Source organism: Oncorhynchus mykiss, chromosome 11 (genome assembly GCF_057628025.1).
Source record: "Oncorhynchus mykiss isolate SJ-2025 chromosome 11, ASM5762802v1, whole genome shotgun sequence".
Lineage (NCBI taxonomy): Eukaryota > Metazoa > Chordata > Actinopteri > Salmoniformes > Salmonidae > Oncorhynchus > Oncorhynchus mykiss.
This window is the reverse complement of record NC_143032.1, coordinates 62,758,852-62,901,463: the sequence shown is the minus strand read 5'-3', so window position 1 is coordinate 62,901,463 and position 142,612 is coordinate 62,758,852. Positions and strand designations below refer to the sequence as shown.

Sequence of the window (142,612 nt, the reverse complement as noted above, 5' to 3'; positions counted from 1 at the left end):
AGGGCTGCTGTGATGGTCTTGATCTGATGTGCTCACTTAGAGAGAGACAAATTAGCTCGCTAAAATAGATCCTTTCCTGGTACAATACTAAGATGAACTAAATGACGTAAATGCTGTAGCTTCTGTCATGTTCTTCTCATGTACATTTCAGCATACACACTACGAAGAAAGGAACAGTTCTGAACAGTACACTGTCTGAGTGCTAAGGTGGTATGAAGAGAAGCACAGTGGAGGTGAGGAAGATGAGGTGTGTGTGAGAGGGAGGAAGTTGAGGTGTGAGAGGGGTGTGGGTCTCCTAAAACACTGTGTGTGTGTGTGTTGTGCTGCATTGCGGCTGAGGGGTGCAGTGACTGGTGTTGCAGCACCCTCCCAACATCGCTCTCTCCTCCCCTCCACTCCCTGCTCTGACATCGTCTAACTTGGGCTCAAACATACATCCGGAGGTGGTCTGGAGAATAGAGCTACCTGAACAGAACTGTTCCCCTCTTCCAAACAACATCCTAGACCTATAGAATACATCTGCCCCTTCACATCTCTCTCTTCTCCTTTGGTTAGGTCTCTCCTTATCTCACCTCTCCCTTCTTTTACCTCTCTCTCTCTCTCACACACACTGTACCTGCTCTACAATGCCAGCCTGCTACAACAGTAACCATAAAGTAGAGATACTGCAGTAACCTACCCAGCCAGGGAAGAATCTACACACGCTAATCTGAATATCTATGCAATTGCTGCAAAAGATAGAGCGCAGTATGAGAAGTGCTTAAAAAAACACCCCCTTTATTTCTGAACAGAAAAAGGTCTATTGTTGACTTTGATATCAGTTTCTCTGTCATTTCCTTGATGTAACACAGTGGTCCATAATCATCATGGAAACAACACTAGTCAACTGCACTGGGGGACAGTGGTTGTGATATGCTGTGTAGTTGCTGACAGGTGTATAAAATTGAGAACACTACCATGCAATCTCCATAGACAAACATTGACAGTAGAATGGCCTTATTGAAGAGCTCAGTGACTTTCACCGTCATAAGATGCCACCTTTCCAACAAGTTAGTTTGTCAAATTTCTGCCCCGGTCAAGTGCTGTTATTGTGAAGTGGAAACGTCTAGAAGCAACAACGGCTCAGCCGTGAAGTGGTAGGCCACACAAGCTCACAGAACAGGACAGCTCAGTGCTGAAACGCGTAAAATTGTCTGTCCTTTGTTGCAACACTCACTACCAAGTTCCAAACTGCCTCTGGAAGCAACATCAGCACAATAACTGTTCGTTGGGTTTCCATGGCCGAGCAGCCATACACAAGCCTAAGATCACCACACGCAATGCAGAGAGTTGGCTGGAGTGGTGTAAAGCTCACCGCCATTGAACACTGGAGCAGAGGAAGCGCATTCTCTGGAGTGATGAATCATGCTTCACCATCTGGCAGTCCAACGGACAAATCTGGGTTTGGAGGATGCCAGGAGAACGCTACCTGCCCCAATGCATAGTTCCAACTGTTAAGTTTGGTGGAGAAGAAATAATGGTCTGGGGATGTTTTTCATGGTTCAGGCTAGGCCCCTAAGTTTCAGTGAAGGGAAATCTTAACGCTACAGCATACATTGACATTCTAGACGATTTTGTGCTTCCAACTTCGTAGCAACAGTTTGGGGAAGGCCCTTTCCTTTTTCAACACAATACCCCCGTGCACAAAGCAAGGCCAATACAGAAATGGTTAGTAGAGATCGGTGTGGAATAACTTGACAGGCCTGCAAAGAGCTCTGATCTCAACCCCATCGAACACATTTGGGATGAATTGGAACGCCGACTGCGAGCCAGACCTAATCGCCCAACATCAGTGCCCGACCTCACTAACGCTCGTGGCTGAATGAAAGCAAGTCCCCGCAGTAATGTTCCAACATTTAGTGGAAAGACTTCCCAGAAGAGTGGAGGCTGTTATAGCAGAAAGGGGGGGGGGGGACCAACTCCATTTTAATGCCTCTGACAAACAGGTGTCCAGATACTTTTGGCCATGTGGTGAATCTCCCTGAATTCTGACAGGATATCATCACGCACGTTAAGTTTCTCCTTGAATTATTTCCTGATGATCATTCTCCTTGGTGTTGTAATGTGATCTCTTTATGTCTGATGGATGACTGGGTATCAACAGGAGACACAACCTGCAGCAAAAACATCCTCAGAACATCACTTCCCCTAATGATCACCATGGTATGGAACCCACAAAACACCTCGGCTACATCCTAACAGTGGCAAGCTTGTCCTGGACGAGAGAGCAGTACTGGGGCTCTGTGATGCTGCACTAATGTCAGGTTACATCCAGAGCAATAATCAAGTGGTCCTGTATTATTCAACAACTCTTGCTGCACTGCAAGTACAGGATAGGGAACACATTTAATCATCTCTTACTGTAAATACACAGGAAACAATTAATCAGCTCTTATTACACTATAAATACAGAATAGGGAACACATTTCTAAGTGTGTGTGATAGTGTATACACTGTTTTTCCAGGACCCATAGGAATAAGTCATCTTTGAGAAGTGCTGAGCCATGATAATAAAGGACATAACAATGTGATCTGATGCAGAGAGAGAGAGAGAGGAGAAAGAAAAAGGGATGGCAGGGAGAGATGAGGAAATAAATATGTACTAGCTAAAAGAGAGATCATTCATAGTAGAATAAAAGTGAGCATAAATCAGTCAGCAGTGAAGAATAACAATAAAAAAGACAAAGAACTTGCAGATCCAAACAAGATCACTAGCTTTTTATTAACCAACCGACACACAGAACGTGTCAAACAGTGTGTTAAACAAGATATGGGGATATGAGGGAAGGGGGCATGACAGAGGGTAAATTCAGGAGTCCCTGGTGACTGAAGAAGCCTCGAGGTAGGGTAAGAGATCTGGTGTGAGGGGGTCAGGGGTGAAGGGAAAGGGGTAAAGGAGAGGTCAGCAGTGACTGAAGAAGCCTCGAGGTAGGGTAAGAGATCTGGTGTGAGGGGGTCAGGGGTGAAGGGAAAGGGGTAAAGGAGAGGTCAGCGGTGACTAAAGAAGCCCTGGGGGTGGTTGTACTTGAATGGCTTCAGACGGTTCGGACCCCTGAAACACAACCAGAGAGAAACACATTGTCAGAGATATTTTGAGAGAGATATTTTGGAGAGAGAGATATTTTGAGAGAGAGAGAGTCAAATCAAATTTTATTGGTCGCATACACATATTTAGCAGATGTTATTGTGGGTGTAGCGAAATGCTTGTGTTCCTAGCTCCAACAGTGCAGTAATATCTAATACACGCACGCACACACACTACCAGTCAAAAGTTTGGACACATACTCATTCAAGGGTTTTTCTTTATTTTTTTTCTACATTGTAGAATAATAGCGAAGACATCAAAACTATGAAATAACACATATGGAATCATGTCGTAAGCAAAACAAAATATAATTTACAATTGAGATTCTTCAAAGTAGCCACCCTTTGCTTTGATGACAGCATTGCACACTCTTGGCATTCTCTCAACCAGCTTCATCTGGAATGCTTTTCCAACAATCTTGAAGGAGTTACCACATATGCTGAGCACTTGTTGGCTGCTTTTCCTTCAACCTGCGGTCCAACTCATCCCAAAACATCTCAATTTGGTTGAGGTCGGGTGATTGTGGAGGCCAGGTCATCTGATGCAGCAATCCCATCACTCTCATTCTTGGTCAAGTAGCCCTTACACAGCCTGGAGGTGTGTTGGGTCATTGTGCAGTTGAAAAACAAATAATAGTCCCACTAAGCACAAACCATGGAATGGCGTATCGCTGCAGAATGCTGTGGTAGCCATGCTGGTTAAGTGTGCATCGAATTCTAAATAAATCACAGACGGTGCTTTGCTGGTGAAACTATCACACATGCGGAGAGCACCCGTTCACCCACTCTGCATCTCACAAAGACACAGCAGTTGGAACCAAACATCTCAAACTTGGACTCAGACCAAAAGGACAGATTTCCACCGGTCTAAATGTCCATTGCGTGTGTTCCTTGGCCCAAGCATATTTTTTTTAATTTTACCTTTATGTAACCAGGTAAACTAGTTGATAACAAGTTCTCATTTGCAACTGCGACCTGGACAAGATAAAGCATTGCAGTTCGACACATACAACAACACAGAGTTACACATGGAATGAACAACACATAGTCAATAATACAGTAGAAAAAAAAGAAAACAAAGTCTATATACAGTGAGTGCAAATAAGGTCAAATAAGGGAGTTAAGGCAATAAATAGGTCATGGTGGCAAAGTAATTACAATATGGCAATTAAACACTGGAATGGTAGATGTGAAAAAGATGTATGTGCAAGTAGAGATACTGTGGTGCAAAGGGAGCAAAATAAATAAATACAGTATGGGAATGAGGTAGATAGATGGGCTGTATACAGATGGGCAATGAACAGGTGCAGTGATCTGTGAGCTGCTCTGACAGCTGGTTCTTAAAGCTAGTGAGGGAGATGGGAATCTCCAGCTTCAGTGATTTTTGCAGTTCGTTCCAGTCAGTGGGTGTAGCCAGTGGGTTTGACAACGAGTATGAAGCGAGGGCCAGCCAACGAGAGCATACAGGTCGCAGTGGTAGGTAGTATATGGGGCTTTGGTGACAAAACGGATGGCAATGTGGACTACGTCCAGTTTGCTGAGTAGAGTGTTGGAGGCTATTTTATAGATGACGTCGCCGAAGTCAAGGATCAGTAGGATGGTCAGTTTTACGAGGATATGTTTGGCAGCATGAGTGAAGGAAGCTTTGTTGCGAAATAGGAAGCTAATTCTAGATTTCATTTTTGATTGGAGATGCTTAATTTGAGTCTGGAAGGAGAGTTTAGTCTAGCCAGACACCTAGGTATTTGTAGTTATCCACGTATTCTAAGTCAGAGCCGTCCAGAGTAGTGATGCTGGATGGGCGGGCAGGTGTGGGCAATGATTGGTTGAATAGCATGCATTTAGTTTTATTTGCGTTTAAGCGCAGTTGGAGGCCACGGAAGGAGAGTTGTATGGCATTGAAGCTCGTCTGGAGGTTAGTTAACACACAGTGTCCAAAGAAGGGCCAGAAGTATACAGAATGGTGTCGTCTGCGTAGAGGTGGATTAGAGAATCACCAGCAGCAAGAGCGACATCATTGATGTATACAGAGAAGAGAGTCGGCCCGAGAATTGAACCCTGTGGCACCCCCATAGAGACTGCCAGAGGTCCGGACAACAGGCCCTCCGATTTGACACACTGAGCTCTATCAGAAAAGTAGTTGGTGAACCAGGCGAGGCAATCATTTAAGAAACCAAGGCTGTTGAGTCTGCCAATAAGAATGTGGTGATTGACAAGAGTCGAAAGCCTTGGCAAGGTCAATGAATACAGCTGCACAGTAATGTCTCTTATCGATGGCGGTTATGATATCGTTAAGGACCTTGAGCGTGGCTGAGGTGCACCCATGACCAGCTCGGAAACCAGATTGCATAGCGGAGAAGGTACGATGTGATTCAAAATGGTCAGTAATCTGTTTGTTAACTTGGCTTTCGAAGACCTTAGAGATGCAGGGTAGGATATATATATAGGTCTGTAGCAGTTTGGGTCTAGAGTGTCACCCCCTTTGAAGAGGGGGATGACCACGGCAGCTTTCCAATCTTTGTGAATCTCAGACGATATTAAAGAGAGGTTGAACAGGCTAGTAATAGGGGTTGCAACAATTTCGGCAGATAATTTAAGAAAGAGAGGGTCCAGATTGTCTAGCCCGGCTGATTTGTAGGGGTCCAGATTTTGCAGGTCTTTCAGAACATCAGCTATCTAGATATGGGTGAAGGAGAAATGGTGGGGGCTTGGGTGGGTTGCTGTGGAGGGTGCCGGGCAGTTGACCGGGGTAGGGGTAGCCAGGTGGAAAGCATGGCCAGCCGTAGAGAAATGCTTATTGACATTATTTTTTTAGTTTGTACTGCAGGATGCAAATTTCTGTTTAAAAAAGCTAGCTTTAGCTTTCCTAACTGCCTGTGTATCCTAACTTCCCTGAAAAGTTGGACATCACGGGGGCTATTCGATGCTAATGCAGAACGCCACAGGATTTTTTTGTGCTGGTCAAGGGCAGACAGGTCTGGAGTGAACCAAGGGCTATATCTATTCCTGGTTCTACATTTTTTTTTTTTACTTTTAAAGAATAACCAGGCATCCTCTACTGTCGGGATGAGGTCTATGTCGTTCCAGGATACCCCGGCCAGGTCGATTAGAAAGGCCTGCTCGCAGAAGTGTTTTAGGGAGCATTTGACAGTGGTGAGGGGTGGTCGTTTGCTCGCAGACCCATTACGGATGCAGGCAATGAGGCAGTGATCACTGAGATCTTGGTTGAAAACAGCAGAGGTGTATTTGGAGGGTGAGTTAGTTAGGATGATATCTATGAGGGTGCCCGTGTTTACGGATTTGGGGTTATATCTGGTAGGTTCATTGATAAATTGTGTGAGATTGAGGGCATCAAGCTTAGATTGTAGGATGGCCGGGGTGTTAAGCATGTCCCAGTTTAGGTCACCTAGCAGCACGAGCTCAGAAGATAGATGGGGGGCAATCAAATCACATATGGTGTCGAGGGCACAGCTGGAGGCAGAGGGTGGTCTATAGCATGCAGCAACGGTGAGAGACTTGTTTCTAGAAAGGTACATTTTTAGAAGTAGAAGCTCAAATTGTTTGGGTACAGACCTGGATAGTAAGACAGCACTCTGCAGGTTATCTTTGCAGTAAATTGCAACACCGCCCCCTTTGGCAGTTCTATCTTGCCGGAAAATGTTATAGTTAGGAATGGAAATTTCAAGGTTTTTGGTGGTCTCCCTAAGCCAGGATTCAGACACGGCTAGGACATCCGGATTGGTGGAGTGTGCTAGGGCAGTGAATAAAACAAACTTGGGGAGGAGGCTTCTAATGTTAACATATATGAAACCAAGGCTTTTACGGTTGCAGAAATCAACAAATAAGAGAGCCTGGGGGATGGGAGTGGAGGTAGACACTGCAGGGCCTGGATTAACCTCTACATCACCAGAGGAACAGAGGAGTAGGATAAGGGTACGGCAAAGGCTAACAGAACTGGACGCCTAGTACGTTCAGAACAGAGAGTAAAAGGGGCAGATTTCTGGGCACGGTAGAATATATTCAAGGCATAATGTACAGACAAAGGTATAGTAGGATGTGAATAGTGGGGGTAAACCTGTGCATATAGTGATAATGAAAGAGATAGTCTCTAGAAATAGCATTTAAACCAGGTGATGTCACTGCGTGTGTGGAGGGGTGGAACTAAATTGTTAGCCGAGGCATGTTGAGCAGTGCTAGAGGCTCTACAGTGAAATAAAACAATAGTTACAAACCAGAACAGCAATCGACACGGCATGGTGACGTTAGGGAAAGGCATGCGTAGCCGGATGATCATACAAGTCCAGTGCGTGGCTTCAGGCAGCTAGCAGCACGGGGCTAGCAGGCTAACAGAAAGGTCTTAGAGGGATGACGCGACGGAGGAAAGTCTGTTGTGGCCTCCGTGCAGTTACATCAGCGGACAGATCAGCAGGGCTCCGTGTGGTAAACCAGGCCAATTGGCAAAATATGTATAGTGGCCGAAGAAATATGTCCGAAGGGCCTCTTAAGCCAGCAGTCCAATGTGCTTTAGATAGCTAGCAGGCCGCAGATTAGCAACTGTGCGTTCAGGGGTCGTTAGCTGCTATAATTCCAGGTGGGAAAAAAATATATCCAGTGAGCAGAGTATTTGATACACTGCCGATTTTGCAGGTTTTCCTACTTACAAAGCATATAGAGAGAGGTCTGTAATTTTTATTATAGGTACACTTCAACTGTGAGAGACGGAATCTAAAACAAAAATCCAGAAAATCACATTGTATGATTTTTAAGTGTCACACCCTGGTCTTAGTATTTTGTGTTTTCTTTATTATTTTGATCAGGCCTGGGTGTGACATGGGTTAATTATGTGGTGTGTTTTTTCTTGTTTTTTTTTGTAGGTATTGGGATTGTGGTATAGTGGGGTTATCTAGGAAAGTCTATGGTTGCCTGAAGTGGTTCTCAATCAGAGGCAGGTGTTTATCGTTGTCTCTGATTGGGAACCATATTTAGGCAGCCATATTCTTTGAGTGTTTCGTGGGTGATTGTTCCTGTCTCTGTGTTTGTTTGCACCAGATAGGCTGTTTAGGTTTTCACGTTACGTTTGTTGTTTTGTATTGTTCGTGTTTTCATCTTTATTAAAGATGTATACAAATAACCACTCTGCATTTTGGTCCTCCTCTCCTTCACAGAAAGAAAACCGGAACATTAAGTAATTAATTTGCATTTTATTGCATGACATAAGTATTTGATCACCTACCAACCAGTAAGAATTCCGGTTCTCACAGACCTGTTTGTTTTTCTTTAAGAAGCCCTCCTGTTCTCCACTCATTACCTGTATAAAAGACACCTGTCCAAACACTCAATCAAACAGACTCCAACCTCTCCACAATGGCCAAGACCAGGGAGCTGTGTAAGGACATCAGGGATAAAATTGTAGACCTGCACAAGGCTGGGATGGGCTACAGGACAATAGGCAAGCAGCTTGGTGAGAAGGCAACAACTGTTGGCCCAATTATTAGAAAATGGAAGAAGTTCAAGATGACAGTCAATCACCCTCGGTCTGGGGCTCCATGCAAGATCTCACCTCGTGGGGCATCAATGATCATGAGGAAGGTGAGGAATCAGCCCAGAACTACACAGCAGGACCTGGTCAATGACCTGAAGAGAGCTGGGACCACAGTCTCAAAGGAAACCATTAGTAACACACTACACCGTCAAGGATTAAAATCCTGCAAAGCACGCAAGGTCCCCCTGCTCAAGCCAGCACATGTCCAGGCCCGTCTGAAGTTTCCCAATGACCATCTGGATGATCCAGGAGGAACGGGAGAAGGTCATGTTGTCTGATGAGACAAAAATAGCTTTTTTGGTCTAAACTCCCCCCGCCAGGTTTGGAGTAAGAAGAAGGATGAGTACAACCCCAAGAACACCATCCCAACCGTGAAGCATGGAGGTGGAAACATTCTTTGGGGATGCTTTTCTGCAAAGGGGACAGGACGACTGCACCGTATTGAGGGGAGGATGGATGGGGCCATGTATCGCGAGATCTTGGCCAACAACCTCCTTCCCTCAGTAAGAGCATTGAAGATGGGTCGAGGCTGGGTCTTCCAGCATGACAACGACCCGAAACACACAGCCAGGACAACTAAGGAGTGGCTCCGTAAGAAGCACCGCAAGGTCCTGGAATGGCCTAGCCAGTCCTCCCACTCCTCTGTAGGGAGGAGAAATCCCTGCTGCAGTGTGTGCAAACCTGGTCAAGAACTACAGGAAATGTATGATCTCTGTAATTGCAAACAAAGGTTTCTGTAAGTATTAGGTTCTGCTTTTCTGATGTGTCAAATACTTATGTCATGCAATAAAATGCAAATTAATTACTTAAAAATCATGCAATGTGATTTTCTGGATTTTTGTTTTAGATTCCTTCTCTCACAGTTGAAATGTACCTATGATAAAAATGACAGACCTCTACATGCTTTGTAAGTAGAGAAACCTGCAAAATCGGCATATATCAAATTGTATCAAATTCTATCTCCCCATTATTGGTGTCTTTTAGTAGTGGTTTCTATGCAACAATATGACCATGAAGGTCTCCTCTGAACAGTTGATGTTGAGATATGTCTGTTACTTGAACTCTGTGAAGCATTTATTTGGGCTGCAATCTGAGGTGGAATTAACTCGAATGAACGTATCATCCTCTGCAGCAGAGGTAACTCTGGGTCTTCCTTTCCTTCCTCTTCTCATGAGAGCCAGTTTCATCATAGCGCTTGGTTTTTGCGACTGCGCTTGAAGAAACTTTCAAAGTCCTTGAAATTTTCCGATTTGACTGACCATGTCTTAAAGTAATGATGGACTATCGTTTCTCTGTTCTTGCCATAATATGGACTTGATGTTTTACCAAATAGGGCTGTCTTCCGTAAAACCATCCCTACCTTGTCACAACACAACTGATTGTCTGAAAAGCATTAAGGAAAGAAATTTCACAAATTAAATTTAAAAAAAGCACACGTTAATAGAAATGCATTCCAGGTGACTAACTCATGAAGCTGGTTGAGAGAATGCCAAGAGTGTGCAAAGCTGTCATTTTATTTAACTAGGCAAGTCAATTGACAATAACGTCCTACCAAAAGGCCTCCTTCGTGGACGGGGGCTGAGATTAAATGTTTTTATAAATTAAATAAAAGTCATCAAGGCAAAGGATGGCTACTTTGAAGAATCTCAAATATATATTATATGTTGATTTGTTTAACACTTTTTTTAGTTACTTCATGATTCCATTTGTGTTATTTCATAGTTTTGATGTCTTCACTATTATTCTACAATGTAGAAAAAACCCTTGAATGAGTTGGTGCGTCCAAACTTTAGACTGGTACTGTGTGTGTGTGTGTATATATATACACATAGTGCATTTAGGTACGTATTCAGACCCCTACACTTTTTCCTCATTGTTACGTTACAGCCTTAAAATTGATTAAATTGTTATTTCCCCTCAATCTACACACAATACCTCATAATAACAAAGCAAAAACAGGTTAGAAATGTTTTGCTAATTTATAAAAAAACTACTGAAATGTCACATTTACACAAGTATTCAGACACTTTACTCAATAATTTGTTGAAGCACCTTTGGCAGCATTACAGCCCGAGTCTTCTTGGGTATGACGCTACAAGCTTGGCACACCTGTATTTGGGGAGTTTCTCATTGATCTCTGCAGATCCTCTGTCCGGTTGGATGGGGAATGTCGCTGCACTGCTATTTTCTAGTTTCTCCTGATATGTTCGACTGGTTTCAAGTCCGGGCTCTGGCTGGGCCACTTAAGGACATTCAGAGACTTGTCCCGAAGCCACTCCTGCGTTGTCCTGGCTGTGTGCTTAGGGTCGTTGTCCTGTTGGAAGGTGAACATTTGCCCCAGTCTGTCCTGAGCGCTCTAGAGCAGGTTTTCATCAAGGATCCCTCTGTACTTTGCTCTGTTCATCTTTCCTTTGATCCCGAGTAGTGTCCCAGTCCCTGCCGCTGAAAAACATCCCCACAGCATGATGCTGCCACCACGCTTCACCATAGGGATGGTGCCAGGTTTACTCCCGACGTGACGCATGGCATTCAAGCCAAAGAGTTCAATCTTGGTTTCACCAGACAATTTTGTCCTTTAGGTGCCTTTTGGCAAACTCCAAGCGGGCTGTCATGTTCCTTTTACTGAGGAGTTGCTTCCATCTGGCCACTCTACCATAAAGGCCTGATTGGTGGAGTGCTGCAGAGATGCTTGTCCTTCTGGAAGGTTCTCCAATTTCCATTAAGGAAGGAACTCCGGAGCACTGTCAGAGTGACCATCGGGTTCTTGGTCACCTCCCTGACCAAGGCCCTTTTCCCCGTTTGCCCAGTTATGCCGGGCGGCCAGCTCTAGGAAGAGTCTTGGTGGTTCCAAACTTCTTCCATTTTAAGAATGATGGAGGCCACTGTGTTCTTGGGGACCTTCAATGCTGCAGACACTTTTTGTACCCTTCCCCAGATCTTTGCCGACACAATCCTGTCTCGGAGCTCTACGGACAATTCCTTTGACCTCATGGCTTGGTTTTTGCTCTGACATACACTGTCAACTGTGGGACCTTATATAGACAGTTGTGTGCCTTTCCAAATCATATCCAATTAATTTAACAGGTGGACTCCAATCAAGTTGTAGAAACATCAAGGATGATCAACGGAAACAGGATGCACCCAAGCTTAAATTCGAGTCATATAGCATAGGGTCTGAAACCTTATTTACATATGTAATCTGTTTTTTATTTTTAATACATGTGAAAAATAAAAAAATACAAAACATTTTTTTTCGCTTTGTCATTATGGGGTATTGTGTGTCAATTGATCAAATAAAATTGTATTAGTCACATGCGCAGAATACAACAGGTGTAGACCTTACAGTGAAATGCTTACTTACGAGACCCTAACCGAGAGTACAGTTTCAAAAAATACAGATAGAAGATAAAATTAACAAGTAATTGGCCCCATTACTAAGGTCACCAACACATCTATTGGTCTCGTGGTGTTTCCAAGGAATTGGAGGTAGGCCATAATGACGGCCATCTTTAAATCGGGCGACCCTGCTGACGTGAGTAACTACAGGCCCATTAGTATACTACCTGTGGTGTCAAAGGTTGTTGAAAAGTGTGTAGCAGAACAACTAATTGCCCACCTCAACAGCCCCTTCACATTACACTCCATGCAGTTTGGCTTCAGAACGAAACACTCCACAGAAACGGCCAACTGCTTTCTTCTGGAAAATGTGAAGTCCAAGATGGACAAAAGGGACGTTGTTGGGACTGTGTTTCTGGACCTAAGGAAGGCTTACTGTTAACCATGAGATTCTATTTACAAAATTGTCCAAGATGAACTTTTCCCCCGATGCCTTGAGATGGATGAAATCATACCTTGAAGGCAGAACTCAGTGTGTCAGAGTGAGCAATGAGCTGTCGCCCACTCTTAACACTACTGTAATGGTCCAGGTTACAAAGTGGCTCACTTACTCGTGCTTGCATCTTAATGTGAAAAAAACTGTTTGCATGTTCTTCACAAAGAGGGCAACAGATGCTACTGAACCAGATGTCTATATGTCAGGGGAGAAGCTCCAGGTGGTATCTGATTTTAAGTACCTTGGCATCATACTCGATTCCAACCTCTCTTTTAAAAAGCATGTGAAAAAGGTCATTCAGATAACCAAATTCAACCTAGCTAATTTCCGATTTATACAAAATTGTTTGACTACAGAGGTAGCAAAACTGTACTTCAAATCTATGATACTCCCCCACTTAACATACTGCTTGACTAGTTGGGCCCAAGCTTGCTGTACAACATTAAAACCTATTCAGTCTCTCTACAAACAGGCTCTCAAAGTGCTTGATAGGAAGCCCAATAGCCATCATCACTGTTACATCCTCAGAAAGCATGAGCTCCTGAGTTTGGAAAATCTTGTGCAATACACCAATGCATGTCTTGTATTCAAGATCCTAAATGGCTCCCCTTCCACTCAGTATTTTTGTTAAACAGAAAACCCAAATATATGGCAGCAGATCCAAAAGGTCTGCCATGAGAGGTGACTGTATAGTTCCCTTAAGGAAAAGCACCTTTAGTAAATCAATTTTCTCTGTGAGAGCTTCCCATGTCTGGAATACACTGCCATCAGACACACATAACTGCACCACCTATCACACTTTCACAAAATGTATGAATACATGGCTAAAGGTCAATCAGATGTGTGATCATAATCCCTAGCTGTGTATTGCCACTTTCCATGTTGTCTGTAGCTTGTGAGGTGTGGAAACAATTTTGTCTTGCTGCTTTTTGTTCTACGTTGCTCTGTCTGTATGTTACGTCTTGCTTGTCCTATGTTGCTCTGTCTGTATGCTATGTCTTGCTTGTCCTATGTTGCTCTGTCTGTATGCTATGTCTTGCTTGTCCTATGTTGCGCTGCGTGTGCTCACTGCTCAATGATTGTCTATATTGTAATTGTTTTTAATAACCTGCCCAGGGACTGCGGTTGAAAATTAGCCGGCTGGCTAAAACCGGCACTTTTACTGAAACGTTGATTAATGTGCACTGTCCCTGTAAAAATAAAATAAAACTCAAACTCAAGTAATTAAAGAGGAGCAGTAAAAAATACAATATATACAGGGGGAGCCGGTACAGAGTCAATGTGCGTGGGCACCGGTTAGTTGAGGTAGTATGTACATGTAGGTAGAGTTAATTAATTAAAGTGACTATGCATAGATGACAACAGAGAGCGGCAGTGGTGTGGAGAGGGGAGGGGGCAATGCGAGTAGTCTGGGTAGACATTTGACTAGATGTTCAGGCGTCTTATGGCTTGGGAGTAGAAGCTGTTTAGAAGCCTCTTGGACCTAGACTTGGCTCCGGTACTGCTTGCCATGTGGTAGCAGAGAGAACAGTTTATGACTAGGGTGGCTGGAGTCATTGACAATTTTTAGGGCCTTCCTCTGACACCGCCTGGTATAGAGGTCCTGGATGGCAGGAAGCTTGGACCCAGTGATGTACTGGGCCGTTCGCACTACCCTCTGTAGTGTCTTGCGTTCAGAGGCCGAGCAGTTGCCATACCAGGCAGTGATGCAACCAGTGCTCTCGATGGTGCAGTTGTAGAACCTTTTGAGGATCTGAGGACCCATGCCAAATATTTTCAGTCTCCTGAGGGGGAATAGGTTTTGTTGTGCCCGCTTCACAACTGTCATGGTGTGCTTGGACCATGTTAGTTTGTTAGTGATGTGGACACCAAGGAACATGAAACTCTCGACCTGCTCCACTGCAGCCCAGTCGATGAGAATGGGGGCATGCTCTGTCCTCTTTTTCCTGTAGTCCACAATCATCTCCTTTGTCTTGATCACATTGAGGGAGAGGTTGTTGACCTCTTCCCTGTAGGCTGTCTCGTTGTTGTCGGTGATCAGGCCTACCACTGTTGTGTCATCGGCAAATATAATAATGTGTTGGAGTCATGCCTAGCCGTGCAGTCATGAGTGAACAGGGAGTACAGAAGGGGGCTGATCACGCACCCCTGAAGGGCCCCTGTGTTGAGGATCAGCGTTGCAGATGTGTTGTTACCTACCCTTACCACCTGGGGGTGGCCCCTCAGGAAGTCCAGGATCCAGTTGCAGAGGGAGGTGTTAAGTCCCAGGGTGCTTAGCTTATTGATGAGCTTTGAGGGCACTATGGTGTTGAGCTGTCGTCTATGAATAGCATTCTCACATAGGTGTTCCTTTTGTCCAGGTAGGAAAGGGCAGTGTGGAGTGCAATAGAGACTGCATCATCTGTGGATCTGTAGGGGTGGTATGCAAATTGATATGGGTTTAGGGTGTCAGATAAGGTGGAGGTGATATGATCCTTATCTAACCTCTCAAGGCACTTCATGATGACATGGTCAATGGTCATTTAGCTCAGTTAACTTTACTTTCTTGAGTACAGGAACAATGATGGACATCTTGAAGCAAGTGGGGACAGCAGACTGGTATAGGGAGAGATTGAATATGTCCGTAAACACTCGAGCCAGCTGGTCTGCACATGCTCCGAGGACACGGCTAGGGATGCTGCCTGGGCCGGTAGCCAAGCAAGGGTTAACACGCTTACTCACATCGGCCACGAAGAACGAGAGCTCCCAGTCCTCGAGAGTGGCCCGTGTCGGCAGCACTGTGTTATCCTCAAAGCGGGCAAAGGTGTTGTTTAGCTTGTTCGGGAGCAAGATGTCAGTGTCCGCGACGTGGCTGGTTTTATCTTTATAATCGCAGATTGTCTGGAGCCCCTGCCACATACATCTCGTGTGTGAGCCATTGAATTGTGACTCCACTTTGTCTCTGTACTGACGTTTTGCCTGTTTGACTGCGTTGCGGAGGGCATAACTGGACTGTTTCTATTTAGCCATATTCCCAGTCACCTTGCTGTGGTTAAATGCGGTGGTTCACACTTTCAGGTTTGCGCAATTGCTGCCATCTATCCACGGTTTTTGGTTTGAATAGTTATTAATTGTCACATTTGGTACAACATCCCCTTTATACTTCATGATGAACTTAGTCACCATGTGTCAGCGTATAGGTCAATGTTATTCTCAGAGGCAACCTAGAGCATTTCCCAGTCCTGGTGATCAAAACAATCTTGAAGCATGGATTCCGATTGGTCAGACCAGCATTGAATAGACCGTGGAACAGGTACTTCTTGTTTGAGTTTCTGCCTATAGGAAGGGGGGAGCAGAATGGAGTCGTGATCTGATATGCCGAAGTAAGGGCGGGGAGGGCCTTGTAGCCATCCTGGAAGGAAGAGAAACAATGTTTCAGAGTTTTTGAAGCGCGAGTATATGTCGATAAAACTTAGGTAGCGTTTTCCTCAGATTTGCTTTATTAAAGTTCCCAGCTACAATAAATGTGGTCTCAGGATATGCGGTTTCCAGTTTGCACAAAGTCCAGCGTAGTTCCTTGAGAGCCGTCGTGGTACCGGCTTGAGGGGGAATAGACATGGCTGTGACGATTACCTCCTAAGACAATTATCTTAGGAGGTAATGCGATCAACATTTGATTGTGAGGTATTCTACGTCGGGTGAAAAAAAGAACTTGAGTTCCTGTATGTTACCACAATCTCGCCATGAGTAGGTAATCATGAAGCATACACCCCCACTTTTCTTCTTCCATGAGAGTTCTTTATTCCTATCTGCGCGATGTACTGAGAACCCAGCTGGCTATATGGAAGGGGACAGTATATCCAGAGAGAGCCATGATTCTGTGAAACAGAGTATGTTACAGTCCTTGAAGTCTCTCTAGAAGGAGATCCTCACCCTGAGCTTGTCTACTTTATTGTCCAGCTGACTGAACATTACTCAGAAGCGGTGGATGGTGTGCCCGCCTCCACTCCAAATACCTCTTCTCCACTGGCGGCGTCTTGGAGCAGCCACTTGGATAAGTTAAATTGCTTTGGGGGGTACCAACAAAGGATCCAATTCTGGTTGAAACGCTGGCGAGTTACTGCCGCTCTGATATCCAAAAGTTATTTCTGGCTGTATGTAATAATGCAAAAAACATTCTGGGCTAATAATGTGAGAACAACAACAAAAATGGCCATGTCGACCGACGCCAACTTTGTGTGTGTACGTGTACCTGACAGTGCGTAGACACATCTTCTCTCTGGGGAACTCCCGTGGTCCCTCCACACTGTCGTCCTGTCCATCAGTTTCCAGGTACACATCCAGACAGACACCCAGACGAGCTACCTGATTGGTCAGCAGCTGGTGGCCTGGGCGGGGCCCCTGGAGCTCTGATTTGAAAACGTTCACCTCACTCTCCATGGCCTGGGGGAGGGGTTAGACGTGTCAATCACAGCCGGTGAGTGTCTAACCACTAACACCAAAGGGCATAACAGCATATAGATTTGCCCTCCCCTGTGATAGCGTCTCGTATTCACAGCGTGTGATGGGTGTGTATACTCACTCGAAGGTTGTCGTCAGTACGTCCACTGCGCTCCCCCTTCCAGCTGATTGAGACAGCGAAGAGAGGAGAAATGACTGGGTAACGGGGGTTCAACACCACCGCAGCCTGAAGACGAGCTGGAAGGGAAAAATATCATTTATTTCCCTGACTTTTCTAAAGAATTTGTCCAAACAAAACAGACAGGCCTCCAATTCTTCAGGAATGTCTTAATATATTACGTAGTGAATCATCACTTTAACCCCTGGTAATTACCTGTTCCTCTCTCCAACACGGCCATGAAGAAGAGGTCAGTTTCCCGAGCCAGACCTGCTTCTGACACATGCTGCGTGAACACCAGATTCTATAGAGCGAGAGCGAACACAAAGAATAGTAAACTATATGGTTTATTTAATTAAACCACAATGCCTTTTATAGCCACACCATCTACACAGCAGCTACAATGAGAGTCAGAAATTGTTATATTGAGTGTGAGGTTGAGTTGTAGTCAAAGTTGTGTACTTCCTGTGTACTCCTCGGTTGTGTTGACAGCAAACAAAATGTGAGGAAGTGTTTTGTGTGTTCGTACCGTGTACTCCTGGTGTGTGATGGTAGTCCAGCGAGCCAGGCGAGAGAGAACCTTAGCAGGGAACAGGTGCTTGCACTCACTGGACACTGGAACAATACTGTGCTCTGAAAAACACACACGCATATAATACCGTAAACATGTATTTTATTGTCTGTGTGCGTGTACCCAGTAATGAGAAATGTGAAGAGGACTGTTTGTGCAGGGCCAGGCATGTGTATACCTAGTGAGGAGAACTGTTTGTGCAGGGCCAGGCGTGTGTATACCTAGTGAGGAGAACTGTTTGTGCAGGGCCATGCGTGACAGGACTCGTCCTCTCAGCAGCTTCATGGTGCTTTCCATGTGACTGGCACTCAGAGAACTGCCTGCATGCAAACCCTGAAACACACACGGTAGGCTTAAAACACACACACACGGAGAGAAAGAAGCACACCATAGCAGCAGACACTTCATTAAATGCAATGGGAGGGCCACTCACACACCTCTGGGGCATCACTGGGGAACTTCAGTCCTCCCAGACTCTGCACCCACAGGTAGGGATGACCCATTTCTGCCACGTAATCTCCAAATGAACTGATCCTACAATAACACAAAATATATCAATTACTACTGATCCTACAATTAAACAATATCTGTACTGATACTGAAGCAACTGTACACACTGTGTATATACAGTGCCTTGCGAAAGTATTCGGCCCCCTTGAACTTTGCGACCTTTTGCCACATTTCAGGCTTCAAACATAATGATATAAAACTGTATTTTTTTGTGAAGAATCTACAACAAGTGGGACACAATCATGAAGTGGAACGACATTTATTGGATATTTCAAACTTTTTTAACAAATCAAAAACAGAAAAATTGGGCGTGCAAAATTATTCAGCCCCTTTACTTTCAGTGCAGCAAACTCTCTCCAGAAGTTTAGTGAGGATCTCTGAATGATCCAATGTTGACCTAAATGACTAATGATGATAAATACAATCCACCTGTGTGTAATCAAGTCTCCGTATAAATGCACCTGCACTGTGATAGTCTCAGAGGTCCGTTAAAAGCGCAGAGAGCATCATGAAGAACAAGGAACACACCAGGCAGGTTCCGAGATACTGTTGTGAAGAAGTTTAAAGCCGGATTTGGATACAAAAATATTTCCCAAGCTTTAAACATCCCAAGGAGCACTGTGCAAGCGATAATATTGAAATGGAAGGAGTATCAGACCACTGCAAATCTACCAAGACCTGGCCGTCCCTCAACTTTCAGCTCATACAAGGAGAAGACTGATCAGAGATGCAGCCAAGAGGCCCATGATCACTCTGGATGAACTGCAGAGATCTACAGCTGAGGTGGGAGACTCTGTCCATAAAACAACAATCAGTCGTATATTGCACAAATCTGGCCTTTATGGAAGAGTGGCAAGAAGAAAGCCATTTCTTAAAGATATCCATAAAAAGTGTCGTTTAAAGTTTGCCACAAGCCACCTGGGAGACACACCAAACATGTGGAAGAAGGTGCTCTGGTCAGATGAAACCAAAATTGAACTTTTTGGCAACAATGCAAAACGTTATGTTTGGCGTAAAAGCAACACAGCTGAACACACCATCCCCACTGTCAAACATGGTGGTGGCAGCATCATGGTTTGGGCCTGCTTTTCTTCAGCAGGGACAGGGAAGATGGTTAAAATTGATGGGAAGATGGATGGAGCCAAATACAGGACCATTCTGGAAGAAAACCTGATGGAGTCTGCAAAAGACCTGAGACTGGGAGGGAGATTTGTCTTCCAACAAGACAATGATCCAAAACATAAAGCAAAATCTACAATGGAATGGTTCAAAAATAGACATATCCAGGTGTTAGAATGGCCAAGTCAAAGTCCAGACCTGAATCCAATCGAGAATCTGTGGAAAGAACTGAAAACTGCTGTTCACACATGGTCTCCATCCATCCAACCTCACTGAGCTCGAGCTGTTTTGCAAGGAGGAATGGGAAAAAATGTCAGTCTCTCGATGTATAAAACTGATAGAGACATACCCCAAGCGACTTACAGCTGTAATCGCAGCAAAAGGTGGCGCTACAAAGTATTAACTTAAGGGGGCTGAATAATTTTGCACGTCCAATTTTTCAGTTTTTGATTTGTTAAAAAAGCTTGAAATATCCAATAAATGTCGTTCCACTTCATGATTGTGTCCCACTTGTTGTTGATTCTTCACAAAAAAATACAGTTTTATATCTTTATGTTTGAAGCCTGAAATGTGGCAAAAGGTCGCAAAGTTCAAGGGGGCCGAATACTTTCGCAAGGCACTGTAGGTGTTGGGCTTTAGGACAGCATCCTTACCCCACTTTATCAAACTGGTAGCGGTTAGAGGGGTTGGGCGTTTCGCACCCCTGGTCGTTGGCATACAGGCAGTTGAGCAGCGTGCCAGAGTTTAACAGCTCCCTGGCAGAAAATAGAATCATTACAAGACAGACAGACAGACACGCACTCCCCAAACACACGCAAGCACACACACGCACCCGGCGCTGATGGCTCCAGTGAGATCTGTGGCGGTGGAGACTTTGGCCTTGACAGTCATGATGTTCAGGTTCATCAGGTAGTAGAAGAACAGATGCAGCACACTGCCGTCTAGACACAGAGGGACAGGGGTTCACTTAGTATGATGCGATAGGCTACGTGGCTAATGAATGGCCAGGATAAGGAAGACGCATAGCTGTTGAACTAGCTTTCATTATAGTAGCGTAAGGGTAGGCTTGCAAGTTTCTGAATATAAATGTCACTGGATTATCTCATCTCTCGTTCCATGATGGGCATATAGCCTACATGGAGGGTATTTTAAGCACATCCAAAATAATAACATGAGCTGGCTAAAATAATGTACAATCGCCTACATAGATAAAAAGGGGATGCCCGCTCACTGTTTTGCTGCCGCCAAACTTTGGTGATTAAGACTCATTTCAAAGTGGACTCATGAGTCAAACTCTTCATCAACAGTCTTGACTACTTGACGAATGAATTGGACAGGGAAAAAAAACAGCTTTCATTGAGTCACACGAGTTTGTGTTTCTAAATACGAGGTTTATGGGCACAAAAAGCACATCTCTTGTTCCATGTGTATATGTGTAACGGATGTGAAACGCTAGCTTAGTTAGCGGTGGTGCGCGCTAAATAGTGTTTCAATCGGTGACGTCACTTGCCCTGAGACCTTGAAGTAGTAGTTCCCCTTGCTCTGCAAGGGCCGCGGCTTTTGTGGAGCAATGGGTAACGATGCTTCGAGGGTGACTTGTTGATGTGTGCAGAGGCTCCCTGTTTCGAGCCCAGGTATGGGCGAGGGGACGGTTTAAAATTATACTGTTACATTGATGCTGTTGACCCGGATCACTGGTTGCTGCGGAAAAGGAGGGGGTCAAAAGGGGGGTGAGTGTAACGGATGTGAAACGGCTAGCTTAGTTAGCGGTGGTGCGCGCTAAATATGGTTTCAATCGGTGACGTCACTTGCCCTGAGACCTTGAAGTAGTAGTTCCCCTTGCTCTGCAAGGGCCGCGGCTTTTGTGGAGCGATGGGTAACGATGCTTCGAGGGTGACTGTTGTTGATGTGTGCAGAGGCTCCCTGGTTCGCGCCCGGGTATGGGCGAGGGGAAGGTCTAAGATTATACTGTTACATATGGGCACTGTGCTTCACGGTTAGATAGGCTGCACTTCCAATGTTAAAATCCATGCCATAACCCATGTTAAAATCCATGCCATAACCAACAGTGTTAGCGCTAAGACCAGCTTTCGGTTGGTCTTAAATAGCCCTACCAGCGCATAATTCGGCGCACGTTTTCAAGGACACACTTCAGATATTGCCACCCCTCCCACTTCAGCGCAAGTGAGCTCATATACGACAGGTAAATAACCAATCCTGGCGCTAGGGTTTGAAAATAGAAGAGCGCTGGCTTCATAGCAACCAAAAACAGAGTTCACAAGTACTATATAGGATGAAGTGAGGCATTATCTTGCTGACAGGGGAAGGAGGGGAGGAAGAGAGGAACTGGGGAATGGAGAAGAGGAGGAAGGGAGGGAGAGACGGTAAAGAGGAGGAGGGATGAGGTGAGAGGGGAGGGGGATGTTCTGCATTGCAGGCGTAACTCTATCCACTGGCAAGCAAGCAGGGAGGAGCGGATGGTATGTGTGTGTGGAGCTGGCAGCGATGTTGCGCTGCAGGCAGGGAGGAGAGGACGGTATGTGTGTGTGGTGCTGGTAGCAATGTTGCACTGCAGGCAGGGAGGAGAGGACGGTATGTGTGTGTGTGTGTGTGTGTGGAGCTGGCAGCACTGTAGCGCTGCAGCACTCACACCTTATTTTAAGCACATTTACATCAGCCTCCTCTCACGCTCTCTGTTGTCCTCTAAACCAGTGGTTCCCAACCAGGAGTACTAGGACCCATGGGGGGTACTGGGCCTATCCACAGGGGGTATTTTAGAAGACTCGTGAGACCATAGGCTTCAGTTGGTGGTACAGTAACTGAAAAAGGTTGGGAACCACTGCTCTAAACCATGAAGCAGCTTTTGGCGGTTTGAAGCAGCAAAAGCTGCGTATGTGTTTGTGTATATTCGTGAGAGTGTGTGTCTGGGTGTCCGTTTCTCAGGGTGCATTGGGTTCTGTCTGACTGCAGAGCCAGGAGAGACGAGGCGACATTGCGTAACCTTAGTAGTGATGTTATTGTTGATTACACTAAATTAACAATTCTTGTTCAATCTATGCACTTAACCATCACCATATACACTGCACCACAAAATCCTTATCACCACCATTAATATCAATTTCTAACAGTCATATACAGTTGAAGTTGGAAGTATACATACACTTAGTCATTAAAACTTGTTCTTCAACCACTCCACAAATTGATTGTTAAACTATAGTTTTGGCAAGTCAGTTAGGACATCTACTTTGTGCATGACAAGAAGCTTCTGATAGTCTAATTTACATAATTTGAGTCAATTGGAGGTGTATCTGTGGATGTATTTCAAGGCCTACCTTCAAACAGTGCCTCTTTACTTGACATCATGGGAAAATTCAATTAAATCAGCCAAGACCTCAGAAAAAAAATGTAGAATCCTTGGGAGTAATTGGTTCATCCTTGGGAGTAATTTCCAAATGCCTGAAGGTACCACGTTCATCTATACAAACAATAGTACGCAAGTATAAACACCACGGGACCACATAGCCGTCATACCGCTCAGGAAGGAGACGCATTCTGTCTCCTAGAGATGAACGTACTTTGGTGCGAAAAGTGCAAATCAATCCCAGAACAACAACAAAGGACCTTGTAAAGATGCTGGAGGAAACAGGTACAAAAGTATCTATATCCACAGTAAAACGAGTCCTATATCGACATAACCTGAAAGGCTGCTCAGCAAGGAAGAAGCCACTGCTCCAAAACCACCATAAAAAAGCCAGACTGCAGTTTGCAACTGCACATGGGGACAAAGACTGTACTTTTTGGAGAAATGTCCTCTGGTCTGATGAAACAAAAATAGAACTGTTTGGCCATAATGACCATTGTTATGTTTGGAGGAAAAAGGGGGAGCAACATCTCAAGACATCAGTTAAAGCTTGGTCGCAATGTCCAAATGGACATTAACCACAAACATACTTCCAAAGTTGTGGCAAAATGACTTAAGGACAACTAAGTCAAGGTATTGGAATGGACATCACAAAGCCTTGACCTTAATCCAATAGAAAATATGTGGGCAGAACTGAAAAAGCGTGTGCGAGCAAGGAGGCCTACAAACCTGACTCAGTTACACCAGCTCTGTCAGTAGGAATGGGCCAAAATTCACCCAACTTATTGTGGGAAGCTTGTGGAAGGACACCTGAAACTTTTGACTCAAGTTGAACAATTTAAAAGGCAATGCTACCAAATACACTCAATTAGTATGTAAACTTCTGACCCACTGGGAATGTGATGAAAGAAATAAAAGCTGAAATAAATCACTCTACTATTATTCTGACATTTCACATTTTTTAAATAAAGTGGTGATCCTAACTGACCTAAGACAGGAAATTTTTACTAGGATTAATATGTTAGGAATTGCGAAAAACTGAGTTTAAATTCATTTGGCTAAGGTGTATGTAAACTTCCGACTTCAACTGTAGCTCGGAATGATGTCATTTCTCCCCTTTACTGTCCCAGAGAGACTAAGAAACAGTGACAGCGTCCTGCTGCCTGTCACACAGGAACCGTGTGTGTGTCACTGAGGAGCAGTGACGGAGTACTGCAGTCTTTCACAGAGATAAAAAAAAACAGCACTATCTGTGAGAGGCTGACACACAGAAACTACTGGAATAGAAAGTGTGTGTGTGTGTACCTTTGCATCTGAGGTCTAGGCAGAGGGAGAGAGGGTGTCTCTTCAGCATTTCACGTCTCTTATCATCTAGCTGTCCACCTGTAGTAGGTCTCCTCCTCTTCTACACACACACAGAGAATTACCATTACTATGTAATCACACTCATGTTCTACTGCTCATTAATCAGATGTACTGATGTCTACACTAACTTAACCAAACATTCCAAAAATGGAGTTGCACCCCTCCCTCTTTGCCCTCAGAACAGCCTCAATTTGTTGGAGCATGGACTCTACGAGGTGTGGAAAGCTTTCCAAAGGGATGCTGGCCCATGTTGACTTCAATGCTTCCCACAGTTGTGTCAAGTTGGCTGGATGTCCTTTGGGTGGTGGACCATTCTTGATACACACGGGAAACTGTTGAGCGTGAAAAACCCAGGAGCGTTGTACTTCTTGACACAAACCGGTGCACCTGTCACCTACTACCATACCCCGTTTAGAGGCACTTAAATATTTTGTCTTTCCCATTCACCCTCTGAATGGCACACATACACAATCCAGGTCTCAATTGTCTCAACGGTTAAAAACCCTTCTTTAAAAATCGGTCTCCTACCCTTCATCTACACTGATTGAAATGGATTTAACAAGTGACATCAAAAAGGGATCATAGCTTTCACCTGAATTAACCTATTTTCTATACTCAGTGTGTAAATATATAGATATATATTTGACCTTATATGGTGCACTACTTTAGACCAGAGCGCTGGTAAAGCGCATTAGAATGTATTCTGATCCTTTACTTTTTCCACATTGTTAGGTTGCAGCCTTATTCTAAAATACACACAATATCCCATAATGTAAAGCAAAAACAGTACAAAATAATTGTGCTAATTTATACAAAAATGTAAACTGAAATATAACATTTACATAAGTATTCAGACCCTTTACTCAGTACTTTGTTGAAGCACCTTTGGCAGTGATTACAGCTTTGCGTCTTCTTGGGTATGACTCTACAAGCTTGGCAGACCTGTATTTGGGGAGTTTCTCCCATCATTCTCAGTAGATCCTCTCAAGCTGTGTCAGGTTGGATGAGGAAAGTTGCTGCACAGCTATTTTCAGGTTTCCTCCAGAGATGTTCCATTTAAGGTTTAAGTCTGGGTTCTGGCTGGGCCACTCAAGGACATTCGACGACTTGTCCTGAAGCCACTCCTGAGTTGTCTTGGCTGTGTGCTTAAGGTTGTTGTCCTGTTGGAAGGTGAACCTTCACCCCAGTCTGAGGTCCTGGGTTCTCTGGAGCAGGTTTTCATCAAGGATCTCTCTGTACGATGCGCCGTTCATCTTTCCCTCGTTCCTGACTGGCCTCCTAGTACTTTCCACTGAAAACATCACCTCAGCATTATTCTGCCACCACCATGCTTCACCATAGGGATCGTGCGAGGTTTCCTCCAGATGTGACGCTTGGCATTCAAGCCAAAGAGTTGAATCTTGGTTACATCAGACCAGAGAATCTTGTTTCTCATGGTCTGAGAGTCTTTAGGTGCATTTTGACAAACTCCAAGTGGGCTGTCATGTGCCTTTTAATGAGGAGTGGCTTCCATCTGGCCATTCTACCATAAAGGCCTGATTGTTGGAGTGCTGCAGAGAGGGTTGTCCTTCTGGAAGGTTCTCCAATCTCCACAGAGGAACTCTGCAGCTCTGTCAGTGACCATCGGGTTCTTGGTCACCTCCCTGACCAAGGCCCTTCTCCCCCGATTGCTCAGTGTAGCCGGGCGGCCAGCTCTTGGAAGAGTCTTGGTGTCTCCATCATTCTTCATTTAAGAACGAAAGAGGCCATTCAATGCTGCAACATTTTTTGGTACCCTTCTCCAGATATGTGCCTCGACACAATCTTGTCTCGGCGCTCTCCTGGCAATTCCATAAACCTCATGGCTTGGTTTTTGCTCTGACATGCACTGTCTACTGTGTGACTTTTTATAGGCAGGTGTGTGCCTTTCCAAATCATGTCCAATCAATTGAATTTACCACAGGTGGACTCCAATCAAGTTGTAGAAACATCTCAAGGATGATCAATAGAAACAGGATGGACCGGAGCTCAAATTCGAGTCACATGGGTCTGAATAGTTATGAAAATAAGGTATAAAAAAAAGTGTTTAATAAATTTGCACCAATTTTAAAAAAAAACTTTTCGCTTTCATTATTGGGTAGTGTGTGTAGATTACTGAGGATTTTTTATTTAATCTATTTTAGAATAAACGTAACAAAAAGTGGAAAAAGTGAAGGGGTCTGAATACTTTCCGAAGGCACACATATATACATACGTACGTACGTGCGTATATACACACTTTTGGGGGAACTCAGTCTGGCTTTCAACTTCCTTATGAAAGTTGTAATAGTAGAATGCACAAGTTGCAATTTTGAAATTGGGTAGTTCATCATCAGTTGCATACCTTAGAGAACCATTTATAACTAGTCAGAAATGTCCAGATCAACTAGCCCATGTCAGATAATGTTTTTTAGCTAGGTTTTTTGTGGTAATGTTGGAGTCACTCAAATGTCACAAGAATACACATTAGACATGGCAAAATGTTAAGAATTGCAAGATTATTATTATTATTTTTAAAATTGTAAACAGTTTGTGTCATGAACAGTGCTTGTTTCCATAGAAATAGACATCGCAGGATGTTCATCAATGCTGGAAGGGGGGCCTGAGTGAAAAAGTTTGGGAACCCTTGATATAGGGAATAGGGTGCCACTTGGGAAGCAATCTATAAGTGATCATCTGTTATTAAGATGATAGGAGGAGTATTCAATAGAGACAATCAGATCATACATATTTCACAGAGAAAGAGAAGGCCTAGCTGGCGGGAAGGGAGGGAGGGAAGAGGGGTGAAAAGGAGTTTCAGCTGAGGTGTGGCAGAGCAGCAGTAATGTGTCCAGGCAACCACAGACAGTTGCTGTCAGCAGAAATATGAATCAATCAATAAATAATAACAATAGGCAATTTAAAATGTGTGTACGTAGGAGGGTTGGGTGTAGGAGAGGTGAACTCGTTGACCCTGACACGTGTGTGTGTGTGTGTGTGTGTGTGTGTGTGTGTGTGTGTGGTATTACAGGGGCCTCTAGTGGCAGCATGGTGTGGCATACTCTCACACTCACCGTTTTCTCCTGTTCCTCCTCTGCATCAGAATCCCCAGAATCATCATCTAGAGGAGAGACAATCAAATGACACACACTTAGATACACACAGTCAAAATACACATACACGTTTCTCTATTTAAATCACTGCCCTGTCGAACACTCACACGCACACATAATATAGGGTGATTAACATGCAGCCAGGCAGGTGTGCTGCAGTCTTACCCTGGGAGTCCTCTGGAGGTTTAGACAGAGCTTTGGCCTCGTCCACGTCTCCACTGATGGACACACTCAGGCTCTTATCTGAAACACACACAAACACAAAACGCATAAAAACCGCATGTCCTCATCAAAATGGATAATGTGACAATTTAAAAAAATGTCTGGCACACAGTCGCGTTCACATATGTAAGTGAACACACACAAACGCTCACCGCAGGCCTGTCCGTAAGCACTGGCCTGTACCAGTAGGACATAGAGAGAGGTGGGAAGGTGGCGGGCGATCTCTGTCTGTCTCTGGGTCTGTTCAAATGGCATGGAGAGATACTCCTGGACTGGGAGGGATGCCTGGGGAAGGGGGCAGGATTAGGCTTCAGGCCTGGAAGGTCACAGGAGTGTGAGTTACAAAGAGTGTATGTTACCTGCATGATAGCGTTGAGTCCAGGCTGTAGAGAACTCAGGTGTTCCTTCTTCACCTCAATGCCTTTCTGGATCTTCTCCTTACTGGAGAGAGACTCCTTGTACTGCTCAGCCAGCCTACACACACACAACAGTGGGAGCTCATGTACTGCTCAGCTAATCTACAGAGCAAGAAAGGTTTCTCAGTGTGTGCGGCACCTCTTCCTTTGCTCCAGTTCCCAGTCCAGCCTGGCCAGCGTGAGTTGGTGGGTGTCGTCCTTGGTGAGGGGGGTGCGGGATACCTCAGGGGGGGCCTCCTGGTAGAACTCATCTACACTCACAAGATCTATCTCCTCATGCTTTGACCTGGACACACACACACACACGCGCAGAGGACAACATCAACTTTGAAAATATACTATTAACGTTAGACCTTGTGCCTCAAAACTCTTAAGCTTCTCGTTCCTGGACAAATGCAAATTAGAACCCCATCTCCCCCTGGTACTGACTTGAACTCCAGACACTTGCTAATCTCCTTCTGCAGGTGCATGACCTCATAGAGCAGGTTCTGGAGCTGCAGGTGCAACACATCTACTCTCTGCTTGCCCTGGAGGAGGGAGAGCGGTGAGGAGAGTCAATAACTGCTTTTGCCATGTGTGTGTGTAGAGGGAACTGTGAGTGTGAAAGAGAGATAGAGATATATATATATATATATACATATGTGTGTGTACCTCATGCGTCTGGTCTCTCCCCCTCTTCAGTCTCATGTGAGCCAGGCGGTTGAGTTTCTTCAGACTCATAAAGTGGATACAGCTCTGCATCCTCTTCTGTTCTACCTCAGCACACTGGAGGGAAGGGCAGACAACATGGGGGTTAGAGCAAAAACGTTCTTTTAACACCGAGGAGCGTCTGTGTCAAGGTTTCCCATCAGGAAAATTTGCCGCCAAACAAGCAACTGGGAAGATTTACATTTATCGGACAATTGAGAAATTTACCTGTCATCCATGTGCATTGGGTGCGTAACCCATTAGACCGTCCACCCACGCAGCGCTACTTTTTGTCAAGTAATGCCTCAATGTGACAGACAGCATCATTGTGTTTTGGTACACCAGAAGTACATTCATTTCCAATGGAATGCTGCGTTTGCCTTGCAGCATTGTGTTGCATTGCATAAGTTGGATTTATCTAATGTATGCATCAAATTGTATGCGTAGACTTGACAGAAATAGTAGCAAAATGTGAATGTTGAACTTTATTGGCACACATATCCAGTATAAATGTTGGAATAAATAATGAAATAAGTTTGACTGGCCAAACCCTCCTCGAACCCGGACGATGCTGGGCCAATTGTGCGCCGTTTCATGGGTCACCCGGTCGCGGCTGGCTGCGACAGTCTGGGATCGAACCCGGGTCTGTGGGGACGCCTCTAGCACTGCGATGCAGTGCCTTAGACCGCTGCGGCCACTATGGAGGCCGTGCCATGTCAATTTTTACATGGCGGGAGATCATTCCTGCCAGAATAACGTACTGTTTGCAAAAATCCAACATCCTGTGTTTTCAGAGTCATTACAGAGTTTGACAGGTGCTGTTCGCAGTTAGAGCCAAAAAACAAGAACTGATTAGAATACAATTATGCTTAAAACAAAGTACAGCGCACATATTTCATATGAATGGCCTACATTTAAAACGTTTTGGAGAAGGCAAGTTCACTTTCTCATCCATAAATTAGTGCAAGTGCGCTGTTCAGCAGCTCATGTCAGTGGGATTGGGGGGTGGCTTTTCATTCTACTGTGGATCGCTAAAATAACTATTATGATCACACTTACTCAAATGAAATATTATGTGGACACCTACACATTCGGCAGACAAGTGTGATATATCAGTTTAGTCCTCACAACCAGAATAAAAACTACTCAATTGAATGAAAGAAAAAAATGAATCCCTTTCCAAACATCCTTGCTTTCTCTCTTAGCAGATGACCAACATCCATTTAGGGAATTCATCTTTCAGAACATTCACACCTAGCCTACTGGTCAATAAGCACACAGTCGTCTGGACACTTTCCTACATGTGCAGGTCAGTCAGATTCAGTATTTTCATATTGAAAAAATGCAACTGGTAATAGGCTAAAGTCAGACTTCACATATTGGTGCCAATCACTAGTAGCCTAAAACTCCTCCAATTGATGGAGAAATTCGGAGTGCTGCTGACAAGTTCGAGGGGATCGGCCAGAACCAGCCTCAATGCCTTGCTAAAGGCAATTCCTATCCAACATATTCTGTCTGAGTCTACATTAATAAAATATCATAGGCCTAGTTCTACTATTGATAATTAGATTATATGGCCAATTGAAGAAAATTTAGAAGCCTTTACAACAGGCCTACAAGCCCTCAGATTGCGGACAATCTGAGCACTGATGGAGGGATTGTGCAATCCTGGTGTAACTCAGGCAGTCGTTGTTGCCATCCTGTACCTGTCCCGCAGGTGTGATGTTCGGATGTACCGATCCTGTGCAGGTGTTGTTACACATGGTTTACCACTACGAGGACGATCAGCTATCCGTCCTGTCTCCCTGTAGCGCTGTCTTAGGCGTCTCACAGTACAGACATTGCAATTTATTGCCCTGGCCACATCTGTAGTCCTCATGCCTCCTTGCAGCATGCCTAAGGCACGTTCACACAGATGAGCAGGGACCCTGGACATCTTTCTTTTGGGTGTTTTTCAGAGTCAGTAGAAAGGCCTCTTTAGTGTAATAAGTTTTCACAACTGTGACCTTAATTGCCTACCGTCTGTAAAACAAGCATGGAAAACAGTGTTTAAACTCGTTACAATGAAGATCTGTGAATTTATTTGGATTTTTACAAATTATCTTTGAAAGACAGGGTCCTGAAAAAGGGATGTTTCTTTTTTTGCTGAGTTTATAAACCTGTTCTGAAAGGCCCCAGAGTCTGCAACACCACTAAACAAGGGACAATATGAAGACCAATGAGCTCTCCAAACAGGTCAGGGACAAAGTTGTGAAGTACAGATCAGGGTTGGGTTATAAAATAATATCTGAAACTTTGAACATCCCATGGAGCACCATTAAATCCGTTATTTAAAAAATGGAAAGAATATGGCACCACAACAAACCTGCCAAGAGAGGGCCACCCACCAAAACTCACAGACCAGGCAAGGAGGGCATTAATCAGAGAGGCAACAAAGAGACCAAAAATAACCCTGAAGGAGCTGCAAAGCTCCACAGCGGAGATTGGAGTATCTGTCAATAGGACCACTTTAAGCCGTACACTCCACAGAGCCGGGCTTTACGGAAGAGTGGCCAGAAAAAAGCCATTGCTTAAAGAAAAAAAATAAGCAAACACATTTGGTGTTCGCCAAAAGGCATGTGGGAGACTCCACAAACATATGGAAGAAGGTACTCTGGTCAGATGAGACTAATATTGAGCTTTTTGGTCATCAAAGAAAACGCTATGTCTGGCGCAAATCCAACACCTCTCATCAACCCGAGAACACCATCAGTGAAGCATGGTGGTGGCAGCATCATGCTGTGGGGATGTTTATTTTTTTTTTTTTTTTTTTTTTTAAATCGGCAGGGACTGGGAAACTGGTCAGACGAAGGAATGATGGATGGCGCAAAATACAGGGAAATTCTTGAAGGAAATCTGTTTCAGTCTTCCAGAGATTTGAGACTGGGACGGAGGTTCACCTTCCTGCAGGACAATGACCCTAAGCATACTGTTAAAGCAACACTTGAGTTGTTTAAGGGGAAACATTTAAAGGTCTTGAAATAGCCCAGTCAAAGCCCAGACCTCAATCCAATTAAGAATCTGTGGCATGACAAATATTGCTGTACACCAGCGGAACCCATCCAACTTGAAGCAGCTGGAGCAGTTTTGCCTTGAAGAATGGGCAAAAATCCCAGTGGATAGATGTGCCAAGCTTACAGAGACATACCCCAAGAGACTTGCAGCTGTAATTGCTGCAAAAGGTAGCTCTACTAAGTATTGACTTGCAAGGGTGAATAGTTATGCACACTCAAGTACTGTTTTTTTTGTCTTATTTCTTGTTTGTTTCACAATAAAAAATATTTTGCATCTTCAAAGTGTTAGGCACGTTGTGTAAATCAAATGATACAAACCCCCCTCAAAAAATAGGAAAAATGCCAGGGGGGGGGGGGGGGGGGGGTGAATACTTTCGCAAGCCATTGTATCTATTTTACAACAAGCCTACTTAACACCCATCTTAAACTAAACACATTTGGCATATTTAAAGAACTGGTTTATATTAATCAATAGGCCTACGACAACAACGACATACAATAATAATGCAAAAACAAATTATTATAAATACAAATGTTTTTATAAATAAAAGTTCCTACCTGAATACAGCTGCACAGTAGCCTGCATTTGGCCCCGCTAAAGAGGACATGCCCCTTCTACGCTATTCAACATAGAGAGTATGCCTAACTTTCGCTTTACATCAATGAAAAAGGCCTCCCTCTTCGCAATCAACAGTAGCGTAGGCCAAGGCTCCTCTCTCTCTTACCTCAGCAGCAGGTGCACGCACGTAAGGCAGTTGGCAATGCCAAGGAGTGAGAGAATGGTGCTTAAGCGCAAGATCCGGGGGTATAATATGCAGCTCCAGACAATATGGCCGGCTACATTTTTTACATTTATTTGCTTTTATTACATTTTATCGGCCAAAAGCCGGCAATTACCAGCTAACAAAAACCCTGGTGTGTGTATGTTTCTTACCCCATCCTTGGCGCCGTTGGCTTTTAGCTCCTGGATATCGTTCATCAGTTGGGCCAGAGCTTCACAGGTTAGTTTATACTGCTGGTAGTCCTCCTCTGGGTCCCTGCCATCCAGCTCCACCTCCTCACTATACACACGTACATCCTGAATACACACACACACACCAAAGTAGTCAATTTCAGTAATGCTCCCTCCTCTCTGCAGTTCCCATCTTGACCCCCACCCCCCTCCCTTCCTCCACTGTACCTGCTGTCCACCCCTCTCCTCTCCAGTGCTCACCTGGTCCCCCTCTCCACGGCCACGTTTCACCTCCGGTGTGCCCATCTCGCTGCGGAGAACCTTCGACTTGCGCTTCTTCAGGGCGTCAGACATGGCTGGTCAACGTCAGACTAGTCTAGGACACTATAGGAGGTTTTTGGTATGGAAACAGACCGGTAAAAAATACAATGCCACTCTAAGATAGATATAGTTAGATATATAGATATAGATATAGATAGTTAGATATTACTGCACTGTCGGAACTAGAAGCACAAGCATTTCACTACACTCGCATTAACTATCTGTTAACCATATGTATGTGACAAATAACATTATTTTATTTGTTACTAATGCATTTCACATAAATAGCTATTTACCAAAGTTCAACAAATGTTAAATCATAAGTGACCATACGATTGTTCTAAAAACAAAGTCAACGTCAGTAACTGAGAGGATCTAGCTAGGTAGATGTGCTGAGCGATTACTGCTATTTGAGATTGGTTCGTTTTCCGTTAGATTTGAGCCAAAAATAGCAAACATTCAATTGCCAAAACATTGAAAATATTCCATTGTCTCTGTCAGGTCCACAATGGGTAAACATCAATACAAAAAAAGGAAATTACTATGAAATAATACAATATTTCAGTTGTGTATATTACTTATGACTTTATTATTTTGAATTCCTTAAAGTCTTCATCTCAGCTCAGGCAGTTGCAGCCAGACAACCATCTAACGTTATTTCTGTACTGTCTTTAGTCATCCAATTTAGCTAGGCTTGACAGCCTAAGTATGCTGTACTCGTTTTTCAAAGTAGATAAGGCATACTTTCACGAACTGAGTCTATCCTTCTCATCGTTGTGTTCATTCCTCTCTCATGCGGTCAGTGTGTATCAAACCTAATGTAGCAGGCATAAACGTGTATTACAAGGAACCCAAACCGGCTGCACACGTGCATGAATTTATTTTGTCCCCACCCACACCAAACACGATCACGACACGCAGGATAAAATATCAAAACAAACTCTGAACCAATTACATTAATTTGGGGACAGGTCAAAAAGCATTAAACATTTATGGCAATTTAGCTAGCTAGCTTGCACTTGCTAGCGAATTTGTCCTATTTAGCTAGCTTGCTGTTGCTAGCTAATTTGTCCTGAGATATAAACATTGAATTGTTATTTACCCTGATATGCCCAAAGGTCCTCTACTCCAACAATTAATCCACACATAAAACGGTCAACCGAATCGTTTCTAGTCATCTCTCCTCCTTCCAGGCCTTTTCCTTCTCTTGACTTTATATTGCGATTGGCAACTTTCATAAATTAGGTGCATTACTGCCACTGACCTCATTCGTCTTCAGTCACCTACGTGGGTATAACCAATGAGATGGCACGCGGGTACCTGCTTCTACAAACCAATGAGGAGATGGGAGAGGCAGGACTTGCAGCACGATCTGCGTCAGAAATAGAACTGATTTCTATTTTAGCCCTTGGCAACGCAGACGCTCGTTAACGCGTGCGAGCAGTGTGGTCAGCCTATTACACGAACCCAAACAGGCTGCGTGCGTGCATAAATGTATTTTGTCCCCCCACAACAAATGCGATCACGACACGCAGGTTAAAATATCAAAACAAACTCTGAACCAATTACATTAATTTGGGGACAGGTCAAAAAGCATTAAACAAAGTTGCCAACTTGCTGTTGCTAGTTAATTTGTCTTGGGATATAAACATTGAGTTATTTTATCTGGAAATGCACAAGGTCCTCTACTCCAACAATTAATCCACACATAAAATGGTCAACCGAATCATTTCTAGTCATCTCTACTCCTTCCAGGCTTTTTCATCTTTGGACTTATATGGTGATTGACATCTAAACTTTCATAGTATTACGACGACTAGCAATTACGACGAATTGCAATGCTCGCGCAAGCGAATGGTGTAGTTGAGCTATTAGTCTGTGCGAGCCGGAAAGAACAGGTGCAATGGATTATGGTCATTGTAGTTAATAACTACGTTTATTCTCTGAACTTGGTCAGAAAGGAAAAGAGGCAAAGCGAGAGGTTTCACTTGCCAAAATCTGTCCAAAATAATCCCAATGCATTTCTATGGGTTTATTTTGGAGCTAAACTTGTCGCCTGCCTTCCCAAATTTGGAATGACCCCTTCCCAACGACGATTGTTAGGGCGGAGACATGAGCATCTCGTCATTATAAAAAGCTCTCTGACTAGGTTGAATAGTTCCTTAATGAAAACTACAATTCCCTTCAGCCCAGCGTCCCACACAGTTCTTGCCTTGATTTCTCTCGTGGATGATTTGATTTCGTTCTAGAAAACAACGCTGGGCTCACAAAAAAAAAACTAAAACTGAATGGAATTCAAGTAATTGAACCGATGTTGGTCAATAAGTTGTTTAATACCCCCGCCGAAATGGTGGTTAAATCGCCAGAACTACTAGCCACGATGTAGGTACGAAACTTGGTGATGCTTTCAAATTATGTAGGAAACGCCATGCACATTTATGTTCAACAATTCCAAACTGTCCCTCTACAAGTCAGAATGTTCAATAAACTTCATTTGAACTCTGCTAATTGTCTGTGGTGTTGGGTCCTTCAGTTGGTCTGAATTTGAGACAAAATATCCACAGGACAGTGTTCTTAACCCGTCTTCAAAACATGGGTCTATGTGTGGCAATCAATATTTGTTTTCTTCTGACCAAAGGCAGCTGCTGAACACAAGACAGAAGAAAACACCTGCCTGTAACCAAAGTGTTTAGGGGCTTACATGCTTTTGCCAGGTGATTTAAATTTCAACGGTAGTAGGGGCGCTCTAATAAGTAGGGTAAACAATACTTTCCTGTTGATATTTTGTCCCAAAAAAAATTGAGTGGATGAAGGTACAACATCACAGCTAGCGCCTAGACCCCTAGTTACCTCTAGGTGTCCACGCAGTGAGCCTAGCCGAAACATATTCTACCAGTTGTTATCGCTGTTGGTCCTTTCGAAGGTAAGAATGCGATACTATATATCCACAGGAAAGTATAATTAAGTCACCTTATCAAAGTGCTGGAAGTGCTTTCATATTTCTATCACCTGAAGCATGTGCAGAACTCGGCAAGTATGGTGTGGCCGATGTGAAATGGCTAGCTAGTTAGTGGTGGTGCGCGCTAATAGTATTTCAGTTGGTGACGTCACTCGCTCTGAGACCTAGAAGTAGTTGTTCCCCTCTGCAAGGGCCGTGGCTTTTGTGGCGCGATGGGTAACGATGCTTCGTGAGTGACTGTAGTTGATGTGTGCAGAGGGTCCCAGGTTGGGGCGAGGAGGGGGACGGAAGCTATACTGTTACATATGCACGCATGTATTGTCATCGTGTGTACATGCTTCAGGTGACAGCAATCTGAATGTACTATCAGCACTATGAATAGTTGATTTGATTATATTTCCCTGTTGATATATTGTCTCATTCCTACCTGCAAAAGGACCAGCCGCATGGACAACCGGTAAAGTAAGTTTAAATATCAGTTTATTCAACACTCTGGCTTGTAGAGGTCCTGAGAGTAAACTTCCCTGATTCAATTGCACATTTCTGCCAGGTGTAGAATTCAATGCAATGTTGGGTTTCCAGGCAACCCACAGGGTAATATACTATTGGAAGGTAAGGGTGCTCTCAAGCGGCTAGACGTTCTTTACCATTCGGCCAGCAGCTTTGCCAGCAATGCTGCTTAGAGGACACATAACTGCACTCTATATTCCTCTGTAAACTGGTCATCTCTGTATACCTGTCGAAAGACCCACTGGCTGATGCTTATTTATAAAACCCTCTTAGCCCCCCCCCATCTGAGATACCTACTGCAGCCCTCATCCTCCATATACAACACCAGTCAGATTCTGTTAAAGGTCCCCAAAGCACACACATCCATGGGTCACTCCTCTTTTCAGTTCGCTCCTGCTAACGACTGGAACGAGCTGCAAAAAAACACTTCAACTGGACAGTTTTCTCCATCTCTTCATTCAATGACTCAATCATGGAAACTGACAGTTGTGGCTGCTTCGTGTGATGTGTTGGCTCTACCTTCTTGCCTTTGTGCTGCTGTTGTCCGTGCCAAATAACGTTTGTATGTTGTTATGTGGTGTTGCAGCCATGCTATGTTGTCTTAGATCTCTCTTGACGTGTGTTTTGTCCTATATTTTTAATCCCAGCTCCCGCAGGAGGCCTTTTGGTAGGCCGTCGTCATTGTAAATAAGAATGTTTTCCTTACTGACTTGCCTAGTTAAAGTCCAGCATTGACGTTGTCGTGCTGAAAAACTTACTTCCTGATGTTGCGGTGTGAATTTAGCCAGCAGTAAACAACAGCCTCACGCGGTGTGCAACATCAAGAATATCTGACAATTGTGAAAATTTGTTTTATATAAGGAAGTACGCATATTTCCCTTTTTTTCCAACGACAAGTCATTAAATCAAGTTAATGAGGAAAAACGACGCATTTCCAGCCTAAATGGAGGATGTTTTATGTACGAGCCGGTCGATGGGGGACACCAGTGTATTGCTGGCTGAGCACATTGACAAACGACGTAGAATAAAATACATAATAGCTCCATCTTGCGGCCGGTTGGGCTACCGCACAATTGAGTTCAAATGTAATTTTATTCTACATTCTGGCTTTTAAGGAACACTTCGACGATTTTGCAATGCTATGTTTGACTGTATATCAAGTATTGGTATAACAGTCAGATTTATTAGGCAAGCCAGGTTGGAGCTTAGTGTCAAGCGAGCCAGCTAAAGTTAGCAAATGCACAAACTAGGTAGCTATCAAAGTAGCAATAACACATTTTACAGGCAACACACATACTCACCAAAACACGAAAAACGAAATCAGAATTCATTTAACCATAAATCTCGTGCACAAGTTGTTCTAAAGACACTTTGTTTCCAGTTCCAAAGCAAAGCACTATGGGTAACGACCTTCTTCGTTGGTGGCGACAACAGCAGGTAGTTTAGCGAGGAGAAATGCATACCGCTTCTTAGGGTACTGGAGGCCCGAACCTCAGAGAGTACAGTATCTCGACTGTCTCGGTCTGTTCTCGTCTACAATGAACAAAAATATAAATGCAATTTCAACGATTTTACTGAGTTACAGTTCATAGATGGAAATCAGTCAATTGAAATGAACTCATTAGGCCCTAATCTATGGTTTCACATGACTGGGCAGGGGCACAGCCATGGGTGGGCCTGGGAGGGCATGGGCCCACTCACTGGGGAGCCAGGCCCAGCCAATCAGAATAAGTTTTTCCCCACAAAATGGCTTTATTACAGACATAAATACTGAGTTTCATCAGCTGTTGGGTCTCAGATACTGCAATTGAAGAAGCCAGACGTGGAGGTCCTGGGCTGGCGTGGTTACACTTGGTCTGCAGTTGTGAGGCCACCACAAATTAGAAATGCTGACTAACAGGGATGTTAGCGTTTCACAAAATAAGCTTTTTGTGCATATGGAAAATTTCAGACATATTTTATTTCAGCTCATGAAACATGGGACAAACACTTTACATGTTGTGTTTATATTTTTGTTTAGTAAAAAATATAATTTGCACCACAGTGGTAGGTATACACAAGGGTTTCAGTCAGCAAAAATACTTATCTGGAATTATCAGTTAACTATTTAAACTCCCACTCTTGGCTTGCAGCGGTGAGTCTACAATAAATAAAAGGAGTCTAAAATAGAAAGTCCAAAAATCGTTTATTCATGGTTCCAATGACATATTCAGTGACCTCTCCTCCCCAATGGCACCCTCCATCACTTGGCCATATCGATGAGACTCTGTAGGGACGTAGGGACCCAGGTCTTCTCTTCCGATGTAGATGATGATGTGTCCGAAGGTGTACAGCTGTTTGGCAACCAGCGGCATGAAGACAATGTTGTTCTCCTCAGCCTTGGTCTGGATAAGGTCGTTGGTGGACAGGCTGGCACCGATGCCACACTGTGCCACGCTTGCAGCATCCCGACGCTCTTGCTAAGCCTCGTACTGGAAGTCCTTACGATGCTCTGTGTGTGTGAGATACGCTATGTTCTCACGTGTACCGGGCTGCATGTACCCCCCCACCTACAGAAGGAGAATGAGAAGGGTGAGTATCATACTGTAGACCCCTGGAAGAGTAGTAGATGCTTTTGCAGCAGCTAATGGGGATCCTAATAAATACTAACCTATACAAAGGTCAGTTCTCAGTTCATGTTGTCTGGTGCTGTGTGTGTGTGTGTGTGTGTGTGTGTTTGTAATACTAACCTAGGCTAGAGGAGACAGTGCGGTTCATGATGTCCAGAGCTTCATTGTCTCAGGATGGTAATTTGGTGGTTGAAGATATCCCTCTAGTGGTGTGGGGGCTGTGCTTTGGCAATTGGGTGGGGTTATATCCTGCCTGTTTGGCCCTGTCCGGGGGTATCGTCGGACGGGGCCACAGTGTCTCCTGACCCCTCCAGCCTCCAGTATTTATGCTGTAGTAGTTTGTGTCGGGGGGCTAGGGTCAGTCTGTTATATCTGGAGTATTTCTCCTGTCTTATCCGGTGTCCTGTGTGAATTTAAGTATGCTCTCTCTAATTCTCTCTTTCTTCCTCTTGGAGGACCTGAGCCTTAGGACCATGCCTCGGGACTACCTGGCCTGATGACTCCTTGCTGTCCCCAGTCCACCTGGCCGTGCTGCTGCTCCAGTTTCAACTGTTCTGCCTGCGGCCATAGAACCCTGACCTGTTCACAGGACATGCTACCTGTCCCAGACCTGCTGTTTTCAACTCTCTAGAGACAGCAGGAGCGGTAGAGCTACTCTGAATGATCGGCTATGAAAAGTCAACTGACATTTACTCCTGAGGTGCTGACTTGCTGCACCCTCGACAACCACTGTGATTATTATTATTTGAACCTGCTGGTCATCTATGAACATTTGAACATCTTGGCCATGTTCTGTTATAATCTCCACCCAGCACAGCCAGAAGAGGACTGGCCACCCCTCATAGCCTGGTTCCTCTCTGGGTTTCTTCCTAGGTTCTGGCCTTTCTAGGGTGTTTTTCCTAGCCACCGTGCTTCTACACTTGCATTGCTTGCTGTTTTAGGCTGGGTTTCTGTACAGCACTTTGTGACATCAGCTGATGTAAGAAGGGCTTTATAAATTAATTTATAAATTCATTCATTGGTTGAACGAACTTGTCCTTTGAGTGGATGAGCCAGAACAGCATCACTGAACATGGACTTCCAGCCCAGGTACCACCTAGTAATCTCCTCATAGTTAGGACTGTTACTGAGCCACGAACACAGCACCTACAAAAAACAGTTATCTGCATTTACCCTCCTATTTTAGGTCTAAGCAACAGCAACGGTAATCATAAATGAGTAAGTCAATGTGCTTTCTCACACACATACACTACTGGTCAAAAGTTTTAAAAAACTCATTCAAGTGTTTTTCTTTATTTGTACTATTTTCTACATTGTAGAATACTATGAAATAACACATATGGAATCATGTAGTAACCAAAAGTGTATAACAAATCAACATTTTATATTTGAGATTCTTCAAATAGCCACCCTTTTCCTTGATGACAGCTTTGTACACTCTTGGCATTCTCTCAACCAGCTTCACCTGTAATGCTTTTCTAACAGTCTTGAAGGAGTTCCCACATATGCTGAGCACTTGTTGGCTCCTTTTCCTTCACTCTGCGGGCCGACTCATCCCAAAGCATCTCAATTTGGTTGAGGTTGGGTGATTGTGGAGGCCAGGTCATTTGATGCAGCACTCCATCACTCTGCTTCTTGGTAAATTGCCCTTACACAGCCTGGAGGTGGGTCATTGTCCTGTTGAAAAACAAATGAAAGTCCCACTAAGCCCAAACCAGATGGGATGGCGTATCACTGCAGAATGATGTGGTAGCCATGCTGGTTAAGTCTGCCTTGAATTCCAAATAAATCCCAGTGTCACCATCAAAGCACCCCCACACCATAACACCACCTTCTCCATGCTTTACGGTGGGAAATACACACATGCAGAGATCATCCGTTCACCCACACCGCATCTCACTCCAGACCAAAGGACACATTCACACTGGTCTAATGTCCATTGCTCGTGTTTCTTGGTCAAAGCAAGTCTCTTCTTATTGGTGTCCTTGAGTAGTGGTTTCTTTGCAGCAATTTGACCATGAAGGCCTGATTCCTCTGAACAGTTGATGTGTCTTTTACTTGAAACTCTGAAGCATTTATTTGGGCTGCAATTTCTGAGGTTGGTAACTCTAATGAACTTATCCTCTGCAGCAGAGGTCATTCTGGGTCTTCCTTTCCTGTGGTGGTCCTCATGACAGTCAGTTTCATCATAGCACTTGATGTTTTTTGCGACTGCACTTGAAGAAACTTTCAAAGTTCTTCAAATGTTCTGTAACTTCATGTCTTAAAGTAATGATGGACTGTCGTTTCTCTTCGCTTATTTGAGCTGTTCTTGCCATAATATGGACTTGGTCTTTTACCAAATAGGGCTCTCTTCTGTATACCCCCCCATCTTATCACAACACAACTGAATGGCTCAAATGCATCAAGAAGGAAAGAAATTCCACAAATTAAGGCACACCTGTTAATTGAAATGCATTCCAGGTGACTACCTCATGAAGCTGGTTGAGAGAATTCCAAGAGTGTGCAAAGCTGTCAAGGCAAAAGGTGGCTATTTTAAATATATTTTGATTTGTTTCACACTTATTTGGTTACTACATGATTCCATATGTGTTATTTCATAGTTTTGATGTTTTCACTATTATTCTACAATGTAGAAAATAGTAAAAATAAGGAAAAACCCTTGAATGAGTAGGTGTTCTAAAACTTTTGACCTGTATTGTACATACCTGTAGCCACTTGGGGAAGTAGTGTTTGTCCAGCAGTGTTACGAGGCATGAGGGAGACAGCATGCCCTCCCAGTCTAACATCCAATTGAACGTCTTCATCTGCTGCTGGTGTGGATTTATTAACAGGTCCCCCAGACACAGAGCTATAAGAGGGGAGGCAGAGCATGAAGTATGAACTACTGTTCTACTAAGTAATATCTGTCTGCTTCCTTTTCACTTTATATAGTGCACTACTTATGACCAGAGCTGGTCAAAACCAGTGCACTTGCATTTTAATGTGGGTGTGTGTGATAATGTACAGTGCGGCAAAAAAGTATTTAGTCAGCCACCAATTGTGCAAGTTCTCCCACTTAAAAAGGTGAGAGAGGCCTGTAATTTTCATCATAGGTACACTTCAACTATGACAGACAAAATGAGAAAAAAAATCCAGAAAATCATTGTAGGATTTTTAATGAATTTATTTGCAAATTATGGTGGAAAATAAGTATTCGGTCACCTACAAACAAGCAAGATTTCTGGCTCTCACAGACCTGTAACTTCTTCTTTAAGAGGCTCCTCTGTCCTCCACTCATTACCTGTATTAATGGCACCTGTTTGAACTTGTTATCAGTATAAAAGACACCTGTCCACAACCTCAAACAGTCACACTTCAAACTCCACTATGGCCAAGACCAAAGAGCTGTCAAAGGACACCAGAAACAAAATTGTAGAACTGCACCAGGCTGGAAAGACTGCATCTGCAATAGGTAAGCAGCTTGGTTTGAAGAAATCAACTGTGGGAGCAATTATTAGGAAATGGAAGACATACAAGACCACTGATAATCTCCCTCGATCTGGGGCTCCACGCAAGATCTCACCCCCGTGGGGTCAAAATGATCACAAGAACGGTGAGCAAAAATCCCAGAACCACACGGGGGGACCTAGTGAATGACCTGCAGAGAGCTGGGATCAAAGTAACAAAGCCTACCATCAGTAACACACTACGCATCCAGGGACTCAAATCCTGCAGTGCCAGACGTGTCCCCCTGCTTGAGCCAGTACATGTCCAGGCCCGTCTGAAGTTTGCTAGAGAGCATTTGGATGATCCAGAAGAAGATTGGGAGAATGTCATATGGTCAGATGAAACCAAAATATAACTTTTTGGTAAAAACTCAACTCGTCGTGTTTGGAGGACAATGAATGCTGAGTTGCATCCAAAGAACACCATACCTACTGTGAAGCATGGGGGTGGGAACATCATGCTTTGGGGCTGTTTTTCTGCAAAGGGACCAGGACGACTGATCCGTGTAAAGGAAAGAATGAATGGGGCCATGTATCGTGAGATTGAGTGAAAACCTCCTTCCATCAGCAAGGGCATTGAAGATGAAATGTGGCTGGGTCTTTCAGCATGACAATGATCCCAAACACACCGCCTGGGCAACGAAGGAGTGGCTTCGTAAGAAGCATTTCAAGATCCTGGAGTAGCCTAGCCAGTCTCCAGATCTCAACCCCATAGAAAATCTTTGGAGGGAGTTGAAACTCTGTGTTGCCCAGCAACAGCCCCAAAACATCACTGCTCTAGAGGAGATCTGCATGGAGGAATGGGCCAAAATACCAGCAACAGTGTGTGAAAACCTTGTGAAGACTTACAGAAAACGTTTGACCTCTGTCATTGCCAACAAAAGGTATATAACAAAGTATTGAGAAACTTTTGTTATTGACCAAATACTTATTTTCCACCATAATTTGCTAATAAATTCATAAAAAATCCTACAATGTGGTTTTCTGGATTTTTTTCCCTCATTTTGTCTGTCATAGTTGAAGTGTACCTATGATGAAAATTACAGGCCTCTCATCTTTTTAAGTGGGAGAAATTGCACAATTGGTGGCTGACTAAATACTTTTTTGCCCCACTGTATATATTTGTTGTATTTACAGTGTGCATTTGTAAAAGAGACCTAGGTCTCAATATCTTCCCTGTTAAAATAAAAGGTTAAATAAAATAAAAAATACAGGGAAGATGGTGCCATTTACCTTTCTGAGGCAATCAGGGCAGTGTCATTCAGCTGGCTCTAGGGGACAAGGTTAGTGTGTGTACCTAGTTTAGGGATGATGTTTTTGACCATGAAGGCCTCCCAGGCACCAGGCGTGAACACATCTCTCCATGGTTGGAGGATGAGGCGGGCAGAGCCGTCACTTGGGTGCCAGCGCTGCAGTGCATTGGCCAGTTTACTGCGGATTGGCGGGTACAGAGGCTCCAGCCGTGATTGGAGCAGAGGCAGCCAAGTGTGGATGGGCACACTGTCCGTCAGGGGGTTCCAGCTACCCACCTATCATAGAGAAGGTGTAGGGTTAGTGGAGATCGAAACCGTGTGTTCATGATGTTTAGGGTTCTGGATAGAAAAGAGCAGACACTCTGAGCTACCCTACCAAGACCAAGCTACTCCTACTTTAAGGTTCTCAAAAGTTTAGCCAAGACAGCTTGGCACCATGTCATGAGTCTTCATATTTGTATCACTGATATAGTGCTGATGTTTGTCTGTGGGATTGTACCTCTCTCTGGAGCCTGGGGAAGATGAGTTGTTCCAGGAGGTGGTTTAGTATCCAGAGGGGCCCAGACCTCCACACAGTCCACCATACGAGGCTGCCACCCCGATACACATACTCGCAGCACCGGGATCCACACCTCCCACAGCAGCCTGTAAACACACACACACACACACACACACACACACACACACACACACACACACACACACACACACACACACACACACACACACACACACACACACACACACACACACATATATACACACACACACACACACACACACACACACAGATATTTTTGCCACTTGCCTGCTGGGGACACACAAACACCTCTTAGGTGTGACATGGTATTGACTTACCTGTGGTAGGGGTCCATGTGTGCTTCAGGGGCGTTGGCGTGGTGTAGCTGACCTGACTCCAGGATGGCTCGCCACTGACCCACCTCCTCCAGACCATATGAACTATCCTACAGACAAACAGCAGGAGTCAGTGTAGGAAACTAGGAGTACATGTGAGTGTTTCTAGCACTTGGTGGTGCCTCCACAACTGAAGGTGGAGCAAGCAAGGGAGTGTGTGTGTACCTTGAGAGGGTCCCATGTGTATAGTTTCTCTCTGATAAGTGGATGTACTACAGCCGCAGCCAGATAACCCAAACCTAGAGTCTAATACTCCTCACAGAACTCACTCTGTAGGGTCGCAAAGATACCAGCACACTCCTAGAGCGAAAGAGAGAGAGAAAAGGGTATACAAGGTTCAATACTGTGACCACTGTTATTCTCCATCTTCAACAATGACCTGCCCTGAGAGAGCACAAATACTCGGTTAGCCAATGTGCGGAAGCACTGGTTGGTCGGCCCAATTGAGGTAGTATGTACATGAATGTATAGTTAAAGTGACAATGCATATATGATAAACAGAGAGTAGCAGCAGCATAAAAAGAGGGGTTGGGGGGAGCACACAATGCAAATAGTCCGGGTGGCCATTTGATTACCTGTTCAGGAGTCTTATGTCTTGGGGGTAAAAACTGTTGAGAAGCCTTTTTGTCCTAGACTTGGCACTCCGGTACCGCTTGTCATGTGGTAGTAGAGAGAACAGCCTGCGGCTGTGTTCTTTGACCATTTTTAGGGCATTCCTCTGACACGTACTGCTTACAGCCTCTGGATGGCGTCTCATTCCGACCCCAGCCTCGTCTGCAGACTGGAGCTCTCGTGGCTCAGAATCACCACCACGTCACGCTCATACTGCAGACGCCGCGAGGACTACAGCCAACTGGAGAGACGGGAATATTTAGTTAGTTTATACGAGTTTCTGAGTTCTCGGGAAATAGGGTTTTAGTAATGGGTGAGATGTGTGGTAATGGGTTAAAGGTTCTTGTTTCATAAAGGGTCAGGGGTTAGAGGTCACCTGTAGTATGTCTTGTTCCTTCAGGTCGATCAGTAGTTGCAGGTTGTGTTCCAGCTCTGGCAGGGCAAATCCAGACGTCTTCTGCTCATGTGCGGCTACGCTCTTTGGAGCCTCTGGTACACTGAGTTTGTTAGTCATCTGACTGTAGCTATAATACACCTGCTGTTCCCTGTCTATCATATCTATCACCTAGACAGAGAGAGGGAGATAAAAACAGCAATTCACATGTTGTCGTGGAATATTGACTCAGAAATATAACACTCTTACTGGAACTTGTGAATTCAAATGAGACTTTAATACAAAGTAGCAAAACCGTGCTGATCCATGGAACAACCAACTTTCTAAGCACGGAGCTCTGCCTTTATAGCTTTGCAGCCTCACATACAGCATATGGATACACCCCATATGTAGATTAAATAACTCCCCTTGTCCTTTCGCCACCATTATCTTTCAGTCTGAGTTCTTGCTTGTTCACGCCCAGAAACGCCCACATCTGCTTCGGGTTAGATTATAATGGTGGCGGGACCCCTTACGTAACACAAAACGAATACATTTGATTGTATATGCATGTGTTTCACTCTTTGGTTATTCTGCCGTCATCCTGTCCTCATGTTCCCTGACATCAATGTCAGATGCATGTGCATTAGTTAATGTAACCATATACATTGGCTACTGGGATCTTTAACCTGAGCTTTCCCCAGAACCAGCTAATGTACTTGGTGACATAATTTTTATCTTAGTCAATCGATTTTTTTCTCCAACAAAATCTGTTTCTGGATGCTTAAATGACCAACTATGCATGTGTGTTTGTGCGCGTGTTCCCCCTAACCTTGACCTGAGCCAGTTTTCCAGCGGGTGTCTGTGTGGTCCGTCCAGCTTGCCATTAGCCTTCAGCTGTTCTACAGTCCTGTAGGAAGACTTTGTTTTTTTCTTCCCTCCCCCACCCACAGGATCCCTACGCCACTGACTTGGTCCCTCTGGAACTCCTAGGGGGGTAAAAGGGTGTGTGTGTGTGTGGGGGGGGGGGGGGGGGGGGGGGTGAAGGTATGGTAAGGCATACATCATTAACCCAGATACAAATCTATGCGTAAACCATGAGTGGGATCATTTCCACGTGTGAGATTTATCAATATGAACGTTTGCTTGAGAGTGTGTGTAATTGGTAGGGGTGCTGCGATTTTTTTTCCAGCTCTGAAGACTTCTATATCAGTCGGCTAATATAGGACTGGTAAATGCCCAGTGCACTACTTTTGTGAAAAAAATGTAACTAAATGTATGAGTGTTTACCAGCATTTTCTAATTGAGCCTGATAAATATCTGCACCAAACAGTTAATCTGATAATACTTGTGGAATATAGAAATACTTGCTTTATATGTTTTCCAGTTTCTTGAAAAACTTTACAAATGCAACTTATTTCTATGTGAAAACTGAAACAATCTATTCGTTCCTTTTCGATTCAAGTAGACACAGTGTTTTCATACTGATCCCCCATGGAATCTGAACCCACAACCCTGGCATTGCAAGCGCCATGCTCTACCAACTGAGCCACATCATCACATCACAAACCACTTGATGTCTCAGCGTACTCAATTACTGTATTGTACATTGTTTTTCTACATGGTGATAGGAAGTCTACAGGTACAAACTTAGATGACCAGCCTATGTACACCACAGTAATGTACATTTACATTAAGTGGTTTGTAAGGATGGTAAATTAACACTGCACATGTTGTTTGATCAAGAAAAATATTACATTTGATGTGGATGTTTTTTGTCTTTGTTCATAGCTTTTTGCCCAGGCTACAGACTTCTATATTGGTCTACTAATACTAGTAAAGGCCCAGTGCACTACTTTTGTGATTACATTTGATATATATTTGAATTCTGATTTTTCAGGGGGTGCTGCAACTCCCCTACTTCTCGCGGCTATGGATGTGAAACAGAGGTAACAAGTGGTCCAGCGACGTAAGGGAGCACCCCACTGAGGGAAGCCTCACACGGCCCGGCAGATACCAGGACATGCCGACACCAGTGGAGGCTGCTGAGGGGAGGACGGCTCATAAAATGGCTGGAACGGAGCAAACGGAATGGCATCAAACACCTGGAAACAATCTGTTTGATGTATTTAATCAAATTAAAGGTGCCACCAACACGGACAGGACCAAACAACAATGTAAGAAGAACACTATTAAAACCCAGGACTATCCTGACTGTTCCCTTAGCCTAGCATGTCATTCCCTGTTATAATGTATTGTACAAGTTGGACAGTAGGCCTATCTAGTCAAGGCAGTTGACACAAAATGATAAACCGTTGCTCACGTCCCTCTTTCTCTCCCAGTAGGGCTGGACTGAGTTGTGCAGACTTCTGGTTGGAGTGTAGAGGTCAGTTGAAGAACTCTAATGAATTATGTTGTGCCCCGTCCAGTCCCTTCGCCCAGTCCCCTTACTTTCAGCCTCTACTCATATAGCTAAACCTGAAAGGATTAGATAAGTGTAAACACTATTAGATAAGTGTAAACACTATGATAAGAGTTCCTTTCTTTGTCAGAGCAACTGACGGCTGTGGTAAAGACAGACTCCCCAGAGGCTGGAGCGGACCCAGCAGCAGGCTGTGGCCCAGGGCCTGAGGGATGGGAACTGGCTCCTGAAGCCCCAACGGCCCGCCAGAGTCTGTGTATTATGATATAGGCTCCTTTTCCTGTGTAACAGCTCATTACCAGCTTGTCATGCTTTTACTGCTGTTGGAATCACTACAGACACACACGCTCTCTCTCAAAAGACACAGCTTCACAGTTTATCCTGGCCCACTCTAGATCCCCATGGAGCAGTGTGATGTGCAATGACACTGTATTCCATACTATACTGTCTGTCATGCAAACTGTATTCCTGTCTAGATCTCAATGGAGCTGTGCAGTGTACGACCCTTTGTTCTCCTAAGGGGAGTTGGCGGTACTGAGACAGCTTGACTTCACCGTGCTGACTGAAAATGAGGTAGGTTTGTTGTGTGTGGGGAAGTAATACAGAAGACAATGTGGGTCTCTGCAGATGGACTAATGAAGTACTGTTGTATTCATGTGGGATGTAATCTGGAGGGGAAGCGAGCTGTGTCGAGGCCAACTCTTTTCTACCTGATGCATTGGGGGAAGGTTCTGTAAAACTGCCTGATGTGTAAAAACCAGAGTAGAGAAACACTGCCTTTACTGACTATGACAGGAAACAGCTTTGCTGGTATACAGGACAGGTCTGTGTGTGTGCGCACACGCACATGTGAAACCTTGCCTTTAAACAATTGCCTTTTCCTTCAGGATGTTTCATAGAGAACTCAAGATACACAGTAGAAATCAAGTGAGATTCATATGATCCACTGTCTCTGGAGGTGTTTGACTCTTAACCTCCCTCGGTCAGGCTGTGTGTGTGTATACATATATATAAGGAGTGGCAATTCCCATGCCCAGCCAGACGTCTTCAATTACACTGCCACATCACTTTCAATCCCAGCAGCCTAAAAAAACTCCCACAATCAACCTTGGCTGAGGTGCCAGAACCCCATTATCAACACTGCCCCGATCATACAGAGGGAACCACAGTGCTGAGAGGGAGGGGTGGAGGATGAATTATTAGAGTGGACGATGGAGAGACAATGATTTCCAGTCCATTAAAATAGGATTGTGGGATACTGGACATCCTGTTCGCTAAGTTGGATTTCTATAGACTCTCAGGCTGCTGTGTGTGAGTGCTGTATAACTTGTGTTTGTTCATCTGTGGAATAATATATATACACACACATACAGACATATACACACACCATTTGGAAAGTATTCAGACCTCTTCCCTTTTCCACATTGTTACTTTGCTTCCAGTTTCCCTTGATCAACCTTGAGATGTTTCTACAACTTGGAGTCCCCCTTTGGTATATTCAATTGATTTTACATGATTTGGAGAAGCACACGCCTGTCAATATAAAGGTCCCACAGTTGACAGTGCAAAAACCAATTCATGAGGTCGAAGGAATTGTCCGTAGAGGTCCGAGACAGGATTGTGTCGAGGCACAGATCTGGGGAAGGGTACCAAGAAATGTCCGCAGCATTGAAGATCACCAAGAACACAGCCTCCATCATTCTTAAATGGAAGAAGTTTGGAACCACCAAGACTCTTCCTAGAGCTGGCCGCCCGGCCAAACTAAGCAATCGGGAGAGAAGGGCCTTGGTCAGGGGGGTGACCAAGAACCCGATGTGGAGATGGGAGAACATTCTAGAAAGACAACCATCTCTGCAGCACTCCACCAATCAGGCCTTTATGGTAGAGTGGCCAGATGGAAGCCACTCCTCAGTAAAAGGCACATGACAGCCTGCTTGCAGTTTGCCATAAGGCAACTAAAAGACTCTCAGACCACGAGAAACAAGATTCTCTGTTCTGATGAAACCAAGATTGAACTCTTTGGCCTGAATGCCAAGTGTCTTGTCTGGAGGAAACCAGGCACTATCCCTATGGTGAAGCATGGTGGCAGCATCATGTTGTGGGGATGTTTTTCAGGGGCAGGGCCTGGGAGACTAGTCAGGATTGAGGGAAAGATGAATGGAGCAAAATACTTGATGAATACCCAAGAAGACTTGAGGCTGTAAATCACTGCTTCAACAAAGTATGAAGTAAAGGGTCTGAATACTTATGTAAGTGTGATTTTGCAAACATTTTAAAAACAATGGTTTTGCTTTGTCATTATGGGGTATTGTGTGTGGATTGATGTGTATTTAAAAAAAAATCCATTTGAGAATAAGGCTGTAACGTAACAAAAAGTGGAAAAGGTAAAGGGGTCTGAATACTTTCTGAATGCATTGTATGTATGAAATGTACATTTTTTAAATTCATATTTTGGTTCAGTTGTAAGAATTATGAACTATAAAAATAGAGTCGCACACTCTATATATAAATTACTGGGAGTTTATGGAGTGCACAACTCTTATTATAGTTTATTTGCCATTAGTCAGCACCTCCACATAAAATAATTTTTCTTGGTGTGCGCCAGCTCATGTTTTTTATTCAGTTGTATGAATTAACATTCAATTATATGCCATCTGTGACTAAATCAGATAACAGCAGTAAGATTTTTTTGAAATGGTTTATTTAAGAGTCAATGAAGTTACATGTTTCATAAACCCTGATGGCACAGTGATGCCAAAACGTTGGTGATAAAGACCAAATAAGTTTAGCCCTTTCCCAATATCAGTAAACAACCCAGATAAAAGAGAACGGTACACTTCTATATTCTTTCTCCTCGTTTTCCCCTTTCATCCTCCACAGCCATCTGCTCTCAGGATTCTGATCCAGCTGAATCAACAGCCCCTTTAATATGCTACTGCCTTGTCTGTCCTATGGCTTCTCTTTGGTTATTTGTTCTGTTAATCCCTTAAAAAAAAAATCCTCCCTCTGACAGATGTTCCGTTAGCTAGCATCTCACCCTCTGCTGTGGTCAGGGTTAGTTTTGCTTGGTCGATGGATAGAGGCATTCCCGTTCATAACGCCCTCTTGTTGTTCTGATTGGTCATCACTGGTGATCTGTTCACATCTGACCCGGGCTTATCATTGACTATCTCCATCTCACTGTCTGATTTGTTTCCGTCAGATTCCAAACCTCCATTTTGTGTCAGACTCTCCTCTATACTGGCTCAGTTTTCTCAGTAACCATCAATTCTGCCTCTCCATCCTCTGTCCCCTGTGTGCTGCTCAGCCTCTGGGGCAGCTCGGTCTTCATCTCCCTCACTGGATTATCCAAAAGCTCCACTCTCTACTACTGAGCCCACCTCTACATTCTCCTCAATGGGCTCCAGTTGATGGCAGTCCACTGTCTGTTGGCTGGGTTCTCATTGTGACCTGCCTCTACTGAGAGCACCTCGCTGGTGATCTCCTGGACTGCCACAGCCTCCTCTCCTTTAGATGTCCCCTCTGCTTCTTCTTCGTTCACTGTTTCTGTGCGTGTGTTGTCTGGTTTGGCGTTAACTGCCTCTCTCTGTTCCATCAGCTTCTGTTTGAAATCCAAGAGCCTGTCACTAAGAGACCAGAACGAGCCCATGTTTAGATTCATGTCTACTAATACACATGGGCACACACACGGTGGGATGGTAGGGGTGTGGTGCTTCTCTTCCGTGTTACCTGTGGCTTGGTGTCCTAATGCCTGTGACCAGGGCCAGCTGCTCCAGAGTAGTCTCAGCTGAGGGAGAAAGAGACTGACCCTGTGGAATGAGGAGACAGACAGAAGAGGTGTTAATGGTCACCTCTTCCAGACCTTATTTAATACACAAAAAGAGAATAGTCTGTTATTACCTCAGCTGTGAGCGGGTCCCCGCCTTTCCTTATAGAGCACTCCACATGCACTGCCTGCTGGGTAATGGAGTGCAGAAATTCGTAGCTGTAGAGTCTCTGGGGGTGGTCCTCAACATACTGAGAGAAACAACAGGGTCACACACAAACAGATAGTGTGATAGGTACTGACCAGGCTGGTGAAAGCAGACAGAGCCTCTATTTCATGGTTCATGGCAGAACGATAGTCTCCCACTCCGCACATCCATTGGGCCAACAGATGCTGACTGAAGAAAGGGGAGGCGAAGTGATTGAATAGTTAGTTGGTTGATAGGTAAATTGTGAGAATGAGTTGAATGATAGATACCTGAAAGCGGTGTGCACATCGGTGGGGCCAAAGAAGGAAGTTTTGATTTTGAGCGCGCTCTGTAGGAACTGCCCTGCCTGTTCATTTGGCAAAACCAAACCTAGACAGCTCTGTGTGTGTGTGTGTGTGTGTGTGTGTGTGTGTGTGTGTGTGTGAGAGAGAGAGAGAGAGAGTGAGAGAGTGTGAGAGAGTTAATCCCCTCAAGCAGTAGAGGTCTTGGAGTTGGGAGTGGGTAGGTATAGCAGAATCCTGTCCAGTATAACCCACACCTACAGCATTCGGAGAGTAGCAGACTTACATCTAGTGTAGCAGTGTAGGGGTGGTCTTCTCCATGAACTGTGAGCGTCAGGAGACGTGCTCTGAACAGACACCTCTGAGCTAGAGTAGACTCTCCTCCAGCAAACACATACACTGCCAACAGAGCCTACAGGACACACACCTCATTCACTTAGCTAGGGATTACTCAGATTACAAATAAATAAGGTAAACAAAGGCTAACTTGTTTATTGGTGTTTTGATTTCCTCCAACTTGTGGGTGGTGGTGAGTAGTGGATGACAATGAGTAGTGGATGACAATGTGGTACTTACGTATTGTTGGTAGTGTTGGGGTGGTCAAAGCCCAGGACCCTCTCACTGATGACCACTACAGGCTTGAGCTGGACACTGCGGGCCTGGTAGTTGTGGGTGGGGGTAGAGAGGCACAGGATAATAGTTACAAAGCCCTACAAGCCTACGCCTTAAACTTGAGGCCATAATTGGAGGTGTGTGGGTGTGTGTACTAGAGGTTGACCGATTAAATCGGCATGGCTGATTAATTAGGGCCGATTTCAAGTTTTCATAACAAATAGGTAATCGGTATTTTTGGACACCGATTACGGCCGATTACATTACATGAGGAAACTGCATGGCAGGCTGACCACCTGTTAAGCTAGTGCTGCAAGGAGCCAAGGTAATTTGCTAGCTAGAATTAAATTTATCTTATAAAAAAAAAAAATCAATCTTTACATAATCACTAGTTAACTTAGTAATGTCATCAACTATGTGTAGTTAACTAGTTTGTCCTGCGTTGCATATAATCAATGCTGTGCCTGTTAATTTATCATCGAATCACAGCCTACTTCGCCAAATGGGTGATGATTTAACAAGGCGCAATTGTGAAAAAAGCACAATCGTTGCACGAATGTACCTAACCATAAACATCTTTTGCCTTTCTTAAATCAATACACAGAAGTCTATTATTTTTTAAACCTAGATATTTGGTTAAGAAATGAATGTTAGCAGGCAATATTAACCAGGGAAATTGTGTCACTTCTCTTGCGTTCATTGAAATGGTTGACTCGTCATAATTCCTATAATAACTGCAACCTAATATTTCTTTACTGGGAATATTGAAGAACTGGGAATATTGAACCACCAGCTTTCATATCTTCTCATGTTCTGAGCAAAGCAAGGATCTTAAATGTTAGCTTTTTTACATGGAGAAGAAAGTAAAAGTGCAATATATGCCAACACTGTTTTTGCATTATTTAAACCAAATTGAGCATGTTTCATTATTTATTTGAGACTAAATTTATTTTATTTATATATGTATTATATTCGGTTAAAAAAAGTGTTCATTCAGTATTGTTGTAAATCTCATTATTACAAATATATATATTTAAAATATATATATATATATATATATATATATATATATATATATATATATATATATACGATTAAAATGTAAACATAAAAAATAATCGGTTTCGGCGTTGAAAAATCATTAAAAAATTGGTTGACTTCTAGACTGTGAACCTCACTCTGGCCATCAGACTGAGACAGGAAGGAGCAGGCCTCTGGGTTCAGGTCATCACACACACGGCCAAACAGGTATGCTGCCTCCTTCAGACGCTCATACGCCTGATCCATCATGCCTGGGTGACAGAAACACACCACGCCGCACGAGCATGCTTTTTGCGGCACAATCAATAGCGTGCCGGACCTCGGGCTCAAAGGTCGAGGGTTTGAGACCTACTCCCTGCCTGTTTCATTACAATATCATGGGTTTTGCAAATTCGTAACATATACTGTACTACAAAATGGGTGATGTACAACCACAAATTAATACATACCATACGAAATGTAACATGTTGTAATGAAACAGGCAGGGAGCAGGTCTCGAACCCTCGTCCTTTGAGCCCGAGGTCCAGCGCGCTATCGATTGTGCCGCAAAAGCATGCTCGTGCGGGGCAGGGTCGATTTCCGCGCTTATAAACCCAGGGTCGTTACACTACTCCCTCCTTTCAAAGAGTGCGTCCTCGCGCTAGCTTGCGACTCTACATCTTACAGGAACGCGCTCACCGGCCAAGCACACGCACTGTCGTGGATGGGAGGTCCGATCACTTCTGACACCAATGTAATGAAACAGCAGGGAGCAGGTCTCCAACCCTCGACCTTCGTGCCCGAGGTTCGATCACTTCTGACACCAATGTAATGAAACAGCAGGGAGCAGGTCTCAAACCCTCGACCTTCGAGCCCGAGGTCCGATCACTTCTGACACCAATGTAATGAAACAGCAGGGAGCAGGTCTCGAACCCTCGACCTTCGAGCCCGAGGTCCGATCACTTCTGACACCAATGTAATGAAACAGGCAGGGAGCAGGTCTCGAACCCTCGACCTTCGAGCCCGAGGTCCGATCACTTCTGACACCAATGTAATGAAACAGCAGGGAGCAGGTCTCAAACCCTCGACCTTCGAGCCCGAGGTCCGATCACTTCTGACACCAATGTAATGAAACAGCAGGGAGCAGGTCTCGAAACCTCGACCTTCGAGCCCGAGGTCCGGCGCGCTATCGACTGTGCCGCAAAAGCATGCTTGTGTCGATTTCCTCGCTTATAAACCCAAGGTCGTTACACTATCATACTAAATGGAGCGTTTTGGAATAACGTAAAGAATAATACAAAACTCTGAGACCAAGTATTTTATTTATTTAACTAGGCAACAAATTCCTATTTTCAACAACGGCCTAGGAACAGTTGTTGTTCAGAGGCAGAACGACATCTTTTACTTTTGGTTACTAGTCTAACGCTCTAACCACTAGGCTACCTGTCCTTGCATCCACTGGCAAGGAAAGAAACACACCATTACCAGGTGTGTTGCAAAGCGTGGCTGATGGGCACCCGTGACCGGCTCGGGAACCAGATTGCATAGTGGAGAAGGTACGGTGGGATTCGAAATGGTCAGTTATCTGTTTGTTCACTTGGCTTTCGAAGACTTTAGAAAGGCAGGGCAGGATGGATATACAGTGCCTTGCGAAAGTATTCGGCCCCCTTGAACTTTGCGACCTTTTGCCACATTTCAGGCTTCAAACATAAAGATATAAAACTGTATTTTTTTGTGAAGAATCAACAACAAGTGGGACACAATCATGAAGTGGAACGACATTTATTGGATATTTCAAACTTTTTTAACAAATCAAAAACTGAAAAATTGGGCGTGCAAAATTATTCAGCCCCCTTAAGTTAATACTTTGTAGCGCCACCTTTTGCTGCGATTACAGCTGTAAGTCGCTTGGGGTATGTCTCTATCAGTTTTGCACATCGAGAGACTGAAATTTTTTCCCATTCCTCCTTGCAAAACAGCTCGAGCTCAGTGAGGTTGGATGGAGAGCATTTGTGAACAGCAGTTTTCAGTTCTTTCCACAGATTCTCGATTGGATTCAGGTCTGGACTTTGACTTGGCCATTCTAACACCTGGATATGTTTATTTTTGAACCATTCCATTGTAGATTTTGCTTTATGTTTTGGAACATTGTCTTGTTGGAAGACAAATCTCCGTCCCAGTCTCAGGTCTTGTAACGGTTTTCTAGGTGTGAAGGAGAGTCGGACCAAAATGCGGCGTGTAGATTGCGATCCATGTTTATTGTGACTATAGCAACATGAATCTAAATACAAACGGTGCAAAATAATAAACGTAATGAAAACCGAAACAGCCTAAACTGGTGCAAACTAACACTAAGGACAGGAACAATCACCCACAAACACACAGTGAAACCCAGGCTACCTAAATATGGTTCCCAATCAGAGACAATGACGAACACCTGCCTCTGACTGAGAACCATATCAGGCTGAACATAGAAATAGACAAACAAGACATGAAACATAGAATGCCCACTCAGATCACACCCTGACCAATCAAAACATAGAAAATACAAAGTAAACTATGGTCAGGGCGTGACAGTACCCCCCCCCCCAAGGTGCGGACTCCGGCCGCAAAACCTGAACCTATAGGGGAGGGTCTGGGTGGGCATCTGTCCGCGGTGGCGGCTCTGGCGCTGGACGTGGACCCCACTCCATGACAGTTTTAATCCCCCTCCTAAACGTCCCTAAATAGGTTACCCACCACAATGATAACATGGGACAGAGGGACAGCTCGGGACAGAGGTAACTCGGGACAGATGGGTAGCTCAGCACTGAGAGGAAGCTCAGCACTGAGAAGAAGCTCAGCACTGAGAGGAAGCCCAGGCAGGTAGTAGAAACTACCAGAACCTGGCTGGCTGGCGGTTTCAGCAGATCCTGGTCGACTAGCAGATCTGGAAGAATCTGGTCGACTGGCGGATCTGGGAGAATCTGGTCGACTGGCGGATCTGGGAGAATCTGGTCGACTGGCAGATCTGGGAGAGTCTGGACGACTGGCAGATCTGGAAGAGTCTGGACGACTGGCAGATCTGGAAGAGTCTGGTCGACTGGCAGATCTGGAAGAGTCTGGTCGACTGGCAGATCTGGAAGAGTCTGGTCGACTGGCAGATCTGGAAGAGTCTGGTCGACTGGCAGATCTGGAAGAGTCTGGTCGACTGGCAGATCTGGAAGAGTCTGGTCGACTGGCAGATCTGGAAGAGTCTGGTCGACTGGCAGATCTGGAAGAGTCTGGACGACTGGCAGATCTGGAAGAGTCTGGACGACTGGCAGATCTGGAAGAGTCTGGACGACTGGCAGATCTGGAAGAGTCTGGTCGACTGGCAGATCTGGAAGAGTCTGGTCGACTGGCAGATCTGGAAGAGTCTGGTCGACTGGCAGATCTGGAAGAGTCTGGTCGACTGGCAGATCTGGAAGAGTCTGGTCGACTGGCAGATCTGGAAGAGTCTGGTCGACTGGCAGATCTGGAAGAGTCTGGTTGACTGACAGCTCTGGCTGCTCCGTGCTGACTGGCTGCTCCATGCTGACTGGCAGCTCTGGCTGCTCCATGCTGACTGGCTGCTCCATGCTGACTGGCAGCTCTGGCTGCTCCATGCTGACTGGCTGCTCTGGCTGCTCCATGCTGACTGGCTGCTCCTGCTGCTCCATGCTGACTGGCTGCTCCTGCTGCTCCATGCTGACTGACTGCTCCATGCTGACTGGCGGCCCTGGCTGCTCCATGCTGACTGGCGGCCCTGGCTGCTCCATGCTGACTGGCGGCCCTGGCTGCTCCATGCTGACTGGCGGCTCTGGCTGCTCCATGCTAACTGGCAGCTCCGGCGGCTCCTTGCAGACTGGCAGCTCTGGCGGCTCCTTGCAGACTGGCAGCTTTGGCGGCATCCTGCAGAAAGGCAGCTCTGGCAGCTCCTTGCAGACTGGCAGCTCCTTGCAGACTGGCAGCTCCTTGCAGACTGGCAGCTCCATGCAGACTGGCAGCTCCATACAGACTGGCAGCACCTTGCAGACTGGCAGCTCCTTGCAGACTGGCAGCTCCTTGCAGACTGGCAGCTCCTTGCAGACTGGCAGCTCCTTGCAGACTGGCAGCTCCTTGCAAACTGGCAGCTCCTTGCAAACTGGCAGCTCCTTGCAAACTGGCAGTTCCGAACAGGCGGGAGACTCCGGCAGCGCTGTAGAGGCGGAAAGCTCTGACAGCGCTAAACAGGCGGGAGACTCCGACAGCGCTGAAGAGGAGGGAGGCTCTGGCAGCGCTGGACAGGCGAGGCGCACTGTAGGCCTGATGCGTGGTGCTGGCACTGGTGGTACTGGGCCGAGGACACGCACAGGAAGCCTGGTGCGGGGAGCTGCTACCGGAGGGCTGGGGTGTGGAGGTGGTACTGGAAAAACCGGACCGTGCAGGCGCACTGGAGCTCTTGAGCACCGAGCCTGCCCAACCTTACCTGGTTGAATGCTCACGGTCGCCCTGCCAGTGCGGCGAGGTGGAATAGCCCGCACTGGACTATGCAGGCGAACCGGAGACACCGAGCGCAAGGCTGGTGCCATGTAAGCCGGCCCAAGGAGACGCACTGGGGACCAGCTGCGTAGAGCCGGCTTCATGGCATTAGGCTCGACGCTCAATCTAGCCCGGCCGACACGCAGAGCTGGAATATACCGCACCGGGCTATGCACCCGCACTGGAGACACCGTGCGCACCACTGCATAACACGGTGCCTGTCCGGTCTCTCTAGCCCCCCGGTAAGCACAGGGAGTCTGCCCAGGTCTCCTACCTGGCGTAGCCATACTCCCTGTTAGCCCCCCCCCAAGAAATTTTTGGGGTTGCCTCTCAGGCTTCCATCCGCGTCGCCGTGCTGCCTTCTCATACCAGCGCCTCTCTGCTTTCACCGCCTCCATTCTACGGTAACCTTCCTCGCACTGCTCCAGCGAATCCCAGGCAGGCTCCAGCACTCTCCCTGGGTCGGCCGCCCACCTGTCGATCTCCTCCCAAGTAGTATACTTCATACTGTACTCCTCCTTGGGCTGTTCCTGTTGTTTCTTCTGCTGCTGCACCTTAGTGCGGCTACACTCCCCTGGTTTAGCCCAGGGTCCTCTCCCGTCGAGGATTTCCTCCCATGTCCAGAAATCCTTATTGCGCTTCTCCTCGCGCTGCTCCTGCCTGTTGACACGCTGCTTGGTCCTTTTGTGGTGGGTGATTCTGTAACGGTTTTCTAGGTGTGAAGGAGAGTCGGACCAAAATGCGGCGTGTAGATTGCGATCCATGTTTATTGTGACTATAGCAACATGAATCTAAATACAAACGGTGCAAAATAATAAACGTAATGAAAACCGAAACAGCCTAAACTGGTGCAAACTAACACTAAGGACAGGAACAATCACCCACAAACACACAGTGAAACCCAGGCTACCTAAATATGGTTCCCAATCAGAGACAATGACGAACACCTGCCTCTGACTGAGAACCATATCAGGCTGAACATAGAAATAGACAAACAAGACATGAAACATAGAATGCCCACTCAGATCACACCCTGACCAATCAAAACATAGAAAATACAAAGTAAACTATGGTCAGGGCGTGACAGGTCTTTTGCAGACTCCATCAGGTTTTCTTCCAGAATGGTCCTGTATTTGGCTCCATCCATCTTCCCATCAATTTTAACCATCTTCCCTGTCCCTGCTGAAGAAAAGCAGGCCCAAACCATGATGCTGCCACCACCATGTTTGACAGTGGGGATGGTGTGTTCAGCTGTGTTGCTTTTACGCCAAACATAACGTTTTGCATTGTTGCCAGAAAGTTACATTTTGGTTTCATCTGACCAGAGCACCTTCTTCCACATGTTTGGTGTCTCCCAGGTGGCTTGTGGCAAACTTTAAACAACACTTTTTATGGATATCTTTAAGAAATGTCTTTCTTCTTGCCACTCTTCCATAAAGGCCAGATTTGTGCAATATACGACTGATTGTTGTCCTATGGACAGAGTCTCCCACCTCAGCTGTAGATCTCTGCAGTTCATCCAGAGTGATCATGGGCCTCTTGGCTGCATCTCTGATCAGTCTTCTCCTTGTATGAGCTGAAAGTTTAGAGGGACGGCCAGGTCTTGGTAGATTTGCAGTGGTCTGATACTCCTTCCATTTCAATATTATCGCTTGCACAGTGCTCCTTGGGATGTTTAAAGCTTGGGAAATCTTTTTAAATCCAAATCCGGCTTTAAACTTCTTCACAACAGTATCTCTGAGCCTGGTGTGTTCCTTGTTCTTCATGATGCTCTCTGCGCTTTTAACGGACCTCTGAGACTTATCACAGTGCAGGTGCATTTATACGGAGACTTGATTACACACAGGTGGATTGTATTTATCATCATTAGTCATTTAGGTCAACATTGGATCATTCAGAGATCCTCACTGAACTTCTGGAGAGAGTTTGCTTTTTGATTTGTTAAAAAAGTTTGAAATATCCAATAAATGTCGTTCCACTTCATGATTGTGTCCCACTTGTTGTTGATTCTTCACAAAAAAATACAGTTTTATATCTTTATGTTTGAAGCCTGAAATGTGGCAAAAGGTCGCAAAGTTCAAGGGGGCCGAATACTTTCGCAAGGCACTGTATATATACATACATATACATACACACACACATACACACATATATATATATATATATATATATACACATACATACATACATACACACACCCATACATATACATACATACACTCATGCATATACACACATATACGCGCACGCACACACACACATACACACCCATACATACGTACACCATTTTCCTCTTCCCGCTCGGTGCTTCTCTCACCCCATCACCATCATTGCGTCTCTCAATACATACATTTTAAACAAACTTACAAACAGAAATTAAACAAAAAAGCTCAGTTTAAACCAAGAGGTTAGGTTCCACACATGGAACGTACAGTGTAGTTCTGAAATACATAGATCCCGCCATTCTAAGAGAATCCTTGCAGCATAATAGCTGATACCTCAGGTTCTAGGTAATTTAGATAAGGTTCCCATACTTTGTAGAACTGGTCTGTTTTAGAATGCAATGTACATGTCAGATATTCCAGAGGCACCCATTCAAATAGTATCTTATGCCAATCTTTAATAGAAGGAACCTTATCACTAATCCACTGTAAAATGATGTTTTTCCTCACTGCGAAGGTAAGGATGTTGTAAAGCCTCCTTTTACCCACAGAAGTAACATGCCTACTAGGGAGAAATAACAGTAAAGAAACTGGGTCCAATTCTAGATCAACCCCTAGGATCTTTTCAATTTCTTGCAGAACACCAGACCAGTATTTTTGTATTTTGGTACATGACCATAAACAATGTGTTAGGGTGCCTGTATCAGTTATGCATTTAAGACACTGAGGGGAAGAGGAAGTGGGGCTAAAAGCATGTCTGCGATTTGGGGATATATGCAATCTGTGTATTATTCTTAATTGGATTGCTCTAGTACGATTACATATAGATATTGTTTTTTCATATCTCCAAATGTCCTCCCACATCTCTTCGTCAATAGTAACAGACAATTCTTTCTCCCACACTTGTTTCACCCTCTGTGTGTTGACAGCAGAAAAGGACCTTAAAGTATCATAAAACAGACTTACAGACATTTTCCTTTGTGGGAAAAAAAGCATTATTTCAATGACAGACACATCAGGGTTACCAATTAAGGTGGTGCTCTTCAGAATATAATGTCTTACTTGTAGGAAGCGGAAAAAGTCCTGCTTTGGGAGTCGATATTTCTCGACCATCTGCTCAAATGACAACTAAATCTTATCAGCAAATAAGTCATTTAGCCTGCGTATGCCCTTATTAAGCCAAAAGTTAAAGCCAGCATCCAGCAATCCTGGACTGAAATCTGGGTTGTTAAGAATTGGGGTAAGAGCAGAGGCGATTTCTCTTCTTAATAAATATTATAAGATAAGCCTTACTACTTGCAAAAATAATTAAAGAAGTCCTGGATGCAATCATTGATGAAACACAGTCTGGCTTTATGAGAAACAGACATATTCTCAACAATATCAGACTAGTATTAGACATACTTGACTACTCAGACCTAATAACCGAGGATAGCTTCATATTATTTTTAGATTTTTATAAAGCATTTGACACAGTAGAGCATCAGTTTCTCTTCCACTCCCTTGAGAGACTTGGCTTTGGGGATTTTTTCTGTAAGGCTATTAAGACTCTCTATGCAAATGGTAACAGCTCTATCAAATTGAAATATGGCACCTCACCTAGATTTGAGTTAAAAATAGGAATTAGGCAAGGTTGTCCTATCTCTCCGTACCTGTTTTTATCAATCACCCAACTTATTACAAATTCTTTAAATAATAGTCCTGTACAAGGTATTTCCATAGCTGGTAAAGAAATTACTAAAAGCCAGCTGGCTGACGACACTACACTTTTTCTGAAAGACGCTAACCAAATTCCCATATCGATCAATGTGATACAATCCTTTTCCAAAGTGTCTGGTCTATATTTTAACATTAATAAATATGAACTCATGGCTGTGACACCTTCATATTATGGTATTCCAGTAAAAGAAGAACTTACATATTTAGGCATAACCATTACAAAAGATCAGAAGTCTAGAGGCTTATTAAATGTTAACCCTCTTATTAAAAAAAAACAGAAGAAGCTAAATCAATGGCTACAGAGGGACTTATCTTTAAAAGGTAGAGTCCTAATAACCCAGGCTGAAGGTATCTCTAGACTAACATATGGCGCTCTATCTTTATATCTTGACGGTAAAATAAGCAAGGAGATAGACCAGATCATTTTCAATTTTCTGTGGAGAAATCGTACCCATTACATTAGGAAAACTGTTGTAATGAACACTTATGAGAATGATGGACTGAATTTTCTGGACTTTACTACTTTAAATAATACTTTTAAGATCAATTGGATAAAACAATTCCTAAGAAGACCCACTTCTATGTGGAGTTGTATTCCTCATCATGTCTTCTCTACTTTTGGTGGCCTTAACTTTATGTTGGTTTGCAATTATAATATTGACAAAGTTCCAGTGAAACTTTCTGCTTTTCATTGGCAGGTTTTATTGTCATGGTCCTTAATTTATAAGCATCATTTTTCTCCACACAGATATTATACATGGAATACTCGGGATATATTGTATAAAAATATTTTTTTTGTTTTTAGAATATTGGTTGCGAAATACTATCCTATCGGTGAGCCAACTGGTAAATGCAGAGGGTCTTTTACTTAGTTATAAAGAATTCTTATCACTTTACAAGGTCCCTGTAACACCTAAAGATTTTGCAATTGTTTTAGATGCTCAGGTGTTGCTTTATTATTCAGGAACGTGTCAAGACCTGACCCTCAGAGCCTACCTCCCATTACCCCTGTTGACTCATCAGTAGGAAAGATTTGTTTCTCTTTTGGTCCATTCAACAACAGAGCGATACAAACCGTGTTTCTATACCTTATGTCATGCCTTATTGGAATAGATTTATTGATAATATCTGTTGGAAAAAAGTTTGGATGTTGCCACACACATACCTACTTGTTAACAAAATTAAGGACGTTTCCTTTAAAATTATTCATTAATATTACCCTGCCAACCATTATATGAAGAAGTGTAAGGAAAACATCAAATCAAATTGCTCCTTTTGTAATGACCACCCAGAAACAGTGTTACATATTTTTTTGGCATTGTATTCATGTAAGAAAACTGTGGCAAGACATCAGTAGATTTATAATTGAACACATTTATGACGATTTTACACTATTATGAAGAGATGTACTGTTTGGATTCTTTACCTACGATAGAAATAAGCTGAAACATTTTATGTAATTAATTTAATGATTATTTTGGCCAAATTTCATATCCACAAATGTACATTTACAAACAAAACACCACATTTTCTTAACGTACAAAAATAAATGTAACTATATTTTAAGACAATTAAATACTATACTAACAAAAAAGCTGTTAGAATAATAAGTGTATGTATGTCCCTTAAGGTCCTTGTGTAATGTGATATTGTGCCCCCTAGTCCAATTGTCCATTGTATATTATTTATATATACTTGCGTTCCCACATGTTCTTCCTGTATTGAGTTGTTGTCAATAAAAAAACATTTTTTTAAAACATCGCCAGTAGTGACAGGACAGGCTCTCTACAACTACACAACCGAGAGATGACCGCACACATTAGGTAGTTTGATAGCTATCTAGCTAGCTAGCTAGCTTTTGATTGTTTCAACTGTTTCTACATAGTTTTATTGATTTGGCAACCGTGCTTGGTGGAGTGATAGGTTGTTACGTCTGTAATGTAATAACAGTAGAAGAGCTATGTGAGTCCCCCGACCGGCTGCCCGACCACCTAGTCCAGCAGCAGCAGGTCAGTTAATGTTGTTTTCTGACTGCCTTCTCCGTCCTGGCTAGCTAGCTACTACTGGCGCTACATTGACTGAGGAGAATCCGTTATAGCTGGCTAACTAGGAGTGTAGTGTTCTTGTAGGTAATAGTTAGCTAATAATCAAAAACATCTACTCAAGCGATATTAGCTAAACATGCAGCCAGGCTAAGCAAGCTATCCCAGATTGGTGGCTGATTGGCGTATGCCAGATGGTCTTTATTCATTAACGTTAGCTAGTTAGCTATCTCGCCATCACCGTCATGAGCCTCACGTACAAGCCAATAATTTGACCTGTACTCCTGACAGCTCTTCTCTTTCCGTCCTACAAGAGAAACCTATAACGTTAACGCGCTGCCATAATAATAAAGAACCAGCAAATAATAAAGAACCAGCACTATTCCGTCACCATTTGGACTATTGCGGATCTAATCCGAAACAGATACCATGCATGGGTTCCGTTACTTTCTTGTGTATCTCTAGCTAGTGCTAAATAAATAAAGGTCAAATAAAACAAAGTGCCACAGATGAGCTAACATGATGGTTTTGTTGTTATTATTTCTCTTTCAGGTCCTCAGTTAGCTACAGTAGTACCTCAGTGTGCCTCAGTGCCCAACTCTCTCTCTCTGTAGGGCTGTGGGGTAAGGGTGATGTCAGAGGGCCTGGGGCCAGAGGGGGGGCACTCACAGCCTGCCCCCACCATCACTGTTCAGGACCTGTCAGACAGACCTGCACATACACCTCTGGACAGGATCACACCTGCGCACACACTTCTGGATGGGAACACGCCTGTGGAGCAGGTGAGTTTGTGTACTGTGTAACTGTGTACAGTTCTGTGACGGCATGATCAGTAAAATGTGTGTCAGGGTTGGGCTCAATTCAGGTTTGAATTGGAGAATGCTTCATGAATTCCAATTTAATTATTGAATTTTAATTACATTTTAATTGATGTAGTAAACAGAATATAGAATTGCAATTTGAATTAAAAGGAAATAGAATTTAATTTGAATTTAAGGAAATAGAATTGAATTCAGTTAAATTCAATGAAATTCAAATGCCTCTTCTATTCTATGTTAGGTGTAGTCTATACACATATACATCTTGTAAATAAAACATCAAACATGTCGTTATATACTGCATATTAAATATTTGTTGAAGCAGTTGATTTTCAGGACAAACTTTTGAAATGAATGATCAAGGAAAACGAAACCTGTATGTGAATATTCTGTTATTATATTTAATTAATCACTTACATTTAGTTCAATATGGGGGGAAGTACTACATTTCCCAGAATGCATTACTTTAACCCTCAAGTTGACCCTGAGGCCTTCAAAGAGAAGCCAAAGAAATGAAATGGTTGGTGGAAATATAATTGGCTATTCTAAGCACTATGGTTAAGAGTATATGAACATTGTTTCCATTGTGTCTTTGGTATCTGGAAGTGTGACCTGTCAAGTTCAATGAAACGCTCAAATGCTACATCCTGTGGGGTCTGGCCAATTCAAATTCATTTGTGGAGTCAATTCCAAAAGTATGACTTGAGCCCAACCCTGTTGTGTCTCAACTGCACTGGGAGTGTGAAGTCATGATCAATTACCTGTGTGTGTGTGTGTGTGTGTGTGTGGGGGGCAATGTATATTGTTAACAGGCTTCCCTGTCACTCTCCAATAACCCAGTAGAAATCCCCCGATAGTCTATAACCACAAATACAGTCTTGAGACTTTGCCAGGAGCTTTCCAGACCTGGCTGATGTAAAACAGATTCTGAAAGGCAAAAAAAATCCCCAAATGTCACAAGTGAACAGTAATGTTATCACACTATAGGCAATGGGAATACAGCGTGTAATGGTGGTATTTACTCCTCCCATAACACTTCTATAGCAGAGGCCCTATAAGGCAGCTTGTCTTGTCAGTGAACACTTGACTAATGTCAGTCACTGCTAGGCCCCTCCCCAGCCTCTTACAACTATGCCCCCTCCGCTAGTCCCCCTGCTCTAGTGTGTGTGTGTGTGTGCTCTGGTCCCCTTGCTCAATGTCAACTGTTACATTCTCCTGCCCCACAGAGCTAATGTTACAATAAGAATGATATGTCCTGCAGTCACCTTAGGACCTGTGCCAACTGCCAACACACAACAGAGGTTAGGAAGGGAGAGGTAGTCATACAGTTGACACTTTTATAGTGTTGGTATATTCAGAAGCATTGTCATGATTGGCAAAAGCCAATTTGTGTGAGCGGGTACAGGTCATTTATTAGTTTGGTTAAAAACTCAGTTGCGAGGCGAAGGATACTTCCTGTTTGGGCAGCTAACAGGAAGAACCTTCCATAAACATTCTTGAAGCCACATTACGGAATCTGTTTTAGAAGAACAATGTCATGGTGAAGTTGTGTCAAATCTGCATTGGTGTCACAATAATAAAATTATTGCCCAGGTAACGGAAGATTTAACAGCACAAATCAGAGATTTTATTTCGCAACCCAGAGTTTAAAGGTTTGGCTGTGGAAAATACTGTCGCAGAATCTCCTTTTGCGTACAGAATTCTAGCACAGCACGTGATGTGAGGATGTCAATCTCCCTTCCAGAAGTACAGAGAGATCCAGCCTTTGTGCTGTTCTTTCACACACTGGGGCAGAGCTGCGAGTAGAGGAACAAATTGGAAAATAGAGGGGAAGAGTGGAGAGGAAAGAAGAGCGGAACAGAGGAAAGGCAAAGGAGAGAGGAGATGCTTGCTGCAGTAGAGAGAATAAAGCAGGGTTTTGTTTAGCCCGAGAGAGGTCCGTTACGCTGTGCTCTGTCCTGGTCTCGTCTCTGCTCGTCTCCTGAGGATCAGTGATCAGTGGGAGCTACAGGAAAAAGGAACAACCGAAGCCCTGCTTGGCTGCTGTTTAATTATTGAAGCTCCTGGATGTAACTGTAGAATGGTGTGATTGTGGAGAGACTGTGCTGTGTGGAGGGGAAGGTAGGTCGAACTACGTCAGGGGTTGTGACGATACTACCTCCCTAGAATAGAAACTATGGATCTCTACAGAGACCTCCTGGTTATAGTGGTCTTAAAGTAGACTTTCCCAGTGAAGGTGAATGATCACTAAATGATCAAGTGGGTGCTACTGTAGCTGCTGTGTTTCACAGAGCTTAGTGTTATTTATATTTATACACACACACAGATGGTTATTTATACTATTTGTTTATGCAGTGTTGATTCTTACTGTATGTGCATTTGTAAATACAGAATTCTAGTCGCGTTCATGCTGCATTCAAGGCAACTCGGAAAGGTATGCACATTTTCACTTGGAGGTTCAACTTGGAGTTGTCTTGAAAGCACCATTACACCCCAGGTATCAGTATGATGATGTCATGTTGATGATTTCACCCCTGCAGGTGTCTGGAGTGGTGGAGGAGACCTCCCCTTCCTCCACTTCCTCCTTCGAGTTGGTTGACATGGAGCCAGCCCCGCCCCTGTACCAGCCCGTGCAACCCCATTGGTTCTACTGTCGCCGTGTCGACTCCAAGGATGTGTGGCTCCCTTTCAGCAGAGAGGACTCGGAGAGACTGGAACAGGCCTTGTCTACCGGTGAGTGGGAGAGAGGGAGAGCAGTAGAAAGAGGTAGACGTAGAGAGAGAGAGGTAGAGAGAGTGTGTGTTGAACAACTGTCAGATATCACCATAACAGTCCTCTCTGGTCTGCTGCCCACTGGGTCAGTCCCTGCGGCTGGCAGAAATGAGAGGAATAGGCTACACACACTCACATACTCACACAGTCTCTGTATCAGTTTCATCTGTGTTCATTGAGAGTATTTGTGTGTGTATCTTGTGTATGTTGTATGTGTTGTGTATGTTGTGTGTGTGTGTGTTTAGCAGGAGAGGAGGAGGTGGTGGTGGCAGTAGAAGGGGAGAGGTATGACGTGCGTGTTCGGGAGCGGCAGAGGTATGCGGTGTACTGGGAGCAGGGCCCGTCAGAGGTGCGACGCTGTACCTGGTTCTATAAAGGAGATAAAGATACCAGATACATGCCCTACCCAGAGGAGTTCAGCACCAACCTGGAGGTACGACACTCTAACGTTACCCTGGCAGTGCTGTAACATCACTACAATGTTATTACAGCATCATGTCAACATCAGTACCCCCATTATTACACCACTGGTACAACATTTCTACAACATAATCAACATTACAACAGTAATACACCATTACAACAACAATAGTACATAACTACAATATTATTACAGCACTACTAAGTTGTGTAATCCCCCCGTCTGTCTGTCCGTCCGTCCATCCGTCTGTCCGTCTGTCCGTCTGTCTGTCTGTATGTCTGTCTGTCAGGAGGCCTATATGATAGCAGTGACTCTAGATGAGTGGAAGAGGAAGCTGGATTTTCCTTCAGGAGAGACAGTCATCCTGCACAACCCTAAAGTAAGAATGCTGACCGCTCATCATGTCTGTACTACACCAATGGGACTGACTCATGCTATGCTAAGTTTGGATGCATTAGTTATGGGGTGTCATGTTTTTAGTATCTCCTCAACCTGTATTTACTCTCTCTCTTTTTCTCTCCACCTCTAACCCCCCTTTCATGGTCAGCTGATCATGCAGTACCAGCCAATTTCTTTGCAGGACGAGTGGGTCTCCTCTCCCTCGGAGCAGACTCGCCCACGTACTGTCAAGAGAGGTGTCGACAACATCACAGCAGAGATACCTGACGGTGTGTGTGTGTGTGTGTGTGTGTGTGTGTGTGTGTGTGTGTGTGTGTGTGTGTGTGTGTGTGTGTGTGTGTGTGTGTGTGTGTGTGTGTGTGTGTGTGTGTGTGTGTGTGTGTGTGTGTGTCTGTGTGTGTGTGTATATATGTGTGTGAGAGATATATTTACTGTTTGACCTCTGGTCAGTCTCATTTAGGATAATGAATTACTTTCAGTATATCTGTCCTACATTACTAAACACCTTTTTAGGTGTGTGTGTGTGCGAGTTTCTAATCTCCGTGTGTGTGAGAGATATGCGTCCTGCTCTACTGAAGGCCTGTCTGTGTGTGTTATCCAGGTGAACCAGAGACAATAGATCACCTGGTATTCATGGTTCACGGCATCGGCCCCGCCTGTGACATCCGCTTCAGATCTATCATACAGTGTGGTGAGTGTGTGTGTGTGTGTGCCTGTTTGACTGTGTGTGTGTGTGTGTGTGTCAATGCATCTGTTTGACTGTGTTTGTGGCTGTGTTAACGGTCTCTGTGTGTGTGTGTGTCAACTATCTCTGTGTGTTAATGGTCTCTCTCTGTGTGTGTGTGTGTGTGTGTGTGTGTGTGTGTGTGAACTGTCTTTCTGTGTGTGTATGTGTGTATTAACGGTCTCTCTCTCTTTGTATAGTGAATGACTTCAGGAGTGCGTCCCTATCCCTACTGGGGAGCCATTACAGGAGAGGCCAGGAGGAGGGCAGGGTGGGCAGAGTGGAGTTCCTACCTGTCAACTGGCACAGCGCACTACACGGAGATGCCACTGGAGTAGACGAGTAAGAACACACACACACACACACACACACACACACACACACACACACACACACACACACACACACACACACACACACACACACACACACACACACACACACATCCTCAGTCTAGTCAACCAGTATCTAGTACTGCATTTTTTACTAATCTCTTTTTCTCTGTCTACCGACCTCCTCTCTCCACTCTCCTTATCTCATCTCATCTCACTCCCCCTCACCCCTCCTCTCTCTCCTCCTCTTAACCCCCCTCTTTACCCATCTCTCTCCCCTATCCTCCCCTTCTCACCCCCCTCTGTCCCCTCTTATCCCCTTCTCTCTATCCCCCTCACCCTGCTCTCTCCCCAACCTCCCTTTCTATCTCTCTCTCCCCTCCTTCTCTTTCTCTCTTCCCTCTCTTCCCATTCTCTCTTTCCCCTATCTCTCAGGGACATTCAGAGGATCACTCTCCCCAGTATCAGTCGTCTGAGACATTTCACCAATGACACTCTGCTCGACCTGTTCTTCTACAACAGTCCTACCTACTGCCAGACCATAGTGGACACTGTGGCCTCCGAGGTTAACAAGCTCCACTCACTGTTCAAACACAGACACCCAGAATTCACTGGAGCAGTGTCTGTGGTTGGACACAGCCTGGGTGAGACACACGCACACAGCCATGCACACGCACCAGGGTTCGATAGTGCGATCAAAACAGCATTTGCGACCATTTGACTTGGGAGTGCAACACACATTTTTTCTTTGCAAGGGTGCCAGTGAAATTGTTTAACCTGGTCACATTATAATTTGCTTTATCATCATGATTTATTTAAACAGTAATGTGCAATTGACCAAAAATAAACCAACTTTCTGAAGAGGCAGCAACGGTACAGGTGTGTGTGTGTGTGTGTGTGTGTGTGTGTGTGTGTGTGTGTGTGTGTGTGTGTGTGTGTGTGTGTGTGTGTGTGTGTGTGTGTGTGTGTGTGTGTGTGTGTGTGTGTGTGTGTGTGTGTGTGTGTGTGTGTGTGTGTGTGTCGATATGAAGGGGAGGTTTTGGAAACCCTCCGGGCCAGTAGATCATGGCTGCTTGGGCCAGTGTAAAAACGAATGTAATATTGCTATTTTTAACCTAGTCTATTGTATTTATCACATGCACACTGCACACACACAGCCCCTCTTTTGTAGGCATACCAATATTATTTTTTTAAATCAAATAAATAAAAATATACACACACACACAAAATGCATTCGGAAAATATTCAGACCCCTTCCCTTTTTCCACATTTTGTTACGTTACAGCCTTATTCTAAAATGGATTAAATAAAAACATTCCCTCATCGATCTACACACAATAACCCATAATGATGAAGCACAAACTTTTTTTTATACATTTTTGCAAATTTATAAAATATAAAAGCGGATACCTTATTTAAATAAGTATTCAGACCCTTTGCTATGAGACTCGAAATTGAGCTCAGGTGCATCCTGTTTCTGAACATTTCAACAACTTTTGAAAGTTTCTTCAAGTGCTGGTCACAAAAACATTCAAGCGCTATGATGAAACTGGCTCTCGTGAGGACCGCCACAGGAAAGGAAGACCCAGAGTTGGGTAAAAAGGATAAGTTCATTAAAATTACCAGCCTCAGAAATTGCAGCCCAAATAAATACGTCACAGAGTTCAAGTAACAGACATCTCAACATCAACTGTTCAGAGGAGACTGCCTGAATCAGGCCTTCATGGTGAATTTCTGCAAAGAAACCACGACTAAAGGACACCAATAAGAAGAAGAGACTTGCTTGGGCCAAGAAACGCGAGCAATGGACATTAGACCGGTGGAAATCTGTCCTTTGGTCTGATGAGTCCAATTTTGAGATTTTTTGTTCCAACGTCTTTGTGAGATGCAGAGTAGGTGAACGGATGATCTCCACATGTGTGGTTCCCACCGTGAAGCTTGGAGGAGGAGGTGTGATGGTGTGGGGGTGCTTTGCTGGTGACACTGTCAGTGATTTATTTAGAATTCAAGGCACACTTAACCAACATGGCTACCACAGCATTCTGCAGCAATACGCCATCCCATCTGGTTTGGGCTTAGTGGGACTATCATTTGTTTTTCAACAGGACAATGACCCGACCCACCTCCAGGCTGTGTAAGGGCTATTTGATCAAGAAGGAGAGTGATGGAGTGCTGCATCAGATGACCTGTGCTCCACAATCACCCTACCTCAACCCAATTGAGATGGTTTGGGCTGAGTTGGACCGCAAAGTGAAGGAAAAGCAGCCAACAAGTTCTCAGCATATGTGAGAACTCCTTCAAAACTGTTGGAAAAGCATTCCAGGTGAAGCTGGTTGAGAGAATGCCAAAAGTGTGCAAAGCTGTCATCAAGGAAAAGGGTGGCTACTTTGAAGAATCTCAAATATAAAATATATTTTGATTTGTTTAACACTTTTCTGGTTACCACATGATTCCATTTGTGTTATTTCATAGTTTATGTCTTCACTATTATTCTATAATGTAGAAAATAGTAAAAATAAAGAAAAAACCTTTGAATGAGTGTGTCCACACTTTTGACTGGTACTGTATATATTGTAGTGGCTAAATTGTCCAATATAACATTATACTTAAAAAAATTATTATTAGGTTATTTTTTTTTAAATTGAGGAACTCAGTCGTGGTCTCAGCTTACTATTGAAAGTTTGAATAATAAAATACACAAGGTGCAATTTGGTTGTGCATCAGCAGTCACTCAATTAGCCCATGTCAGCAAAACGTTTTTGGATTGGTAAATTAGTCTAGCGGCCATCTGTTTAAACTTGTAGTAAGCAAGGTCGAATTACCGACCGGGGTGGGGCCCATTGATCATCAGTTATTATATTAAAAACTGCAAACATTTGCGCCTACATCCTATGGCCAAATGTGTAGAATTGCTGGAAATTATCTGTACAACTGCTTATTATTCTCTCTGCCCCATGGCAAAATTAATACAATTACGTTAAATGAGTTGTACAATTGCTAAATCTTCTGTCAGCCCCATGGCCCAAAAAAATTCTATGCTCCATGGCAAAATGTGCCGAATTGCAGGAAATTAACTGCGGCCCTTCGTGAGGAGTTCAGATTTTTTGGTGTTATAGATAGTCTGTCGGGCAGAGAGAGCACGCAGCCTGAAACAGCTGGTTGTTGTGTGGAGGAAAGATCGCCAGCGGAAAGGGTACGAAAGATTTTCCAAGTTATGATACAGTATCTACCAATAAATGCTAAGGCAAAAATGGCTATGCAAGCCAGGTATTTATAAGGTTCAGTCTTGGTTGAATATTTGCATGCACAATTCACTCATAATGAGATTGCCTACCTTGAAAATCAGACATTTCTCTAGTCTAGGGTCTTTGGTCCTTAAAAAGTCATTGAAGTTAGTCGCCGATTTAAAAGTTCTACTTCTCCAATATAATTATTCCATGATTTCATTTCTGGTCAGTTTTTATGATTTTATGAGAGATGTAATGTTAGGTGCTTTCGTTTGTTTCCCGCCTTTTCTATTGAAGGGTGTTGTGCTAGTGTGTTGCCGTAAAACCATGTGCGGTTATTATGAGCAAGGTGACATCGAATGTTGCCTTCAACATAGTTGTCCATACAAAGTGTTCCATTACAAACAGAACCTGGTTCTTCGTCTCTTTTACGTTTTAAAACATGATACAGTAACCCCTCAATATCTCTTCAACATCTCAAATAGCAAGACTGACCAGATACCACATGGACAGACTCCATTAGTTGTGTTTGTGTCGGGAGCATGTCTATTTAGTCAGGCAATGCCCACATTATTCTGACGTTTTAGAATGTAAAATAATCTGTAAAAACTAAGTACAGTGCCTTCGGGAAGTATTCAGACCCCTTCACTTTTTCCAAATTTTGTTACATTAGAGCCTTATTCTAAAATGTATTACATAGAATTTTCCCCTCATCAATTTACACACAATACCCCATAATGACTATTTGCAAATGTATAAAAAGAAAACAACTGAAATATCACATTTACATAAGTATTCAGACCCTTTACTTTCTCTCAGTACATTGTTGAAGCATCTTTGGCAGCGATTACAGCCTCAAGTCTTCTTGGGTATGACGCTACAAGCTTGGCACATCTGTATTTGGAGAGTTTCTCACATTCTACTCTCCAGATCCTCTCAAACTCTGTCAGGTTGGATCGGGAGCGTCACTACACAGCTATTTTCACTTCTCTCCAGAGATGTTAGATTGGGTTCAAGCCTGGGCTCTGGCTGGGCCACTCAAGGACATTCAGAGACTTATCCCGAAGCCACTCCTGCATTGTCTTGGCTGTGTACTGAGGGTCATTGTCCTGTTGGAAGGTGAGCCTTCGCCCCAGTCTGTCCTGAGAGTTCTGGAGCAGGTTTTCATCAAGGATCTCTCTGTACTTTGCTCTGTTCATCTTGGTCACCACCCTGACCAAGGCCCATCTCCCCCCCTCGATTTGCTCAGTATGCCGAGCGGCCAGCTCTAGGAAGAGTCTTGGTGGTTCCAAACTTCTTCCATTTAAGAATGATGGGGCCAATTTATTTTTGGGGACCTTCAATAGTGCAGAAATGTTTTGGTACCCTTCTCCAGATCTGTGCCTTGACAATTCTGTCTCGGAGCTCTACGAACAATTCCTTCAACCTCATTGCTTGGTTTTTGCTCTGACATGCACTGTCAACTGTAGGACCTTACATAGACAGGTGTGTGCCTTTCCAAATTATGTCCAATCAATTGAATTTACCACAGGTGGACTCCAATCAAGTTGTAGAAACATCTCAAGGAAGATCAATGGAAACAGGATGGACCTGAGCTAAATTTCGAAACTCATAGCAAAGAGTATGAATACTTATGTAAGGTATTTCTAAAAACCTGTTTTCAATTAGTCATTATAGGGTATTGTGTGTGTAGATTGATGAGGAGAAAAATGCATTCAATCAATTTGACAATAAAGCTGTAACGTAATAAAATGTGTGAAAACAGTTAAAACAGTTCAATATCAAATGTAGGTCCTTGAAAATTATAATTAAGTGAATTTTGGGAAATCAGTCTTTCTCCCCGCTTTCTTTTTTTGTTGCAGTGATATCATTTTGGCGTCTAGTATCGTCTTTTTTTCTTCAAATTCTGCCCTCCAAAGGATTTAGCAGAAAATAAAACATGGCACTAAGAAATCTGTAGAAAATACATTTTGCACTTTATTTGAAGTCTCTTTTCTTTGCTGTAAGAACACAAGGGCCTACTAATTTAAAATAAATGTTTGTATAAAAAAAAATTGGTGCGACCAAACACACACACCCACACACGTTGTTGGCAAGGGTTTCATTTGTATGATACAGTTTGTCAACTGTCCTCCTCAAAATATGATTTGACAACCATTCTAATTAGAATTCATTCAAATGATGCAAGTGTCTAGAAACACCACCTGTAGGAATCGTACATCTTATACAGGATTGGCCTATCTTGACCTGTGACCTTTTATTGAATGACCTCGGATGCCCCTACAGGCTCGCTGATCCTGTTTGATCTGCTGACCAATCAGAAGACAGGATCAGGAGAGGCAGACAGAGATGAGGTAACCAGGTCTTTGCCATGACAGAGACTCAGTATTATTACATACCTGACACACACCTCAAGCTAAACTCCAGGTACCAGAGATCTTTTATAATCTGATAAGGGAATGTATATGTTTAAAGTAATGACTAAAGGATTCCACCCTGAAATCATAGAATTGTATGAAATGTGTTAGTAGTCATAATTCCATAATATGTGTGACTGGACCATTGTGTTGCTGTGTAGTGGTGTGAGAGTTGAAAGAACAAAGGACAACAGGAAAGAGGCTCCTTCCAAGGTCCCTCTAATCTAGGGAGGGAGGGAACGGCATGGAACTGCCAGCTTGGTAGTGATAAATGAGGAATGTGGACTGTTGGGAAGGATACAGCCCACCTACTGTGTGTGTGTCTGTGTGTGTGTGCATGTTAGTAGTTGGTGGATAGGAGTTATAAAATGACATGTCTTTGCATTTTGGACTTTAGAACGTTCTCTGAATAAACTTTACGGACCTTTTGCTGAAGCTGAGTCTTAGCCTAATTATTATTAAACCCAGAGTCTTACAAACCTCGGGGATTGGTCAACGCTTAAATAATTGTTAGTTCTAATCATTGGGATTGAAAATTCTCGTGACATAATCTCACAGCAGTGCTGTTCTGTTGTGGTAAATGTACTACATAGCTCATGTCTTCTCAATATTAGGGGGAACTGTAGGCCTCTTAGTGATATACATCCTGCTGTAAAGTGCAATTAAGGTCTAGATGTCACTTTGTTAATGCTATAGACATCACAGTGTATGAATGTAATGACTATCCCATTATATTTATGTTCTATAACATGATAACACCCCTCGTCTGGCCGGTAGGGTCGTAACCGTGACCCCTGCCCTCTGACCTGTGATGCGTTGGAGCAGGCTCTATGCAAAATGGGCCTCCAGGAGCACCTGGCTACACTACAGAGCGTGGACCTAGACCTTGACTCATTGGTGAGACTGTGTGAGTGCGTGCCTGCCTGCCTGTCTGTCTGCGTGCGCTAATCTCCCAGTCTTCCCTCAGGCTATGTGTGACGAAACTGACCTGACAGAGCTCGGAATCCCTCTGGGACCGAGGAAGAAGATCCTGAGCTTCATACGGAAGAGACACTTCCTACAGGTCAGGGTTCATAAGGTCACAAAGTACTGTATGTGTGTGTGCGCGCGCTTTCATGCAGTGGAGTCTCAGCTGCAAACGTCAGATATTTAACATTCTCATTTATTGTTCCTTCTGTCACATATTTGTGTGTGTGTGTAGGAGGGTCGGCAGGGAACGGTGCTTTTGGCCCCCGGGCTGCAGGCCCTTCCAGACCCCTCCGAAGATTCCCCCTCTCCCACGGTTAGCTTTGGCAACCAGTCTTCAGAGGCGTCAGCACGCCGACAGCAGTTTCTCAGAGCCCAGTCCATAACCAGCGCCGTTGACTACGAATACTTCGACGTGGGCATTGGACAGGTAACACACACACACAAAGACACATACCCCCTACCTGGGGTTGCGTGCAAGTGGTACTTTGTGGTAACTAACTCTGTGGTGACTTAATTGATAACTAACTCAGTCATAATTTGGCAGTAACTTACTCAGTGGTAACTAAATCAGTGGTAACTCGGAGACAACTAACTCAGTGACAACTAACTTTCTACTCTTGAAACACTGCTCTCAATGTATCATCACCTCTGCTGCCCTGACTGATTGGTGTGAGCTGTAGTAGTAGTAGTAGTAGTAGTTGTAGCAGCAGTAGTAGTAGTAGCAGCATTAGTAGTAGTCATAGTAGTAGTCGTCATCGCAGCAGCAGTCGTCGTCGGATCAGCAGCAGTCGTCGCAGTAGTACTAGTAGTAGTAATAGTCGTAACACCACTAGTAGTAGTTGTAGCAGCAGTAGTCGCCGTAGTAGTAGTCACCGTAGTAGTAGTCGTAGCAGCAGTAGTCGCCGTAGTAGTAGTCACCGTAGTAGTAGTCGTAGCAGCAGTAGTCGCCGTAGTAGTAGTCACCGTAGTAGTAGTCGTAGCAGCAGTAGTCGCCGTAGTAGTAGTCACCGTAGTAGTAGTCGTAGCAGCAGTAGTCGCCGTAGTAGTAGTCACCGTAGTAGTAGTCGTAGCAGCAGTAGTCGCCGTAGTAGTAGTCACCGTAGTAGTAGTCGTAGCAGCAGTAGTCGCCGTAGTAGTAGTCACCGTAGTAGTAGTCGTAGCAGCAGTCGTAGCAGCGGTAGTCGCCGTAGTAGTAGTCGACGTAGTAGTAGTCGCTTTAGTAGTAGTTGTTGTCGTAGTAGTAGTTGTAATAGTAGCAGTAGTAGTAGTAGTAGTAGCAGCAGCAGTAGACTGTAGTAGTAGCAGCAGTAGTAGCAGCAGCAGCAGTAGACTGTAGTAGTAGCAGCAGTAGTAGCAGCAGCAGTAGACTGTAGTAGTAGCAGCAGTAGTAGCAGCAGCAGTAGACTGTAGTAGCAGTAGTAGCAGCAGTAGTAAAGATCATCAAGGACATCAACCACCCGAGCCACTGCCTGTTCACCCCGCTATCATCCAGAAGGCGAGGTCAGTACAGGTGCATCAAAGCTGGGACCGAGAGACTGAAAAACAGCTTCTATCTCAAGGCCATCAGACTGTTAAACAGCCACCACTAACATTGAGTGGCTGCTGCCAACACACTGACACTGACTCAACTCCAGCCACTTTAATAATGGGAATTGATGGGAAATGATGTAAATATATCACTAGCCACTTTAAACAATGCTACCTTATATAATTTTACTTACCCTACATTATTCATCTCATATGCATACGTATATACTGTACTCTATATCATCGACTGTATCCTTATGTAATACATGTATCACTAGCCACTTTAAACTATGCCACTTTGTTTACATACTCATCTCATTTGTACATACTGTACTCGATACCATCTACTGTATCTTGCCTATGCTGCTCTGTACCATCACTCATTCATATATCCTTATGTACATATTCTTTATCCCCTTACACTGTGTACAAGACAGTAGTTTTGGAATTGTTAGTTAGATTACTTGTTGGTTATTACTGCATTGTCGGAACTAGAAGCACAAGCATTTCGCTACACTCGCATTAACATCTGCTAACCATGTGTATGTGACAAATAAAATTTGATTAGTAGCAGCAGCAGTACACTGTAGTAGTAGTAGTAGCAGCAGTAGTAGCAGCTGTAGCAGTAGCAGCAGTAGCTGTAGCAGCAGTAGTTGTAGCAGCAGTAGTAGTTGTAGTAGCTGTAGCAGCAGTAGTTGTAGCAGCAGTAGTAGTTGTAGCGGCAGTAGTTGTAGCAGTAGTTGTAGCAGCAGTAGTTGTAGCAGCAGTAGTAGTTGTAGCGGCAGCAGTAGTAGTTGTAGCAGCAGTAGTTGTAGTAGTAGCTCTAGCAGCAGTAGTTGTAGCAGCAGTAGTTGTAGTAGCAGCAGTAGTAGTTGTAGTAGCTGTAACAGCAGTAGTTGTAGCGGCAGCAGTAGTAGTTGTAGCAGTAGTTGTAGTAGCAGCAGGAGTAGTTGTAGTAGCTGTAGCAGCAGTAGTTGTAACAGCAGTAGTAGTCGTAGCAACAGTAGTTGAAGCAGCAGCAGTAGTAGTTGTAGTAGCTGTAGCAGCAGTAGTTGTAGCAGCAGTAGTTGTAGTAGTTGTAGCAGCAGTAGTTGTAGTAGTTGTAGCAGCAGTAGTTGTAGTAGTTGTAGCAGCAGTTGTAGCAGGAGCAGTAGTTGTTGTAGTAGCTGTAGCAGCAGTAGTTGTTGTAGTAGTAGTTCTAGTTGTAGCAGCAGTAGTTGTTGTAGTAGTAGTTGTTGTAGTAGTAGTTGCAGTAGCTGTAGCAGCAGCAGTTGCAGTAGCAGCAGTTGTAGCAGCAGTAGTTGTAGCAGCAGTAGTAGTAGTTGCAGTAGTTGTAGCAGCAGCAGTAGTAGTTGCAGTAGTTGTAGCAGCAGCAGTAGTAGTAGTTGTAGCAGCAGCAGTAGTAGTAGTTGCAGTAGTTGTAGCAGCAGCAGTAGTAGTTGTAGTAGTTGTAGCAGCAGCAGTAGTAGTAGTTGCAGTAGTTGTAGCAGCAGCAGTAGTAGTTGCAGTAGTTGTAGCAGCAGCAGTAGTAGTAGCAGCAGTAGTAGTAGTAGCAGCATTAGTAGTAGTCATAGTAGTAGTCGTCATCGCAGCAGCAGTCGTCGTCGGATCAGCAGCAGTCGTCGCAGTAGTACTAGTAGTAGTAATAGTCGTAACACCACTAGTAGTAGTTGTAGCAGCAGTAGTCGCCGTAGTAGTAGTCACCGTAGTAGTAGTCGTAGCAGCAGTAGTCGCCGTAGTAGTAGTCACCGTAGTAGTAGTCGTAGCAGCAGTAGTCGCCGTAGTAGTAGTCACCGTAGTAGTAGTCGTAGCAGCAGTAGTCGCCGTAGTAGTAGTCACCGTAGTAGTAGTCGTAGCAGCAGTAGTCGCCGTAGTAGTAGTCACCGTAGTAGTAGTCGTAGCAGCAGTAGTCGCCGTAGTAGTAGTCACCGTAGTAGTAGTCGTAGCAGCAGTAGTCGCCGTAGTAGTAGTCACCGTAGTAGTAGTCGTAGCAGCAGTAGTCGCCGTAGTAGTAGTCACCGTAGTAGTAGTCGTAGCAGCAGTCGTAGCAGCGGTAGTCGCCGTAGTAGTAGTCGACGTAGTAGTAGTCGCTTTAGTAGTAGTTGTTGTCGTAGTAGTAGTTGTAATAGTAGCAGTAGTAGTAGTAGTAGTAGCAGCAGCAGTAGACTGTAGTAGTAGCAGCAGTAGTAGCAGCAGCAGCAGTAGACTGTAGTAGTAGCAGCAGTAGTAGCAGCAGCAGTAGACTGTAGTAGTAGCAGCAGTAGTAGCAGCAGCAGTAGACTGTAGTAGCAGTAGTAGCAGCAGTAGTAAAGATCATCAAGGACATCAACCACCCGAGCCACTGCCTGTTCACCCCGCTATCATCCAGAAGGCGAGGTCAGTACAGGTGCATCAAAGCTGGGACCGAGAGACTGAAAAACAGCTTCTATCTCAAGGCCATCAGACTGTTAAACAGCCACCACTAACATTGAGTGGCTGCTGCCAACACACTGACACTGACTCAACTCCAGCCACTTTAATAATGGGAATTGATGGGAAATGATGTAAATATATCACTAGCCACTTTAAACAATGCTACCTTATATAATTTTACTTACCCTACATTATTCATCTCATATGCATACGTATATACTGTACTCTATATCATCGACTGTATCCTTATGTAATACATGTATCACTAGCCACTTTAAACTATGCCACTTTGTTTACATACTCATCTCATTTGTACATACTGTACTCGATACCATCTACTGTATCTTGCCTATGCTGCTCTGTACCATCACTCATTCATATATCCTTATGTACATATTCTTTATCCCCTTACACTGTGTACAAGACAGTAGTTTTGGAATTGTTAGTTAGATTACTTGTTGGTTATTACTGCATTGTCGGAACTAGAAGCACAAGCATTTCGCTACACTCGCATTAACATCTGCTAACCATGTGTATGTGACAAATAAAATTTGATTAGTAGCAGCAGCAGTACACTGTAGTAGTAGTAGTAGCAGCAGTAGTAGCAGCTGTAGCAGTAGCAGCAGTAGCTGTAGCAGCAGTAGTTGTAGCAGCAGTAGTAGTTGTAGTAGCTGTAGCAGCAGTAGTTGTAGCAGCAGTAGTAGTTGTAGCGGCAGTAGTTGTAGCAGTAGTTGTAGCAGCAGTAGTTGTAGCAGCAGTAGTAGTTGTAGCGGCAGCAGTAGTAGTTGTAGCAGCAGTAGTTGTAGTAGTAGCTCTAGCAGCAGTAGTTGTAGCAGCAGTAGTTGTAGTAGCAGCAGTAGTAGTTGTAGTAGCTGTAACAGCAGTAGTTGTAGCGGCAGCAGTAGTAGTTGTAGCAGTAGTTGTAGTAGCAGCAGGAGTAGTTGTAGTAGCTGTAGCAGCAGTAGTTGTAACAGCAGTAGTAGTCGTAGCAACAGTAGTTGAAGCAGCAGCAGTAGTAGTTGTAGTAGCTGTAGCAGCAGTAGTTGTAGCAGCAGTAGTTGTAGTAGTTGTAGCAGCAGTAGTTGTAGTAGTTGTAGCAGCAGTAGTTGTAGTAGTTGTAGCAGCAGTTGTAGCAGGAGCAGTAGTTGTTGTAGTAGCTGTAGCAGCAGTAGTTGTTGTAGTAGTAGTTCTAGTTGTAGCAGCAGTAGTTGTTGTAGTAGTAGTTGTTGTAGTAGTAGTTGCAGTAGTTGTAGCAGCAGCAGTTGCAGTAGCAGCAGTTGTAGCAGCAGTAGTTGTAGCAGCAGTAGTAGTAGTTGCAGTACTTGTAGCAGCAGCAGTAGTAGTTGCAGTAGTTGTAGCAGCAGCAGTAGTAGTAGTTGTAGCAGCAGCAGTAGTAGTAGTTGCAGTAGTTGTAGCAGCAGCAGTAGTAGTTGTAGTAGTTGTAGCAGCAGCAGTAGTAGTAGTTGCAGTAGTTGTAGCAGCAGCAGTAGTAGTTGCAGTAGTTGTAGCAGCAGCAGTAGTAGTAGTTGCAGTAGTTGTAGCAGCAGCAGTAGTAGTTGCAGTAGTTGTAGCAGCAGCAGTAGTAGTTGCAGTAGTTGTAGCAGCAGCAGCAGTAGTAGTTGTAGTAGCTGTAGCAGCAGTAGTTGTAGCATCAGTAGTTGTAGCAGCAGTAGTTGTAGCAGCAGTAGTTGCAGTAGTAGTTGTAGCAGCAGTAGTTGCAGTAGTAGTAGTTGTAGCAGTAGTAGTTGCAGCAGTAGTTGTAGCAGCAGTAGTGGTAGCAGTTGTAGTAGTAGTTGCAGCAGCAGTAGTTGTAGCAGTAGTAGTAGTTGTAGCAGTAGTAGTTGTAGCAGTAGTAGTAGTTGTAGTAGTAGTTGCAGCAGCAGTAGTTGTAGCAGCAGTAGTAGTTGTAGCAGTAGTAGTAGTTGCAGTAGTAGTTGTAGCAGCAGTAGTTGCAGTAACAGCAGTTGTAGCAGCAGTAGTTGTAGCAGCAGTAGTAGTTGCAGTAGTTGTAGCAGCAGCAGTAGTAGTAGTTGCAGTAGTTGTAGCAGCAGCAGTAGTAGTTGCAGTAGTTGTAGCAGCAGCAGTAGTAGTTGCAGTAGTTGTAGCAGCAGCAGCAGTAGTAGTTGTAGTAGCTGTAGCAGCAGTAGTTGTAGCATCAGTAGTTGTAGCAGCAGTAGTTGTAGCAGCAGTAGTTGCAGTAGTAGTTGTAGCAGCAGTAGTTGCAGTAGTAGTAGTTGTAGCAGTAGTAGTTGCAGCAGTAGTTGTAGTGGTAGCAGTTGTAGTAGTAGTTGCAGCAGCAGTAGTTGTAGCAGTAGTAGTAGTTGTAGCAGTAGTAGTTGTAGCAGTAGTAGTAGTTGTAGTAGTAGTTGCAGCAGCAGTAGTTGTAGCAGCAGTAGTAGTTGTAGCAGTAGTAGTAGTTGCAGTAGTAGTTGTAGCAGCAGTAGTTGCAGTAACAGCAGTTGTAGCAGCAGTAGTTGTAGCAGCAGTAGTTGTAGTAGTAGTTGCAGTAGTTGTAGCAGCAGCAGTAGTAGTTGTAGTAGTTGTAGCAGTAGTAGTTGTAGCAGCAGCAGTAGTAGTTGTAGCAGCAGCAGCAGTAGTAGTTGTAGTAGCTGTAGCAGCAGTAGTTGTAGCATCAGTAGTTGTAGCAGCAGTAGTTGTAGCAGCAGTAGTTGCAGCAGTAGTGGTAGCAGCTGTAGTTGTAGTAGTAGTTGTAGCAGCAGCAGTAGTAGTAGTTGTAGCAGTAGTAGTTGTAGCAGCAGCAGTAGTTGTAGCAGCAGTAGTTGTAGCAGCAGTAGTTGTAGCAGCAGTAGTTGTTGTAGTAGTTGTAGCAGCAGCAGTAGTAGTTGCAGCAGTTGTAGCAGCAGTAGTAGTTGTTGTAGTAGTTGTAGCAGCAGCAGTAGTAGTTGTTGTAGTAGTTGTAGCAGTAGTAGTAGTTGTAGTGGTATCAGCAGTAGTAGTTGTAGTAGTAGTTCTAGTGGTATCAGCAGTAGTAGTTGTAGCAGCAGTAGTAGTTGTTGTAGTAGTTGTAGCAGCAGCAGTAGTAGTTGTAGTAGTTGTAGCAGCAGTAGTAGTAGTTGTAGTAGTTGTAGCAGCAGCAGTAGTAGTTGTAGTAGTTGTAGCAGCAGTAGTAGTAGTTGTAGTAGTTGTAGCAGCAGCAGTAGTAGTTGTAGTAGTTGTAGTAGTAGTTGTAGCAGCAGCAGTAGTAGTTGTAGTAGTTGTAGCAGCAGCAGTAGTAGTTGTAGTAGTTGTAGCAGCAGCAGTAGTTGTAGCAGCAGTAGTTGAGGCAGCAGTAGTTGTAGCAGCAGTAGTAGTAGTAGTAGTTGTAGCAGTAGTTGTTGTAGTAGTAGTTGTAGTGGTATCAGCAGTAGTAGTTGTAGTAGTAGTTCTAGTGGTATCAGCAGTAGTAGTTGTAGCAGCAGTAGTTGTAGCAGCAGTAGTTGCTGCAGCAGTAGTTGCAGCAGCAGTAGTTGCAGCAGCAGTAGTTATAGCAGCAGTAGTTGTAGTAGTAGTTGTAGTTGTAGTGGTATCAGCAGTAGTAGTTGTAGTAGTAGTTCTAGTGGTATCAGCAGTAGTAGTTGTAGCAGCAGTAGTTGTAGCAGCAGTAGTAGTTGTAGTAGTAGTTCTAGTGGTATCAGCAGTAGTAGTTGTAGTAGTTGTAGCAGCAGTAGTAGTTGTAGCAGCAGTAGTAGTTGTAGTAGTAGTTCTAGTGGTATCAGCAGTAGTTGTAGTAGTAGTTGTAGCAGCAGTAGTAGTAGTAGTTGTAGCAGCAGTAGTAGTTGTAGCAGTAGTTCTAGTGGTATCAGCAGTAGTTGTTGTAGCAGTAGTTGCAGCAGTAGTAGTTGTAGTAGTAGTTGTAGCAGCAGTAGTTGTAGTAGTAGTTGTAGCAGCAGTAGTTGTAGTAGTGGTATCAGCAGTAGTAGTTGTAGTAGTAGTTCTAGTGGTATCAGCAGTAGTAGTTATAGTAGTCGTTGTAGTGGTATCAGCAGTAGTAGTTGTAGTAGTAGTTCTAGTGGTATCAGCAGTAGTAGTTGTAGTAGTTGTAGCAGCAGTAGTTGTAGCAGCAGTAGTAGTTGTAGTAGTAGTTCTAGTGGTATCAGCAGTAGTAGTTGTAGTAGTTGTAGCAGCAGTAGTAGTAGTAGTAGTTGTAGCAGCAGTAGTAGTTGTAGTAGTAGTTCTAGTGGTAGTAGTAGCAGCAGTAGTAGTAGTAGTTGTAGCAGCAGTAGTAGTTGTAGCAGTAGTTCTAGTGGTATCAGCAGTAGTAGTTGTAGCAGTAGTAGTAGTTGTAGTAGTAGTTGTGGTATCAGCAGTAGTAGTTGTAGTAGTTGTAGCAGCAGTAGTAGTAGTTCTAGTGGTATCAGCAGTAGTAGTTGTAGCAGTAGTAGTAGTTGTATTGGTATCAGCAGTAGTAGTTGTAGTAGTAGTAGTTGTAGCAGCAGTAGTTGCAGCAGTAGTTGCAGCAGCAGTAGTAGTTGTAGTAGCTGTAGCAGCAGCAGTAGTAGTTGTAGTAGCTGTAGCAGCAGTAGTTGTAGCAGCAGTAGTTGCAGTAGCAGTAGTAGTAGTTGTAGCAGCAGTAGTTGCAGCAGTAGTTGCAGCAGCAGTAGTTGTAGCAGTAGTTGCAGCAGTAGTTGTAGCAGTAGTTGCAGCAGCAGTAGTTGCAGCAGTAGTTGCAGCAGTAGTTGTAGCAGTAGTTGCAGCAGTAGTTGCAGCAGCAGTTGTTGCAGTAGCAGTAGTTGCAGTAGCAGTAGTTGTAGCAGCAGTAGTAGTTGCAGCAGCAGTAGTTGTAGCAGCAATAGTAGTTGTAGTAGCTGTAGCAACAGTAGTTGTAGCAGCAGCATCAGTAGTTGTTGTAGCAGCAGTAGTTGCAGCAGCAGTAGTTGCAGCAGTAGTAGTTGTAGTAGTCGTTGTAGCAGCAGCAGTAGTAGCAGCAGTAGTAGTTGTAGTAGTCGTTGTAGCAGCAGTAGTTGCAGCAGTAGTAGTTGTAGTAGTCGTTGTAGCAGCAGCAGTAGTTGTAGTGGTATCAGCAGCAGTAGTTGTAGCAGTAGTAGTAGTTCTAGTGGTATCAGCAGTAGTAGTTGTAGTAGTCGTTGTAGCAGCAGCAGTAGTTGTAGTGGTATCAGCAGCAGTAGTTGTAGCAGTAGTAGTAGTTCTAGTGGTATCAGCAGTAGTAGTTGTAGCAGTAGTAGTAGTTCTAGTGGTATCAGCAGTAGTAGTTGTAGCAGTAGTAGTAGTTGTAGTGGTATCAGCAGTAGTAGTTGTAATAGTAGTTGTGGTATCAGCAGTAGTAGTTGTAGTAGTTGTAGCAGCAGCTGTAGTTGTAGTAGTTGTAGCAGCAGCTGTAGTTGTAGTAGTAGTAGTTGTAGTTGTAGTTGTAGCAGCAGTAGTAGTAGTTGTAGCAGCAGCTGTAGTTGTAGTAGTAGTAGTTGTAGTTGTAGCAGCAGTAGTAGTAGTTGTAGTTGTAGCAGCAGTAGTAGTTGTAATAGTAGTTGTGGTATCAGCAGTAGTAGTTGTAGTAGTTGTAGCAGCAGCTGTAGTTGTAGTAGTTGTAGCAGCAGCTGTAGTTGTAGTAGTTGTAGCAGCAGTAGTAGTAGTTGCAGCAGCAGTAATTGCAGCAGTAGTTGTAGCAGTAGTTGTAGCAGCAGTAGTTGTAGCAGCGGTTGTAGTAGTTGCAGCAGTAGTTGTAGTAGTAGTTGTAGCAGTAGTAGTTGTAGTAGTAGTTGCAGCAGCAGTAGTTGCAGCAGTAGTAGTAGTAGCAGCAGCGGTTGTAGTTGTAGCAGCAGTAGTAGTAGTAGCAGCAGTAGTAGCTGTCGTAGTAGCAGCAGCAGCTGTAGTAGTAGCAGTAGCAGCAGTAGTAGTAGTAGTAGTAGTAGCAGCAGTAGTAGTAGTAGCAGCAGTAGTAGCTGTCGTAGTAGCAGCAGCAGTAGTAGTAGTAGTAGCAGTAGCAGCAGTAGTAGTAGTAGCAGCAGTAGTAGTAGTAGCAGCAGTAGTAGCTGTCGTAGTAGCAGCAGCAGCTGTAGTAGTAGCAGTAGTAGCAGCAGTAGTAGTAGTAGCAGCAGTAGCAGCAGCGTTAGTAGTAGCAGCAGTAGTAGTAGTAGCAGCAGTAGCAGCAGCGGTAGTTGTAGCAGCATCAGTAGCAGTAGTAGCAGCAGTAGTAGTAGTAGTAGTAGTAGTAGAAGTAGCAGCAGTAGTAGTAGTAGTAGTAGCAGTAGTAGGAGTAGTAGCAGTAGTAGTAGTAGCAGCAGTAGCAGCAGCGGTAGTAGTAGCAGCATCAGTAGTAGTAGTAGTAGTAGTAGTAGTAGTAGTAGTAGTAGTAGCAGTAGTAGCAGTAGTAGCAGCAGTAGTAGTAGTAGTAGTAGTAGTAGAAGTAGCAGCAGTAGTAGTAGTAGTAGCAGCAGTAGTAGTAGTAGCAGTAGTAGCAGCATCAGTAGTAGTAGTAGTAGTAGTAGTAGTAGCAGTAGTAGCAGTAGTAGCAGCAGTAGTAGTAGTAGTAGTAGAAGTAGCAGCAGTAGTAGTAGTAGTAGCAGCAGTAGTAGTAGTAGTAGCAGTAGCAGCAGCGGTAGTAGTAGCAGCATCAGTAGTAGTAGTAGTAGCAGTAGCAGCAGCGGTAGTAGTAGCAGCAGCAGTAGTAGTAGTAGTAGTAGCAGCAGCGGTAGTAGTTGTAGCAGTAGTAGTAGTAGCAGTAGCAGCAGCAGTAGTAGTAGCAGTAGCAGCAGCGGTAGTAGTAGCAGCAGCAGTAGTAGTAGTAGTAGTAGCAGCAGGGGTAGTAGTTGTAGCAGCAGTTGTAGTAGTTGTAGTAGTAAAAGTGACTGTGAGGTATAACTAGCCCTCCTGCTTGTCTCCCTCTGCCTGCCTGGACAGACCAACGGGGGCATAGCCAAGGGACAGGTCTGTCACACTGTCTCTCTATACAGGACATGCTGTTGGTTGTGCTTCCCAACACTAGTTCTCTTCTCTTTCCTCTTCCATTTCCTCTTATGCTCCTATCCTCATAGAAAGCATTAGAATGTATCCTTAGAAAGAACTCGAGCCCCGCCCCTAACCTCAACACCAATGTGACCAGTCATCTAGTCTGTCAGGCCCTCTCAAAGATCTATTCTACTGTCCTCATATGAGTCAGACAAATCTCTCATTCCACCTCCACCCTTCCTTCCATATAGGACTCTCACTGTTACCAGGATACATACTGTATGTACATGAACACATCCACTGTTCATGCCTGTGTGAGTCCTCATCTCCATGGTTTCCTGCTATCTGCTGTGAGGGTACCCAGACCTTGTGTTGCCATCAATGTTTGCTGGCTTGTTGTGATGCATGAACATTTTGCACCCATGTTGAATGTATGTATGTGTGTGTGAATGTTATTGGGTCGTTATTTTTCACTGTATTGACCCATGTATTATCACTTAATGTTGACATTTTGCATGGGATCGATTTCTATTGGGCTGTTCAAGCCTATTGTCTTGGTTTTCTCTGGGCTGAATATACACGTGATTTATAAACCCCCCCCCAACTCTCTCTCTCGCTCACTTTCCCTCCCTCCCTGTCTTCTCTCCAGGTGTCCATTAACTACCCCCAGCTGGCATTCCATCCTCAGACCTTCTTTGCGTTCGGTTCTCCCATCGGAATGTTCCTGACTGTCCGTGGACTCAAACGCATCGACCCAAACTACACCTTTCCCACCTGCAAGAACTTCTATAACATATACCACCCTGTAAGCACACACATACACACCATTCCTGCCTGCCTGAGATTTGTATAATATAACACCCACACACGTGCACACATCCGATTTATTGGGACATGGCTTGTTCTCTCTCTCCCTCTAAAGTTTGACCCTGTGGCCTATCGGATCGAGCCCATGATTGTGTCTGAGTCAGACCTAGAGCCCATGCTGATCCCACATCACAAGGGCCGCAAGAGGATGCACCTGGGTACGGATATCAACCTATTTTTCTATCAATACGTCTGTTAAAGAATTAATCTTTGTGTCTGTAATGTGTTGTGGTGTTGAAAAGCCTTATGACATGAAATATAATAATATTTGGAGTGTGTGTGCACGTGTGTGTTCTCTAGAGTTGAAAGAGAGTCTGACGCGGATGAGTACTGATCTGAAGAATAACGTTCTCGGCTCGTTTCGTACTGCCTGGCAGTCTCTGGTCCGAATGCCTGTCGCTGCACTGCCCCCTGTCGAGGATGGAGAAACTACAGCAGAGAGATCCTTGCAGGAGACAGAGAGTAACACATATGCACACACACAGAGTCAGTGCATTACTGCTCTGCGTAGGCTAATACCCCAAGTTTTAAGGCTTTTAACATAACTGTTAACTTCCAGTCCTCAGCATGTTTGAAGCGTGTGAGAGTGTTTTTGCTGACATGTCTAACCTTGTCTCCTCCTGCATGTTCCCTTTCCTCTCCTCTCTGCTGTTCTGGTGTTCTTTCCTTTACCCTGACCCCTGACCCCTAACCCCTGACCCTAGCCCCTGCAGCAGCCTGCGCTGCTGTGAGGGAAAAGAGTAAGGCTGATTTGTGGACTAAAATTCTGGAGTGGCCCAAAGCCCTTCACTTACATTACTTCCAAGGTAAGAAGCCAGGAGATATGGATGCCAGAATGATCTACTGTATGGGTGGTCTGACTGTCAGCTGCAGCCCAGAACTCTGTACACAGAGAATACTCCTTACAGCGCCCCCCTCTGTCAGAGAGAGAGACATAGCCGCCTGTGTGCACTCACAGATATGGTAATATAACTTTTTGTAGCAACAATGGCCTGACATTTGGCCTCATATTTTGTCTTGAACTTGGATGAAATAGCCTAATATTTAGAGTTGAAATTGTCCTCTAGGCATAGAGTCCCTTAGCTACCTGGAAATTGAAGCCTGATATGGGCCTCAAAGCATTTATTTTAAGGCTACTACTAGCTAAAGCAGTATTTTCTGACAGACTAGTTACAAGAGTATTTCAGTGATATCTATTGACTGATTTTAAAACTAGATAATGAAACTAGACATAGTGTGGTTAAATCAATAGCATTAACTGTCTTCAGGAAAGTATCCATCTTACCTTGGATGTGTTCTGTTGATGCAGTGTCTCACAGCTCACGCTCTTCAGTAGTGTGTTATTATCCTCCCTCTTCTCTCAGCATATCAAGCCTTTTAAACACTCTCTTCTTAGCATATCTCACCTGTTGCCCTGTTATCTCTGAGCCCCTTCCCCCATGCACCTGGCCCCTCCCCCATGCACCTGTCCCCTCTCCCATGCACCTGGCCCCTCCCCCATGCACATGGCCTCTCCCAGAGCATTGATAGACTGCCTGACTTGTGGCTGCTGCTTCCTGAAGCTCAGATTTTTTTTTCTTTAACCCCACTCACTAACTCCTCTCGCAAACTCTACTCGTTCACTCCCTATGCACACTCAACTCTCTAACTCCCGTCGCCCACTGAACTCTCACTCCACTCGCTAACTTTCTCTCCACAATTTCTAGCAATCTCCCCTCCCCTTCGATATCTTTCCTTCAAACAGGAGTCACTTACCTGGCCCAGAAACACTTGTCATTCCCAGGTAGCTTCATCATCTGCAGATTTGTATGTGCAAAATGGCAGAAACTTCACTAATCCTATTAATTAGAAGTCTAGGTGGAGCCGGCATCATTTATGATTTTATTTTCCAGTCCTTTCATATCTGCAAATGGCAAGTAAGGGCTAGGAGTTGTTTCTGGACTGGACATAGGAGTCCGTCTGCCTCTGTGTGATTGGTCCATCTCTGACCCTGCAGGTGTGCATGAAGAGGTGGAGTCTCCAGGGTCGGCAGAGGACAAGGGGCGTCAGGTGAAGGTGGGGATGCTGAATGGAGGGCGGAGGATAGACTATGTACTGCAGGAGGCGCCAATTGAGAGTTTCAACGAATATCTGTTTGCCATCCAGTCCCACCTCTGCTACTGGTCAGTACCTGTGTGTGTGTGTGCGTGTCCTTGTGTGTGTGTAATGCTAATACCTTTAGATTTTTGGGATTTATTAGGATCCCCATTAGCTGACGCCAATGACCCCTTGACATGTTCCACATTTTGTTACGTAACAGCCTTATTCTAAAAGGTATATATATTTTTTCCCTTATCAATCTACGCACAATACCTCATAATGACAAAGCAAAAAAAAGATTTATTGAAATTTTTGCTAATTTATAAAAAATACATAAATATTCTGACCCTTTACTCAGTACTATGTTGAAGCACCTTTGGCAGCGATTACAGCCTCAAGTCTTCTTGGCTGTGACGCTACAAGCTTGGCACACCTGTATTTGGGGAGTTTCTCCCATTGTTCTCTGCAGAACCTCTCAAGCTCTGTCAGGTTGGGTGGGGAGTGTCGCTGCACAGCTGTTTTCAGGTCTCTCCAGAGATGTTACATCGGGTTCAAGTCTGGGCTTTGACTGGGCCACTCCTGCATTGTGTTGGGCGTGTGCTTAGGGTCGTTGTCCTGCTGGAAGGTGAACCGTCGACCCAGTCTGAGGTCCTGAGCACTCTGGAGCAGGTTTTCATCAAGGATCTCTCTGTACTTTGCACCGTTCATCTTTCCTTCGATCCTGACTAGTGTCCCAGTCCCTGCCGCTGAAAAATATCCCAACAGCATGATGCTGCCACCACCATGCTTCACCGTAGGGATGGTGCCAGGATTCCTCCAGATGTGATGCTTGGCATTCAGGCCAAAGAGTTCAGTCTTGGTTTCACCAGAGAATCTTGTTTCTCATTGTCTGACAGTCTTTAGGTGCATTTTGGCAAACTCCCAGCGGGCTGTCATGTGCCTTTTTTTTACTGACGAGTGGCTTCCGTCTGGCCACTACCATAAAGGTCTGATTGGTGGATTGCTGCAGAGATGGTTATCACCTTCCTGACCAAGGCCCTTCTCCCCCGATTGCTCAGTTTGGCCTGGGGGCCAGCTCTAGAAAGAATAATGGAGGCCACTGTGTTCTTGGGGACCTTCAATGCTGCAGAAATAGTTTGGTACCCTTCCCCAGATCTGGGCCTCGACCCAATCCAGTCTCTGAGCTCTACGGACAATTCCTTTGACCTTATGGCTTGGTTTTTGCTCTGACATTCACTGTCAACAGTGGGACCTTCATATAGACAAGTGTACCTTTCCAAATCATGTCCAAACAATTGAATTGACCACAGGTGTCTTCCAATCAAGATGTAGAAACATCTCAAGGATGATCAATCGAAACAGGATGCACCTGAGCTCAATTTCGAGTCTCATAGCAAATGGTCTGAATACTAATGTAAATAAAATATTTTTTAATTTATTTGAAAAAATGATAATTGTCATTATTGGGTATTGTGTGTAGATTGATGATATATTTTATTTATTTAATCAATTGTAGAATAAGGCTGTAACGTAACAAAATGTGTAAAAGGGGAAGGGGTCTGAATACTTTCCAAATGCACTATTCATGTCAGTACATACACACAAGTAAGTCACTCTTTTGTCTCTCCTGTGTGTGTAGGGAGTCTGAGGACACTGCTCTGCTGCTGCTAAAGGAGATCTACGACAAACTGGGTGTGGCCTTTGAGCAGCCACAGCAATAACAAAGGCTTTATAAACACAGAGACCGGTATAAAGGCTTCATAACAACACATGAATTCCATGGAGATGCACCAACGAGGCCCTTTGCTTTATTAGGAGCTGAAAGGAGTAAGGCAAGTAAGTCAGTGAAAACACAGAGATATAAATATTGAATAACCACAGAGTTTTAAAGGCTTTATAAACACACAGAGAGGGCTATAAAGTCTTTATACATACACAGAGCGTTATTTATAAGTTACTAAAATGTAATGAAAGCAACATGAAAAAGGACATGCAGCCACTGCTCTCTCCCAGAATTCTTTGTGTCTGAGCCTCACAAAACCATTGAGTCACCTCCTCGGACAGATGGCGCCTGCCTCTGGGTGTGTGTGTGTCAAGGGTGTGACAGAGAAGTGCTCCTTGAAGAACCAAACCTGTCCCAGCTGACATGAAGAGGACTGGAGAACCCATTGGAGATGAGCTCTCTAGTGCATTTCTATCTCTGAAATTTCTCGTCCTGTGACCACATGGGCAGCAACATTGCATACTATCCAAGTGAGCCCTCTACCCAACTCTATGGGAGAACCATAGGGAAGACTGGTTTTCCATTTTCCTAAAACCACACTGAAGGATCTGGGTTTGAGCTGCTGGATCCTCCTGTTGAAGGGGCAGACTGCATTTAACATGTGTGTTTCTAAAGAATCAGATCCTGTTTGATCATGTCTGGATCATAACTTTTATATATGTTATTTTCAGGTCATTTCTTTTTACTTGGCCTTAGACTTGACATGTCCTATAATACATTTACAACAATGCAGGATGATAATTCCTCTCCTGTGTGTTTAGTGCATGTCTCCAGAAGGTTGTATACCAGTACGTATCAGTACGTACTTGACTACCAAAAAGGTAGCACTTTACTTAGGTGCTGCTTAAGGCTTAGAAAAGCATTTTATAAAGGGAATTACAACTCTTTACATCATGCATATGAAGGCTGCATGTCACGCTTAAGTAAAGTGTTACCATAAAAAGTACTCCACCCATAATTCCAGTGCAATGTGATGTTCTGATAATCTCACTCCTCTCTAGATGAACTGACTGACTATAGATAATTACATTTTTGGATTTATTTGTATCATGTAAAAGCTAAGTATTAAAATTATTGTAGAAAATAACATATCTTTAATGGAACTGACAAGACATTTTTCCTCCAAGTACTAATCTTAGAGGAAGGTATGTATGAGGGGAGAAAAGGGACAGGGTTGTTTTCTTTCTATGAGTGTGTGTATAAATCACCCCCCTCCCCCCTTTGGTGTGTGCCAACCATCCTCTTTAAACTGGGGTTAGGGCCAATTTTGCTCGTCGAACATCTCATTCCCAAATCATGTGCGTTAATATGGAGTTGAGTTGGTTCCCCCCTTTGCTGTTATAACAGCCTCCACTCTTCTGGGAAGGCTTTCCACGAGATGTTGGAACATTTCTGCGGGGACTTGCTTCCATTCAGCCACGGGCATTATTGAGGTCAAGCACTGATGTTGGCCGATTAGGCCTGGCTAGCAGGCGGCGTTCCAATTCATCCCAAATGTTTTCGATGGGGTTTGAGGTCAGGGCTCTGTGCAGGCCAGTCAAGTTCTTCCACACCGATCTCAACAAACCATTCTGCATGGACGTTGCTTTGTGCACGGGGACATTGTCATGCTGAAACAGGAAAGGGCCTTCCCCAAACTGTTGCCACCAAGTTGGAAGCACAGAATCGTCTAGTGTCATTTTATGCTGTAGCGTTAAGATTTCCTTTCACTGGTACTAGCCTGAACTATGGAAAAACAGCCCCAGACCATTATTCCTCCTCCACCAAATGTTACAGTTGGCACTATGCATTGGGGCAGGTAGTGTTCTCCTGTCATCCGCCAAACCTAGATTCACCAGTTGGACTGCCAGATGGCGAAGTGTGATTCATCACTCCAGAGAACGTTTCCACTGAGTCCAATGGCGGTGAGCTTTACACCACTCCAGACGATGCTTGGGATACCCCTGTTTTCAATACCTCACCTTGCGAGGATAATGGCGCTGAGCCTTTTTCTAAAAGGCTTTATGAGATAACAAAATGGATAAATGACCACAATTGATTGATTTAAATCTCATTGATAACCTGTGGTTTGAATTGAAGGGAGCAGTCCATAAGAAAAGATGAATGATATGCAGGATCTGGAAAGATTATATATGGAGGAATGGCCTAAGATCCCTCCCCATGTAGCCTCCAATCAGATAAAACATTTTAGAAAAAGTCTCAATGCCTTAATACTCGCAGGGTAAGATGTTGAAAACGGGTGTCAATGCTTTTGACCCATATCTTTTTTAGATAAAAACATATATATTATTATTACATTTGTACATGTGTGAAATATGACACATATAAGCACCCACCTAATTACTATTATAATATAATTTCCCTTTTTTTGATTATACAATATAGCTCAGTATTTTAATTGTAATTGTAATCTTTATCAAGGGTGCCAATCATTTCTGTCCCTACTGTATCACTGACACACAACCAGCAACAAACCTGCAGTCCTTTAACATGGCATGAATCATCACTGTGGTCCAATCAGACCATGGACCTCCTCACTCCAGCTAGCTGTGTCAGCAGAGGGGAGAACAATAGCTTTGGTCCAGGGTGTTAGGTGTGGCTTACTGCGACAGCAAGCCACATGTAAACGCCCTGGACAGGACCTAGCTGAACAACAGATCTTAGTTTTCTAATCATTCTACAACCACAGAAGAGGCTTTGAGGTTCTGATTAGGCAGCTTGACTCCCTGCTTAAAATGTGCTGTGTGAGATATCCCTCTGACCCCTAAACCCTGCTTTGTGAGCACTCATCCTCTCTGCTTCACTCTTGAATTATGTATTTTGTTCTGTTAACCTCAAGTTTTGCACTTGGTGACATTGTATATTCAAACCACCCCAAAAATATAATATTAATGACATTTAATGTAAGCTGACAAGTATACTTTAATACTTGATATAAGCATGTATGAGCCCTTATTATGTCTTATTATAATAGTTTTACTGACTCAATGGTTGTACTTTAGTCAGGATTATTATGAGATAAGATGTTTATAAGGAGTTCATATAGCATCGTAATGCATTAAACCTGTCGTGTTACCAAATTTACTTTTTTTATTCAACCACAGTACCATGCATAGGCTATACAGTGTGCTTCCATATTGTTTATGTCATAATAAAACTTTAAAAGAGTCTTTTTGTCACAAGTGTTTTTTATTTCATTGTTTGACAGGCTATCGGATTGACTTATTCATATAAACTGGTTTACAATTGAATCTTACAGAGACTAAGAACCATATACAGTCGTGGCCAAAAGTTTTGAGAATGACACAAATATTAATTTTCACAAAGTTTGCTGCTTCAGTGTCTTTAGATATTTTTGTCAGATGTTACTATGGAATACTGAAGTATAATTATAAACATTTCATAAGTGTCAAAGGCATTTATTGACAATTACATGAAGTTGATGCAAAGAGTCAATATTTGCAGTGTTGACCTTTCTTTTTCAAGACCTCAGCAATCCGCCCTGGCATGCTGTCAATTAACTTCTGGGCCACATCCTGACTGATGGCAGCCCATTCTTGCATAATCAATGCTTGGAGTTTGTCAGAATTTGTGGGTTTTTGTTTGTCCACCCACCTCTTGAGGATTGACCACACGTTCTCAATGGGATTAAGGTCTGGGGAGTTTCCTGGCCATGGACCCAACATTTCAATTTTTTTGTTCCCTGAGCCACTTAGTTATCTCTTTTGCCTTATGGCAAGGTGCTCCATCATGCTGGAAAAGGCATTGTTTGTCACCAAACTGTTCCTGGGTGGTTGGGAGAATTGCTCTTGAAGGATGTGTTGGTACCATGCTTTATTCATGGCTGAGATGCAACCCCACACATGAATGGTCTCAGGATGCTTTACTGTTGGCACAGGACTGATGGTAGTGCACACCATGTCTTCTCCGGATAAGCTTTTTTCCGGATGCCCCAAACAATCGGAAAGGAAAATTACTTTACCCCAGTCCTCATCAGTCCAATCCCTGTACCTTTTGCAGAATATCAGTCTGTCCCTGATGTTTTTCCTGGAGAGAAGTGGCTTCTTTGCTGCTCTTCTTGACACCAAGCCATCCTCCAAAAGTCTTCGCCTCACTGAGATGCACTCACACCTGCCTGCTGCCATTCCTGAGCAAGCTCTGTACTGGTGGTGCCCCGATCCCGCAGCTGAATCAACTTTAGGAGATGGTGCTGGCGCTTGCTGGACTTTCTTGAGTGCCCTGAAGCCTTCTTCACAACAATTGAACCGTTCTCCTTGAAGTTCTTGATGATCCGATAAATGGTTGATTTAGGTGCAATCTTACTGGCAGCAATATCCTTGCCTGTGAAACCATTTTTGTGCAAAGCAATGATGACGGCACGTATTTTCTTGCAGGTAACCATGGTTGACAGAGGAAGAACAATGATTCCAAGCACCATCCTCCTTTTGAAGCTTCCAGTCTGTTATTCGAACTCAATCAGCATGACAGACTGATCTCCAGCCGTGTCCTCATCAACACTCACACCTGTGTTAACGAGAGAACCACTGACATGATGTCAGCTGGTCCTTTTGTGGCAGGGCTGAAATGCAGTGGAAATGTTTTTGGGGGATTCAGTTCATTTGCATGGCAAAGAGGGACTTTGCAATTAATTGCAATTCATCTGATCACTCTTCATAACATTCTGGAGTATATACAAATTGCCATCATACAAACTGAGGCAGCAGACTTTGTGAAAATTCATATTTGTGTCATTCTCAAAACTTTTGGCCACGACTGTATATGTGTTTAGAAAAATATTAGACTTCATGGATCATGTTTTGATAAGAAAGCATGTGTCAGTGGTTTATAGTCCTTCTTGCACCTGATCCTTTGGTTAGGGTTATTGGAGTTTCTCACGCCAGATCGGCTGACGCCTAGCCGAACCGAACAAGTGTGCTGGCATACTCCCTTAAAATACCTTTTGCCTAGGAGATCTTAGTCGCACAATTTTAAGTAAGGTGTTTGGTGCAGTGTTCCTCAATGAGAAAATGTGCATGAAAACGAGTTGTCTCTCGTTGAATGAAAACAAAGATTTTATTGAAGAATCCCTACTGTTGACCAATCACCGACGAAGGGGCGTAGACTTTGGCTCCGAACTTCAGCTTGCCTCCAGAAAATATGTTGTGTGCCTGAACAGCTGAAAAAACCCTCACCAAAGTCCAAAACGAACAAAAGCATCACAAAATGTCATCATAATAAATGCGCAAACTCTTCCGAACTGTTTCGGCTGGGAAGCATACTTAAGGATTGAGGACCTTATCTACTTCCCCAGAGTCAAATGAACGTGTGGATGACATTTGTATGTCTCGTTGTCCAGTATGAAGGAAGCTAGAGGCAGTGTTGCCAACTCCTCAGTAAGGAAAGTAGCTATTGGCTGTCCTAAAATTCGCTAGAAGTTGCTAAATGACTTCATGACGTCATTAATCATTTCTGTGCACTTTGAAGTGGGTAGCAGCAGTGGAGTCTGAGAAAGCAGCTCTACATGTTTCTCCAATGTGATCACATGCCAGCATGGAACAGTGTTCAGCGAGGGCTAATGCCATGGTGGCCTCAGCCTTTTTTGCAGAGTACATTTTTTTAAACCATAAATGGCAGCTTGTTTTGGGTGGAACTGTTATAAGGCTTTGCCTTTTGAGTATGTTTTTGAGTTGTCATGTGTTACTTTACATCACTAAGTTTGGCGTAGAAATCAGCCTTACAATACAGCCAGTATGCCCGTGTATCATCTCCAATAAACGGCTTCAACCAGCCTTTGAATTCAGGGTTTGATTCCCACTCCTTTCTGTATTTTTGAGTGTACAGTTTAATGATGAGCTAGGCAGCTAGATGTTTAGCTTATGTCACAGAGTGGCACACACACAGTGGACAAGGTGAGTAAGTGACTGAGGCTATGTGAGTCAAATGCAGCGATTTATTTTTGTGCATTGATTTATTTTAGACAAAGAGCATTTTACATTTACATCCCTCCCTGAATGTAAGCCAGTGTGGGGTCAGCCAGCGGCAGCTTCCCGCATGCGCAATTCATTTGCAGTCTGGACGTGGAGGGGTGAACATCTCCTGCTCTGATTGCAGCTGGGAGGGACTGCTGCGCAAGGACTGTGAGTGCTTTGGGACGGGGTGGGGCCCATGGCAGCACCCGCTGCTACGTGCTCTCACGTCAGTCTCCAAAAGTCTCCAATAACACCAGAAAAAGTCACTAGATTTGTCGCTAGTCATTTTTTAAAAATGTGTCGCTAGAGGGGTCTGAATACTTGCTAAATATAGCGACAAAGTTGCTAAGTTGGCAACACTGGCTAGAGGTAGTTTTGCAAGCCAATGCTAACTAGCGTTAGCGCAATGACTGGAAGTCTATAGGTATCTACCAGCCTGCTCACCCTTCTTTTCTTTCTCTCTCTCTTTCTCTAATGCAGTGGGCTTTATCGGCATGGGACACATGTTTACATTGCCAAAGCAAGTGAAATAGATAATAACAAAAGTGAAATAAACATCAACATTTTTTAAAATGATTTCAGTAAAAATTACAGACATTTCAAATGTCATTATGGCTATGTACAGTGTAATAACAATATGCAAGTAGTTAAAGTACAAAATGGAAAATAAATATGGGTTGTATTTACAATGGTTTTTGTTATTCACTGGTTGCCCTTTTTTTGTGGCAACACGTCGCAAATATTGCTGCTGTGATGACACTGTTGTATTTCACCTAACCGATATGGGAGTTTATCAAAATGTAATTTGATTTTTTAATTCTTTGTGAGTCTGTGTAATCTGAGGGAAATGTGTGTCTCTTATATGGTCATACATTTGGCAGGAGGTTAGTAAGTAAAGCTCAGTTTGTGGGCAGTGTGCACATAACCTGTCTTCTCTTGAGAGCCAGGTCTGCTAACGGCGGCCTTTCTCAATAACAAGGCTATATTCACTGAATCTGTACATAGTCAAAGCTTTCCTTAGTTTTGGGTCAGTCACAGTGGTCAGGTATTCTGACACTATGTACACTCTAAGGGCCAAATAGCATTCCAGTCTGCTTTGTTTTTTGGTTATTTCTTTCCAATGTGTCAAGTATTTATCTTTTGTTTTCTAATGATTTGGTTGGGTCTAATTGTGTTGCTGTCCTGGGGCTCTGTTTGTATTTGTGAACGGAGCCTCAGGACCAGCTTGCTGAGGGTACTTTTCTCTAGATTCATCTCTCTGTAGGGGATGGCTATGTTATGGAAGGTTTGGGAATCGCTTCCATTTAGGTGGTTGCGAATTTAATGGCTATTTTCTGGATTTTGATCATTAGCGGGTATCGTCCTAATTCTGCTCTACATGCATTTGGTGTTTTACATTGTACACAGAGGATATTTTTTGTAGAATTCTGCATGCAGTCTCAATATAGTGTTTGTCCCATTTTTGTGAATTATTGGTTACCCCAGACCTCACAACTATAGAGGGCAATGAGTTCTATAACTGATTTCAAGTATTTTTAGCCAGATCCTAATTGGTCTCTCTCTCATCTTTACCACCCCCCTCTCCCTCCTCCCATCTCTGTCTGTTGTTCAGCGACTAACAATAGGGCCGAGACTCCCTCCGGACAGTACCCTCACCCATACCAGGCTAGCCACACCTCCCCATCCTCCCTCCCCTCTGCCAAGCTATCCTCCCCCGCCCTCACTCCCAGAGCTTAGTGGCCTTTAAGACTACCCCCTTCTTCCCACTTTCTCTCTCTCTCTCTCTCTCTCTCCCCTATTCACTCTCTTTCTCTAGAGAATCTCTGTAATTCCTTACAAGTGACTGTAATTTGCTCTGTGCAGGAGGGACGGCGAGAGAGAAGCAGAGAGAGAGAGGAGGGGTTAGAAGGAAGGAGAGGAGAGGGAGAGAGGGAGAGGAGGGGTTAGAAGGAGGGAGAGGAGAGGGAGAGGAGGGGTTAGAAGGAGGGAGAGGAGAGGGAGAGGAGGGGTTAGAAGGAGGGAGAGGAGAGGGAGAGAGGGAGAGGAGGGGTTAGAAGGAGGGAGAGGAGAGGGAGAGGGGCAGGGACTGGTGTAGTAGTTGACATGTGATCAGGACTCCTGAGCTGCTAGACCATTCAGCCTAGATGAGAGAGAGAAAGAGAGATGCAGTGTGTTAAATGAGAAGAGTCTATAGAGGCTGTGCCTTCATCACCAGGATTCTACTATTTTGGAAGAGTGGGAATATGGAGAAAGCGCTCTAAAAAAGACTAGCCGGTCGCTTTGAAGAAGATACAACACACACAACACACACCCAGCGTTGCCATGGGGGGCTCCCTCAGTCAGCACAGGAAGAACTCCTTTGGCTCCCCCAGGAAGAAGAGCAGCATGTGAGTAGACTACACCCCCCTATCACTGTTACAGTGTGTGTGTGTGTGTGTGTGTGTGTGTGTGTGTGTGTGTGTGTGTGTGTGTGTGTGTGTGTGTGTGTGTGTGTGTGTGTGTGTGTGTGTGTGTGTGTGTGTGTGTGTGTGTTATGACTTATTCCAAGCGACTGGCATGTCTCTTTTAGAGCACTCTATCCAAATTGATATTTTACCTGTCCTGTGAGCATGTCAATGTAAATGATTTCATTTTAGAACAGGGGAAGGAGAGAACAGGTCATTAGGATCATTAGTAGAGGCTAATCTAATGTAATGAATAATGATGTAATGAGAGAGATGTGGTCAGGTTTACTGACAGACACACTTCTGACAGAGGCACACCTGACCACTAACAGCTGCTGGATTCACAGTTTTGTATAACTTCAACCCTTGTGAAGCAAGATGTCTTGCAGAGAAGCAACAAGCAAAAACGTTCAAGCTAAAATTGAATTATATGATACTACACAGTGTTTAATGAAAAGCAGTTCAATTACAAATACATGTTAGGGAGAAAGATAGAAACAATGTTCTAGATGTGTACATAAGAAACCCAATAGTGGAATGTAAATTCAGTAATCAGTCAACAGGAGAACAATATTTTCTGTCAATATAGCCTTTTCTGCATTATCTCTGGTATTGATGTCCTCCTCAGTCAAGTGTTAAGGTGTGGTTGAGTCCCTTAATTATGGTCTTATGTGATAAAAGATCTGGTTGTTATTTCTCTCACTCACTCACTCACTCACTAACTCATAAATCCATGGTAACATACCAGCCAGTCCTCTCTTTCTCCAAGTAGGACCCAGTGGATCAGTACCATGTTAATGATCTGCTAATCCTCTTACACTTCATCACTTTCCCTTTAGTACCCCACACACACACACGCACTACCCAGTCAAACCATGATGCTGCTCTGCTCTAACCATCCTGTTGTCACGGTGTCTCATTAGTACCACTGGATGTATTAGTGGTGTTGTTATGTTCCACAGCAGTTGTTTACAGTGGAGGTCATTCTGATTGACACTGAATTACCCAGAGTAGTGCAACTGTAAGGTATTTTACAGCCTGAAGCCCTGAGTGGCTCCGAGACTTGGATCTGAGACTTCTTCTGCTAGTTGGAGCCCTCATAAAATCAGAGGAAAGCCTACAGACAGAGCCGCCTTTGTTTGGCTGATTTTACAGTGCATTCGGAAAGTATTCAGACCCCCTTCACTTTTTCTACATTTTGTTATATTACCGCCTTATTCTAAAATTGATTTAATTGTTTTTTCCCCCTCAATCTACACACAATACCCCAAAATGACAATATTTTTGCAAATCTACTAAAAATGAAAGACTGAAATATCCCATTGACATAAGTATTCTGACCCTTTATTCAGTACTTTGCTGAAGCACCTTTAGCAGCGATTACAGCCTCAAGTCTTCTTGGGTATGACACTACAAGCTTGGCACACCTGTATTTGGGGTTTCTCCCATTCTTCTCTGCAGATCCTCTCAAGCTCTGTCAGGTTGGATGGGGAGCGTATCTGCACAGCTATTTTCAGGTCTCTCTAGAGATGTTCGATCTGGTTTATGTCCGGACTCTAGATGGGCCACTCAAGGACATTCAGAGACTTGTCCCGAAGCCACTCCTGCATTGTCTTAGCTGTGTGCTTAGGGTCGTTGTCCTGTTGGAAGGTGAACATTTGCCTCAGACTGAGTTTTTCCCACTCTTCTTTGCAGATCCTCTCAAGCTCTGTCAGGTTGAATGGGGAGCGTTGCTGCACAGCTATTTTCAGGTCTCTCCAGAGATGTTCGATGGGGTTCAAGTCCAGGCTCTGGCTGAGCCACTCAAGGACATTCAGAGACTTGTCCCAAAGCCACTCCTCCGTTGTCTTGGATGTGTGCTTAGGGTCGTTGTCCTGTTGGAAGGTGAACCTTTGCCATCAAGGATCTCTCTGTATTTTGTACCGTTGATCTTTCCTTTGATCCTGACTAGTCTCCCAGTCCCTGCTGCTGAAAACATCCCCACAGCATGATGCTGCCAACACAATGCTTCACCTTAGGGATGGTGCCAGGTTTCCTCCAGACGTGACGCTTGGCATTCAGGCCAAAGAGCTCAATCTTGGTTTCATCAGACCAGAGAATCTTGTTTCTCATGGTCTGGGAGTCCTTTAGGTGCCCTTTGGTGAACTCTAAGCGGACTGTAATGTGCCTTTTACTGATGAGTGGCTTCTGTCTTGTGAAAGGACAGACTGACAGAGAGGAGGGACAGACAGACACCAGACTATTGTGTGTAGCAATACAGGGACACACAGGATACATAATTCCCCCAAACAATGGTGTACACAGTGGTGGAAAAAGTACTGAATTGTCAGACTTGAGTAAAAGTAAAGATAAAAACCTTAATGGAAATGAAAAATGAAAAGTCACCCAGTAAAATTCTACTTGAGTAAAGTCTAAAAGTATCTGGTTTTAAATGTCCTTAAGTACAGTAATGGGGAAAGTACTCAATTGTCAAACTTGAGTAAAAAGAAAAAGTAAATGCTATACATCAAATTCCTTATATGAAGCAAACCAGGTGACTTAATGTTCTTGTTTTTACATTTACGAACAAACGGGCACACAGACATCATTTACAAACACAGTATTTGTGTTTAGTTAGTCCGCCAGATCAGAGACAGTAGGGATGGCAAAGCTTTATATTGTTAGGTTTGTGAATTGGACCATATTGATGTCCTGCCTGAGCATTCAAAATGTAACTAGTACTTTTGGGTGTCAGGGAAAATGTATAGGAGTAAAAAGTACATATTTTCTTTAAGAATGTAATGGAGTAAAAGTAAAAGTTTAAAAAATATAAAAAGTAAGATACAGATACCCCCAAACAGTACTTCAATAATTTTTACTTCAGTACTTTACACCACTGCATGCACACGAACACACACGCACAATGTCTGTCTATAGACAGCGAGTTGTAATGTTGGTGATTTAGTACTGACAGAGAGGTGGAGAGGAACAGAGGAAGAGGAGAAGAGGTGGAGAGGAAGAGGGAGAGCTTCAGGCCAAAGATAGATCAACGTTCTACATTCTGAATAGGCTCTAAAGATCTGATAGGGCGTGCTTATATTTGCCCTGTTTCACACATGTATAAGTGTGTGGTGTGAAATGGAAGTGAATTTTTTTGTATATCCCACTCCCCCTGAGAACCCCTCCAAATGCAGGTCACTCTCAACTCACAATAGGAATGAAAGAGATGGAGGAGGGGCGGTGAGGGGAGGGGAGGGGAGGGGGATGAAGAAGTTAGGAGTCAGATTTCTGTTCCACTTAAAAATGATGATTTGCTTGAAATAGATCAGCAAATAAGAGCCACAATTTTATCCCTCATAGCCACACACACGCACATGCACACACACACACACATAGGCAAAAAGATAAGCAAATCTGACCATAACTTTATCCTCCTGATTGCGGCTTACAAGCAAAAACTCAAACAGGAAGTACCAGTGAGACGCTCAATTAGGAAGTGGTCCGATGAAGCGGATGCTAAACTACTGTTATGCTAGCACAGACTGGAATATGTTCCGGCTTCATTACATCGTCAATGCACTTTTCAGTCTCCACAGTGACCTACGTACATATCCCAACCAGAAGCCATGGATTACAGGCAACATCCACACTGAGCTAAAGGCTAGAGCTGTCACTTTCAAGGAGCGGGACCCTAACCCAGACATTTATAAATACTCCCGCTAAGCCCTCCGACGAACCATCAAACAGGCAAAGCGTGAATACAGGACTAAGCTGATACTACAACACCGGCTCTGAGCTCGTCGGATGTGGCAGGGCTTGCAAACTCACGGATTACAAAGGGAAACCCCGCCACGAGCTGGCCAGTGACACAAGCTAAATGCCTTCTAGGCTCACTTCGAGGCAAGCAACACTGAACCATGCGTGAGAGAACCAGCTGTTCCAGATAACTGTGTGATCACGCTCTCTGTAGCTGATGTGAGTAAGACCTTTTAACCAGGTTCACATTCCCAAGGCCACAGGGCCAGACGGATTACCATGACGCGTACGCAGAGTATGCGCTTACCAGTTGGCAGGTGTCTTCACTGACATTTTCAACCTCTCCCTGACCCAGTCTGTAATACTGTACCTACATGTTTCAAGCAGACCACCATAGTCCCTATGCCCAAGAACGGCAAGGTAAACTGTCTAAATTACTTTCGCCATGTAGCACTCACATCTGTAACCATGAAATGCATTGAAAGTCTTGTCATGGCTCACATCAACACCATCATCCCAGACACCCTGGACCCAATCTATTTCGCATACGGCCCAACAGATCCACAGATGTACTCTCTATTGCACTCCACACTGCCTTTCCCAAAAGGAACACCAATGTGAGAATGCTGTTCATTGACTACAGCTCAGCGTTCAACACCATAGTGCCCTCGAAGCTCATCACTAAGCTAAGGTCCCTGGGACTGAACACCTCCCTCTGCAACTGGATCCTGGACTTCCTAACGGGCTTCCCCCAGGTGGTGAGGGTAGGCAACAACACATCCACCACGCTGATCCTCAACATGCGGGCCCCTCAGGGGTGCATGCTTAGTTTCCTCCTGTACTTCATGTTCATCCATGACTACGTGGCCACACACGATTCCAACGCCATCATTAAGTTTGCAGACGACATGCCAATCAATGGTAGGCCTGATCACCGACGACGATGAGACAGCCTACAAGGAGGAGATCAGAGACCTGGCAGTGTGGTGCCAGGACAACAGCTTCTCTCTCAACGTAAGCAAGACAAAGGAGCTGATCATGGACTACAGAAAAGAGAGGGCCGAGGACACTCCAATTCGCATGAGGGGGCTGTAGTGGAGCGGGTTGAGAGCTTCAATTTAACATCACTAAGGATCAATCATGGTCCAAACACACAATGCCTCTTCATAATTTTTAAGTGGAACAGAAATCTGACTCCTAATTTCTTCACCCCCCTCCCCTCACCGCCCCCCACCACCCCTCCTCCATGGGCCATCAGATCCTCAAAAAGTTATACAGCTGCACCATTGAGAGCATCTTGATTGGCTGCATCACCGCTTGGTATGCAACTGCTTGGCATCCGACAGCAAAGCGCTATAGGGTAGTACGTATGGCCCAGTATATCACTGGGGCCGAGCTCCCAGGCCATCCATGACCTCTATACCAGGCGGTGTCAGAGGAAGGCCCCATAAATTGTCAAAGACTCCAGCCACCCAAGCCACAGACTATGCTCTCTGCTGTAACATGGCAAGTGTACCCATGCACCAAGTCTAGAACCAACAGGACCTTGAACAGCAAGACTGCTAAATAGTTAATTAAATGGCTACCCAAACTACCTGCATTGACCCTTTTTTGCACTAGTTCTTTTGCAACGACTAATCACACACACACACACACACACACACACACAGATTGAGGGGGAAAAATATTTTTAATCAATAAGGCTGTAACGTAACAAAATGTGGAAGAGTGAAGGGGTCTGAATACTTTCCGAATGTACTGTGAATTGTTTGTCCTTCCCATTCACCCTCTGAATGGCACACATACACAATCCATATCTCAATTGTCTTAAGGCTTAAAAATCTTTCTTTAACCTGTCTCTTCCCCGTCATCTACACTGATCTGAAGTGGATTTAAAAAGTGACATCAATAAGGGATCATAGTTTTCACCTGGTCAGTCTAAGTCATAGAAAGAGCAGGTGTCCTTAATCTTTCAAGATAATATGTCTAGACCTCTGTGTAGTAGAGGTTGTACTGATCCTTTCATCTATCATTTGTGTGTCAGTGTGTGTTTTCTGGGGCCTAAATTAAATGTGCAGATGTTAGTTATCCCCTATCTCGGGGATGCCTCCCAAATTCAGCATCAAAGGACTGATTGTAGCACTATCTGCACTTGTCTTTCCTACTCATGTCTCTCTCCCCCTCTCTCTGTCCCTCCCTCTCTCTCTATCTCTCTATCTTTCTCTCTCTCTCTCTTTCTCTCTCTCTCTCTCTCTCTCTCTCTCTCTCTCTCTCTCTCTCTCTCTCTCTCTCTCTCTCTCTCTCTCTCTCTCTCTTTCTCTCACCATCTAGCACAATTACAAGGGCTGTTGTTGGAGTACAAGATGATGCAATGCACTTCAGACTACATCCCCAGGATGATGATGTAATGTCAGCTGGCCTGGTTACTGTAACCATGCCGACAGTAGTCATTTATATTTAAACACCCGTCATGATGATGCTCTACACACACGTACACGCACATACACAAGCATGGGAGAAACTAGGTTAAAGCATTACTGCATTCAGAACAGAGTTGTACAACAGTATTCAAATTTCAAACATGGTTAGTACTGCCTGAGGGTGACTGAGAGAGACATAGAGAGACTGAGAGGTACTGAGAGAGAGAGAGAAAGAGAGAGACAGAGAGGGACTCGTAGAGACAGAGGGTGGGTGTACTTAGCACTCTAAACAGGGATTTTCTCTCTCATTCCTGTGTGCTTCTGTCTGACTAAAACAGAGCCTCTCCTCCAGACTGACAGTTAAGAGACTGGACCTGGTCAGAGACCACTGATCACCATTAGATGGAGCTCTCCTCTTGCACAAGACAGACAACATTCATGTGTATCCACCATAAGTTCACATGGACAGTTTGAGTGTTTTGTGATCAAACCATGAATAAAACTGTTAGGGTGCTGTAAGGTGCTCAGTGTTTAGGTATGTATGGCCTTAGACTGGAGGGACTGTATCACCAATGCTGTGGTTCACCACTACATTATAGTATGTAGGCCTACTTGACCAGAAGGAGAGATATGTTGACTTCTATTGACCACCAGATGGGGTTGTTGAACCTGTTTTTGTCTCAGTGCCACGGCTTCACCAGGCAGACCTGCTATTATAGGAAAGACAAATGTACTGTTCAGATCATCATTCAGAGTCATGGAAGGGATTAAAACGCTTTTGGTAATCCCCATCTGTGTGTCCTAGCCTGCTCAATTATCTCATACGGTATATCATTCCTCATGTGGCTACAATGAATGTTTATCATACTAGTTATATTTAGCTCCTAACCACACACACACACACACACCTGTCACTTTCAGTCACATCTTAATTAAATGAAAAGGGATGATAGACTAGACTGTTCGCACGTACACAACACACACACACTAGTCTGCTAGTTGTCTGGGGGATAGGGTTAGGATGTGGTCAGACTTCCAGACACAGGGAATTTTACCCTCTGTGTTTACTCAGGGAATGTTACCTTCTGTGTTTACTCAGGGAATGTTACCGTCTGTGTTTACTCAGGGAATGTTACCCTCTGTGTTTACTCAGGGAATGTTACCCTCTGTGTTTACTCAGGGAATGTTACCGTCTGTGTTTACTCAGAGAATGTTACCCTCTGTGTTTACTCAGGGAATGTTACCCTTTGTGTTTACTCAGGGAATGTTACCCTCTGTGTTTACTCAGGGAATGTTACCCTCTGTGTTTACTCAGGGAATGTTACCCTCTGTGTTTACTCAGGGAATGTTACCATCTGTGTTTACTCAGGGAATGTTACCCTCTGTGTTTACTCAGGGAATGTTACCCTCTGTGTTTACTCAGGGAATGTTACCCTCTGTGTTTACTCAGGGAATGTTACCCTCTGTGTTTACTCAGGGAATGTTACCATCTGTGTTTACTCAGGGAATGTTACCCCTGTGTTTACTCAGGGAATGTTACCCTCTGTGTTTACTCAGGGAATGTTACCATCTGTGTTTACTCAGGGAATGTTACCATCTGTGTTTACTCAGGGAATGTTACCCTCTGTGTTTACTTAGGCAATGTTGCCATCTGTGTTTACTCAGGGAATGTTACCCTCTGTGTTTACTCAGGGAATGTTACCCTCTGTGTTTACTTAGGCAATGTTACCATCTGTGTTTACTCAGGGAATGTTATCCTCTGTGTTTACTCAGGGAATGTTACCCTCTGTGTTTACTCACCCTCTGTGTTTACTCAGGGAAGCTGAAGTCATCTATAGTCATAAATGTGACTGGCTGTATGTCTGTTAGAATTCTAATATCATTCTTTACTCTATAGAAACAGCCTCTGTTTGGTTTAAGCTCTGTGAAGCTTCATGGATTTAGACCTTTGGTGTTGTTCTAGAAGTGTCAGTGTGAAGTGTCAGTGTGTTCCAGACTGCATGGGTTCTAGACTAGAGTATGGCTATATGTCTGTGGCTCCGCCAGTGTTCCATGTGTGCTGGTCTATTTCTGGATGCAAGGAAAGGAGTTACGTAAGACCTGACTATTCTTTCTTTCACTCTGTCTTCTCTTCATCTCCTTCTCTTTTCTTTCCTCTGCACATTTTCCTGCCTGTGAGTCAAGGCACTCTCAACCTCTGCTCTGTCAGACCTAACTGTGTTTGTGTGTGCATGCGTACGTGTGCTTGTGTTTAAAGTGGACTGTTTATCCCACATGTAGTCTGGGTGTAGCCTTGTGAAACCAGCCTGAGCTCGCAATAGCTCACATTCTGAAACAAATCTTGTGTCTGCTTGACCAGGGTAGTGTGAGTGGACCCTGGTCTATACAGATGTAGAGAGAGGGTGTTGACATGGTGATAAGGGATGTGAAGGCTGTGATAAAAACGGTTGAATAGCTCCCCCAACAGGTCTGTCCTGCCTGCCACAGACAGCAGACAATAGAGAGGGGAGGGCAAGCTATGCCAGGCATTCCTGATAGACATGACAAAAAGTCCTACAAAAATATACAGAATACGCGGTACGCACCCTCACGCTCTCTTCTGCCCTTCCTCTCTCTTTCTCAAAGGTCTACAGTGGGGTTTGGTCTGAGAGAGGTTGAGACGGAGAAGGTGTCAGAGGGAGAGAGGGTAGCCTCTGTGTGTCTTTGTGTGTTCTCCATCTTGCTGATCACGTCTGAGCAGAAGAGAGCAGAGTAAAGAGGACATGAAATAAGAGATAAAAGAGAAGCTGTCAACTGTTTCCTCTCTCTCTCCATCCCTCGCTCCGCTCTTCCACAGTAGAAAATGGTTATTAGATTAGTCATGGTTGATGTTTCTCATACAACACATCTCATTTGGCTTGGACTAGTTTGTGTGTGTGCATATGTTTGTGTGTATGTTTGTGTGTATGTTTGTGTGTGTGTGTGTTTCAGTGATTGGGATGGTTGTTAGTCAGATTTTGCCACAACATGTGGTACTCAGTGCTGTGTGTCTGTGTGTGTGTCTGTGTGTGTGTCTGTGTGTGTGTCTGTGTGTGCGCATTTTGTGAGTTATGTAAGCCATCATGAGCACCCTTCAGGCTTGTGGGTGTATGTATTCATGTGTGGTTCATGCTGTGTGTGTGTGTCTGCAGAGATGGGAAAGAGAGAGTTTCCATATGGTTGACAAATTACTATAGAGAGAACAGGTCTGGAGGGTTGTAAGGATGGTTGTTGTCTATTCATGAGAGGAACTAAATGTTTTAGTTGTATTTGTTTTGATGTGACAGATGTAGTAAACTGTAATGATGAGGATAGAAGAGTCAGTGGAACAAATACAGCAGTAGCAAACTGAATGTTGTTCATGTTATAGAGATAGATAGATAGATAGATCAATCTACAGTTGAAGTCAGAAGTTTACATACACTTAGGTTGGAGTCATTGAAACTCGTTTTTCAACCACTCCACAAATTTCGACAAAAGTCGGTTAGGACATCTGTTTTGTGCATGACAAAAATCATTTTCCCAACAATTCTTTACAGAGAGATTATTTCACTTATAATTCACTGTATCACAATTCCAATGGCTCAGATGTTTACATACACTAAGTTGACTGTGCCTTTAAAACAGCTTGGAAAATTCCAGAAAATGATGTCATGGCTTTAGAAGCTTCTGATAGGCTAATTGACATAAGTCAATTGGAGGTGTACCTGTGGATGTATTTCAAGGCCTACCTTCACTCAATGCCTCTTTGCTTGACATCATGGGAAAATAAAAAGAAATCAGCTAAAGAAAAATTGTAGACCTCCACAAGTCTGGTTCATCCTTGGGAGCAATTTCCAAATGCCTGAAGGTACCACGCTTATCTGTACAAACAATAGTATGCAAGTATAAACACCATGGGACCATGCAGCCATCATACCGCTCAGGAAGGAGCGCGTTCTGTCTCCTAGAGATGAGCGTACTTTGGTGCGAAATGTGCAAATCAATCCCAGAACAACAGCAAAGGATTTTGTGAAGATGCTGGAGGAAACAGGTACAAAAGTATCCATATCCACAGTAAAATGAGTCCTATATCGACATAACCTGAAAGGCCGCTCAGCAAGGAAGAAGCCACTGCTCCAAAACCGCCATAAAAAAGCCAGACTATGGTTTGCAACTGCACATGGGGGCAAAGATCGTACTATTTGGAGAAATGTCCTCTGGTCTGATGAAACAAAAATAGAACTGTTTGGCCATAATGACCATCGTTATGTTTGGAGGAAAAAGGGGGAGGCTTGCAAGCCGAAGAACACCATCCCAACCGTGAAGCACGGAGGTGGCAGCATCATGTTGTGGGGGTGCTTTGCTGCAGGAGGGACTGGTGCACTTCACAAATAGATGGCATCATGAGGAATTGAAAATTATATGGATATATTGAAGCAACATCTCAAGACATCACTCAGGAAGTTAAAGCTTGTTCGCAAATGACCCCAAGCATACTTCCAAAGTTGTGGCAAAATGGCAACAAAGTCAATGTATTGGAGAGGCCATAACAAAGCCCTGACCTCAATCTTATAGAACATTTGTCGGCAGAACTGAAAAAGCGTGTGCGAGCAAGGAGGCCTACAAACTCGACTCAGTTACAGGAGCTCTGTCAGGAGGAATAGGCCAACGTTCACCCAACTTATTGTGGGAAGCTTGTGGAAGGCTACCCGAAACGTTTGACCCAAGTTAAACTATTTAAAGGCAACGCTACCAAATACTAATTGAGTGTATGTAAACTTCTGACCCACTGGGAATGTGATTTAAGAAATAATAGCTTAAATAAATAATTCAGAGATTTTTACTATGATTAAATGTCAGGAATTGTGAAAAACTGAGTTTAAATGTATTTGGCTAAAGTGTATGTAAACTTCCGACATCAACTCTATCTATTTAACTCTCTATCTATATTGTGTCTGGTCAGGTCTGACAGAAACATGTGTACAACCTGTCGTCCTATTGTAGCTGTGTTAGGTGTCTTCCTCTCTCCTCCTCCTCCTCCTCTCCCTTCTTCCTCCCTCTCTTTCCCACTCCTTGGGACACTAGGGATCTACCACTCTGTGTAAACAGTCAGCTGACTCTTAAAAATCCAACGGCTCTTTTGAAACAGGAAACTTGCTCCCTTCCTTCTCTCACCCCCTTCCTTCTACCCTCCCTCTCTTCTCCCTCCTCTCACAACATGCCTCTCTCCATTTCACAATAGAACAGCCTGAGAGAGATGGGGGAAGGGGTGGAGGGCTAGGCAAACTCTCTTTGGGTGGGAGTGAGAGCAGACGAGGGAGGGAGCGGGGAGAGGAAAGAGGAGGGAGCAGTCTGGCAGCCAGCTGATTGCTGGTCTAGCATTCAGAGTTGGAGCGGAGGATAGAGAGAGGCAGAGAGAAACCGAGAGAGGCAGAGGAAGAAGAGAAGAGGCTACTGATGCTACATTAATCTGTAATCTGACAGAGAGTCAGAAACCAACAGCGTCATCACAGAACTGTCAGCCTCTGTCACAGTTTGTTCCGGAAATCAACAATGTAAAAGAGCAGGCTGGGAAACTAGAGCAAGACGAGGAAGTGAAGAGAGAAGAGAGAAACGAGAGATGCCATAAAACCAACATCCTCTCAAAGAGAAAGAACACACACAACAGCTCAAAGAGAGAGCTAGACAGAAGGAGAAGAGAGAGAGGTAAACATACTCTGTGGTGAGTCACTCCTCCTCCCCCTCTCCTTTCCTTTCCGCTCCTCTCCTCTGGTGTGTTGATGCTGATGCACAGAGGAGCAGCAGAGTCCGATCCAGAACACTAGCTGAAGACGAGAACTGGACTCTGTGTGGGAGTAGCAGAACCGACAATTGAACTGTAGAACCATCAGGTTAACAGAACTAGAACCAGGAGTATCATCAGAGCCAGAGCGGTGGAACCGTACCCAAAGGGTGGGGTACTGTATAAAGGAGTGGTAGTGGACCTGGTGTGTCTCAATAAAGATGTCCTGGGGGTCTCTGCTGTCTCCGGTCCAGTGGGCCAAATGGACCTGGTCAGCTGTACGGGGAGGAGGGGAGGAGGAGGACGGAGGGCCCAGAACCAAGGATGAAGGGGGAAAGTAAGTAGGCTACAGGTGTGTGTGTGTGTGTGTGTGATGCCTGTCTGGCACACGAGCGAGGGAGAGGAGAGACATTGTGTGTGTACACGTGCAGAGAGATTATCAGACTGAAGTAACCTGTCCGGATGACTGGGGTGAATTTTCTGTTATTATTCATACAGACAGAGAGAGAGAGAAAGAGAGGAGGGAGAGGGCAGAAACCTAGAGGGAAGGAGAGAGAGGCAGAAACCTAGAGGGAAGGAGAGAGAGACAGAAACCTAAAGGGAAGGAGAGAGAGAGAGAAAGAGAGGAGGGAGAGGGCAGAAACCTAGAGGGAAGGAGAGAGAGAGAGAAAGAGAGGAGGGAGAGGGCAGAAACCTAGAGGGAAGGAGAGAGAGGCAGAAACCTAGAGGGAAGGAGAGAGAGGCAGAAACCTAGAGGGAAGGAGAGGCAGAAACCTAGAGGGAGAGAGGCAGTAAAAGACAGAGAGAAAGAGAGTCAGAAAGAGAAAGAAGGAGATGTGATGTGATGTTGTTTTGACGTGGTCTCTTGTTCTCTTGTCTGGCACACGAGCGAGGGAGAGGAGAGACAATGTGTGTGTACACGTGCAGAGAGATTATCAGCAGACTGAAGTAACCTGTCCGGATGACTGGGGTGAATTTTCTGTTATTATTCATACAGACAGAGAGAGAGAGAAATAGAGGAGGGAGAGGGCAGAAACCTAGAGGGAAGGAGAGAGAGGCAGAAACCTAGAGGGAAGGAGAGAGAGAGAGAAAGAGAGGAGGGAGAGGGCAGAAACCTAGAGGGAAGGAGAGAGAGGCAGAAACCTAGAGGGAAGGAGAGAGAGGCAGAAACCTAGAGGGAAGGAGAGAGAGGCAGAAACCTAGAGGGAAGGAGAGGCAGAAACCTAGAGGGAGAGAGGCAGTAAATGACAGAGAGAAAGAGAGTCAGAAAGAGAAAGAGGGAGATGTGATGTGATGTTGTTTTGACGTGGTCTCTTGTTCTTTGCTGCCGCTCTGCGTAACCGTGATTAGATCATGTTGTCATATCTAAAAGCAGGTGACCACTCATACACACTCAGACAGCCCCTCCTTCCTTCTGGTAAAACTGTTTTTGTAGGTACTGTAGCTCTATTTGCTTTCTTATGGGACAACAAATAATCTGTCTGCTTTCATAATATGTCTGTCTGTGAGAGAGGGCCAGGAAGAGAGGGTTGGTGGAAGGTTAGGGAAGGTTGGAGGAGGGTTGGGGGAAGGGAGGTTGAGCTTTCTAAAGATGTGGGATTTTTTTGTGCCAGTTTCTAGTTTCCAAGTAACTGTCCAAGATCTCAGTGTAGAGGCCATCGCTGGGACTGATTGTCTGGGCCTGCTTTGTGTGTGTTTTTTAAGGATTACCTCTGTGTGGTTTAGATGTGATGTGTGTGATATATAGAGAGAGAGGGAGGGAGGGCTGACTGTCTGTGTTTCAGGAGTGTCTTTGTTCCCCTGAGCTGTTTTTCATTAGTGTGTGGACGGTCTGATGTGCATTTAAGTGCCTGGGAAAACACACACACACACACCCATCTCTGGGTCCCAGACACCAGGCCCAGACTTATTTCCAAGCTGTGTGTGTGTGGACATGTTTAACTATTCTTGTGGGGACCAGATGTCCCCACAAGAATAGTAAACAGACCAACATTTGACCAACTGGGGACATTTTGTTGGTCCCCACAAGGTCAAATGCTGTTCCTATGGGGTTTAGGAGTAAGGTTAGAATTAGTGTTAGGGTTCGAATTAGGTTTAGGGTTAGGAGCTAGGGTTAGTGTTAGGGTTAGGTTTTTGGTTTAGGGTTAGAGTACAGGTTAAGGTTAGGGTTAGGGTCAGGGGGTTAGGGAAAATAGGACTTTGAATGGGGACTGAATTCCCACAAGGTTAGCTATACAAGACTCTGTGTGTGTGTGAGAGAGTGAAAGAGACCGAGAGAGAGAAAGTGGAAGAGAGCGAGAGACTGCGACACAGTCTGTCCTTGTGTATTGAGGACACGTTGGCAGGATGAGGAGGAGGCTAGTGGAAGCAGGTGGCCAGGCAGGGTTCCCCTTCCTCCCTCTTCCCCTTTCCTCCCCCTTTACTTCTCTTACTGTGACACTCCTTATAAACTCCATTGGCGGGCTGTTGAAGGAGCCATACAGAGCAGCAGGTGGTACACTAACATGACAGGATATGACATCATAGAGAAGGTATGACCTCACTCCACCAGACGTCCTGAAAGTTCCAAGGAAATAGATCAGTGTACTGACCTGTAATCTCTCTCTCTCTCTCTCTCTCTCGCTGTCTCTCTCTCTCTCTCTCTCTCTCTCTCTCTCTCTCTCTCTCTCTCTCTCTCTCTCTCTCTCTCTCTCTCGCTGTCTCTCTTTCTCTCTCTCTCTCTCGCTGTCTCTCTCTCTCTCTCTCTCTCTCTCTCTCTCTCTCTCTCTCTCTCTCTCGCTGTCTCTCTCTCTCTCTCTCTCTCTCTCTCGCTGTCTCTCTCTCTCTCTCTCTCTCTCTCTCTCTCTCTCTCTCTCTAGTTCAGATTCAGAAGGGAACTTTGAGACTCCAGTGGCGGAATCTCCAGGTCTGCAGAATGACCTGACCCAGCTGGATAACTCTGCCGACAAAGGTGAGACTCCATCCTCAGCTCACAAATTGACAGATGGCCGCTGGTCATAAGCTAGTCTATTATTGCTCAGTAATGCCACAGAGACCAATAAAGACAACTCTTTTTTGGGTCAGTGGCAACAACATAAACGAGAGTGCCCCTCTAACAAACACACACACACAGACGCATGCACGCACACACACACACACACACACACACACACACACCAAACGTACATCCCACACGGGTCATATGAAACAGATCATGTGTTGTTGACCATTGTGGAGTTTGTAGACACACAATGTTCTCCTATTAAAATGAACTGCTCTGTGGCGTCTTGGACCGGATTAGTTGATTTTGTTTTGGATTCATTATCCTATATCTAGACACAATGCAATCAGAAGATGGCATTCTATGATCCAAATGTACTACATCTCTGTCTCTGTAGACAATAACAACCCCTCCTCTTATAGAACAGCAGCCAATCACATGCTGCTTGTGTATATTTGGGTTAGTGCCCTAAATAAAACATTCACTGAGAGACAATTCAGTCTGGAGGAATAATCACAGTCTGCTTGACTACGTCACCTCAGGGAGCAATCTACATGGTAACAACAACACTAGATGTCTGATGTCTGCCCACATGACAAAATAGTATACTATGGTTGAATACAATAGTATTCACTGTAGTGTTTTTGTGGACTTTACTGTAATATAATGTACTATTTACAGTTTACTATAGTAGAAGTACTGCAGTAAGACAAATAATAGTATATACTATAGTAATTACAGTAGTGGTTTTGCAGACTGTAGTATTTACTACAGTATACTACAACATTATATAGTAAGTACTACACATGATCGAGGCATACTACAGTGTGTAGTATAGTATTCTACAGTATACTATAAGGAACGTTTCTTCGTTCTGACAGAGCATACATTTGGGATTGTCATGACTCTGTATTACACATCCACAGAGGGCAGTTTAACTGTGACATGTTATTGATATCTCTGAGAAAGGACAATTGAAAGATGATCTGACACACCCTATCTCTCTGAGAAAGAGAGAGCAATATCACAAGGGTGTGTGTCTGTGTGTCTGTGTGTGTTGGCGTGCGTGTGTGGATGGCTGTGTAGTCTCATTGTTCTGTGTTCCTGAAATCTGCTGGATTTCTCTGCAACAGCGAGATCACTGTACAGCAGTATGAGTCTGCAACCCTGATGCGCACGCACACGTGCACGCACACACACACACGTAATAACCCAAGGACACTGACTTGTGTCTGTAGAGCTGCATGTATCCCAACGTTAATGAGACATGCAGGACATAGTGGCAGGACTGCTCAGCGATGCATTCTCTCTGGAGCCTAACCCCTCAAATGTGGTTGACAGGGGCCTGGGCTAGAGCCCCTCTCAGCCCAGACTGGAATGAGCAGCCCCGGCCCCCAGAGAACAGAAGCACATCAGGGGCCTGGGCTAGAGCCCCTCTTAGCCCAGACTGGAATGAGCAGCCCCAGCACCCAGAAGTATGTTAGCAGCTGGGCTGAACATGTACTCAAACCACGACTGTATTACTGTGTGTGTGTGTGTGTGTGTGTGTGTGTGTGTGTGTGTGTGTGTGTGTGTGTGTGTGTGTGTGTGTGTGTGTGTGTGTGTGTATCAGTGTTTGCTTTTGACGAGGTGTTTGTTGACACAGGGATCATTGTAAGGTACCATTCTTAGCATTCTAGAAGTGAGGAGCCATTGTGAGTGTTCTAACAGGAAGTGAGAGGATATTCAAACATACCTCAGTCCATACATGCTTTTAAATAGCCATGAACTGAGGCGGTGGGGCTGCAGTGGTCTGAGTCACTGTAGGGTTTAAAGATGAGACACCATACGTCCCAAATGTCACCCTATATAGTGCACTATGTAGGGAATAGGGTGCCATTTGGTATACATACACCCAATGCCCCATCCTATTCCAGAGATGTTTTCCACCCTGCGCACTGGGGACTGAGGATCACTCCCACACATTTTATGAATGTGTTTTACAGCAAGAATTTAAATGCAGAGATGTTTCTGAGAATGGGAGAGTGCCCCACAGTCACATCTAATAGTAATTACACAGGAAGCTCTTACAGCCTAGGGTCACTGTGTCCTTGGTGGAGAGAACGCTGGCAGGAAATCTGTAACACATTAAGGGAGAGAGACTAACACACACATAGACACACAGAGATGCACGCACGCACACACACAAAAAGAGAGAAGAGGACAAACGTCATGCTTTTCTCGATAACATGACAGCAGATTTACCTCTTGGAGAGAGAGGGAATAGGCTTTACAAGAAAAGATAAGCTATAGAGGGATTAGTGAAGAGAGTGTGAGAGAGAGATGTACACTTTCTGTAGTATATTATCTGAAACAAGATACAGAGAAATCTAAAAATGATATCCCTGAAAAAAACTTTTGAAGAAAGGTTGCTGTCTTGCTTGTCTCCAGCGTGAGATACTGACTCTCCTCTCTGCAGCCCTCACCAGAGATGACGGACAGCTGACGCCCCGTGCCTTCCTGGACAGGAACTCCAATCAGGATGTTTATCCCGCCTCCCTCCAGGAAGTCCAGGATGCCCTGAACAACCTCAATAGCCCCTCCCCCTCCCAGAGCAGAGCAGGTTTGAACCAGAACCTGAACCTGATGTTTACCTCCAGACCTGGAGAAGATGGTCTCTCCCCGTCCCCTCTGCCTCAGCCCCGCACCCTACGCCCCCCCTCGCTCCCCGTCCAAAACCCCCCCGTCCCCGCTGAGTTTGAGGATCTCGCTCCTATGACCTCTGACCCCAATGGCAACATCAACTCTCACCCCAACAGCCTGACTCCTGAAATGGACAGACCAGAGGACTCAGACAGACAGTCACCTAGGAAGAGCACAGGCATCACGTGAGTAACACTCTTATAAGACATCTTATCTTACAGTATCTTGTGTTGCCCTTCATTCAGTCCTAACACCCTCCCCTTCTGGTTTAAGGAACCAAACTAACCATCCTGGCTCTACCAGTACAGTTCCCTGCCTGACCACTTAGCATAAAATCACATGATCTTATCTCTCCCTTCCTCAACCAATCTTCCCCCCTCCCCTCCCCTCCACTCCGCTCTCCCCCCTACCCACTCTCCTGTCTCCCCCATACTCTGTCCTGACCTGTCTCTGAGTCTCTTTCTGTGTGGCATCAGGACCGCTGAGCAGGTCCGTTTCCTCTGTATGACGCTGTAAGTACTGTTTACTGTATGTCTCTGTAGGCCCTCCACTAGGCCTCAACCACATCCCCAGACTCTGTCTCCACCTGCCCAGTTGAGCTACCTCTCCCCCTGCCTGTTCCTCTCCCTGCCCCCCATGCATGTTCTCCTACACCACAATCCTACAGAGAGCAGCCCTGGTCCGCACTCTCTACTGCAGTCTCAGGTTGTCGCAGTCATCATCTTCTCCCAGGCGGGGCTAGTCAATTACATCATCTACCTTACCTCAATACCGAGAAAAAGAGAGAGGTGACCTCATAATACTCTACAGCAATTTCACAGATACTCTCTGTATAAGCATAGGCATGCTCTGTGCTGTGGTTTGGTGACCCTGCTCTTATTCTATTAGGCAACAGCCTGTCATCTGCTTTCTGCTGCAATTGAGCAGTTTAGCAGCAGACGCACAGAGCAACGCAACAGAGAGAGCACAGAATGAGGGCTGATTTCAAAGCCTGCTTTCTCTTGTATTTCCTCTGCTTTTATCCTACCGTACTCTCTCTCTATGCTCAGTACATTGATTCAGTCTCACACAGTCTCATACCACAGGAATCCTATACATTTAGGTCTAGCTGCTTCCCCTGACACTCAAACACACACACACACACACACACACGGTCGGTGGGTCAGCCTACAAGCTGGGTAGGGTTAGCGTTAGGATTGGTCTCAGTAGCTCTGACCTCAGTGCTTGTCTTCAGGAACTCCTGTAAAGTGAAGAAGCTGGACAACCAGACTCCATTACAGAACACCTGCGGACAGGTAAGGGTTCATGTTCTTTACCAGCTCCTCAAACAGGAAATGCTTCACTTGCCTCCTTTACTCATAAAGACAGCAAACTTTATTTACGTTTAAAATAATGTTTTTCAAATAAATGTGTGTATATTGCTGTCCTTGGCTATCATTGTATTACATATGCATGCGTGTGTGCGTGCGTGTGTGTGTGAGTGTAATGTAGTGTTATAGTGTTTTCCACTGCAATTTCACTGTGTATCTGACCGTGACCCTGGTTAACCTGGCCATTCCTCTCTGAGAGACTGAGCCGTTCCATCAGTATACACAAGCCCTGTCCTCTACTCTACCTCAGCCCTCAGTATACATCAGCCCTGTCCTCTACTCTACCTCAGCCCTCAGTATACATCAGCCCTGTCCTCTACTCTACCTCAGCCCTCAGTATACCTCAGCCCTGTCCTCTAGTCTACCTCAGCCCTCAGTATACATCAGCCCTGTCCTCTACTCTACCTCAGCCCTCAGTATACATCAGCCCTGTCCTCTACTCTACCTCAGCCCTCAGTATACCTCAGCCCTGTCCTCTACTCTACCTCAGCCCTCAGTATACCTCAGCCCTGTCCTCTACTCTACCTCAGCCCCGTCCTCTACTCTACCTCAGCCCTCAGTATACATCAGCCCTGTCCTCTACTCTACCTCAGCCCTCAGTATACATCAGCCCTGCTTTGGCACAGCACCAGGGAGCAAAGGGAGACAGCCCCATTAAACAGATTAAAATGTCCCTGTCTGTCTGTAGGAGAATGACCACGGCGAGGGCCACGCCACAGATGAGGAGAAGCTAGCCAGCACAGCAGGAGTCAGAGCAGACAGAGATCACAACGGTGAGTGGGGGTTGAGGGGATCAGACACTCCCAAACATCAGTGTCTGTGTGAACTCATGTGTTTGTTAATCAATGTCACAGGGAAGGTCATGGTTGTTTTTCATAGAGCCCCGCAGGAACAGTTATCAATTAGTAACTCATTGTCAACATCCACAAAAGCTTCATTGGATCCAAGGAATCTGTATGAGTGTTCCTAAGTTCCTGTGCTCTGATCTGGGCTCCCTCCCCTCCCTCAGCGCAACCACTAGTGTAGGCTGTATGAGTCATGTAGCTTGCTGTTATGTATGACTGGTGGGTCTGTGTGCTTATGAGCCCAACAGCAGAACCCCAGCAGTGTGACAGGAAGTAGACAGACTGTACCAGATCAATAGTCCCTCAGGCTGCATGTAACACACTTCTACTGTAGCTCTCTTCTGTTGATCTGAGTTGACCTTATTGTCTGTTCTAATTTGCTCTGCTCTGTTCAGTTCTTCTCTGTCTAGTCTGGGGAGATGTATACAGTAGATTCTATCTGTCAACTCACAGATTTATTATGAGACAGAATTGTGTCATCATGCCCTCTGTGCTGCAGGCATACACTGCCCCCTTCTGGTCAGGCAGCAGCAGTAGCACATGGCGCTCCCAGTGACTGGAGTCAGAATAGAATAGTTCCTTATGAGAATACAGTGTGGGATATTTCACACAGATATTTTTGTGACATTTCATTTTCTCTCCCAGGGACAGAACTGAGTGTGTCAGGCAGATCAGAGGAGTCAGACTGCTGTTCTATGGTGAGTACCACAAAATGCCTTGTTAATAGCCCACAGAAAGCTTGGCCCACTTCAGAGACCAAGGACCTAGTGATGGTTCCATCAAAATCATGTGATTTCCCTGGTGACTACTAGATGGAGACATTAGTGAGCCAGACGTGTCCTCAGAACACATTATGTCACTGTAGTTAGGAGGGTTAGTCAATTACTTAATCACCATCCCATCTAGCTGATCTTGGCCCATCATTATTATCATCATGTTTCTAGTGGATTAGAGCTGTGTTGACAGTGATGTTGAGGAGCTAGTGCTATTGTACCTGGTTGTCTGGGATGGTGATGGTGACTGGCTTCATTGGTCTACCCACCCGGTGCTTAACAGTGCTCTGTTTCCCACTACAGTACAGTACAGTACCATGGTAGCTTTACTCCCACACTGTACATGAACTGACCACGAGCTCCTCAGCCTGTCATCATCTCCAGCTCATCAGGTGATAGAGGGATTGAGATTACCAGACCCATAGGATTAGTATATGACTGAGTTATAATCCAGGGAAGGACAACAGGAGGGTGAGGGTTGAGGGGTAGGGCGAGAGAAAGAGATGAAGTAACCACTCTTAACTCTGCCACTGAGGAACAAGACCTCAAGTTCAAACTACCATCTCCCTCTCAGGCTGTGTTTAGACAGGCAGCCCAATTCAGTTTTTTTTCTTCACTAATTGACTAATCAGATGAGCTCTGAAAAATATCTGATGTGATTGGTCAAAGGATCAATTAGTGGAAAAACGATCAGAATTGGGCTGCCTGTGTAAACAGCCTCAGAGCTCCTGTGCACCAGGCTGATGAAGGTAGGGCCAATACAGAGATGTCTTTGTACGACTCTGAATGGAGGAGATGAGAATATCACCACAACCCTCCAATAAACACTATATTGCATTGGACTATAATCACTTTATTATTGAGTGAAACACGCAGATGGAAATGACCTATAAACAGTTTGAACCTGCCACACACCACACTGACATTGTGACTAAATCAGGATTAGGGTCACGTTAATCTAACATCCAGTCAGGAATTTATGGAACTCCTCTCCTGCTCTTTAATTTATTCTTATTTACAATGACGGCCTACCAAAAGGCCTCCTGTGGGGACAGGGCTGGGATTAAAAATTAAAAATATATAAATATAGGACAAAACACACATCACGACGAGACAACACTACATAAAGAGAGACCTAAGGCAGCAACACAGCATGGTAGCAACACAACATGGTAGCAGCACAAAACATGATACAAACATTATTGAGCACCGACAACAGCACAAAGGGGAATAAGGTAGAGACAACAATGCATCACACAAAGCAGCCACAACTGTCAGTAAGAGTGTCCATGATTGAGTCTTTGAATGAAGAGATAAAACTGTCCAGTTAGAGTGTTTGTTGCAGCTCGTTCCAGTCGCTAGCTGCAGCGAACTGAAAAGACGAGCGACCCAGGGATGTGTGTGCTTTGGGGACATTCAACAGAATGTGACTGGCAGAATGGGTGTTGTATGTGGAGGATGAAGGTTTCAGTATATATCTCAGATGGGGGTGAGAGAGGCCTAATAGGGTTTTATAAATAAGCATCAACCAGTGGGTCTTGCGACAGCTATACAGAGATGACCAGTTTACAGAGGAGTATAGAGTGCAGTGATGTGTCCTATAAGGAGCATTGGTGGAAAATCTGATGGCCGAATGGTAAAGAACATCTAGCCTCTTGAGAGCACCCTTACCTGCTGATCTATAGATTATGTCTCCGTAATCTAGCATGGGTAGGATTGTCATCTAAATCAGGGTTAGTTTGGCAGCTGGGGTGAAAGAGGAGCGATTACAATAGAGGAAACCAAGTCTAGATTCAACTTTAGCCTGCAGCATTGATATGTGCTGAGAGAAGGACAGTGTACCGTCTAGCCATACTCCCAAGTACTTGTATGAGGTGACTACCTCAAGGTCTAAACCCTCGGAGGTAGTAATCACACCTGTGGGGACAGGGGCATTCATCTTACCAAACCACACCTCTGTTTTGGAGGTGTTCAGAACAAGGTTAAGGGTAGAGAAAGCTTGTTGGACACTAAGAAAGCTTTGTTGTAGAGCATTTAACACAAAATCCAGGGTGGGGCCAGCTGAGTATAAGACTGTATCATCTGCATATACAGAAGTCGGAAGATTACATACACCTTAGCCAAATACATCTAAACTCAGTTTTTCACAATTCCTGATATTTAATCCTATTTTAAAAAATCATTGTCTTAGGTCAGTTAGGATCACCACTTTATTTTAAGAATGTGAAATGTCAGAATAATAATAGAGAGAATCATTTGTTTCAGCTTTTAATTCTTTCATCACATTCCCAGTGGGTCAGAAGTTTACATACACTCAATTAGTATTTGGTAGCATTGCCTTTAAATTGTTTAACTTGGGTCAAACGTTTTGGGTAGCCTTCCACAAGCTTTTTCAGTTCTGCCCACAAATTTTCTATAAGATTGAGGTCAGGGCTTTGTGATGGCCACTCCAATACCTTGACTTTGTTGTCCTTAAGCCATTTTGCCACAACTTTGGAAGTATGCTTGGGGTCATTGTCCAATTGGAAGACCTATTTGCGACCAAGCTTTAACTTCCTGACTGATATCTTGAGATGTTGCTTGAATATATCCACATAATTTTCCTCCCTCATGATGCCATCTATTTTGTGAAGTGCACCAGTCCCTCCTGCAGCAAAGCACCCCCACAACATGATGCTGCCACCCCCGTGCTTCACGGTTGGGATGGTGTTCTTCAGATTGCAAGCCTCCCCCTTTTTCCACCAAACATAACAATGGTCATTATGGCCAAACAATTCAATTTTTGTTTCATCAGACCAGAGGACATTTCTCCAAATAGTACGATCTTTGTCCCCATGTGCAGTTACAAACCGTAGTCTGGCATTTTTATGGTGGTTTTTAGAGCTTTTGTACCTGTTTCCTCCAGCATCTTCACAAGGTCCTTTGCTGTTGTTCTGGGATTGATTTGCACTTTTCGCACCAAAGCACGTTCATCTCTAGGAGACAGAACGCGTCTCCTTCCTGAGCGGTATGACAGCTGCGGGGTCCCATGGTGTTTATACTTGCGTACTATTGTTTGTACAGATGAACGTGGTACCTTCAGGCGTTTGGAAATTTCTCCCAAGGATGAACCAGACTTGTGGAGGTCTACAATATTTTTTCTGAAGTCTTGGCTAATTTCTTTTGATTTTCCCATGATGTCAAGCAAAGAGGCACTGAGTGTGAAGGTAGGCCTTGAAATACATCCACAGGCGTACCTCCAATTGACTCAAATTATGTCAATTTGCCTATCAGAAGCTTCTAAAGCCATGAGATTTTCTGGAATTTTCCAAGCTGTTTAAAGGCACAGTCAACTTAGTGTATGTAAACATCTGAGAAACTGGAATTGTGATACAGTGAATTATAAGTGAAATAATCTGTCTGTAAACAATTGTTGGAAAAATTACTGTATTTGATGTAGATGTATTTGAATTAGATGTATTTGTATGTAAACTTCCGACTTCAACTCTAAATTGATGAGAGTGCCTCCTACTGCCCGAGCTATGTTGTTGACACCTATGTTTCTGCAGTATGAGGACACCTGCCAGCTGAAGAACGCCAAGCTGGGAGGAAGTGACACGGAGAAGAAGACAGGAAGTGAGGTTCTAGACTCGATTTGCATCAGCGAGGCAGAGAAGACGACTGTTCTCACCCTCATCAGAGGGGAGGTAAGTTAAACAACAGACCACACATGCATGCACGTGTACACACACACACACACACACACACACACACACACAGGGTAACATAGTAATAACTGTCTCCTGTGCCAGATCATCACTAAGGAGATGGAGGCCAATGACTGGAGGAGGAAGTATGAGGACAGCAGACAGGAAGTCATGGAGATGAGGTACTGTAGGCCAATTCACATGTACCATTCTGTTACCATTCACCTCAACTATACTGTGAGGCTAGTAATGACGTGATGTGTGCTGAGCAGTGAACAGACTGATTTTTAGCTAATCAAGATTCATAAGTAGTCATTCCTCTCTCACAGAAAGATAGTGGCAGAGTATGAGAAGACCATCGCCCAGATGATTGGTGAGTGGCTTAGGTCAACCAAACCTCTTCAAACATTCCTCTACATAAATGTAGTGGTGGCCTCAATGCACGGAATCATAAAATGACCTGTCTGTGTGACCTCTCTCTGTCAGAGGACCAACAGCGCAACACCATGAGCTCCCAGAAGTCTTTGCAAGCTGTAAGCATGGAGAAGGAGTCGGCGCTAACAGACCTGAACTCAGTAGAGCGCTCGCTGTCCGGTATGTTCCGCCGCTACGAGAACATGAAGAGCACCCTGGACGGCTTTAAGAAGGTTAGGGGTCTGAGTTCAGGGATCACGAACAGTCTGACCTTACTACGATTAGTCTTTGAGCTCATATATTAGTTATGTGTAACATTGTGGTTCTACTATTATGTGCATGTAGAATGAGGAGGTGTTGAAGAAGTGTGCTCAGGAGTATCTGGCCAGAGTCAAGCAGGAGGAGCAGAGATACCAGACTCTCAAACTCCACGCCGAGGAGAAGCTAGACAAGTATGATTACACACACACACACACACACACACACACACACACACACACACACACACACACACACACACACACACACACACACACACACACAGAGGAGTCTATCAGTAACTACCAACCCCTCCTATTCCCTTCAGGGCTAATGAGGACATAGCCCAGGTACGCAGCAAGGCCAGCTCTGAGAGTGTTGCTCTGACCGCCAGCCTGAGGAAGGAGCAGATGAGGGTAGAGTCTCTGGAGAAAGCTCTGCAGCAAAAGGTAAGGGCTAACATTACCTAGCTACATGCTAACGCCCACTGCTAGGACTAGAGCAGATGGTAGCACACAACCATAGAGATAGTTAAAGGATGCAACACTGTATCTGTACCATTATGGCGTCTGTTAGAGCATGGGCAGCTCCATTGAGGCCATCTCCATTTTGAAGTAGTCAATGTTCTTCTTCTACTTCTATGAGTTGGTAAACAAACAGAAAGGGAGCATACTGCCACCTGGAGTGTGTTTGAACAGGTATAAAGCCAATATTGGTGATTTACTGCCACATGCAGTAATGGAGTGTTTGCTCACGAGTATAATTCATTGGCTGGTCCCTTCTGATGAACTGGATGGAATTATGTGATCCTTCCTTAACCCCAGTGGTGTAAAGTACTGAAGTAAAAATACTTGAAAGTACTACTTAAGTCGTTTTTTGGGGTATCTGTACTTTACTATTCATATTTTTGACAACTTTTACTTCACTGCATTCATAAAGAAAATTATGTACTTTTTGTACTCGTTACGTTTTGAATGATTAGCAGGACAAGAAAATTGCCTAATTCACACACTTATCAAGAGAACATACCTGGTCATCCCCTACTGCCTCTGATCTGGCGGACTCACTAAACACAAATGCTTTGTTTGTAAATGATGTCTGAGTGTTGGAGGATGCCCCTGGCTATCCTTAAATTAAAGAAAATGATGCCGTCTGGTTTGCTTGATATAAGGAATTTGAAATGATTTATACTTTTGATACTTAAGTATATTTCAAACCAAATACTTTTAGACTTTTACTCAAGTAGTATTTTACTGGGTGACTTTCACTTTCACTTTTACTAAAACTGCCTTTTGGGCACGAGAGTCCTCTGTCTCTATACACACAACCCTAACGCTACATGCTAATGCTAACCCTGCAACAAAAGGTAATGGCCAACGCTTTTTGCTGACTAGGTGATCTGAACAGGAAAAACTCCAGGCCTAAGTCCTGAGTCACCAGTCTCCCTGACGTGGTCTTCTGTCTATTCACAGACCGAGGAGATCGAGGAGCTCACCAAGATCTGTGATGAGCTCATCGCAAAGATGGGCAGAACTGACTGAGAGAGATTCCATACTTCCGAATCGACCAATCTTGACCCACCAAGCCAACCCTGCCTACAACATATAGTGTACTCCTGTGCATGCCTCCAGCCAATGAGCAGCTAGCTCTATTTCCCCACAGGGCGCCTGCACCTCGTGCTGCTGTACTGGTCAAATGTCATACGATAACCCATTTCTCTTAGTCAACATTAGTGCAGTATTTGGAGAATAGGGTGTAATTTGAGCCTGTGTTATGTACATGTGGACTCACCTTTTTGGCTTGGTCATTATTTACCACGCAAGACCCCACACCCGTTTGTCTTTCTGTACTGTAACATAAACACAATATAATGTGTTGTCTTGGCATTGCACAGGTTTGTGCTTATTTAACTTAGGATAACATTTTGTTAAGCATTTATTAATATATTATACACATAAACCCCACACTTACAAAACACCCTGGCTGAGATGTACTGTACATATGGTACTGTACATATGGTACTGTACATATGGTACTGTACAAATGGTATTTATTCTGAACACTAGGAGACTAGGGCAGGACCAGGTAGACACTCTCTAGGCTCCAGGACAGTCAGGGGTCAGGGATGAGCTATGCTTGACCCCTTTGTATAACTGCACTATTATAGGGAGGGGGGAGGTGGGAGTAGGTTCATGGTTAGAATGCACTACTATAGATAGGGGTGGGGTGGGGGGTTGTCCTGGGAAATATAAAGCTTCTCTCCTGTCTGTACATGAGGTGTTGTGTTAGCAGAGGAAGAGGAGCTGTACAGTGACTGTATTCTGTACGACTTCAGCACAACTGCACAGGGGAAGGGAGGGTTTCCCACTGTCCTCAGCTGTACCTGGTTAGTCTCTTTCTCAGGCCAGAGGGGTGGAGCAGAGAGTAGTACACTCAGTAAGTGGAAATCTGGATATGGTGAAGTTAAAACAAATACCGTAAACTGGGAGAGTGTTTGATTTGGTTTTTCAAAATCCCAAATTGTTTAAAATCTCCTGTGGCCATGGATATGCACCTGTAGTATTTGGGTATGAAACGTTACGGCATGGAGGTAGAGAGAACTGTTCAGGGATTATGTGAGCTCCCATGAGCCCTGCTCAAAGGTAGAGCACTATATAGGGAATAGGGTGCCATTTGGGATGGAATCACTGTGTTTTACTGCAGCACCTAGTTAGTAGCATAGAAAGTTACAGTGTGTTTCTCATATTCACCTTTCACTGCTTCACTGTTCTCAGCTAACCTGGTTCTGTTAAATACTCTTCCACAGTGGAGAGTTTCACACCAGCTCACAGTACTAGTTCCCCCTCCGCCACACTGCACTGTGGATGACATAGTTAAACAATATAACACGCATGCAGTGAAACACCACGTAGACATACATACATGTGCCAGTGTCTATAATACACATCTTTGTGCCATACTGAAGTTGTAGCTTCATTGAAAGTTTCTTTAGATAATATTGTTTTTAACGGTTTGTTCATCACCAATGATCCCTTTTTGCATTGTCATTAATATTTGTAAAGTGAATAAGAAGCATTCAGCTGTACTGACTTTTACTGTACAGACTATGTTGACTAATATGTGTAGTGTGTGTGCTGAGTAAACATGACTAGGAATAAGGGAGTGTGTTCTCATGGCTTCTGTGTTCTCATGGCTTTCTCTGTTCACAGCTACACAGGTTGGGTCTGACATCACAGCTACACAGGTTGGGTCTGACATCACAGCTACACAGGTTGGGTCTGACATCACAGCTACACAGGTTGGGTCTGACATCACAGCTATACAGATTGGATCTGACATCACAGCTACACAGGTTGGGTCTGGCATCACAGGTTGGGACTGATATCACAGCTACACAGGTTGGATCTGACATCACAGGTTGGGACTGATATCACAGCTACACAGGTTGGATCTGACATCACAGCTACACAGGTTGGGTCTGACATCACAGCTACACAGGTTGGGTCTGACATCACAGCTATACAGATTGGATCTGACATCACAGCTACACAGGTTGGGTCTGGCATCACAGGTTGGGACTGATATCACAGCTACACAGGTTGGATCTGACATCACAGCTACACAGGTTGGGTCTGACATCACAGCTACACAGGTTGGGTCTGACATCACAGCTACACAGGTTGGGTCTGACATCAAAGGGTGGGTCTGATATCACAGCTACACAGGTTGGGTCTGACATCACAGCTATACAGATTGGATCTGACATCACAGCTACACAGGTTGGGTCTGACATCACAGCTATACAGATTGGATCTGACATCACAGCTACACAGGTTGGGTCTGGCATCACAGGTTGGGACTGATATCACAGCTACACAGGTTGGATCTGACATCACAGCTACACAGGTTGGGTCTGACATCACAGCTACACAGGTTGGGTCTGACATCACAGCTACACAGGTTGGGTCTGACATCAAAGGGTGGGTCTGATATCACAGCTACACAGGTTGGGTCTGACATCACAGCTATACAGATTGGATCTGACATCACAGCTACACAGGTTGGGTCTGGCATCACAGGTTGGGACTGATATCACAGCTACACAGGTTGGATCTGACATCACAGCTACACAGGTTGGGTCTGACATCACAGCTACACAGGTTGGGTCTGACATCACAGCTACACAGGTTGGGTCTGACATCAAAGGGTGGGTCTGATATCACAGCTACACAGGTTGGAAATGACATCACAGGTTGGGTCTGACATCCCAGTTACACAGGTTGGGTCTGACATCATAGGTTGGGTCTGACATCACAGCTACATAGCACACTCACAATCCCTGACTTTACTGAATGTTCAGTTTCTGCCATCTTCTCTCTGCCAGAGTGAACTATAACCTTGCCCCGGGCTAGCAGATGAACAGGGAACAGTGTTCAGCTGACACAGTACTAATGACCTCTAACACACTCACAGAAACACACACATTGCTAAATGGATGTTATGAGGCTATGACCTTGAGTTAGAGGGCAACTGCATGCGAGTGACATATTTTGAAGTTGAATTTCCCTGTAGTTGGTGAGAACGGTATGTGACAATCCAGCGTGGTTGTACTATTTCACTGATCACTTAGCTAACACAGGGTGTGTGTGCTGCCCACGAAGGTGTGTGTGTGTGTGTGTGTGTGTGTGTGTGTGTGTGTGTGTGTGTGTGTGTGTGTGTGTGTGTGTGTGTGTGTGTGTGTGTGTGTGTGTGTGTGTGTGTGTGTGTGTGTGTGTGTGTGTGTGTGTGTGTGTGTGTGTGTGTGTGTGTGTGTGTGTGTGTGTGTGTGTGTGTGTGTGTGTGTGTGTGTGTGTGTGTGTGTGTGTGTGTGTGTGTGTATTTGAGTGAGTGAGTACAGTACAGACACCGGCACTGAGAGTTTACCTGACCCTGTCAAAACTACTCTGGGTAAGTCCACACATGAATAGAGGGCGCTGGGTGTGATAGGGATTAGGGCTAAGATGTTAATGCCCCAAGACACCCCTTCTCTTTTCTCTCTTCTGTATTTACCCGTTATCTGCTCCCACTACTGCACTGGACTCCCAAACGTACACTGACACACACACCGTCCATCCAGCACTATGAAGACTGTCCTGGCTCTGCTGATGTTGGTATGCCTGGCCTGCCACAGTAAGTCTCTGTACATGTAGCTGGCAGTCTCTCTACATTTAGCTGGCAGGGTTATTTACTCAACTAGAGGGGGACCTTCTAGGGGTTTCAGGGTTTTCTAAGAGTTTATAAGGGGTTAAACGGTGGGTCTGAATCTAGTCTACTGGTAGTGTTAAAGCTGGGTTCAGGTTAGAAATGATGTCTTGTTTATCTGATGGGAGGCAAAGGAATGATAAGAGCTCATTTGGATCACGGAATTGACCCAGAGAGTAGTCGATGCAAACCCTAACCATAGGTCAACACTATTCATAACTGTACCAGATGGTCATATTTCAATTTTAGTCATCATATTGGTAGGGGTTGTGTGGAATGCTTTCGACACCTTCTACAGTCCATGCCCCAATGAATTGAGGCTGTTCAGAGGGCAAAAGGGGAGGTGCGACTCAATATTACGAAGGTGTGCTTTGAAGTGCTAGTGAAGGGCTGTGTTCACCTGTCTGTCTGGTTGTCTGTGTGTTTTGCTGTTTCAGCGTGGTCTTATTTGTTCATAAAAGCCCAAGGGTTGACAGGACAGGAAACATGGCCAGGGTCAGTCTGAGTTGTCACAGACACAACCTTAGAGTTATTTGTACATCATCAGATATCAGTTTGTTGTTATGGGCTCCTAGTTCCTCAGAGACAACGTGTGCATGGTGAGACAGAGAGGTAGGATTATGTTGAGCGGTAGCCTGGATACAACTTCTTTCAGAGTGAGTGCTAGTCTGTCTGTGAGAGCTAGTCTGTCTGAGAGTGCTAGTCTGTCTGTGAGTGCTAGTCTGTCTGTGAGTGCTAGTTGTAAATGCTGCTTAGTCTCATCTCAGATGTTCTCTCCTGTTTCATGTCTAAAGGTCATGCACTGAAGTGTCACTCATGCGTAGCGTCCAATGAGGGTGATTGTATCAAACAAGGCTCCACCACCTGCCCTCAATTCGCCGACGCCTGCTCCACCATCACAGGACAGAGTAAGCACACATACAAACTCTCACCCCCTGCACAAAAATAACTTTCGTGACCAAAGCTTGCAGCATTCTTTTCAGACTCTAGATGTCAGGCTAGTTCTAGGACAACACCACCATCACCACTATATGATTGGATGAGAGAACAGAGATGAGAGAACAGAGAAGTTACATGTAATTAGACTAAAGCATTCCCCCCATTGAGGCTGCATAGGGTGTATATTAGCAGTGTTCTAGCTACTGTGGAACTGACATGAACACATCTTGTACAAAACTGATTTTAATGCTAAATAAATATGTCTTTATGCTACTATAATACATCACACACTACATTAATGGCCACACAAATTTGATGACTACATACATCTTTCTCTCTCTCTTTTGTCAGCAGTCTCTCTCCTTTCCTCTGTAATCAGTATGTGTGTGTGTGTGTGTGTGTGTGTGTGTGTGTGTGTGTGTGTGTGTGTGTGTGTGTGTGTGTGTGTGTGTGTGTGTGTGTGTGTGTGTGTGTGTGTGTGTGTGTGTGTGTGTGTGTGTGTGTGTTCTCTCATCTCTGAGGTTCCTGGATAAGTTCCCAGCAGCTTTTATCAACCACAACCCGCTGTGTCTGTGGGAGAGAAGGGGGAAGAGTGGGAGGGAGTGAGGCAGGGGCTATGGCCAAGAAGAGGGAAGAGTGGGAACGGGGCAGGGGCTAGGGCCAAGAAGAGGGAAGAGTGGGAGCGGGGCAGGGGCTAGGGCCAAGAAGAGGGAAGAGTGGGAGCGGGGCAGGGGCTATGGCCAAGAAGAGGGAAGAGTGGGAGCGGGGCAGGGGCTAGGGCCAAGAAGAGGGAAGAGTGGGAGCGGGGCAGGGGCTAGGGCCAAGAAGAGGGAAGAGTGGGAGCGGGGCAGGGGCTAGGGCCAAGAAGAGGGAAGAGTGGGAGCGGGGCAGGGGCTAGGGCCAAGTAGAGGTAAAAGTGGGACGGAGCAGGGGCAGGGGCAGGGGCTAGGGCCAAGAAGAGGGAAAAGTGGGAGCGGGGCAGGGGCTAGGGCCAAGAAGAGGGAAAAGTGGGAGCGGGGCAGGGGCTAGGGCCAAGAAGAGGGAAGAGTGGGAGCGGGGCAGGGGCTAGTGCCAAGTAGAGGGAAAAGTGGGAGCTGGGCAGGGGAAGGGGCTAGGGCCAAGAAGAGGGAAGAGTGGGAGCGGGGCAGGGGCTAGTGCCAAGTAGAGAGAAAAGTGGGAGCGGGGCAGGGGCAGGGATTAGGGCCAAGAAGAGGGAAAAGTGGGAGAGGGGCAGGGGCCAAGAAGAGGGAAAAGTGGGAGCGGGGCAGGGGCTAGGGCCAAGAAGAGGGAAAAGTGGGAGCGGGGCAGGGGCAGGGGCTAGGGCCAAGAAGAGGGAAAAGTGGGAGCGGGGCAGGGGCAGGGGCTAGGGCCAAGAAGAGGGAAGAGTGGGAGCGGGGCAGGGGCTAGTGCCAAGTAGAGAGAAAAGTGGGAGCGGGGCAGGGGCAGGGATTAGGGCCAAGAAGAGGGAAAAGTGGGAGCGGGGCAGGGGCTAGGGCCAAGAAGAGGGAAGAGTGGGAGCTGGGCAGGGGCAGGGGCTAGGGCCAAGAAGAGGGAAAAGTGGGAGCGGGGCAGGGGCTATGGCCAAGAAGAGGGAAAAGTGAGAGCGGGGCAGGGGCTAGGGCCAAGAAGAGGGAAGAGTGGGAACGGGGCAGGGGCTAGGGCCAAGGAAGAGGGAAAAGTGGGAGCGGGGCAGGGGCTAATGCCAAGAAGAGGGAAAAGTGGGAGCGGGGCAGGGGCTAGTGCCAAGAAGAGGGAAAAGTGGGAGCGGGGCAGGGGCTAGTGCCAAGAAGAGGGAAAAGTGGGAGCGGGGCAGGGGCTAGGGCCAAGAAGAGGGAAAAGTGGGAGCGGGGCATGGGCAGGGGCTAGGGCCAAGAAGAGGGAAAAGTGGGAGCGGGGCATGGGCAGGGGCTAGGGCCAAGAAGAGGGAAAAGTGGGAGCGGGGCAGGGGCTAGGGCCAAGAAGAGGGAAAAGTGGGAGCGGGGCAGGGGCTATGGCCAAGAAGAGGGAAGAGTGGGAGCGGGGCAGGGGCAGGGGCTAGGGCCAAGAAGAGGGAAAAGTGGGAGCGGGGCAGGGGCAGGGGCTAGGGCCAAGAAGAGGGAAAAGTGGGAGCGGGGCAGGGGCAGGGGCTAGGGCCAAGAAGAGGGAAGAGTGGGAGCTGGGCAGGGGCTAGGGCCAAGAAGAGGGAAAAGTGGGAGCGGAGCAGGGGCAGAGGCTAGGGCCAAGAAGAGGGAAGAGTGGGAGCGGGGCAGGGGCTAGGGCCAAGAAGAGGGAAGAGTGGGAGCGGGGCAGGGGCTAGGGCCAAGAAGAGGGAAAAGTGGAGCGGGGCAGGGGCTAGGGCCAAGAAGAGGGAAAAGTGGGAGCGGGGCTAGGGCCAAAAAGAGGCAGATTGAAGGACGAGGAGGAGAGTATGAAACCATGGTTCAACAGGGCTAGAATAAGCCAATACTGACTCTCCTTCCTCACACCTTTCCTGTCCCTCCCCACTCCCTTTCTCCTTACTCCTCTCTCCCTTCCTCCTGTTTCAGACACGGTGATGAAGTCATGCTCCTACAAGGCGTTCTGTGATCAGTCCCGCAATGGCAACTCTGAAGCCAAGATGGAGTGCTGTTTCTCGGACGACTGCAACGGGCCCCATAAGGGCCACCGCCACGGGGAGCACAATAACACAGCTAGTGGTCTGGGAGCCAGCCCTGCTCTACTACTTGGGGCTCTGATGCTCCGCATGGCCCTCAGCAGGCTCTAAACTCCTGATTATATATATATATATATATATACACACACACAACCCTCTACTATTCAAAACCATTTATCGATTCATCCCCTCAGTCAGCTGTGTCAGCAGAATGCTGGTGAGCCATGATTTGGTGAATCATATGGGGTTACTGGGTTTAGTAGAGAATGTGTGTGTGTTGCCTGTGGGGGGGGGGGGGGGGGGGGGGGTCATAAAAGCACATTCAACCAAGTTTAAAGACAGATGGAACTGATGTATCATACCATATGACTCTATGATGCAGTTGGGTGTCTGTAACCAGTCAAAATAAAATGAGTTGTTTGATTTATTCAGCGATGGACTGGAGCTCCTGTAGTGTCAGTAGACTCTGGGTGCATGCATCCAGGCTGGGTATACAACTATACATGTACAGTGAGCTCCAAAAGTATTGGGACAGTGACACATTTTTTGTTGTTTTGGCTCTATACTCCAGCACTTTGGATTTGTCAGGTGAACCGTTCAGAAATTAAAGCACTTTTTGTACATATTCCCCCCAAATTCTCTTATGTGTATTAAAAGTAGTCAAAAGTTTAGTATTTGGTCCCATATTTCTAGCACACAAAGATGACATGGCGGGTGGCAGGTAGCCTAGTGGTTAGACCGTTGGGCCAGTAACCGAAAGGTTGCTAGATTGAATCCCTGAGTTGACAAGGTAATAATCTGTCATTCTGCCCCTGAACAAGGCAGTTAACCAACTGTTCCCCTGAACAAGGCAGTTAACCCACTGTTCCCCTGAACAAGGCAGTTAACCCACTGTTCCCCTGAACAAGGCAGTTAACCAACTGTTCCCCTGAACAAGGCAGTTAACCCACTGTTCCCCTGAACAAGGCAGTTAACCCACTGTTCCCCTGAACAAGGCAGTTAACCAACTGTTCCCCTGAACAAGGCAGTTAACCCACTGTTCCCCTGAACAAGGCAGTTAACCCACTGTTCCCCTGAACAAGGCAGTTAACCCACTGTTCCCCTGAACAAGGCAGTTAACCCACTGTTCCCCTGAACAAGGCAGTTAACCCACTGTTCCTAGGCCATCATTGTAAATAAGACTTTGTTCTTAACTGACTTGCCTAGTTAAATAAAGGCACACAGTTGTTTTTAAATTACATCAAGCTTGAGACTACAAACTTGTTGGATGCATTTGTTGTTTGTTTTGATTGTTTCAGATCATTTTTTGCCCAATAGAAATTAATGGTAAATAATGTATTGTCATTTTGGAGTCACTTTTATTGTAAATAATTATAAAATACCTTTCTAAACACTTCTACATTAATGTGTATGCTACCATGATTACAGATAGTCTTGAATGAATCGTGACAATACATTATTTACAATGTATTTATATTGGGCACAAAATAATCTGAAACACAACCAAAACATGCATCCAACAAGTTTGTAGATTCACAAGCTTGATGTAATCATTGTGTGCTAGGAATATGGGACCAAATACTAAACTTTTCACTACTTTAATACACATACAGTATAAGTGAATTTGTTCATTGTACAAAAAGTGCTTTAATTTCTAAATATTTTACACGATATGGTTGGTGGCACCTTAATTAGGGAAGACAGGATCGTGGTAATGGCTGGCTCAGAATGAGTGAAATGGTATCAAATACATCAAACACATGCTTTCCATGTGTTTGATGCCATTCCATTTGCTCTGTTCCAGCCATTATCATGAGCTGTCCTCCCCTCAGCAGCCTCCACTGGTTTATAGCTGGGGCAGATCTAAACATGCCAGTAGCAGTGTGCATGTATGATACTATTGGTTAGTGCTGAGCCCACAGTAGGCCTAGTGTTGGGCTTGTTCCCATAGTTACCCCCTACTGTCTGTTACGGCACTCTTCAGCCTTCAAACATCATGAATTAAACAGAAACTAAAACACAGACAACATGTTTGTTTATATTGTTATGCTTGAATACTTGTTTAGAAATAAACATGCTATTGCACCCTTACTTTTTCCTTCTATCGCTCTGCAGTTGGTTTTGTTGTGTGTGTGTGTGGGACAAGAATTCAGCCCCACATAACGGTGCGTGCCGCCAACATGCTGCGAAGTTGTTTCATTTATCACATCTGAGCAGGAATGAATGAGTCAAGATATTTTGGATGTGCAACCTAATCCAGTGATTGACATGAATTTTGGGTTGACAATTAGGCTATAGTTGCTATATTTTACTCCAGAATATGCTGGTATTTTTTTCAACACATTAACTACATCCGTACAGTGTTTCCTCCACTAAAAGTTTTGCGATTATGCTGCGGTACTTCGAGGTAATTTGTGGTTTAGTACGGTACCCTGCGTCACCACTTCATTGCTCCAGACCACCACAAGGGGGAGTTAGAGCACTGATTATGCTTTTGGGTCCTACTGTGTCTCTAACTGACAATGAACGGGCGACAAACCTACATAGAAACTGATAATTGTGCACGACTTCAGTATTACTTACTAAAACTGTTGTTACACTAAGGTTATTATTTTATTTTATCAGGATTATTTTGCTCTTACTGTAGTGTAGCCCACTGGTCACGTTGTACAGCGCCTAAGTGGCACAACGGTCTAAGACACTGAGTAGCAGTGCAAGCTGTGTTGCTACAGATGCTGGTTCAATACCTGTACTGGCCTCAACTGGGAGACCCATGAGATGACTGTAGGTTTTTGGTTTCTCCTCCTCTAAAAACAGAAAGAAATCATTTAAAATAACAAACTGGCTTTATTTACAAATGAGTAATAATGTCTCACCCCCTCTTCAATGGCCTTTTCCCTCTCTCATTTTATGTTATTTGAAAAAACAAAATCTCCAAAATATTGTTATTTTTTTAACAAAGCAAATATTATTAATTTAGAATTATATAAAAGCCCCTTGGATATTCTCACAGATATATTATCAACCCTATCATTAGCAGGACAATCTATGTTGGTCATGGCTCCCGAGTGGCGCACAATGGGATTGGCTTGCAGTTCTCCAGCTGTATCCACTGAAAGCGCACAAGGCTCAAGGCATGAGGGCAGTAGGCACGGGATGGGCCTACAGAGCCGTGCACAGAAGACAGACCTAGCCCATGGGGGGGGGGGGGGGGGGGGGTGAACCCCACACTGGGTAGCACAGAGCAACACTTTAAGGGGCATTGCACTAATAATGGCGCTGACTAGGGAAACATTGCCACTGTTCTTAGTGCCAGTCTGTTTTAGTTTGAACGTGCAATGTAAATAATCATAACATCTTTATGCTTTCGTTAATAAAATAATGATAAAAACTCTTTCAAAATACCGATGTTTATTTAGTTATGGATCCATAGCGAATTACTATGGGAATAAATATCACTGAATTGCAGAAATATTGGAACAAAGTGGTCTAATGAAGATAAACAAATTGTTGCTTACGGTCAGGACTAATCTTCGAAAGAGGTGTCTTTCCCACAATTTTCTTTTTAAATGCATTTTTCTCTTGAGCAGATGTGGGAGAGGAAAGTGGCTCGCTCATCACAGTAGCAGGCCTCAGCGAGGGCACAGGGCAGACTCTGACCTAGTTACAGCCCACAGGACGTGAGGTCACTCAGGTAGCATTTTGCTCGCTTGGGGTTAACAGACCCCACTTACTTCCTCCTCCTCCTCCCTCCAGTTTTCTCCATAGAGAGAGCACACAGGTCCATGTTGTTTCTACTGAACACTGGCTTCCTTTCTGTCTCTGTCTCAGACTATATAATAACTCTATGCATGGCAGGCTCAGGTAAGGACAGTTGGATATTAGGCAGAGAAAACAACTGGTCTAGACAAGGATACAGATTGCGTCCCCTGATCATTCAATTCAGACAGAATATCTACCCCATACAGGCTAATCACAGTAGCTCTGTGCACCATAGCAGACTTAACTTCTATTTCCTGTCAGCCTAGTCGGCCATCTGGGGGGGGGGGGGGGAGACAAACACAGAATGAGACACAGGGAGAGAGAGAGAGAGAGAGAGAGAGAGGGGGGTGAAATCCTGAATCATATGATGTGACTTTGACCCAGTTCCCATAGCGATGCTGCCAGCTGAGAGAGGGAGGAAAGAATGATAGAAGACAACAAGGAAAGAAGGGAAGGGATACATGGTTAGAATATCTTGCTCTGTGTGTGAGAATGTATCATGAATGCAGGGTTAAACATGTATTGAACTAGCATATTTAATAGCCTAGGTAGGCCCTATAACCTACAATTAATAAAGCATAGGTCCACAATCAATTAGACTGTTTCCGATATACATGAAGCCTAGTGAGTGGTAGACCAATTAATGTTTGAGACAGTGTCTGCTGTTAGTCTGCTGTTAGTCTGCGGGAGCATAAATGTTGCCTGTCATTATACCCATAAACGCTGATACATTTTCAAAACGCAGAAATAAATTGCATTTTAGACCTGCATTTGGAACTGAAAGTCATTCATGTTAGCAGCCAATATCAACTAGGGATATATCATGTCACTTCTCTAGAGTCCAGAGCAGGCAAAATCATATGGTCTGCTTGTAGCAGAGGTTGCAGAATTGGTAGATGGAAAGCATGTTCTGTCTGCGCAGCTTGGTCTCCAAGACTAGACGTAACATTGTTAATGTATATTCAGGACATTCAAATTAATATGATACAGTGGGGCAAAAAAGTATTTAGTCAGCCACCAATTGTGCAAATTCTCCCACTTAAAAAGAAAAAAAAATAATACTTATTTTCCACCATAATTTGCAAATAAATTCATAAAAAATCCTACAATGTGATTTTCTGGATTTTTTTTCTCATTTTGCCTATCATAGTTGAAGTGTACCTATGATGAAAATTACAGGCCTCTCTCATCTTTTTAAGTGGGAGAACTTGCACAATTGGTGGCTGACTAAATACTTTTTTGCCCCACTGCATGTTTCATTTGGTATGCTTACATAGGACAGCTTGTTACTTAAGGCAAAAACGAAAGTAGGGTGGTTGGTTGGGTGAGCGTATGTTCCCAAAGGTTGCAAGTTCGAATTTGATTACTAGCAACTTTTCAACTACTTTTTAAGTACTTTGCTACTACTTTTTGGTTACTGCTTGGTTACTGATGGTGGCGTAAACTACTTGTTAGCTAACCCTTCCCCTAACCTTAACCCTTTAACCTAACTCCTAACTCCTAAACTTAACCCTAACCCGCTAACGTTAGCCACCTAGCTACAATTTGTAACATATGATACGTTTTTCAAATTCGTAACATATTGTATGTTTTGCAAATTCGTAACATATAATACAAATTGTAATATATCATACGAAATGGGGGATGCCATCCAGAAATTAATACATACCATACTAAAATGGAGGTCTCCGATGTATTTACAGAATAATATGAAATGCTCTGAGACCAGGTTGGTCTGCACCGTACCAGCACTTGAGGGTTAGCCCTGTTCTTCCTAACAAATACCATAATAAATTCACCAAAATATGTCACATCTTCATCTCGTAATATAGAAGGCAGTGCGATGTAACAGCTGCTTATTTAAACACATAGGACTTGTTTGGTTGGCAACGGGCTATCTGCAACATGATCAATGAAATCACCAGGTAGCCTATTGTTCAGGCAATAATAAGTCACTAGTAGATTGCTAAACTGTATTTTATATGGATGATGAACATAGACCTACTCATTTCCTCCAAACAAGTTCTTTCTGGTCACTAATTTGGATATTTTAACCAGCCTTTGTGCCAATGATCAGAGGGGTTGGGTTAAATGCGGAAGACACATTACAGTTGAATACATTCAGTTGGACAACTGACTAGGTATCCCCTTTTCAATGCTGATCATTGACAGTACCACAGTAAGAGTCATAATACCCATAAAACCTAGCAGTCAAACAAGGAAATGTTCTAATAGCTTCCCCCCATTAATTTTTCCCATAAGGGATTTTAGAAACACTTCAGATAAGGGCTGTGTTTCATGTAGGTTTACCCTGGCATGACGTTTTGATAACGGTGTAAATCTCTCAAGGATAAGGTGACTTTTATCAATATATTTGCCTGTATCCCCCCCCCCCCCAAAAAAAAAAATTAACCGCTAATTAGCTGCTAATGTGGCTAACTAACATAAAGAACTACAAATGCCAAGATCTGGACGAGTCTGCCGAATCGAGGCAAAGTTAAGAATATCTGGATTAACTATCTAATGTAGTAATGAATACATTGGCTTCATTTCCGTAAATGTACAATTCTGTGAACTGTTTTGTGCAAGTTCTAAATTGACACAATACCTTTTAGCAAAGGTGTCAGCTAGAGATGACGTGCAAGAGTTTGCAGGGATTTGTAGTCTTGCATGTCTACTTTGATGCTAATTAGTATTTTCAGATCTGAGAGTAAATAGAGCTGAATATATATATATATATATATATATATATATATATATATATTAAACCTTTATTTTACTAGGCAAGTCAGTTAAGAACAAATTCTTATTTACAATGACGGCCTAGGAACAGTGGGTTAACTGCCTTGTTCAGGTGCAGAACGACAGATTGATAAAAGTCACCTTGTCTGGGAGAGATTTACACGTTTATCAAAACATCACGCTAAGGTAAGCCTACCACAAAACACAGCTTTTATTTTAAGTGTTTCTAAAATTCCATAAGGAAAAAATGTATGTTTGAAAAACAATTGGAACTATTTCCCTGTTTGACTGCTAGGTTTTATGGGTATTATGACACCTCCACTGTGGGGCACTATTGGTCAACAATCAAGATGCGCAACTTTTCCGCTCTGTAGCATAGATCATTTAACCACGACTGTGATGTTTAGGCTAATAAAGGCCGGGAAAATAAGACAGTGGCAGAATAAATTCAACCACACCTTTGTTTTATCACAATACCGGATAGCAACCTCTGCCCAGTGAAGTCCACGACACATATTGCATGTAACAGGCATGACCTACAGCATGATTAAGCAAGTTAATGTTTCTGACATTTTCGGACCACTAAACAACTATTGATTTAGAACCACAGAGAGTTACCACAAGTCACAAAGAAAACAAGAGCTGCCTCCACTATTCCAGCACCATTTCAAATTCATCACCTCTGCTTAGTCTAATACAGTGACAACTAAAAGATACCAAAAACAATTTAGTCCAATCAATGTAAGCTAAATATGTGGCTATCCATGCTTCTAATCTGTTTACACGCATGTCCGTGGAACTAGAAAAACATGTTGACTCAACCTACTTGTAGAGAAACACCAATGCCATCCTTCTCTCTTTCATGTTGACGAAACGGTCTATCACTGTCATACAGTACACTCTTATTTTTTGTTCTCCTTAGGCTACCTGGCTAAAATGCTTGCTCGCCATAAAATGCATGCTCACTAGCCTACCTTTCATTCAAGGGCAACGTTAGCTAGTTAACAACCTTCTACATCCAGCTACTGTACATATTGAACTTCCATCCTCTCAGGCCAGGGGCACAACAATGTATGAATTAATGGTTGGATCAGAATCACAGTTATAATCATTGGCCAGTACGGAGAATTAAGTAAAACCAGAAGTCCAAATCCCTATCTCCATCCATGGCTAATTTAGTAAAGGGCCCATTTTAGCTAGCTAGCCACCAGCGGACAACACAACAAGATGCAACAATTCAAGTTGTTTCTGTTAATGACATATGCTCTCAAAGCAATTTGATAGGAGAGAGACCAAATCCAAGCTGGCTTCCCAGGACACTTCTTTTTTACCTAAGCTAGGCCCATTCACAGTGGAGCTCACTCAGTTTGGCTCAACGTTGATTGGTACATTTTTTGTACATTTTTTTTAAATACCAAATGCTCACTGGCTTCCCTTTCATTCAATGCTACAGCCAGCAACAATGTCATACTCGTTTGGACCAGACAGTATCAGATAGATGGCCTACACATAGAGTGACAGAGGGGTGCTGTTTTGCTTGCTCTGATGCTTTCTCCTGTGAGTTACATTCAGCCTCCAGGCTAGCCAGGAGTGTATTCATTAGTCCAATTCCACTGCAAAACGTTTTTGTCTGCTGCAAAACGTTTTGCAATGGAAACCATTGATTGTTTCCTCTAGGAACAAAACAGGAAGGGACTTACCTGAATTTGTCCAAAATAAACTATTGTTTTTGTTGAATAACATTTTACATTTGGAGTAAAGTGTTTCTGTTGCAAAACGTTTTGCAACAAATGTTTTGCAACAGAAAAATGCTTAGCAACAGATTCTGACTATTGAATACACCCCTGCTGTACCCTACAGTAGTTGAAGATATCCAGCAGATCCTACCCACTTGCTTACAGCTGCAGTAGGGTCATGGCTCAGAAATGTACCTCAATCCAGGGATGAGAATTGTCCCATTATCCAAACAGTTACTCAAAATTGTCCCTTTATCCCAACTGTTACACCAAGAAGATTGAACCACTGCTATTAAACC

General features: G+C 44.4%; 4 protein-coding genes and 2 pseudogenes across 53 annotated transcripts; 4 read left to right on the top strand and 2 right to left on the bottom strand.

Moving 5' to 3' along the window:
- Positions 1-2,729: 2,729 nt before the first annotated feature.
- LOC110536144 (THO complex subunit 5 homolog) lies at positions 2,730-37,729 on the bottom strand. Of its 10 annotated transcripts, none has more exons than XR_016484645.1 (20): positions 37,552-37,680; positions 32,722-32,844; positions 32,443-32,586; positions 28,420-28,533; positions 28,198-28,295; positions 27,908-28,054; positions 27,712-27,826; positions 27,505-27,637; positions 27,296-27,373; positions 27,092-27,138; positions 23,961-24,060; positions 20,127-20,235; positions 19,948-20,049; positions 18,103-18,199; positions 17,844-17,998; positions 17,624-17,727; positions 17,311-17,398; positions 17,059-17,174; positions 16,729-16,919; positions 2,730-3,091 (listed from the first exon to the last, which is right to left on the bottom strand). XR_016484645.1 is itself a non-coding variant. In XM_036936013.2 (20 exons), the coding sequence occupies exons 2-20, from the start codon at positions 32,812-32,814 to the stop codon at positions 3,028-3,030; spliced, it is 2,052 nt and encodes a 683-aa protein (XP_036791908.1). In that variant the 5' UTR covers positions 32,815-32,844; positions 37,552-37,729; the 3' UTR covers positions 2,730-3,027. The 10 variants fall into 10 exon arrangements, 8 of the variants coding, with proteins under 8 accessions (XP_036791908.1, XP_036791905.1, XP_036791906.1 ...); XR_016484644.1 differs by having other exon boundaries at positions 32,689-32,844; positions 37,552-37,667; XM_036936013.2 differs by having other exon boundaries at positions 17,887-17,998; positions 37,552-37,729.
- Positions 37,730-41,456: 3,727 nt separating this feature from the next.
- On the bottom strand, positions 41,457-45,272 carry LOC110535082 (tuftelin-interacting protein 11-like; annotated as a pseudogene). Its single transcript, XR_016484284.1, has 6 exons — positions 45,252-45,272; positions 44,681-44,815; positions 44,459-44,565; positions 44,100-44,245; positions 43,645-43,876; positions 41,457-41,710 (listed from the first exon to the last, which is right to left on the bottom strand). The product of XR_016484284.1 is annotated as a tuftelin-interacting protein 11-like (transcript).
- Positions 45,273-47,432: 2,160 nt separating this feature from the next.
- On the top strand, positions 47,433-49,117 carry LOC149979661 (SRR1-like protein; annotated as a pseudogene).
- A 14,712-nt stretch (positions 49,118-63,829) lies between these two features.
- On the top strand, positions 63,830-95,071 carry LOC110536142 (triacylglycerol hydrolase DDHD2). 35 transcript variants are annotated; one of them, XM_036935998.2, is made up of 20 exons: positions 63,830-64,220; positions 64,806-65,035; positions 67,612-67,804; positions 68,089-68,276; positions 68,554-68,643; positions 68,812-68,932; positions 69,265-69,354; positions 69,588-69,729; positions 70,155-70,363; positions 75,233-75,300; positions 76,141-76,260; positions 76,331-76,426; positions 76,565-76,759; positions 87,127-87,153; positions 87,824-87,979; positions 88,097-88,199; positions 88,342-88,503; positions 88,746-88,847; positions 90,038-90,203; positions 91,760-95,071. In XM_036935998.2, exons 2-20 carry the CDS (start codon positions 64,886-64,888, stop codon positions 91,839-91,841), a joined length of 2,460 nt encoding a protein of 819 aa, XP_036791893.1. In that variant the 5' UTR covers positions 63,830-64,220; positions 64,806-64,885; the 3' UTR covers positions 91,842-95,071. The 35 variants fall into 35 exon arrangements, with proteins under 35 accessions (XP_036791893.1, XP_036791900.1, XP_036791901.1 ...); XM_090190835.1 differs by having other exon boundaries at positions 63,924-64,034; positions 68,092-68,276; XM_036936001.2 differs by having other exon boundaries at positions 63,924-64,034.
- A 4,547-nt stretch (positions 95,072-99,618) lies between these two features.
- On the top strand, positions 99,619-128,419 carry LOC110536139 (transforming acidic coiled-coil-containing protein 1). 6 transcript variants are annotated; one of them, XM_036935997.2, is made up of 14 exons: positions 99,619-100,259; positions 115,112-115,203; positions 117,692-118,100; positions 118,392-118,427; positions 119,150-119,210; positions 119,974-120,058; positions 120,776-120,828; positions 124,452-124,589; positions 124,695-124,771; positions 124,919-124,962; positions 125,076-125,236; positions 125,349-125,455; positions 125,590-125,710; positions 126,734-128,419. In XM_036935997.2, exons 1-14 carry the CDS (start codon positions 100,195-100,197, stop codon positions 126,800-126,802), a joined length of 1,518 nt encoding a protein of 505 aa, XP_036791892.2. In that variant the 5' UTR covers positions 99,619-100,194; the 3' UTR covers positions 126,803-128,419. The 6 variants fall into 6 exon arrangements, with proteins under 6 accessions (XP_036791892.2, XP_090046957.1, XP_036791891.2 ...); XM_036935995.2 differs by lacking the exon at positions 99,619-100,259 and adding an exon at positions 111,710-112,590; XM_090190831.1 differs by lacking the exon at positions 118,392-118,427 and having other exon boundaries at positions 99,708-100,259.
- Positions 128,420-130,234: 1,815 nt separating this feature from the next.
- On the top strand, positions 130,235-134,381 carry LOC149979660 (uncharacterized). The gene is made up of 3 exons (XM_090189148.1): positions 130,235-130,430; positions 131,297-131,410; positions 133,967-134,381. Exons 1-3 carry the CDS (start codon positions 130,382-130,384, stop codon positions 134,182-134,184), a joined length of 381 nt encoding a protein of 126 aa, XP_090045274.1. The 5' UTR covers positions 130,235-130,381; the 3' UTR covers positions 134,185-134,381.
- The last annotated feature ends 8,231 nt before the right edge of the window (positions 134,382-142,612 follow it).

Coding starts and splice junctions, on each gene's coding strand:
- LOC110536144 (XM_036936010.2), bottom strand. CDS start 32,814: ATGTCTGACGCCCTGAAGAAGCGCAAGTCGAAGGTTCTCCGCAGCGAG. Junction 28,534..32,442: donor CCAACGGCGCCAAGGATGGG/GTAAGAAACATA, acceptor CCTTCCCTCCAG/TGTGCTGAGGTAGAACAGAA. Junction 27,638..27,711: donor GACTCAACGCTATCATGCAG/GTAACATACACT, acceptor CCCCTTCCCCAG/GCATCCCTCCCAGTCCAGGA.
- LOC110536142 (XM_036935998.2), top strand. CDS start 64,886: ATGTCAGAGGGCCTGGGGCCAGAGGGGGGGCACTCACAGCCTGCCCCC. Junction 67,805..68,088: donor GGAACAGGCCTTGTCTACCG/GTGAGTGGGAGA, acceptor GTGTGTGTTTAG/CAGGAGAGGAGGAGGTGGTG. Junction 76,760..87,126: donor TCGACGTGGGCATTGGACAG/GTAACACACACA, acceptor CTGCCTGGACAG/ACCAACGGGGGCATAGCCAA.
- LOC110536139 (XM_036935995.2), top strand. CDS start 112,475: ATGTCCTGGGGGTCTCTGCTGTCTCCGGTCCAGTGGGCCAAATGGACC. Junction 118,428..119,149: donor CGTTTCCTCTGTATGACGCT/GTAAGTACTGTT, acceptor GCTTGTCTTCAG/GAACTCCTGTAAAGTGAAGA. Junction 125,711..126,733: donor AGAAAGCTCTGCAGCAAAAG/GTAAGGGCTAAC, acceptor GTCTATTCACAG/ACCGAGGAGATCGAGGAGCT.
- LOC149979660 (XM_090189148.1), top strand. CDS start 130,382: ATGAAGACTGTCCTGGCTCTGCTGATGTTGGTATGCCTGGCCTGCCAC. Junction 130,431..131,296: donor GGTATGCCTGGCCTGCCACA/GTAAGTCTCTGT, acceptor TCATGTCTAAAG/GTCATGCACTGAAGTGTCAC. Junction 131,411..133,966: donor CTCCACCATCACAGGACAGA/GTAAGCACACAT, acceptor CTCCTGTTTCAG/ACACGGTGATGAAGTCATGC.